Source organism: Pecten maximus, chromosome 12 (genome assembly GCF_902652985.1).
Source record: "Pecten maximus chromosome 12, xPecMax1.1, whole genome shotgun sequence".
In the NCBI taxonomy this organism is placed as follows: domain Eukaryota; kingdom Metazoa; phylum Mollusca; class Bivalvia; order Pectinida; family Pectinidae; genus Pecten; species Pecten maximus.
The window spans coordinates 25,270-169,448 of record NC_047026.1 but is presented as its reverse complement, the minus strand read 5'-3'; the positions used below and the strand labels follow the sequence as shown (position 1 = coordinate 169,448).

The window sequence follows — 144,179 nt, the reverse complement described above, 5'->3', positions numbered from 1 at the left end:
AGGTATGTAAGGTATGTGTGGTAGGAAGGTATGGTTATATGAGGTAAGGTAGGTTTGTATGGTTATGTAGTATGTTTATAGTATATAAGGTATGTTTGTTGTATGTAAGGTAGGTTATATGTAGTAGGTAGGTGTTTATATGTATGTAAGGTAGGGTTTGGTATGTAAGGTATGTTTGTATGTATGTAAGGTATGTTTATATGTATATAAGGTATGTTTGTATGTATGTAAGGTATGTTTGTATGTATGTAAGGTATGTTTGTATGTATATAAGGTATGTTTATATGTATGTAAGGTATGTTTGGTATGTAAGGTATGTTTGTATGTATGTAAGGTATGTTTATATGTATATAAGGTATGTTTGGTATGTAAGGTATGTTTGTATGTATGTAAGGTATGTTTATATGTATGTAAGGTATGTTTGTATGTATGTAAGGTATGTTTATATGTATATAAGGTATGTTTGTATGTATGTAAGGTATGTTTATATGTATGTAAGGTATGTTTATATGTATGTAAGGTATGTTTGGTATGTAAGGTATGTTTGTATGTATGTAAGGTATGTTTGTATGTATGTAAGGTATGTTTATATGTATATAAGGTATGTTTGTATGTATGTAAGGTATGTTTATATGTATGTAAGGTATGTTTATATGTATGTAAGGTATGTTTGGTATGTAAGGTATGTTGATGTATTAAGTATGTTTATCTGTAGTAAGGATGTTTATATGTATGTAAGGTTTGTTTGTATGTAATGTTATGTTATATGTATGTAGGTATTTATATGTATGTAAGGTATGTTTATATGTATGTAAGGTATGTTTGTATGTATGTAAGGTATGTTTGTATGTATGTAAGGTATGTTTATATGTATGTAAGGTATGTTTGTATGTATGTAAGGTATGTTTGTATGTATGTAAGGTATGTTTGTATGTATGTAAGGTATGTTTGTATGTATGTAAGGTATGTTTATATGTATGTAAGGTATGTTTATATGTATATAAGGTATGTTTATATGTATGTAAGGTATGTTTGGTATGTAAGGTATGTTTATATGTATGTAAGGTATGTTTATATGTATGTAAGGTATGTTTGTATGTATGTAAGGTATGTTTATATGTATGTAAGGTATGTTTATATGTATATAAGGTATGTTTATATGTATATAAGGTATGTTTGGATGTAAGGTAGTTTATATGTAGTAAGGTATGTTTAGATGTATTAAGGTAGGTTGTATGTTGTAAGGATGTTTAGATGTATGTAAGGTATGTTGTATTGTATGTTTTATGTAGGAGTTGTATGTAGTTAAAGGTATGTTTGTATGTATGGAAGTATGTTTATATGTATGTAAGGTATTTTGTATGTATGTAAGGGATGGTTTTAGATGTATGTAAGGTGGTTTGTTATGTATGTAATGTATGTTTGTATGTAGTAAGGTATGTGTATATGTCTGTAAGGTATGTTTGTAGTATGTATGTTTAGTGTATATGATGTAAGGTATGTTTGATGGATGTAAGGTATGTTTGTATGTATTAAGGTATGTTGTATGTATTGTAAGTATGTGTGTATGTATGTAAGGTTGTTTGTAGTTGTAAGGTATTGTGTATATGTATGGAAGGTATGTTGTATGTATTGTTAAAGGTAGTGTATATGTATGTAAGGTATGTCTTTGTATGTTGTAAGGTATTGTGTGTATGTATGTAAGGTATGTTTGTATGTATGTAAGGTATGTTTGTATGTATGTAAGGTATGTTTGTATGTATGTAAGGTATGTGTATATGTATGTAAGGTATGTTTGGTATGTATGTAAGGTATGTGTATATGTATGTAAGGTATGTTTATATGTATATAAGGTATGTTTGGTATGTAAGGTATGTTTATATGTATGTAAGGTATGTTTATATGTATGTAAGGTATGTTTGTATGTATGTAAGGTATGTTTATATGTATGTAAGGTATGTTTATATGTATATAAGGTATGTTTGGTATGTAAGGTATGTTTATATGTATGTAAGGTATGTTTATATGTATGTAAGGTATGTTTATATGTATGTAAGGTATGTTTATATGTATGTAAGGTATGTTTATATGTATGTAAGGTATGTTTGGTATGTAAGGTATGTTTGTATGTATGTAAGGTATGTTTGGTATGTAATGTATGTTTATATGTATGTAAGGTATGTTTATATGTATGTAAGGTATGTTTATATGTATGTAAGGTATGTTTATATGTATGTAAGGTATGTTTGTATGTATGTAAGGTATGTTTGTATGTATGTAAGGTATGTTTGTATGTATGTAAGGTATGTTTATATGTATGTAAGGTATGTTTATATGTATATAAGGTATGTTTGGTATGTAAGGTATGTTTATATGTATGTAAGGTATGTTTATATGTATGTAAGGTATGTAAGGTATGTAAGGTATGTTTGTATGTATGTAAGGTATGTTTGTATGTATGTAAGGTATGTTTGTATGTATGTAAGGTATGTTTATATGTATGTAAGGTATGTTTGTATGTATGTAAGGTATGTTTGTATGTATGTAAGGTATGTTTGTATGTATGTAAGGTATGTGTATATGTATGTAAGGTATGTTTGGTATGTATGTAAGGTATGTTTGTATGTATGTAAGGTATGTTTGGTATGTAAGGTATGTTTATATGTATATTAGGTATGTTTATATGTATGTAAGGTATGTTTATATGTATATAAGGTATGTTTATATATATGTAAGGTATGTTTGGTAGTAGTAAGGTAGTGTGGTATGTTCGGAGGTATGTTGTATGTAGTAAGGTATGTGTTGTATGTATTTAGGTATGTTTATATGATATTAGGATGTTTATATGATATAAGGTATGTATATAATGTACGGGAGTTTGGTATGCTAAGGTATGTTTGTATGTATGTAAGGTATGTTTGTATGTATGTAAGGTATGTTTGTATGTATGTAAGGTATGTTTGGATGTACAGGTATGTTTATATGTTGGAGGTATTTTTTATTTAGGAAGGTATGTTTATATGTATGTAAGGTATGTTTGGTATGTAAGGTATGTTTGGTATGTAAGGTATGTTTGTATGTATGTAAGGTATGTTTGGTATGTATGTAATGTATGTTTATGTGAGGTATGTTTTTATGTATGTAAGGTATGTTTGGTATGTAAGGTATGTAAGGTATGTAAGGTATGTTTATATGTATGTAAGGTATGTTTGTATGTATGTAAGGTATGTTTGGTATGTAAGGTATGTTTATATGTATGTAAGGTATGTTTGGTATGTAAGGTATGTTATATGTATATAAGGTATGTTTGTATGTATGTAAGGTATGTTTATATGTATGTAAGGTATGTTTATATGTATGTAAGGTATGTTTGTATGTATGTAAGGTATGTTTGGTATGTAAGGTATGTTTATATGTATGTAAGGTATGTTTATATGTATATAAGGTATGTTTGTATGTATGTAAGGTATGTTTATATGTATGTAAGGTATGTTTATATGTATGTAAGGTATGTTTGTATGTATGTAAGGTATGTTTGGTATGTAAGGTATGTTTGGTATGTATGTAAGGTATGTTTATATGTATGTAAGGTATGTTTGGTATGTATGTAAGGTATGTTTGTATGTATGTAAGGTATGTTTGGTATGTAAGGTATGTTTATATGTATGTAAGGTATGTTTGTATGTATGTAAGGTATGTTTATATGTAGTAAGGTAATGTTGTATGCATATAAGGTATGTTGAGTATGTAAGGTTATGTTTGTAGCGGTATGTAAGGTTATGTTTGTATGTTGTAAGGGATGTTTTATATGTATGTAAGGTGTATGATTTATATGTCTGTAAGGTATGTTTGGTATGTAAGAGTATGTTTATATGTAGTAGGTATGTTGTATGTATGTAAGGTATGTTGTATGTAAGGTCTGTATTGGTATGTAAGGTATGTTTATATGTATGTAAGGTATGTTGGTATGTATGTAAGGTATGTTTATATGTATGTAAGGTATGTTTATATGTATGTAAGGTATGTTTGTATGTATGTAAGGTATGTTTATATGTATGTAAGGTATGTTTGTATTGATGTAAGGTATGTTTATATGTATGTAAGGTATGTTTGGTATGTAAGGTATGTTTGGTATGTAAGGTATGTTTGTATGTATGTAAGGTATGTTTACAGATGTAAGGGAGTTACCTGTATAAGGTATGTTACAGGTATGTAAGGTCTGTTTAGTGTATGTTAAGCTTATGTTTATATGTATGTAAGGTATGTTTGGTATGTAAGGTATGTTTGGTATGTAAGGTATGTTTGGTATGTAAGGTATGTTTGGTATGTAAGGTATGGTTGGTATGTATGTAAGGTATGTTTGGTATGTATGTAATGTATGTTTATATGTATGTAAGGTATGTTTGTATGTATGTAAGGTATGTTTATATGTATGTAAGGTATGTTTATATGTATGTAAGGTATGTTTGTATGTATGTAAGGTTGTTTGTATGTATGTAAGGTATGTTGGTTATTATGTAAGGTTATGTTGTATGTATGTAAGGTATGTTTGTATGTAGAGTAAGGTTATGTGTGTATGTATGGAATGGTATGTTGGTTAGAAGGTATGTTTATATGTCTATTAGTTGTTTATATGTTATGTAAGGTAGGTTTGGTATGTAAGTAGTTTGTATGTATGTAAGGTATGTTAGGTATGTAAGGTATGTTTATATGTATGTACGGTATGTTTATATGTATGTAAGGTATGTTGTATGTATGTAAGGTATGTTGGTATGTAAGTATGTTTGTATGTATGTAAGGTATGTTTGGTATGTAAGGTATGTTTATACTTGTATATTAGGTATGTTTCTATGTATGTAAGTATGTTTGGTATGTAAGGTATGTTTGTAATGTATGTAAGGTCATGTTTGGTATGTTAAGGTATGTTTATATGTATTGTCCGGTTATGTTTAGTATGTTTATAGATTAAGGTATTGTTTATATTATATGTAAGGTATGTCTGGTATTGTATGATAACGGTCTGTTTATATGTATGTAAGGTATGTTTATATGTATGTAAGGTATGTTTATACTGTATGTAAGGTATGTTTGGTATGTAAGGTATGTTTAATATGTACTTGTCAAGGTGATGTTTATATGTATGTCAGGTATGTTTATTATTATAGGTAAGGTATGTTTTATATGTATATAAGGTATGTTTGGTATGTAAGGTATGTTTATTATGTAAGAGTCTGTTTATATGTATGTAAGGTATGGTTATAGGATGTAGGTATGTTATAGTAGTACGGTCATGTTTGGTATGTAAGGTATGTTTATAGTAGTAAGGATGTTTATATGTATGTAAGGTCTATGTTTATATGTATGTAAGGTATGGGTGTATGTAGTAAGGTATGTTTGTATTAAAGGGCTGTTATAGTATGTAAGGTAGTTTGGTATGTAAGGTTCTGTTTATATGTATTGTAAGGTATGTTTGGTATGTAAGGTATGTTTGGTATGTAAGATATGTTTATATGGATGGTTTTTTGGTAAAAAAAAAGGGTTATTTGGTTGGTATGTATGTATGTATGTTTATATGTATGTAAGGGTATGTTTTCTGTATGTAAGGTATGTTTATATGTATGTACGGTATGTTATAGGTCTGTCCGGTATGTTGTTGTATGTATGTAAGTATGTTTAATAGATGTAAGGTATGTTTATATGTATATATAAGGATGTTTGGTATGTAAGGTATGTTTATCTGTAGTAAGGTATGTTTATATGTATGTAAGGTATGTTTATATGTATGTAAGGTATGTTTGGTATGTAAGGTATGTTTATATGTATGTAAGGTATGTTATATGTATGTAAGGTATGTGTATATGTATGTAAGGTATGTTTGGTATGTAAGGTATGTTTATATGTATGTAAGGTATGTTTATATGTATGTAAGGTATGTTTGTATGTATGTAAGGTATGTTTATATGTATGTAAGGTACAGTGGAACTTCGTTAACTCGAACTCGGATAACTCGAATACCCCGCTTAACTCGAAGTACCTCGCCGGTCCCGGCCGAATTCTCTCTTTATCTTAGTAAAAAAACCTCGGATAATTCGAATTCGGATAACTCGAAAAACTCGGATAATACGAAGTAAAAATTTGGTCCCAACAATAAAAATCCTACTTGAAATGTTCGAATAACTCGAAGTATAATTTTCGTCGATCGGTGGCAAACGTCGACATTTTTTAAGAGCTAAATTCCGTTTGTAATACTGAACATATCGGCACTACTAACCTACATGCTATTATAAGTGTTTCATAAATTCATAAAAGAAATTGTCGGTTGAATCTTATAACAACAAGTCTTGGTGATAAAAAGTACTGCTTTACTTACATCAGGTAATTTCCCAAGGCGGTCGCCGATATCAGTACACACGATAGTCAACAACTCATCTACCCGTTCGCTCAAGCGGAACTAATCTCTGACACACCGGTAGATCTACCCGGCTGATGTTTTTACAGGTGTAGAAATGACACAGTCACCGGCGCCTATTAAATCTTTAAACTGCTGAAACAATGGCGTAATTACTGCCGAGGTGTTCAGAGTACAACTGTAACGGTCAGTGCTTGTCTATTAAATCGGATTATAAAACGCCAACTCAGTTACAGTAACATTTTATACGCACATGCGCAGCCCAACTTCCGGTGCTAATACACATGGAAATGGCGTGGTTATCAATAAAAAGTAAGTAGGCCGATCAAACAGTATTTTATATATGTCCAATAAAAGGTAATGGTTCTGTTACGTTTTGTATGCAATCTGTGTTAAACTTAAACGGTTATTTGTTTTGACATTAATAACTTGTTATTTTGTCGAATTCCGTTTTATCGTGTACATTTTGCAAACATGACTTGCACATCAGATCGTTCTTGAAGTGACTAAGTGAAAGAAACTTTATCGTGACTGTATATCGGCAAAACTACACCAAATTACAAGTGACATAACGAAACATTACATATATATTTACATGTATTGACCAGTCTTCACACTAAACTGATGAGCGACAGAGCGAAGTTATTATGATTATATAATGTTGACAAATATTGACCAAACTTTTCACCAAAAATGATAACTCGCTTAATTCGAACACTCGGATAACTCGAAGTTTTTTCGTGGTCCCGTCGACTTCGAGTTAACGAAGTTCCACTGTATGTTTATATGTATGTAAGGTATGTTTGTATGTATGTAAGGTATGTTTGGTATATAAGGTATGTTTATATGTATGTAAGGTATGTTTATATGTATGTAAGGTATGTTTATATGTATGTAAGGTATGTTTGTATGTATGTAAGGTATGTTTATATGTATGTAAGGTATGTTTATATGTATGTAAGGTATGTTTGGTATATAAGGTATGTTTATATGTATGTAAGGTATGTTTGGTATGTATGTAAGGTATGTTTATATGTATGTAAGGTATGTTTATATGTATGTAAGGTATGTTTATATGTATATAAGGTATGTTTGTATGTATGTAAGGTATGTTTATATGTATGTAAGGTATGTTTGGTATATAAGGTATGTTTATATGTATGTAAGGTATGTTTGGTATGTATGTAAGGTATGTTTATATGTATGTAAGGTATGTTTATATGTATGTAAGGTATGTTTATATGTATGTAAGGTATGTTTGGTATGTAAGGTATGTTTGGTATGTAAGGTATGTTTGTATGTATGTAAGGTATGTTTGGTATGTAAGGTATGTTTGGTATGTAAGGTATGTTTATATGTATATAAGGTATGTTTGGTATGTAAGGTATGTTTGGTATGTAAGGTATGTTTGGTATGTAAGGTATGTTTGGTATGTAAGGTATGTTTATATGTATGTAAGGTATGTTTATATGTATGTAAGGTATGTTTGTATGTAAGGTATGTTTGTATGTATGTAAGGTATGTTTGGTATGTAAGGTATGTTTGGTATATAAGATATGTTTGTATGTATGTAAGGTATGTTTGTATGTATGTAAGGTATGTTTGTATGTATATAAGGTATGTTTATATGTATGTAAGGTATGTTTGGTATGTAAGGTATGTTTATATGTATGTAAGGTATGTTTATATGTATATAAGGTATGTTTGGTATGTAAGGTATGTAAGGTATGTTTGGTATGTATGTAAGGTATGTTGATATGTATGTAAGGTATGTTTGTATGTATGTAAGGTATGTTGTATGTATATAGGTACTGTTGGTAGTAAGGTTATGTTGTATGTTAAGGTATGTTTGTATGTATGTTTAGGTATGTTTATAAATGTATGGGTAGGTATGTTTATATGAGTAAGGTATGTTTGGTTATTGTTAAGGTATGTTTATATGTATGTAAGGTATGTTTATATGTATGTAAGGTGTTTATATGTATGTAAGGTATGTTTATATGTATGTAAGGGATGTTTATATGTATGTAGGGTATGTTTGGTATGTATGTTTACGGATGTTTATATATATGTAAGGTAGTTTGTATGTCTGAAGGTTTTCTTGTTAATGTATGTAAGGTATGTTTGGTATGTTGTAGGTATGTTTTATGTATTGTAAGGTATGTTTGTAAGGAGTAAGGTTTGTTATAGTATATAAGTATTGGTTGTATGTATGTAAGTATGGTTTGGTATGTAAGGTATGTAAGGTATGTAAGGTATGTTTATATGTATGTAAGGTATGTTTGGTATGTAAGGTTATGTTGGTATTGTAAGGTAGGTTATAGTATGTAAGGTATGTTGGTTTATATGTATGTAAGGTATGTGTATATGTATGTAAGGTATGTTTATATGTATGTAAGGTATGTTTATATGTATGTAAGGTATGTTATATGTATGTAAGGTATGTTTATATGTATGTAAGGTATGTTTGGTATGTAATGTATGTTTGGTATGTAAGGTATGTTTGGTATGTATATAAGGTATGTTTGGTATGTAAGGTATGTTTATATGTATGTAAGGTATGTTTATATGTATGTAAGGTATGTTTGGTATGTAAGGTATGTTTGGTATGTATGTAAGGTATGTTTATATGTATGTAAGGTATGTTTGGTATGTAAGGTATGTTTGGTATGTAAGGTATGTTTATATGTATGTAAGGTATGTTTGTATGTATGTAAGGTATGTTTATATGTATGTAAGGTATGTTTGTATGTATGTTAGGTATGTTTATATGTATGTAAGGTATGTTTGGTATGTAAGGTATGTTTATATGTATGTAAGGTATGTTTATATGTATGTAAGGTATGTTTGGTATGTATGTAAGGTATGTTTGTATGTATGTAAGGTATGTTTGTATGTATATAAGGTGTTGTATGTATATAAGGTATGTTTGTATTTAGATTAAGGTAGGTTTGAGTATGAAGGGTAGGTAAGGATGTAAGGGATGTGTTATATGTATGTAAGGTATGTTTATATGTATGTAAGGTATGTTTGGTATGTATATAAGGTATGTTTGGTATGTAAGGTATGTTTGGTATGTAAGGTATGTTTGTATGTATATAAGGTATGTTTGGTATGTAAGGTATGTTTGGTATGTAAGGTATGTTTATATGTATGTAAGGTATGTTTATATGTATGTAAGGTATGTTTATATGTATGTAAGGTATGTTTATATGTATGTAAGGTATGTTTATATGTATGTAAGGTATGTTTGTATGTATGTAAGGTATGTTTATATGTATGTAAGTATGTTGGTATGTAAGGTATGTTTGGTTATGTAAGTATGTTGTATGTATGTAAGGTATGTTTGGTATGTAAGGTTATTGTTTATATGTATGTAAGGTATGTTTATATGTATGTAAGGTATGTTTATATGTATGTAAGGTATGTTTATATGTATGTAAGGTATGTTTGGTATGTAAGGTATGTTTATATGTATCTAAGGTATGTTTATATGTATGTAAGGTATGTTTATATGTATGTAAGGTATGTTTGGTATGTAAGGTATGTTTGGTATGTAAGGTATGTTTGTATGTATGTAAGGTATGTTTGGTATGTAAGGTATGTTTGTATGTATGTAAGGTATGTTTATATGTATGTAAGGTATGTTTATATGTATGTAAGGTATGTTTGTATGTATGTAAGGTATGTTTGTATGTATATAAGGTATGTTTGGTATGTAAGGTATGTAAGGTATGTAAGGTATGTTTATATGTATGTAAGGTATGTTTATATGTATGTAAGGTATGTTTGGTATGTAAGGTATGTTTGTATGTATGTAAGGTATGTTTGGTATGTAAGGTATGTTTGTATGTATATAAGGTATGTTTGGTATGTAAGGTATGTTTGGTATGTAAGGTATGTTTATATGTATGTAAGGTATGTTTATATGTATGTAAGGTATGTTTGGTATGTATGTAAGGTATGTTTGGTATGTAATGTATGTTTATATGTATGTAAGGTATGTTTGTATGTATCTAAGGTATGTTTATATGTATGTAAGGTATGTTTATATGTATGTAAGGTATGTTTGGTATGTATGTAAGGTATGTTTGTATGTATGTAAGGTATGTTTGTATGTATATAAGGTATGTTTGTATGTATGTAAGGTATGTTTGTATGTATATAAGGTATGTTTGGTATGTAAGGTATGTAAGGTATGTAAGGTATGTTTATATGTATGTAAGGTATGTTTATATGTATGTAAGGTATGTTTGTATGTATGTAAGGTATGTTTGGTATGTAAGGTATGTTTGTATGTATATAAGGTATGTTTGGTATGTAAGGTATGTTTGGTATGTAAGGTATGTTTACATGTATGTAAGGTATGTTTGTATGTATGTTAGGTATGTTTATATGTATGTAAGGTATGTTTATATGTATGTAATGTATGTTTATATGTATGTAAGGTATGTTTATATGTATGTAAGGATAGGTGTGTATGTATGTAAGGTTATGTTTGGTATGTAAGGTATGTTTGTACGTAGTATAAGGAGGTTTGGTAGTATGTAAGGGATGTTATATGTATTAAGGTATGTTTATATGATGTAAGGTATGTTGTGTATGTTGTAAGTATGTTGTATGTATGTAAGTATGTTTGGTATGTAAGTATGTCTTAAATGTATGTTAAGGTTGTTGTATGTATGTAAGGTATGTGTATATGTATGTAAGGTATGTTTATATGTATGTAATGTATGTGTAATGTATGTAAGGTATGTTATATGTCTGTAAGGTATTGGTTTTAGTATGGAAGGGAGGTTGGTATGATGTAAGTAGTGTGGTATGGATGTAAGGTAGTGTTTGGTATGGAAGGTTATGTTTATCGTATGTACGGTATGTTTTTATGTTCTAAGGTTAGGTATATGTATGTAAGGTCTGTTTATATGTAGGTTAAGGTATGTTTGGTATGTATGTAAGGTATGTTTATATGTATGTAAGGTATGTTTGTATGTATGTAAGGTATGTTGGTATCGTAAGGGAGTTTAGTATGTAGTGTAAGGTATGTTTATATGATATGTAAGGTTATGTTATATGTATGTAAGGTATGTTATATGTAGTAAGAGTTTATATGTATGTAAGTATGTTTATATGTATGTAAGGTATGTTGGTATGTAAGTATGTTATATGGTATGATAAAGGGATGGTTGTATGTATTAGGTTATGTTTATATGTATGTAAGGTATGTTTATATGTATAGTAAGGTAGGTTTGTAGTATGTTGTAAGTATGTTTTATGTCGGTAATGATGTTTATATTTATGAAGGTATTATGTTGTATGTATGTAAGGTAGTTATGTTTGGTATGTAGGGAGTATATGTAGGTAGGTATTTGGTATGTATGTAAGGATGTTTCTATGTATGTAAGGATGTTTGGTATGTAGGATTGTTATATGTATGTAAGGTATGTTTATATGTATGTAAAGGTATGTGTAATGTACGGTCTGTTATAGGTATGTAAGGCTGTTTATATGTATGTAATGTAGTTATATGGAGTAAGGTATGTATAGGTTATGTAAGGTATGTGGTATGTAAGGTAGGTTTTGGGATTAAGGTATGTTTCTATGTATGTAAGGTTATGTTTATATTTACTGTAAGGATGTTTGTATGTATGTTAAGGTATGTTTGTATGTAAGGTATGTTTATATGTATGTAAGGTATGTAAGGTATGTTAGGTATTGTTGTATGTATGTAGAGGTATGTTTGTATGTAAGGTATGTTTATATGTATGTAAGGTATGTTTATATGTATGTAAGGTATGTTTGTATGTATGTAAGGTATGTTTGGTATGTAAGGTATGTTTATATGTATGTAAGGGATGTTTGGTAGTAAAGGTAGGTTTATATGTATGTAAAGGTATGTTTAATGTATGTAAGGTATGGTGAATGTATGTAAGGTATGTTTAGATGTTATGTAAGGTATTTTAATGGATGTAAGGTATGTGGATATGTATGTAAGGGATGTTTGGTATGTAGGAAGGTATGTTTATTGTCATGTAAGGTATTGTTTGGTATGAAGCGTAGGTGGTATGTAAGGTATGTTTTGGTATGTAAGGTATGTTTGTATGTAAGGATGTTTGTTGTAGTAAGGTAAGTTTGGTATGTAAGGTTATGTTTGGTAGTAAGGTATGTTTGGGATGTGAAGTCGTTGTATGGATGTAATGGTATGTTGGTAGTAAGGTATGTAGATGTATGTAAGGTAGTTGTAGGTTATTAAGGTATGTGTATATGTATGTAAGGTGATGTTTGTATGTAAGGTTGTTTAGAGGTATGGTAAGGTAGGTTTTCTGTATGTAAGGTATGTTTGGTATGTAAAGGTATGTTTTTATGTATGTAGTATGTAAGGTATGTTTGTATGTATGTAAGGTATGTTAAGGTATTATGTTTGTATGTATGTAAGGTATGTTTGTATGTATGTAAGGTATGTTTGTATGTATGTAAGGTATGTTTATATGTATGTAAGGTATGTTTGTATGTATGTAAGGTATGTAAGGTATGTAAGGTATGTTTATATGTATGTAAGGTATGTTTATATGTATGTAAGGTATGTTTGTATGTATGTAAGGTATGTTTATATGTATGTAAGGTATCTTTACATGTATGTAATGTATGTTTATATGTATGTAAGGTATGTTTGGTATGTAAGGTATGTTTATATGTATGTAAGGTATGTTTGTATGTATGTAAGGTATGTTTGGTATGTAAGGTATGTTTATATGTATGTAAGGTATGTTTTTATGTATGTAAGGTATGTTTATATGTATGTAAGGTATGTTTGTATGTATGTAAGGTATGTTTGGTATGTATGTAAGGTATGTTTGTATGTATGTAAGGTATGTGGTAGGAGTAAGGTCTGTTATATGTATGTATGTATGGTTATGTATGTATGTATGGTTTAGTATGTAAGGTATGTTTAGTATGTAGTTGTAAGGTATGGTTAATATGTATGTAAGGTATTTTTAGTAGTAAGGTTTATTTTTGGGATGTAAGGATGTTTGTATGTATGTAAGGTGTGTTTGGTATGTAAGGTATGTTTGGTATGTTAGGTATGTTTATATGTATGTAAGGTATGTTTATATGTATGTAAGGTTGTGGATATGTAGTAAGAATTAGGTTATATGTATGAAGGTAGTTTATATGTATGAGGTGTTTATAGTAGTAAGGTATGTTATATGTATGTAAGGTATGTTTATATGTATGTAAGGTATGTTTGGTATGTAAGGTATGTAAGGTATGTAAGGTATGTTTGGTATGTAAGGTATGTTTCTATATGTATGTAAGGTATGTTTATATGTATGTAAGTATGTTATATGTATGAAGGTATGTTTGGTATGTAATGTATTTTTATATGTATGTAAGGTATGTTTGGTATGTAAGGTATGTTGATATGTATGTAAGGTATGTTTGTATGTATGTAAGGTATGTTTGGTATGTATGTAAGGTATGTTTATATGTATGTAAGGTATGTTTGGTATGTAATGTATTTTTACATGGATTGTAAGTAGTTTGGTATGTAAGGTATGTTTGGTATGTATGTAAGGTATGTTTGGTATGTAAGGTATGTTTGGTATGTATGTAAGGTATGTTTATATGTATGTAAGGTATGTTTATATGTATATAAGGTATGTTTGGTATGTAAGGTATGTTTGTATGTATGTAATGTATGTTTATGTATGTAAGGTATGGTTATATGTAGGTACGGTATGTTTATATGTATGTAAGGTATGTTGTATGTAAGATGTTTGTTATATGTATGTAAGTATGTTTGGTATGTACGGTATATGTTGATTATGGTAAGGTATGTTTATATGATATTGTAGGTATGTTATGTATGTAAGGTATGTTTGTATGTATGTAAGGTATGTTTGTATGTATATAAGGTATGTTTGGTATGTAAGGTATGTTGGTATGTAAGGTATGTTTGTATGTATGTAAGGTATGTTTGGTATGTATGTAATGTATGTTTATGTGAGGTATGTTTGTTGGTATGTAAGGTATGTTTATATGTATGTATGTAAGGTATGTTTATATGTATGTAAGGTATGTTTGTATGTATGTAAGGTATGTTTATATGTATGTAAGGTATGTTTATATGTATGTAAGGTATGTTTATATGTATGTAAGGTATGTTTATATGTATGTAAGGTATGTTTATATGTATGTAAGGTATGTTTGGTATGTAAGGTATGTTTGTATGTATGTAAGGTATGTTTATATGTATGTAAGGTATGTTTGGTATGTAATGTATGTTTTATATGTATGTAAGGTATGTTTGGTATGTAAGGTATGTTTATATGTATGTAAGGTATGTTTGTATGTATGTAAGGTATGTTTATATGTATGTAAGGTATGTTTATATGTATGTAAGGTATGTTTATATGTATGTAAGGTATGTTTATATGTATATAAGGTATGTTTGCGCCAACGATAAGTAAATATGTCAGCACTATAAAACATATACATTATACATATTGTATTATAATATAAATATATATCAAACACTGAGATGGAAACTTTATACGCTTTGGTACAGTGTGGTCGATAATGGAACATGTCGCAAGTCATTAAATAAGAAATGATAATAAAAATAGTGGCGTAAACACACCTTGATATTGATGTGTCACAATATGCCCGGAACACAACTAAAAGTACCGTTGTATAGTCCTTCATAGATAGCCATAATCCCGCCATAATCATGCTAATAAAGTAGATAGCTCTTCGGTAGGTGAGAATAGGCTTTGCCATGACGTAGCTATTTGAAAACGCTAAATTAAGTTATGCTTAGATTAAAATTGATGTTACCCTTCCTTTTCATCTTTGCTTAAAACAAAATGTCCAAACACAAGTGATAGTTCTGGTACTTGATTGTATTAGGTATTCCAGATACCATCTAGGTAGACGAGGACCTCGGATACACCTGGCTTTGAGACTGACTCATAAAACAATGAACTCTCAATTATAGACGTATTGGGTAAGACTCAACCTCCTCGGAGTTTAGAGCTTTTAACCCAGGATCCCATAAACCTGCTGACAGGGAATAAAACACAAATGTCTGTCCTTAACAATTGAAAACTCGTTTTGCAGTTATGAAATATCTAAAGAACTCATCCTCAGGAGAATTTCAATGCTATATATGTTGTTCTCAATCCTGAGATCAACAGGAGGCCCAGAGGGCCTGTATCGCTCACCTGGATATTTTAGCGCTTATGGAAAACACTTCCCATTCGACATAAATGATCTTGACCTTGATGTTTGAACTCAGTATGTAACCGAGAACTAAATTGGAGGATGGACAGACAAACAGACATGTAGATAGACAGACAGACAATGTCCTATCACCCCCCCCCCCCCCCCCCCCCCCCCCCCCCCCTCCCACACACAAACTTAGCCCCCAGGGCGCCCTGGGAGTCAGTTACACATTTATACAATTTTGAATCCCCATCACCTATGGATGGCATGCGTCAAATTAAGTTTAATCCCAACCATTGGTCAAGTTGTTTGAAGGAATTGATGATATACGGACGGACACGTCACGGTATGGAATAAGGTCACATTGGCCCTTCGGACCAGTGAGCTTAATGTACCGATAGGAAACAGAAACTGAACTAGACATTGGCCGGAGTACTACAGGAAGTAAAAAGATACTATATAATATGTAACCGTTGGGGTATAGTCTACAAATGTTATGATGGTGTAATTAAAGAAAGTAAACTACTCTGTCGTCTTTTAAAATAAAACTAGTTTTTGACATCAAGCAAGAAATATCTTTAAAAAAAGATAACCAGCAAAGTTGACATTATTGCATATTTTGAATTTGATCACCAGGATTAGGGATAGATATTGATACGAACAACCGTTGTAAAAATCAGTTTGTCTCCGATAAGATGGTGCGTGGAAATGTAACACTACCTTCTTATCGACATACAAAAGGTACTTAGGGAATAATTATTGTTTTTTATCGTTGACTGTTGTGTAAACTGCAATTTTGTCTTACAGATATTTGAAATGACGCGTCATGTTGAAATATCTGTGCAAAAATAAAGTTTACACACCAGTAAGCGATAAAAAACAAGAATTATTCCTTTTATTGCACTTTTGCCAGTGAAATACAGAAATTTATCAGACTAATAAAACTTATATTTTCACTGCAGCGATGAGCAGTGAAAATATGTTTTTCGTTTTTGATCAATCACCGCGAACCTTTGTATTCACCCCATTGAAACTTGCCGAATTCATGCACAGGTTCTCTGATACCAGCAGAACACCTTATCAGTCCTTTCAAAAAGGCGCCGTCAAGTTGACGTGGAGTAACGTCACAAAGAGATGACGTCATGAATTCCCACACTTTTTGACACCATTTAAGGATTGATTGTCAATTTTGTTGCTTGCATGGACTGATGAAGGGAAGTGAACCTCGTGCAAATGAAGTGAGAAGCAGTTCATGTACCATTTGCACGAGGTTCACTTCCCTTCATCAGTCCATGCAAGCAACAAAATTGACAATCAATCCTTATATTTACGTTAACCAAATTTAAAACTTCGCCACCAGATTGCAAAATTCGGTCGCAACAGTGTGACGTAAGTGCGTCACTTTGTAACATTGTTATACTTGTCGTACATGTGTGCACAGTAGTGGAACAGCAGACAGTCAACTATTCTAGTCGCCAAGGCAACGCAAAATATATAGAGGATATCTAACAGTGTTTTCAGTAATACCAAATATATTTCACGAGTGGGGCTAATATTTTGCACGAGTGAAAAATATCTTAATATTAGCAACACGAGTGAAATATATTTGGTATTACTATTTATTACATTTTTTATCAACGAAAAACCTACCCCGTATGCTAACTAGGCCTACAGCGATAATTTGTAAACAAAAAATGTACTTTCCCCTGTCCAGGTGTTGAGATATATGTCGGGCTCTCTGATTGGTCAATTATTTTGGTATTTTCTAATCAGTAATTTGATTGGTCAAATCAGCAAAAGTGATATTTTTCACTAGTGATAAATATGATATTTGAAAAATATCACTTTTATAGAATGAATATTTTTTCATATTTCACTGGTAAAAATGTAATAAAGTGCCATATACGTTTTGATTATTACGATGTTGATACACATAGATACGATATTTTCAAGGTGAAATATTCATTTATAATAAATATTTATGATATTGTATAATAAAAACTTAGTAATACCTATATAAATACGAATTTAAAGTGCAGTGTTGACAGTATAGTATGTGTGTGATTTGGTCACTCGAGACACAGGGACTCGGTTAAAAAAATGATGTGATGCAGTCTAATAGCCGGGATATTCAGAGCTCGAGAAAAAGTGTAACAATGTGGATTTTAGTCTCAGGTTAGCTGGTGATATACAAGGTGTTCTTGAAATATTGGATTTCATTGTCGCACTGGAGTTTTGGGATGTAAATTCTGATAATAGTAAGTAAAGAAACATTGATTTGAAAATTGGCGGTATTCGACGGCCGGAAACTTGTGTCCTCCATATGTTTAGATGGAGTCAAATTACGACAATAATGTGTCCCTGTTCTCGATATAGCATACTTCTGCTGCCAGTCTGTTTTGTGTTGTTAAATAGTGTTTAAATTGAGGTTTATTTTCTGTGACCACTGAAATGGTATTAAGCACGACATTCGAGATACAGCTACGTTAGACCTACTGCGCTACGTAGGTCATGAGCTCGGTGCTATCGAGAGTGTCAGTGTTCTGTCAGATCCTGTTTTCTAAACTGTCTGCATTATACTGGCATTTTTATTAGCACATAAAGCGGCTATTCCACTTGTGTTCATATATGTTTATAACAATGTTACACAATTCACAAAGTGAAAGTGTATTCAAGTCTGAGGCGGTACAGAACTCGATCGCCATTGTAAACTCAGTGAATGTATTCACACGCCGGCAAGAAAGTGATTCGTCTCTCAGAACAGAAGCACGCGACCCAAAATCTTCAACGGGAAATGAAGTGATCTGAGTTTACTATGTTCAATGAGGCGGAGCGAAGTGAAAATGTAAATATTAACTTTTCGATGTTTTTAAGTATATAAAATGCAATAAAAAGAAAATTAATGGTTTCCCGTTTAATATAACATATATTTGACTCGTATGACAGAATATTTCGATATTCTGTCATACTCGTGAAATGTTATATAAAACGGAAAACCATTCAATATATACTCTATTATATTTACATTGCAAAATGTGTTTTTATTGAGTGTTAAATGGGTATTCTTTTTATGCGTTATACGAATAGACGTAACAGCCTGACAATAAATGCATGGAATTGCTAAACAGCTAATTTCAGTTTGGTGGGAAAAGGTTGTCAGCTTCAGAAATAAACAATTTTCTTTATTATATTCCTGTAAGATATTTCAAACATTTTATTTATATTGTAAACGATGTTTTCGTTAGTAAGGTTATATAACGTACATACATCGGAAATGTAAATATAATAGCATATAGCACATTTCCAGACGTTTTGAGGACTATGAACACAAGGGGTGTCTTTTTTACCGATTTATAATCTAGCCCCCAAAACGTCTGAAAATGTGTTATACACACTAAGGAAGGTCCAAATACAGGATGTTACAAAATATCCGATACTTTATAAATCCTGATTACTCATTTCATTTTAATCATAGGAAAATTATATATATAACACAGCAAAACACATTTTCTAAATTTTACTCTCATATCTTACTGACCATACTGAATAAGGTATTAAACATTTAACTATTGGTCAATAAAAGGTACTTTTTATACCAAGTGTTCCAAATGACGTCAATTTTGGTCACCGACCAGGTCAATTCCACGTCTAAAATTCTTTTAAATTACTAATGAACATGTTTCAGTAGAAATTGCACGGATTTCTCTCGGATAGCCTACTTCAGGTCTACAGTGTTCTCATGATGTGGTTGCATCTCTGGATACTTTGTATGCATACATCTCATCACTTTAAAGGTGAATTAAGCTGATAAAACAGTTTTACTTCTTCTGCCAGATGTATGTCAGACACCTCCATCTTTGAGTTTGCCTGTTTTATGAGTCACAGATGACATCATAGATGACGTCATATTTCCCCGAACTTTTCACTTAACAAGATTGTGAACAATTACCTATCATATGGTGTATAAAGCTTTTCAATGTGATGAGAAGTGACTGAGAAAAGTCAACTTAGAATGTATCAGATATTTTGAAACACCCTGCATGCAGGCCATTACAAATTCTCAGGTCCCTGTGGTTACATTGTCCGGCCGACAACGCTTTATTTATTAGAAGATGTAAAAGTTATACAATCACGGGGATAACCGAATAGTTACCAGCATCCAATATGGCGGAAGGCGGAAACGGCGAGTTATCAATGATTTTTCAACTTCACATTGCATTCTGAGAAAGCGTATCGATAGTGATTTCAATATAAATTTAATCTGCAGTCAAGTGTTAGCAGTAATAGGTGACACCCTAAGTTTTTCCAAATCGCGATGATACGGGTATCGGCGGATGATAATTAGGCTAACTGGTTTGCATCAATTCATTTAAATCCAAAACACATTAGAATCAATGTATAATTTGAACCCTCAACTCCGGTATGTCACACGGACACACATTTATCAAACTTAACCTACAATTACTATAAATTAATCTTTAGATATAATACAACGTTAAAGTGTCATTTATATTAATCATTGGATGATTGCGGATTGGGGAAATGATCTCCGGGGGACGGGGAGATAGGGTTGGGTGGTCTAAAAAAATAGTAGGTACAATCGGGACGTGGACAAGTTTATACAGAATTCATTCATTTAAACAACACTGCTGAGTGCGATCATCTATTTCAATCTATATATCTAGATCTATAGCTACTGCACGGAACGTGATTTTTTATGTTGTGTAATTTCCCTAAAGTTACACACATCATACGCTGTTATGTGTGTTATTTTAGCAGTTTCCCGCATATTTTTCAAAAATTACATTACCCGATACCAGCATCATGCCAAAACCTGGGGACGTACATATATGCATGTCCCAGCCAAAACTCACGATGTCAGTATCAGCTTAATTACACCAATTATCGCTAAGCCATCGCGATTACATTTATATTGACACAACCGTCGACAGCCTTACTCGGAATGCCATATAAAGTTGAAAAGCATTGATAATTTACATCAGTTACCTATCGTTTCCACAGGCGTCTGAAGTTCTGACAGTAAACTGAGATATAATACCATATAAAAAATAAGAGTATCTACTATAAAAAAAGAACAGGTATGCAACGCCTCCGATGTCAACAATCACTTAAATCTCTGCAAACGGGAAAAATATACGATTTACAATATAATTATTGGTATACACAGATGCCGCTAACATTATCTAACACTCGACAAACATAAATCATTACTCACTGCGTTTAATAAGTTCTATTTCAGCTAAAAACTTTCTGAGATGGTCTGTCACGTCAACCATGTCGTGAAAATGGCGGACATTGTTATGCAGGTCCGCAGTGAATATCGAGGTAACACTTTTTAATTCATGAAAAAAATAAGAGTTATCTGCCCTTTATTTTCAATCGTTTTAAAAACAGAGAAACATGTTACACCAGAAGTATTAAAAATGTTTCAACGACAAAGAATATAAATATAAATTGAAAGAATCCATGTGCTTCTAGAGTTCTATTTTTATTGTCAATATCATGAATTAAAAAGTATTACCTCGATATTCAGTGCGGACCTGCATAACAATGTCCGCCATTTTCACGACATGGTTGACGTGACAGACCATCTCAGAAAGTTTTTAGCTGAAATAGAACTTATTAAACGCAGTGAGTAATGGTTTATGTTTGTCGAGTGTTAGATAATGTTAGCGGCATCTGTGTATACCAATAATTATATTGTAAATCGTATATTTTTCCCGTTTGCAGAGATTTAAGTGATTGTTGACATCGGAGGCGTTGCATACCTGTTCTTTTTTTATAGTAGATTCTCTTATTTTTTATATGGAATTATATCTCAGTTTACTGTCAGAACTTCAGACGCCTGTGTCGTTTCCGCCCTCGGCCATATATTAAATGCATATCCGGTTATCATCGGCTAAAGCAGTCAATAACCAAATGCCCTTGAGTAGATACACTTTAGAGGTGGTCCGGTTTAGTCTATAGTGACACGTGAGGTTGTAATTAATAAAACAGGTCACGAGTGTTTTTTCATGTTATTAAACATCTTTACCGCTGTTTCAAAGTATGAAAGAATCGCATTTCAAAGCCGCTCACGGATGTGTCCTTACACTACAGGTTCCTATAGGCCTATGTATACAAGTCTGCTAAGCCGCTGGTCGGCTCTTTTTTCTATCGGATATTATTTTTGCCGACTGCGACCTGTCAAAAGTATCTCGCCGTGTAAAACCTGTAACATTGTTGGAGTAGAGGTCATTAATGTAAACAAGGCGACGGGGTGCCTACAGATCAACGCTAACTTTATATTTGGCGGATTTATATTCAGTCTTCATTGTATTGTGATCAAATGATATTTCCCCTAAATATTTGCAAATACACACCCTAATCAACAACTGCATGGGATTATATCATAAAATATTTATCCGGTATCTATTTTATCAGAAAAGAATCGTATTATATTTCATGTGATTTTAAGTGAATTTTGCTGTTTTGACCTTTTACAGGCAAAATCGATACAATTTCTTTTATACTGTAGTCGGATATCTATATGTATGTTTGCTAAACTTTAAAAAAATGTATGACTTTTCATTGTTGTATATTATTTTCAATTTTCATCATATTGAACATTACAAAATTGTACAGCAAAAATGAACTTGCTACAATTAAAATTGGCAACAATAGTGATCATTCCGAGTCAATCAAGAGGCCAAAAAGGGCCTGTATCGCTGGATTTCAGCAAGTATAAAAAGACTAGTGAAGGTTAAATTACACACACTTCAGTGTGGAATCAGTACCATGTAGCCTTCTCATTCAAAAGAAGATGTAAAGGAAATTCAGTTGAAATTAAACGATATAAATGTTGCCGAATTGCTGAATTTTAGCCCTGTCCTTCCAGGCCGTGTGTGTCAGCCCCACCATTTGTACAAAAAATTGAATCACTTTATCTTGTAGGTCGGTTACCTAGCTCTCAAATATGAGTGATATGCATGGGGGCGCATTACCGAGTTAGATAAAAAAAAGCCAAATTGACGCATTTTGCCCTTCTGGGTGGGTTATCAGTATTTCCATTTGTACAATTTTGAATCCATGCCATCTTGGGATGTTTTAATAAAATATGAATGTCAGAGAGAAAGCCGTTGATATTGCCAAAATGACCCCTTTGGCCTCACCCCTGGGAGTGGGGGCAGTAGGATTATTTTTTATAAATTTGAATGCAAACCACCTAGGCATCATACCACTTATATACATGTATGAATGTTATCCATTGCATAGTTCCAGAGAAGAAGCCGTTTTTATCAATATTGCCTATTGGACCCCTTTTGGACCCACCCCCAGGGGTCAATTTGGCAATATTGATATAATCGGCTTATTGTTTGAAAGTAAGCATTGGACTGCCCGACTATCTGTGAAAGTTTGAATCCAAGCTATAGGGATGCTAGCACCAAAATATGAGTGTTATCCAATGCTTACTTTCAGAAAAGAAGCCGGTATCAATATTGCCAAATTTACCCCTTTTGGCCCTACCCTTCAGGGCCCCAGGGGTCAGTCTCACCATTTGTTTCAATCTGAATGCCAGTCACCTAGGAATGTTACCACTAAAATAGAATGTCATACATTTCTTAGGTCCAGAGAAGTCATTAATATCAATACATGTACTACCACTCAAATAGAATGTCATACATTTCTTAGGTCCAGAGAAGTCATTAATATCAATACATGTACTACCACTCAAATAGAATGTCATACATTTCTTAGGTCCAGAGAAGTCATTAATATCAATACATGTACTACCAAATGAAATCCTTTTGACCCTGCCCCTCAGGCCTAAATAAGAAAATCGTCAATTGTTGACAGACAGACACCGGACACCACAGTATGTCATAATCTGACCTAGGTCCTTTCGCTACTCATACAGTGGCCAGTCTTAGGGAGAGGTTTAGTGAAAAGACAGATGAATGCCATGTCTGAGATGTTGGTGCCAGATGTAGAGGTTGAAGTTAGAAGTGAAGTTGTAGTGGTAGTTGTCAAATATTTAGGAGTGTGCTTTAGGGGATGCTTCGTGTCCAGAGCAGGAATTGTCAGGGTTCAGGGCCTATGTTTAAGCCAAGGTTGCTAGGAATTGTAATGGAGTTAAGTCAGTTTTTGATGTGGCCCAATTAGGTATCAAGTGTAGGGAATTTTTTCCAGTTGTGGCCGTGATGTGTGGGAGGCGGTTGGTGCTCCCAGTATCCACAGTGGACTGTGAGAGGGGGTTTTCTTGACAGAACCTCATCTAGGCATCCCTAAGGAGCAGGCTCAGCTCCAGGTCCCCGAGTCATCTCCTGCGCCTTAGTATTGATGGTCGCCAGCAGTCCATGCAATTTGATGCTGCTTCCAAGCACTGGACAATAGTTAAATATAGGAGAATACTTACAGAGTGACCTTCCCCTTGATTATGCGACTGATTTTTGTGTCGCCACATAATAGTATGGAAGCACCCTGTATAGATTATAAACGTGTATGTAAATATTGATGCATTTCAAAACAAACATCAAGTTTTGCAAAATCCACCTAAATATGTCATTTTTATCCCAAAAGTAACTTTTCTGAAAAACCAATTTGACTAGAAATTAATTTGTATATCATTGGAAAAGCACTAAGATTTTATATAAATTTATCAAAATCTCTCAAAATACAGCAAGAGTAACAGAATCTATCATAGGACTGTTCCGCGGACAGGGATATCTCAATTCGAGTGTCAAACTCTTATATGAGGGTTGAGATATGCTTGTTCACGGAACAGACCAATGTTTGATTATTTTTCTCGCATACTTGCCTTGCAAGCAAATATAAGACTAACATGGTGGTTACTCAACGTAAAATGATGATGTTACCTTATTGCAAGCAGCATCATATAGCACATGCCAGCTGTCTTTGTGTGAAATGTGTGAAATCAAGTTATCTTATCCCTGGCAACCGCCGGATAACCATGTGAAGTATGCGAGAAAATAAAATTCATGTATTCTGCAGGGTGTGACGACATGTCCATAATACACAATGTAAGTACATTGTATATTCCAGGTTTGGTTGAAATAGCATCGATACTTTTTGAGAAACTGAGCTAAACACAAAACTTTACAGTCCTGATTACCAGCATCTCTCATATCCAGAGTCACTGGACCATAAATTCTGGAGTATATTTCGTAAATGAAAGCCATGTCTATCACGTGTTTGTTTACTTTTTAGGTTTTTAATGTCCTCCCAACAGCCAGGGTCATATGAGGGTGAATCCACAAATATATACCAAGTTTGGTTAAAGTTGGAGTTAATTTTTTTTTTGAGAAATGGATCTAAATGCAAAGGTTGACACTGATGGCAGAAAAGTAACACTTTTAGTCTTCTTAGCTTTGCAACTTCTTCATAGGCGAGACAAAAACTATATACTGAGCAAATCATTAACACATACATAAGAAAGGATGTGTCTATCTCTTGTCCATACAACATGATGTATAACACATAGTAACAAACAAACAATAGCATTAGTCATGGGTTTATTGTTTCGGCATGTTTAACTATGTAGAACAGCTGACACTATGGCATACTGAGCGAATTCAAACACCAAACATTGGCTATTGTTCTTTAAATGCCAATACAGATGATGTCCAGCTGTTGTGGTGAGGCCAAAGTAAACCAGTAATGCATAGTGGTCAGGATGGGTGTCCTTCATTCTATGCACATTACATGTAACCAGTTCGAGTTAATCCTTCCAATATGTAGAACTTAGTCATTATAGTTTCTGCTCGAATTCGCTGACTACAATCAGTTTACAACAGGACAACATGGCCACAACTTGCAGTGAGGACCATGTTTTGTCCTTTATAATGGTGTCTTGGTTACATCCTACTACTGCTCTATATCAATACAAAATGAATCGGGTACACATATCATAGTGATGTGTAACTGAAAATGCTTTCAACTCCTCGTTATTCTAAAATCCGGTACAGTAATCACACAACAATTAAATAATTCTATTTTAAATAATCTTTTCCAGAAAGCCTAATTAATTGATACCTGACAAGAGGGTATTACCACATGTATTTACAAACAGAAATTACCAGGTAAAATTTAGGCTATTAAAGCAGAGACATATATACAGAGAGATTAGTAACATCGCTATTTCCCCGTACACATATTGGCTCCCTTTATTCGTGACCACTCAAGCATATCCCTTATCGAGAGCGTCCTGTCTCCTATCAAACACACGCGAGCGCAGGTAAATCGGGCTATGCGCATGTGTGTATCGTAGTATTGGAACTTATTCGACATGTTCTGGTTAATCCGCCATTATGTCAGACCAAAACATCGTCATTTTAAATACACACAGAAAGCACATCGTTTTATTTAGGCCACTACAAAAGTTACCACATTAACCAAAAACTATCATACTTATGTGATATAGTCTTAGTGATCATGCACATTGTTGCCATTTATCCGTATTTTCTAAAATCCATTGGGTCCTATTCAACATGTCCAAGTTTGTAAATAGCCGCCATTACGTCAGACCAAAACATCGTCAATTTTAAACGCACACAAAAAGCACATCGTTTTATTTTGGCCACTACAAAAGTTACCACATTAACCAAAAACTATCAAACTTATGGGATATAGTCTTATTGATCATGCATATTGTTGTCATTTATCCGTATTTTCGAAAATCCATTGGGTCCTATTCGACATGTCCAAGTTTGTAATTAAGCCGCCATTACGTCAGACCAAAACATCGTCAATTTTAAACGCACACAAAAAGCACATCGTTTTATTTAGGCCACTACAAAAGTTACCACATTAACCAAAAACTATCATACTTATGGGATATAGTCTTATTGATCATGCACATTGTTGCCATTTATCCGTATTTTCTAAAATCCATTGGGTCCTATTCGACATGTCCAAGTTTGTAAATAGCCGCCATTACGTCAGACCAAAACATCGTCAATTTTAAACGCACACAAAAAGCACATCGTTTTATTTTGGCCACTACAAAAGTTACCACATTAACCAAAAACTATCAAACTTATGGGATATAGTCTTAGTGATCATGCACATTGTTGCCATTTATCCGTATTTTCTAAAATCCATTGGGTCCTATTCGACATGTCCAAGTTTGTAAATAGCCGCCATTACGTCAGACCAAAACATCGTCAATTTTAAACACACACAAAAAGCACATCGTTTTATTTTGGCCACTACAAAAGTTACCACATTAACCAAAAACTATCAAACTTATGGGATATAGTCTTATTGATCATGCATATTGTTGTCATTTATCCGTATTTTCTAAAATCCATTGGGTCCTATTCGACATGTCCAAGTTTGTAATTAAGCCGCCATTACGTCAGACCAAAACATCGTCAATTTTAAACGCACACAAAAAGCACATCGTTTTATTTTGGCCACTACAAAATTTACCACATTAACCAAAAACTATCATACTTATGGAATGTGGTCTTGATTATCATGCACATTGTTGTCATTTATCCGTATTCTCGAAAACCCCATAGGGACTTTTTCGAAAATTGGAGATTCCCGCCGATCTTTCCTGCGTTGTGCTTGACTTTCATACTCAAAATACAAACACTTGGACAGCAAATTGTGATATATTTCATATTGATGACACTTCTGCACTTTGATATTAATAAAATTAAAGCACATAATTGGATCTTGGTGATGATTTCAAATAGAAATTATCGATAATTATGTGTCTGGTTTTCAAGTTTTCTCCAATATGGCGTCTAGTGAAGACTGAACCGAGCGACCGCAAAGGATTGTGGGAAGGTCAGGGGCCACTATGTAAACACAAGGGCAAATAGAGAGCTGCCAATCTCTCTGTATATATGTCTCTGATTAAAGTTATCAAATTTATGTGGTGGTGACACCCCAAATATTTCCTCAACTTTATATATTTATCACCCTGAAGAATCTTGAAACCATTCAAACTTTTGAATTGCATTATAAATTTAACATTCAGTCTAATTCAAAGTATTTATTCTTAATTTAAGAAATTTGATAAAGACAGGTAAATAAAAGAAATACAAAGTTTTTGTCTGCTTTCATCTCAAAGATATATGTCAGCAAACCAAGGCAAGCTTGCTCAATTTACATAACGTAATAAATAAAATTATTCAAAAATTCCTTTGTTAGAAAGTTGATGTAGTGGTGGAAACATTGTTGCGGTAACCGCTCTCTATTTATAGTTGACGGTTGTCCATGTCTATTTATAGTTGACGGTTGTCCAACCATCTTCCTGTTTCTCACCATCACCACGGGGCTTGCCTGTGAAGAAAACAAAACCAGTCAAAGACAGCAATTTTCAGAGATGAATGGAGCGAATGGAAATTATGTGAGGCTGGTAATTATATCAGCAGGTGATCTATTATAATGCACTTTGTATAACACTTCAACTTGGCAACTCAAGCATTATTTATTCTTAGGTTTGTGCTGGGGCTTAGGTTTATAAATCCACTAGAACACTGAGGAATTTCTTCTTCTTAAATTTGTGCATGATGCTTTGGTTTATTAACCAACCAGAACACTCGGGTATTACTCATTCCTATGTTTGTGTTTGGGGCCTCACTAGAACACTCGGGCATTACTTGTTTGAGGCCTCACTAGAACACTCGGGCATTACTTGTTTGAGGCCTCACTAGAACACTCGGGCATTACTTGTTTGGAGCCTCACTAGAACACTCGGGCATTACTTGTTTGAGGCCTCACTAGAACACTCGGGCATTACTTGTTTGGGGCCTCACTAGAACACTTGGGCATTGCTTGTTTGGAGCAACACTAGAACACTCGGGCATTACTTGTTTGAGGCCTCACTAGAACACTCGGGCATTTCTTGTTTGGAGCCTCACTAGAACACTCGGGCATCACTTGTTTGAGGCCTAACTAGAACACTCGGGCATTACTTGTTTGAGGCCTCACTAGAACACTCGGGCATTACTTGTTTGGAGCCTCACTAGAACACTTGGGCATTACTTGTTTGGAGACTCACTAGAACACTCGGGCATTACTTGTTTGGAGACTCACTAGAACACTCGAGCATTACTTGTTTGAGGCCTCACTAGAACACTCGGGCATTACTTGTTTGAGGCCTCACTAGAACACTCGGGCATTACTTGTTTGAGGCCTCACTAGAACACTCGGGCATTACTTGTTTGAGGCCTCACTAGAACACTCGGGCATTACTTATTTGGAGACTCACTAGAACACTCGGGCATCACTTGTTTGGAGACTCACTAGAACACTCGGGCATCACTTGTTTGAGGCCTAACTAGAACACTCGGGCATTACTTGTTTGGGGCCTCACTAGAACACTCGGGCATTACTTGTTTGAGGCCTCACAAGAACACTTGGGCATTACTTGTTTGGGGCCTCACTAGAACACTCGGGCATCACTTGTTTGAGGCCTCACTAGAACACTCGGGCATTACTTGTTTGAGGCCTCACAAGAACACTTGGGCATTACTTGTTTGGGGCCTCACTAGAACACTCGGGCATCACTTGTTTGAGGCCTCACTAGAACACTCGGGCATTACTTGTTTGGAGCCTCACTAGAACACTCGGGCATCACTTGTTTGAGGCCTAACTAGAACACTCGGGCATTACTCATTCCTACCTTTTTCTGGCGATGGGTTTTCTCTCCATGCTCTATTGCCTTCTCCTCTCCTAGCCTCTTCTACAATATAAAAATAGTCTAATTCACCAACAAACACTTTTTGGGAAAAGATCACAGATCTTGGCATGAATAACAGCAGTAACAAGATTGTGCAGAATTATTAACACTTTGTATCCGTTTTGTACACCCACTGTAATACAGTAGATCTTGATATTAACAGCAGCTCTAGTAATAACAAGTGCAATCACTGATTGCGAAAGCTCACTGGTGGCAGCAATCATGCTATGCATTCATTTTTTATGTATGTATAAGCATGTCATTTTGAAATTGTATGTCACATAATATCGCTCCTAGACCTCTAATGGATGTATAAACCAAATAAGAAGGGTGTGGACTTACAAGCTTTCCAAAACTGCCCTGCAGGTAGGGTGTAAGAATTGTACCTGCTGCCCCCATTGCATGATCGTAAGAGGCGACTAAACTTGGGATCTTATCTTTTCTCTTCTTTCTGAACAACTTCTTCCTAATGTCTCCCTTGACAATGCCTCACTTTTGGCCTTTAGTTGAGCGTTCGCCGCTGTGAGGAAGGCTTTGGGTTCTGTCCCCTAGCCGAGACATACCAGAGTCTTTAAAAATGGTAGTTGCTGCTGCTGCTTAGCGCTCAGCATATTAGGAGTGGGACGACTGGTTCGCCCATTGTCAGTATAATGTGACCGGGTGGGGTGTGCTGCTGGGTGTCTTAGGCAGTATGCTTCAGTGAGGTAGCACTACAAATCGGCAAAAGTTCCGGCCTATCACAAGGAGACTTAACACGAACATACCGCAGCCTCCCAAATCACACATACACATTCACCACAAGCATGCATGTCGCACACGGGAGGCTGTCCTTAGCTGTAAAAGGACGTTAAACAAAATAAACCAAACACAACCAATTCTCCAAAATCTTTAAAGTGAGTTTTGGTGCCAAAAAAGTTAAGTCCACAAAATGGTAAAATCATAAATTTTTTCTGCATGATTTTGCCATAACATCACTCCTAGACCTCTAATGAATGTATGAACCAATTTTGAAGGGCATGAGGTGTATACTTTTGAACTCACAAAATGGTAAAATGCGAAAAAATCACAATTTTTTTCTGCATGATTTTGCCATAACATCACTCATAGACCTCTAATGAATGTATAAACCAAATAAGAAGGGCATGAGGTGTATACTTTTGGACTTACAAGCTTTCCAAAAACTTACCCCAAAAACTTTAAAGGTTTGGGGTGGGACGCGGACGCCGGGGTGACAGCATTAGCTCTCGGTTACTCGTAACCGGTGAGCTAACTAGAACTGACGCCAGGATGGCTGACCAATACTTTCACAATCTGCATGAGTCAATGGACAACTGGAACTGTTATCTAGAGACTAACTAAGATAACCTGTGCATGCCCCTATTTCTGAAATTCAGAATGGCTGGAATATGTGTTGTTTTTAATAAAGAGAATTTAGTCATAAATTTTGTTGAAATCATCCCACAGGTTTTGGAAGAGTTGTCTGGACAATAAAAACCTGTCAATAGTGACCAGTTACCATGGCAACAAAAACTTTGGAATTTAAACAGCTGCATGCACATCTGCACATGTTCCCTAACATTCCTGTAAAGTTTTGTGAAAATCAGTTCACAAGTTTAGGAGTTGTCAGGACAATAAAAACCTATGAATAGTGACAAGTAACCATGGCAACCAAAATTTTCAATTGGCCAACCTGACAAGATGTGTCTACAGACGAATGAATGGACAGACAACCCAATCCCCCCACCCTTCACATTGCAGGGGTATTATAACTTACTCATTTAAAACTTATATTTACTTGTTGACTGATACACAATTGTTACAACCACATGAAGGTTTCAACAAGAATTCTTTCAGTCCTTTTGATGTTTGCCCCTCAATGACACCACAGTCAAGAAAAAGCTGTGGCAACGCCAAGGCAATCTGGAGAATAGAACAAGAATGTGCTGATGATGAATTTGTGGTGGATTTAATCTTACACACTGGTTGTTTGAGATGTCCCAAGTTTGAAGTTCCTGTGACGAGTAGTGTTGAAGGCCAGGACAAGATAAAGGAAGGACAGACACGCAAAACTAGTCAAGTGGAGGACTAATAAAGCATTAGTCAATCTCGGTATACATTCCTCTACATTCAGTAAAACCTACCAACGTCCAAGCGGACATTATTTCTGTTGTCAATTAGACCGCATTAAGCTTTATTGGGCTAAATAATTAGATTAATTAAAACACTTGTGGCAATATATGCAAAAGTGATTACTTAAAGAGGCTTGCCCGCAGAGAGATCAGAAAAATTGGCTAATAGAAAAAGATTTTTTACACATGACAGATTGTTGGAATTGTTGAGTTTTTCATTTTATTTTCCTTATAAAACGCTGAAAAGTGATATTAAAACCTCATTTTTTAAATATTATTTATTTAATCGCAACCCGCAATAAGTCCCGCTATAAAGTGGAGTCTAATTTGATTGACACATCAAAGAAACAAGCATGTGCACAGTGCCGCACAGTGATAACTTCAAAGGCAGCGGCGATTTACAAAGAAGATTTGCCGTTATATTCCATACATTTCCCTCTCAGGTTGAGTTTTAAAATGTCTTTTAAATACATATTCTGTTATTGTTTTCAAGAAATACAGTCGGAAAGCCTCTGATTTTGTCACATAGGAACGTGTACTGAAGTTTATTTAGTGATCGGAGATGTGCCGTTTACCGGTCCGTCTGCGGGTAAGGCTTTTTAATTTTACTTTTCTTTGAAAGTGTGTGCAAGTTTGAGCTGATAAATGTTCATAATGCCTATTCCTGACTTAGGGTCGATTTAAAAAAACCAAACAAGATGCAATTTTGATATTTCCTCATTACAAATACAAAATAATCAGATTATTTTAATCATCAAGTATTAAGTAGAATGATTTTAAACAAAGTTTTGTACTAATCTGTGTTAGGGTCATTTTCATACATCGTTTTCAGGACCTCCTGGACATCGTTTTTGGTCAAAATTTTTCATGCGCAAAATTAGCGGATAGAAGTTTTCCCCCAGCATTTTTAGCCCCCAAAAGTACCTGAGCAAATTACACTGGTGCACAAATTACACAAGTTTTTACGGTACTCTCACTGGACAAATAAACTGGATTTCCTCCATATAGGGGATCGTCTATAACAGACAAATTGAGATTTGAAACTATAACTGGATCTGGGATTATATCTGGATAAATATAGTAATTGTTGAAGTCACAAGATTTTTGTAAGCTGATGCACATTTGTTTCAAACCACAAATTGGCATGAACAGGTAGACAATATCAGCTGTTTATTTATGCCACAAGAAACACCACAATTCAGACATGAACAGCAGTGGTAACTAAATAGGGCAGATGTATGAGAAAAGAGATGGTAAGTTATAATCTTATTACACTAATTGTACATTTTTAGTAAGAGATGGTAAGTTACAACATTGTTACACTAATTGTACATTTTGAGTAAGAGATGGTAAGTTACAACATTGTTACACTAATTGTACATTTTTAGTAAGAGATGGTAAGTTACAACATTGTTACACTAATTGTACATTTTGAGTAAGAGATGGTAAGTTACAACATTGTTACACTAATTGTACATTTTGAGTAAGAGATGGTAAGTTACAACATTGTTATACACTAATTGTACATTTTGAGTAAGAGATGGTAAGTTACAACATTGTTACACTAATTGTACATTTTGAGTAAGAGATGGTAAGTTACAACATTGTTACACTAATTGTACATTTTGAGTAAGAGATGGTAAGTTACAACATTGTTACACTAATTGTACATTTTGAGCAAGAGACGGTTAGTATTACACTAATTGTAAATTTTCAGTAATGTTGGTTATTGCACAGTTCCTGATTCGGTGGCCATGGTGTTTTTTTTTTAGTATTATTTGGTCAACATTTTATTTGATGATAAATGTATTTTGAATGTCACATTAATCGATAAGTCTATAATATAACTCAACGTACTTAACAGAAATCAAAACATGGTTCTATATTTGTGTGAAGTTTCATTGAAATTGACCATTTAGTTTAGGAGTTGTCCGGACAAACTTTAAAGTTATGGTTCTTACCAGAAAACCTGTTTATAGTGACCAGTTGCCATAGCAACCATAATTTTGAAAGAAAAGAAAGTGGCATGCACATCTATACATGGTCCTCTATATTTGTGTGAAGTTTCATTGAAATTGGCCATTTAGTTTAGGAGGAGTTGTCTGGACAAACTTAAAGTTATGGTTCTTATCGGAAAACCTGTTTATAGTGACCAGTTACCATAGCAACCATAATTTTGAGAAAAATAAAGTGGCATGCACATCTAGACATGATCATTAATATTTGTGTGAAGTTTCATCGGAATTGGCCCATCGGTTTAGGGGGAGTTGTCCGGACAAAATGCGTCTACAGACAGACGGACGGACGGACAGACAACCCGATTCCAGTATACCCCCCCTAACTTCGTTGTGGGGGTATAAAAACAAACCAAGTGACCTAAATCTTTATACTTTGTAGATTTGTGACCACAACGGCATGGGCAATGCACCACCAACAGGAAATTTGAATCAGAGAAGGGGCCATTTTGGAAACAGGCCCTTTGTAAAATTTTGAATCCCCACCCCATGACCATGCTACCATACAAATGTGAGTGATATCCATTGATTAGTTTCAGAGAAGAAGTTGTTTATATCAATTTAACCAAATTGACCCCTTTTGGCCCCGCCCCGCCCCTCAGCCCCCTGGGGGTTAGCCCTGTCATTTGTTCAATATTGAATCCTTAACCCAAGGGAATGCTACCAGTCAAATATTAGAGATATCCATTGGTTAGTTTAAGAAAAAAGTTGTTTATATCAATTCTGCCAAAATGAACCCTTTTGGCCCCGCCTCTCAGCCCCAAGGGAGGTCGGCCGCACCATTTGTACAATTTTGAATCCCGACCCCAAAGGGATGCTCAGTCAAATATGAGCAATATCTATTGCTTGGTTTCAGAGAAGGCGGTGTTTATATCAATATAGGCCAATTGACCACTTTTGGCCCCGCCCTTCAGGCCCCTGGCGGTCAGCCCCATCATTTGTACAATTTTGAATCCCCACCTAATAGTGATGCTACCAGGCAAATATGAGCAATATCCATTGCTCGGTTTCAGAGAAGTCGTTAATATCAATATAGCTATATATTGACCCTTTTTGGCCCTCGCCCTCAGACCCCTGGGGGTCAGCCCAACCATTTGTACAATTTTGAGTCCCCACCTCATAGGGATGCTTCTGACAAAATTTGGTCAAATTCTGACCAGTGGTTATGAAGAAGAAGTCAATTGTTGACGGATGGACAGACGATGAACGCTACGGTATGGCATAAGCTCACCTTGGTCCTTTGGCAGTCGTTGGCAAAATGGCTGCCCTAAACTGAGAGAACGGACATGAGTAGAAAGACAGTGATGTCCAGTGAAATTACAATTTTATAATCATATACAGTTTTTGCCACAGTTGTCTACCTTTGTTTGGATTCTTTGAATTACTAGAACATCAGGGTGTAGGGGATGGGGGATACAAAGTACGAGATACCTAGTCTGAATAAATGGCATGGAGACTTCTAGTCGCTTATTGGAGAGCTTTGGCAACAAAATAGATATAGAGTGCTGGTTTCATTAAGGAAAAGGTTGATCAAGTTGAAACAATAGTGTTTTGCCTAATACAGATGGTCATTTGGACAGATTTGACTGTATTGTTATTTTTTTACAAGGTAGAGACCAGATCAGTTTTCCTTTCAACAAGATAGCAATTTTCTAATTCAAGTCATGGAGAAGCACTAACACAAATTGTTACAACCCTGAAGAAAGAAGCAATACCTGATTTAGGCTTCCACTCCTCACGTGGTGGTCTGTTCTCTGGGATCGGATCATCCAGGCGTACATCCCTAGGCATTCCTGCCCTTCCCGATTTCCATCTACTTCCACTATCAGAGTCACCTCTTCTTCCACTGTCTGGGTCTCCACCTCTTGAACCCCATTTACTTCCACCCTCTGAGTCACCATCCCTTGTGCCCCATCTGCCGCCACCATCCGAGTCTCGTTCCCTTTGTCCAACTTCCGAGTCTCGTCCTCGGGACCCCCAACGTCCACCTTCAGAATCTCCTCCTCTGGAGCCCCATCTGCTTCCACCCTCAGAGTCTCCTCCTCTAGACCACCTGCTCTCTGTGTCACCTCTTCTCCCTCCCTCGGCATCACCACCTCTAGACCATCGACCACTGCCTTCAGAGTCACCTCCTCGTGAGCCCCATCTTCCACCTTCAGAGTCACCTCCTCGTGAGCCCCATCTTCCACCTTCAGAGTCACCTCCTCGTGAGCCCCATCTTCCACCTTCAGAGTCGCCTCCTCGTGAGCCCCATCTTCCACCTTCAGAGTCACCTCCCCGAGAACTCCATCTTCCACCTTCAGAGTCGCCACCACGACTTCCTCTCCAAGGCCCACTTCCTTCTTCTCTTGGGCCTCTATCATCTCTTCGCCAGTTGCGCGGCCCATCCTGGTCATCTCTTTGACCTCTGTCACCCCAACGTCCTTCATCTCTAGGGGGACCTCTGAAGCTATCTCTCTCATCTCTCGGACCTCGATCCCCATATCCATCTCTACCCTCCCTAGAACCTCTTTCAAATCCACCCCGTTCTTCTCTTTGTGATCCTCTAAACCCATCACTTTCTCTGTCATCTCGGGAGCCTCCTCTCCAACCATCTCTTTCTCCATCATCACGTCCCTCATGGCTACGCCATGGTTCCCTACCTTCATCAGGCCTACCACTCTCTTTATTACGGCCCCATCTATCCTCCTCCATGCTGAAAGGTGAACCAATCAGTTATTAAGCAGATGAGAGCATTTTATCAAGAGTGGAAATCACACATTTTATCATTATACAAAGTGTTTCTTTTTTATATCTATTATGACACATATGCTATTGCTAGAAGTCCTTCCTTTGTATTCCTAAAACCGAAATGGCAATTACAGCAATTACAATTGAACAGAACAGATTCAATGTGAATAGATCTAAAACTAGAATACTGACATGTCAGAAAGGGCCCTGTGATGAGTGCTTCTAAAACTAGAACTGGTTGTCTGGGGGCCAACTTACACCCCCTCCACAGCCAATTAATTGTAGTCTTGTAACACAGGGTTGGGGGAAATTTAGCTTTTCTATATGGGGAGGTAAATTCTACCTCTTACAGATTACACACATCTTCATCTATATAAGGATTATTGCTGTTAAGTTTAGTTGAAATCCCATTACATTTTTATGACAAGTACTGATTGCAATGGGAAACCATAACATAAGTCCCCCAAATGCCTCCCATATTTCTGAAGATGCTAATGTCTGTGTGGTCACTATGGAAACAAAACCCATTCGGTTGATTTTGCTGTCCACTTTAACACCCCTATAAACCAATTCCAATGAAATCAAACATTATGTAAATTTTTACAAATCAGAAGCCAGTAACGGCAGCCATTTTCTCAAGAATAAACTCTAAGGGGGCCATTTTGTTTTTATTTTCAACTTATTTTTAAACACAAAATCAAAGTTCACCTTGTAATCATCCCTCCCACTAAGTTATATTGAATTCCATTGAATAGTTACAGAGTAACAGCGAATTAGTTTTTTTAGCCAATCAAAGGCTGTGGCAGCCATCTTGACTAACTGAAAGGAAACCCGATATAGAGTATGCACATCTACAATGTATAAGGATTATTGCTATTAAGGTATAACTATAATGCTAACATGTCAGACACATCCTTGTGGTGAGAACTTCTAAATCTAGAATAATGACATATCAGAAAGGGCCCTGTGATGGGTGCTTCTAAAACTCTAGTTGCATTGCAATTAGTTACACATTTTTGAAGGAGTCACCAGGTCAAGATTTGCTTCATCATACAGATTATTTTGGTTACCATGGCAACCAAACGACATCTATTGTTTTGGAAAATATTATCATTGCATCGGCCAACCCTTTAAAGGGTGAAACTTTGGCCATTCAGAAGCCTCCAGTATGGTACCTTAGTAACAATTCTGGAAACACCCTATGTGTAAAATCATTTAATCACACTGCTTGACCTAAATCACACCACTTGACCAAGTTTGAATAAAGTCAGTTTTATTCACAAACATACATATCAAGCTTCAGAAATATCCTACTGATCACTTACTTCTTAACAGGGCTAGCTTCTTTTTTCCAGCTGTCTGTCCTTTGTTTCTCTCGTTCTCTCCATCCCCCTCCTTCACGGCCCCCCTCTGGTTTCCATGAAGGTCGGTCAGTCGTTCTCTCATCTTGTCTGTTACTAGAAACAAGTATGTATGGTTTTGAAGAAACTGTCATAAAAGGAGCATTAGGTTCATTTTATGCTTTAACAAAAGGCTAGATCAACTTGAACAAGTAATTACAGATGTCCCCCAAATGCCCCTGCAGTCATGCAATTATGTTCGGCATCCCTCAATATCCCTATATACCAAATTTAATTGAAATTGAACAACATCTAAATTTGGACCAATCAGAACCCTCCGTATGGTTGCTATGGCAACGAAACCCATTCAGTTGATTTTGGAGTCCCCTAATACCCCTACATACCAAATTTCATCAAATATCTAAATTTAGACCAATCAGAGGTCAGGAAATGGTGGCCATTTTGTTAAAAAGTGAAAGTGAGGTTATAAGAGTGACCGGTGTCCCATGATGTACCTACGTACCAAATCTCATCAAAATCAGACAATAGACCAACCAGAGGCAAGGAAATGGTGGCCATTTTGTTAAAATGTGGAAGTGAGGTTAGGGGAGTGACTGGTGTCCCATGATGTACCTACATATCAAATTTCATTAAAATCGGACAATATCTAAATTTCGACCAATCAGTGGCCAGGAAATGGTGTCCATTTTGTTAAAATGTGGAAGTGAGGTTATAAGAGTGACTGGTGTCCCATGATGTACCTACGTACCAAATCTCATCAAAATCAGACAATAGACCAACCAGAGGCAAGGAAATGGTGTCCATTTTGTTAAAATGTGGAAGTGAGATTACCGGAGTGACTGGTGTCCCATGATGTACCTACATACCAAATTTCATTAAAATCGGACAATATCTAAATTTCGACCAATCAGAGGCCACTATTTTGTTTCCATGGCAACAAATCTTTTCGGAAATGTTACCACGTTATTCAGCATCCCTAAAAACCCATATACACCAATTTTCACTGAAATCGGAGACCGAAATCTAAAAACAGGAAGTGGGCTCTGGCGGCCATCTTGGATGTCCGATCGCGAAAAAAACACCTGGTTGCACATCCCCATACACTAACGAGTATGTCTGTGAACTTTGATGATGATCCGCCCAGTAGTTTCTGAGAAAAATGTCGGAAACCTCTGCGGCGGAACAAAAGTGGAAGAAATAAGAGGAGGCCCAATGGGCCTGTAGCGCTCACCTGGCTCTACAGCAACTTTGAAGTTGATTGAGGTCATTTCTACAGATACTATGCTGATGACCTCTTTATTCAAATATCATAGTAAGCTAGGTTTATTCATATTAATAAATTTTCTAGTCTTTCATTCCAGCATTCTATTGGCCTAATATCAGGTCTCGGAGGCTCTTGGCTATCGCAAAATTACTGTTTACAGAATTAAGCCGATTTCACCCATGTGACATTGAATGTAGGTCAAGGGTCATTCATTTGAACAAACTTTGTAGCCCTTCACCCCAGCATGCTACAGGCCCAATATCAAGTCCCTGGGCCTCTTGGTTATTAAGAAGAAGTCATTTGAAGAATATAGCCTATTTGACCAATATGACCTTAAGTGAAGGTCAAGGCAATTCATTTGAACAAACTTGGTAGCCCTTCACCCAAGCATGCTACAGCACCAATATCAAGTCGCTGGGCCTCTTGGTTATTGAGAAGTCGTTTGAAGATTATAGCCTATTTGAATAATGTGACCTTGAATGAAGGTCAAGGTCATTTATTTGAACAAACTTTGTAGCCCTTCAATCCAGCATGCTACAGGCCCAATATCAAGTCCCTGAGCCTCTTGGTTATTGAGAAGAAGTCGTTTGAAGATTATAGCCTATTTGACCAATGTGACCTTGAATGAAGGTCAAGGTCATTTATTTGAACAAACTTTGTAGCCCTTCATCTCAGTATGCTACAGGCCCAATATCAAGTCCCTGGGCCTCTTGGTTATTGAGAAGAAGTTGTTTGAAGATTATAGCCTATTTGACCCATGTGACCTTTATATAAGGTCAAGGTCATTTATTTGAACAAACTTTGTAGCCCCTCACCCCCAGCATGCTACAGGCCCAATATCAAGTCCCTGGGCCTCTTGGTTATTGAGAAGAAGTTGTTTGAAGATTATAGCCTATTTGACCAATGTGACCTTGAATGAAGGTCAAGGTCATTTATTTGAACAAACTTGGTAGCCCTTCATCCCAGCATGCTACAGGCCCAATATGAAGTTCCTGGGCCTCTTGGTTATTGAGAAGAAGTTGTTTAAATGAAAAAGTTGACGCCGGACGGCCAGCTGGCCGGCCGGACGCCGCACCATGGCATAAGCTCACTTGCCCTTCGGGCAGGTGAGCTAAAAAAGTTGACGCCGGACGGACGGACGGACGACGGACGCCGCACCATGGCATAAGCTCACTTGCCCTTCGGGCAGGTGAGCTAAAAAACACTGCAATACTTTTTTATCAGATTTTATTATTAGATCTGGCAATCTCACCTTCAAACAGGTCAAAGACCCTTGATGAGAATGAGTAGCCAGAGTTTCCTCTGGCCCAAACACCGGAAGTTAGACACATACAAGCGCTCTTGACTTTGGTTTAGGAACACATTCTCAAAAGACAATCATCACATATTAAATTCAGGGCTGGATTTCCACTAACTTGAAGAGTTGTGTCCCTTTATTTTCTTTCCTATATATATCTTATACAGTTCTAGCTATTCTAGCAGTTTATCGTTCATTTTTTCCCCATTGTTCTGCACTTCATAATTAATATACATCTGATGATACATATGTATCTGGAAGTGTTCGAAAAATGAAGTTCGTTATTTTGTTTAGTCTCATCGACATCATTTCTCAAATTCATCAAGTTCAAAAAATCTTATTTTTTTTTAAGTTACAGAAGATTCGAAACTTTACAAAGTCATTTCTGTTTCCATGTTTTAATTATGGTTGTTTTACTTTCCATTGTGGGGATAGGGGACTTATACATATCAATCAGATATAACTTTTATATAGTAAGGTTCCACTTTCTTATTTGTATATTTGGGGTGTTTGGGACCAGAAAGGCCTTAAAGCAAATAGTCTAAGAGAACATCCCTGTTAATTTGTTCTTCTTCTGTATGGCCAACTTGATGATCACAATGTTTTCAAACTTGTTTTGGGGCATTACTTAGCTGGACTAAATGTTTTTAAGAGACTTCAGTTTCTCTCGCAGCACTCTGCATGCTCCCAAGAGGGAGAAATGGGACCAAAAGGGGGATTCTTCCATTCAAATGAACAGTACTCATTATAGGGCACGGGCCAAACATGCAAACATTTGAAAATCTTCTACTCAATAACCCAGAGGCCAAGTGACCTGATATTGGGCCTCTAGTATGCTGTGGTAAAGTGATACAAAGTTTGTTAAAATGAATGACCTTGACATACATTCACAGTCACAGGAGTCAAACATGCTAAAATATTGAAACACTTTTTTCTTAATAGCCAAGAGGTCCAGAGAAGCAGGTCATTGATACAGGTCCATAGGGCATCTTGTTTGGTTGCTGCACAATACCTTAATTACTCTTTCAGGCCTGCAGGTCAATGTCACTATTTCTATAAATTGAAAATCAGTTGAAGTACAATATATTATGAATTCAGCTGAGCTGATTATGCTTATTAGAAGTTATCAAGTTCTACCTTGTGCTTGCTTTCAAGGATAACTTATAAGGGCCCAATGGTTAAGATCACTGCTACTAAAGAAAGTATTTGCTTAGAATACTACATGTAGCTTCAGGCTTGAAAGTCAAAGGTCAAGGATAATGTTACTATAAATAGAATTTAAAAAAAAAAAGATAAAAAAAATCATGCACATCACTTTTTTGTTGGATTCTATGCACTCAGACTTTGTCCAGTGCTTTATCGCAGAAAGACTTTATTTTCCCCGAATAAAAAACTATCTTACACAGATTGTGTTTTTTAAAAATATATAAATACTTATTACCGGTAAGCTTGTAATAATAATAATAAGAAACGGAGCAAAAACAATATGTCCCCCTACTTCTTTTGGGGGATATAATGACAAAAATGACAACACTTGCTCAGGATCATTGTAGCAAAGTCTGGGCTGAATGCCACTGGAGGAACTAGGGAAGAAGTTTGAGACAAGAGGCCCAGAGGGCCTGTATCGTTCACCTGGATATCATGATATATGAAACAAGAATGATGATTAAGTATATTTGTCACTGCAGCTGGTATTGCTATGTCAATATATCATAGGCATTTTATATGGGTACGTGAGGCATGCCAAAAAATGCATTAATTCATGAAATGAAATTGACTTTTGGCGCAACCCCTTAGGGATGATACCACACAAATGTGAGTGATATCCATTGCTTAGTTTCAGAAAAGAAGTTGTTTAAACCAATTGACCCCTTTTGACCCCGCCCTCTGCTCCAGGGAGGTCAGTTCCTTTCTTTATAAAATTTTGAATCCTTACCCAAAAGAATGCTACCAGTCAAATATGAGCTGTTTCAGAGAAGTAGTTGTTCATATCAATTTAGCCAAATTGACCCCTTTTGGCCCCACCCCTCAGCCCCCTTGGGGTCAGCCTCACCATTTGTACAATTTTGAATCCCCAACCCATGACCATGCTACCATACAAATGTGAGTGATATCCATTGATTAGATTCAGAGAAGTTGTTTATATCAATTTAACCAAATTGACCCCTTTTGGCCCCGTCCCTCAGCCCCATCATTTGTTCAATTTTGAATCCTTAACCCAAGGGAATGCTACCAGTCAAATATTAGAGATATCCATTGCTTAGTTTTAGAGAAAAAGTTGTTTATGTCAAATCTGCCAAAATGACCCCTTTTGGCCCCGCCTCTCAGCCCCAAGGGAGGACGGCCCCACTATTTGTACAATTTTGAATCCCAACCCCAAAGGGATGCTCACAGTCAAATATGAGCAATATCAATTGCTTGGTTTCAGAAGAGAAGTTGTTCATATCAATTTAGCCAAATTGACCTCTCTTGGCCCCATCCCTCAGGCCCCCTTGGGGTCAGCCTCACCATTTGTACAATTTTGAATCCCCACCCCATAGTGATGCTTGCTTAGTTTCAGAAGAGAAGTTGTTCATATCAATTTAGCCAAATTGACCCCTCTTAGCCCCACCCCTCAGGCCCCCTTGGGGTCAGCCTCACCATTTGTACAATTTTGAATCCCCACCCAATAGTGATGGTACCAGGCAAATATGAGCAATATCCATTGCTCAGTTTCAGAGAAGAAGTCATTTATATTAATAGACCCAAACTGACTCCTTTTGGCCCCGCCCCTCAGACCCCTGGGGGGTCAGCCCCACCATTTGTACAATTTTGAGTCCACACCCCATAGGGATGCTTCTGACAAAATTTGGTCAAATTCTGACCAGTGGTTATGAAGAAGATGTCAATTGTTGACGGACGGACAGACGACGGACGGAACGGTATGGCATAAGCTCACCTTGGTCCTTCGGACCAGGTGAGCTAACAAGAGGCCCATGAGCCTTAACGGTCACCTGAGATTTGAAATATTTCATTTTATTTAATTGACCCTTTTTGCCCCCCCTATCAGCCCCTAGGGGTCAGTCAGGGCCAACATATGCATATTATTAAACTTTCATTCCATGCTGAAAATGTTAACCAGAATGAATTCCAATAGAAATCAAAACAAATCAGTCAAAAATGTGATTTCCCTATATAAACTATAGTAAAATTTACCACCTCCCCAGGGGCAAACTTGTGACCCCAGGGTCATGAAATTTAAAATTTCAATAAAGCACCATAAGACCCTTCAAACTATAAAGAGTATTTGATTCCACCTTATTTCAGTCTTGAGAAGAAGATTTTTGAAATTTCAGTCAATTTGGCCCTTTTAAGCCCTGCCCATCAGCCCTGGGGGGTCAGTCAGGGCCAACATGTGCATGCCATCAAACTGTCATCCCATGCTGACAATGTGTACAAAATTAGAATGAATTCCAAAACAAATAAAACAAATAAAAGTCAACAAGAGGCCCATGGGGCCTGTATCGCTCACCTGGTTGGATTTGACCAAATGTCAAAATAATGTTCATGTTCAATTTGTTAATACATTATACAAAAATGTACTCTCTGAAAGACCATATGGATTATTTTTTACAACATAATGGTGTTTAAAGAAACTAAGTCCCTTAGGGTGGGGAAAACCCTTTGGCCTATGTTTACATAAGAATTGTGTTTATCCCTTAATGCCCAGCGTTACTATACATAGTTATGGGATTGAGGGTCACAGTAACCATTTATGCAAAATCTGTTCCCCCATCACCACGAATGTTTCTGACCAAATTGGGTTCAAATCCATTTAAAACTCAAATCTCTATTTCCCCTATTTGGCCCCTCCCTTCAGGCCCCTTGGTGGTCAGAGTCAATATTTATATAAACTCTCTTTCCCCCTTCCCCTAAGAATATTCCAGACCAAATTTGGTTCAAATCCATTAATAACTTTATGAATAATAGCGATTTAAAGGATAAACCCCTATTTCCCTATTTGGCCCCGCCCCTCAGGTCCCTAGGGGTTAAGAGTAAAAATTTATACAAACTATGTTCCCCTTCTACCAAGGATGTTCCTGACCAAATTTGGTTCAAATTCATTCATAACTTTATGACTAGTAGCGATTTAAAGGAGTAACCCTATTTCCCCTATTTGGCCCCGCCCCTCAGGTCCCTAGGGGTTCAGAGTAAAAATTTATGCAAACTCTGTTCCCCTTCTGCCAAGGATGTTCCTGACCAAATTTGGTTCAAATTCATTCATAACTTTATGACTAGTAGCGATTTAAAGGAGTAACCCTATTTCCCCTATTTGGCCCCGCCCTCAGGCCCCTGGGGGTTCAGTGTAAAAATTTATACAAACTCTGTTCCCCTTCTGCCAAGGATGTTACTGACCGAATTTGGTTCAAATTCATTCATAACTTTATGACTAGTAGCGATTTAAAGGAGTAACCCTATTTCCCCTATTTGGCCCCGCCCCTCAGGCCCCTTGGGGTTAAGAGTAAAAATTTATACAAACTCTGTTCACCTTCTGCCAAGAATGTTCCTGACCAAATTTGGTTCAAATTCATTAATAACTTTATGACTAGTAGCGATTTAAAGGAGTAACCCTATTTCCCCTATTTGGCCCCGCCCCTCAGGCCCCTGGGGGTTCAGAGTAAAAATTTATACAAACTCTGTTCCCCTTCTGCCAAGGATGTTCCTGGCCAAATTTGGTTCAAATTCATTCATAACTTTATGACTAGTAGCGATTTAAAGGAGTAACCCTATTTCCCCTATTTGGCCCCGCCCCTCAGGCCCCTGGGGGTTCAGAGTAAAAATTTATACAAACTCTGTTCACCTTCTGCCAAGGATGTTACTGACCAAATTTGGTTCAAATTCATTCATAACTTTATGACTAGTAGCGATTTAAAGGAGTAACCCTATTTCCCCTATTTGGCCCCGCCCCTCAGGCCCCTGGGGGTTCAGAGTAAAAATTTATACAAACTCTGTTCACCTTCTGCCAAGGATGTTCCTGACCAAATTTGGTTCAAATTCATTCATAACTTTATGACAAGTAGCGATTTAAAGGATTAACCCTATTTCCCCTATTTGGCCCCGCCCCTCAGGCCCCTGGGGGTTCAGAGTAAAACTGTATACAAACTCTGTTCCCCTTCCCCCAAGGATGTTCCTGACCAAATTTGGTGAAAATCCATTCAATACTTTATGACTAGTAGCGATTTAAAGAAAAAGTTGACGGACGACGGACGACATAAGCTCACCGGCCCTTCGGGCCAGGTGAGCTAAAAATGTGAATTCCCTATATAAACTATAGTTAAGTTTACCCCCGCCCCAGGGGCAAACTTGAGACCCCAGGGTCATGAAATTCACAATTTTGGTAAAGCACCTTCAGACCCTGCCATCTATGAAGTGTATTTGATTCTATCATATCTGAGAGTAGAGAAGAAGATTTGTGAAATTTCAGTCAATTTGGCCCTTTTTAGCCCCGCCCATCAGCCCCTGGGGGTCAGTCAGGGCCAACATGTGCATGCCATCAAACTGTCATCCCATGCTGACAATGTTTACAAAATTAGAATGAATTCCAATAGAAATAAAATAAATTAAAGTCAAAAAAGTGATATCCCTATATAAACTATAGTAAAGTTTAGCCCCTCCCCAGGGGCAAACTTGAGACCCCAGGGTCATGAAATACACAATTTTGGTAAAGCACCTTCAGACCCTGCCATCTATGAAGTGTATTTGATTCTATCATATCTGAGAGTAGAGAAGAAGATTTGTGAAATTTCAGTCAATTTGGCCCTTTTTAGCCCCGCCCATCAGCCCCTGGGGGTCAGTCAGGGCCAACATGTGCATGCCATCAAACTGTCATCCCATGCTGACAATGTTTACAAAATTAGAATGAATTCCAATAGAAATAAAATAAATTAAAGTCAAAAAAGTGATATCCCTATATAAACTATAGTAAAGTTTAGCCCCTCCCCAGGGGCAAACGTGAAACCCCTGGGTCATGAAATTTACAATTTTGGTAAAGCACCTTAAGACCCTTCCATCTATGAAGAATGTTTGATTCCAGCATATCTGAGAGTAGAGAAGAAGATTTTTGAAGTTTTAGTCAATTTGACCCTTTTTGGCTCCGCCCCTCAGGCCCCTAGGGGGTGGGGACCATATAATTTACAATTTTGGTTGACCTTTAGCCATAGAAGCTTCCTGCCAAATTTCATAGAATTTGGTTGGTGGGTTTTGGAGAAGAAGTCGAAAATGTAAATTGTTTACGGACGCACGACGGACGACGGACGACGACGGACAAAAGGAGATTAGAATAGGTCACTTGAGACTTTGTCTCAGGTGACCTAATAAATGTTGCTCAGGAAAACCATGATTGCGCAATCATGTTACAAAACGGCTGCCGTGGCTGCCATGTCAAAGTTTTTATGAGCCTGAAAAATAACAACACTTTGTTGGCTCCCCTTCCTTAACATCCTCACCAATTTCAAGCTCAATGGCACCAGTAGAACTGGAGAAGTTTCAACAAAATGTTTCTTCAAGATAGCTGCCCCAAAAAGGGGGCATTTTGTAATATCAGAAAGATCCGATGAAAACTGAGCGAATGCATAGCTGGACAAAGTTTGCCTATGGACAGACAGACAGGACGAGCTGATTCCAGTATCCCCCCCCAGGGGGTATAATAATATCATAACAAAGGCAATTACTGTTTTAAGTTACTTTGGAATAATTCTCATTTCCAAACTCATCTGACATCTTGTTGATTTATGTGATTGCAATATAATGACATGTCACAAGAGAAACACTTACGATTTCCAACAAAAGTCAAACTTCCTAAGTACAATATCATCAGAAAAATTAATGTCTTATTTCAAGTTCTATTTTATTGATGCTGCAAACATAGCTATTTTTAGTAACAGTTGTTGCTTGAGCGTGTTTAAAGTGGGAGTGAAATATAGAACATAGATCACTTGGAAAGTGATACTAACCATCAAAATAGCAGTCTTTGTAGTCAATTTAATACATTTCATTTCACATAATAATATTGGGAAGAATCTGTCAAAAAGTGTGATAAACATGCTGTCGGCCATGCTTGTTTTCTAATCTCTTTCTACACTAAGTAATAGGTCAATGTTTGTATTGGGTCTACAATTTTATTGTCCATTTTTGGGACTCAAAATTGCTTGCTATATGTTATCATTATTATATTTTGGTTGTTATAAAACATAAAATCCGTCTCCTGCCAGGATTTAAAAAAAAATTTGGATGAGAATCTAAGAATTAATCTATTATGGCCTAAATGGGGATATTGCATTTTTTCTAAAATATAAAATATACATACATGCACCAAAATTTGTCAGTGCTCTAGCGGCTTTATTCTTCTAGGGATTTCGATAAAAATTCACACATTTATAAACAAACATGGTAAGTTCAAGTTACAAGGTTGTTAGGTAAATGTCACCATAACTACTCAGAGAAAACCATCGTCAGCCTACTAAAAGATTCATACCTTGTGAGGGATTTGGATGAAACTTTCAACACTTAGACCACTAATTGCTCGAGGTAGGATAACTGAACTTGATATGCAAATCATACATACTCTCTTTTCCAATTTCCATGTAGAAGGTTGGCCTCTTACCTCGGAGTAGACCTTTCCTCTTCACGCCTCCTCATCTCTTTTTCTTCAATCTCCTGCTCCCTTGCTTTACGTTTGTTCTCAATTTCCTCCAATTTTGCGAGTCTTGACTCATATTCACGTCGTTCTTCCTCCATTTTTTCCAACTCCTCTTGTTCCTTCTCTTCACGCTCTATAACAATCAACAACAAATTTCATTTTAACCACACAGCAAGATATCCTATTCAACAACAATCCAATACAAATAAGGTCATCAATATCCCCCACACCCTGCTACAAAAATGAACTACCCACACATTTATGAATTGAATGTTTGCATAAAGTGCAATATTTAAGATTTTAACCACTGTTTCCATGGTGAAAGAAAAATATGAAAAATACAAAGCACTCCATACCAAAAGGCACCACTAGACTACTACAGCAACTTTTTGTACTAGGAGCTTGTGATGTTTTCTTAAACAATGTTTGGAGTTATGTTTCGAAAACGAGATTTGGGTTGACTCGTAGATGGACAGAGCCCAATAACCCCTGCAAATAGTTTTCACTGGGAAAAGAAATTTTTTAAAGAGTAGCAGTTTGTAGCCCTTCATATCCCATTATGATCTTTGCCCATATCATGAATCTAGCTCTTATGCTTATTTTAACTGGAGGGCCTGGATATTGTAGTGATCATGGTTTTGATTGGTTTGGTTTTGTTGAGCATTGCTTTCGGTTTGTAATCACCAAAATGTTACTATATATTACTGCTAGTGTATTATGTATTGTATCTGGTAATAATTACTATATATTACTGCTAGTGTATTATGTATTGTATCTGGTAATAATTACTATATATTACTGCTAGTGTATTATGTATTGTATCTGGTAATAATTACTATATATTACTGCTAGTGTATTATGTATTGTACCTGGTAATAATTACTATATATTACTGCTAGTGTATTATGTATTGTATCTGGTAATAATTACTATATATTACTGCTAGTGTATTATGTATTGTACCTGGTAATAATTACTATATATTACTGCTAGTGTATTATGTATTGTATCTGGTAATTTTTTACCAGTAGTTTATTTTGTATACACCGACTGACTTTACAAATCAACTTCGTTTCCATTCATCTTCCTATTAATGCTTTTTATTGAGGTGGTCATTTTATAACATTAGTGTATTGTATTACTGTGATTATCGTGAGGAACTCTGTGTATTGATTTGTACTAACTGTGAGGATAGCAGGCATTCATGTAATAAAATAACAAATTTTAAGTGATGTAAAGTTTGTTAAAAAGCTATCAACAGCTTAGGTAATTTAAGGATGGCAGTGATTATAGCAAAATACTTCATATTTCTGCAAAATAAGGACTTTAAAGAATTTGTTGTAATAACCCTATTGGGACCTTCACCTTCAGCCTAATATGGCATCACCTCCCATTTATACAATATTCAATGTACCTTACCCAAAAATGTTCAAAGCCAAATTCAATCAAAATCCATTCAGTTGTTCAGGACTAGAAGTGATTTAAAATATGTACCCTCTATTGGGCCCCCGAACCTCAAATTCCATATTATATAAATATTGTCACATGTAATAGTATTGCTTTACTTACCCCTAATGAGGGCCTCATCCCTTGCTTTCTGTTCAGCTTCTTCCTTTTCAGCCCTCCACTTATTTTTCCTCTCTTCCTTCCTCTTCTCCTTTCTCTCTTTGATACGTCTCTTACGCTCTTCCTTCATTTTTTCATCAAATTCTTGTAGCTTTTTCTAAAACATTGAAATATTAAGATGCTATGTCACCAACTGTGCATACACTGCTCCTCACAAGATGGGCTAAAGATTAGCAGTCCAAACTTTTGAAGGTAGTAATAGTGTATATAATGTAACTTTTGGTATAAAACATCCTATTCTTCTTTTCAAATAATCATAATTACTCTTTTATTGGAGATGGAACAATTTTTATTTCAGTCATTATATAGTAGTTTTAAAATGGTCCTAGAATCTAGGGCACTGACAGTTCATAAAGGATTCTAGTGTCTGAATGGTCCTAGAAACTAAGTCACTGACAGGTCATAAAGGATCCTACAGTGTGTCTGAATGGTCCTAGAAACTAAGTCACTAACAGGTCAGAAAGGATTCTACAGTGTGTCAGAATGGTCCTAGAAACAAGGACACTGACAGGTCATAAAAGATTCTACAGTGTGTCTGAATGGTCCTAGAAACTAGGACACTGACAGGTCATAAAAGATTCTACAGTGTGTCTGAATGGTCCTAGAAACTAGGACACTGACAGGTCATAAAAGATTCTACAGTGTGTCTGAATGGTCCTAGAAACTAGGACACTGACAGGTCATAAAGGATTCTACAGTGTGTCTGAATGGTCCTAGAAACTAAGTCACTAACAGGTCAGAAAGGATTCTACAGTGTGTCAGAATGGTCCTAGAAACAAGGACAATGACAGGTCATAAAAGATTCTACAGTGTGTCTGAATGGTCCTAGAAACTAGGACACTGACAGGTCATAAAAGATTCTACAGTGTGTCTGAATGGTCCTAGAAACTAGGACACTGACAGGTCATAAAGGATTCTACAGTGTGTCTGAATGGTCCTAGAAACTAAGTCACTGACAGGTCATAAAGGATTCTACAGTGTGTCTGAATGGTCCTAGAAACTAAGTCACTGACAGGTCATAAAGGATTCTACAGTGTCTGAATGGTCCTAGAAACTAGGACACTGACAGGTCATAAAGGATTCTACAGTGTGTCTGAATGGTCCTAGAAACTAGGACACTGACAGGTCATAAAGGATTCTACAGTGTGTCTGAATGGTCCTAGAAACTAAGTCACTGACAGGTCATAAAGGATTCTACAGTGTCTGAATGGTCCTAGAAACTAGGACACTGACAGGTCATAAAGGATTCTACAGTGTGTCTGAATGGTCCTAGAAACTAGGTCACTGACAGGTCATAAAGGATTCTACAGTGTCTGAATGGTCCTAGAAACTAAGTCACTGACAGGTCATAAAGGATTCTACAGTTTGTCTGAATGGTCCTAGAAACTAAGTCACTGACAGGTCATAAAGGATTCTACAGTGTGTCTGAATGGTCCTAGAAACTAGGACACTGACAGGTCATAAAGGATTCTACAGTGTGTCTGAATGGTCCTAGAAACTAGGACACTGACAGGTCATAAAGGATTCTACAGTGTGTCTGAATGGTCCTAGAAACTAAGTCACTGACAGGTCATAAAGGATTCTACAGTGTGTCTGAATGGTCCTAGAAACTAGGACACTGACAGGTCATAAAGGATTCTACAGTGTGTCTGAATGGTCCTAGAAACTAGGACACTGACAGGTCATAAAGGATTCTACAGTGTGTCTGAATGGTCCTAGAAACTAGGACACTGACAGGTCATAAAGGATTCTACAGTGTGTCTGAATGGTCCTAGAAACTAAGTCACTGACAGGTCATAAAGGATTCTACAGTGTGTCTGAATGGTCCTAGAAACTAGGACACTGACAGGTCATAAAGGATCCTACAGTGTGTCTGAATGGTCCTAGAAACTTAGTCACTGACAGGTCATAAAGGATTCTACAGTGTGTCTGAATGGTCCTAGAAACTAAGTCACTGACAGGTCATAAAGGATTCTACAGTGTGTCTGAATGGTCCTAGAAACTAGGACACTGACAGGTCATAAAGGATTCTACAGTGTCTGAATGGTCCTAGAAACTAAGTCACTGACAGGTCATAAAGGATTCTACAGTGTGTCTGAATGGTCCTAGAAACTAAGTCACTGACAGGTCATAAAGGATCCTACAGTGTGTCTGAATGGCCGCAGAAACTAGGAGACCAATAGGTCATGATCAGGAAGGACTGACTGAATGGCCAAAGAATTTGGAAACTTTTGCAACATGTGCCATCCTCAAAGGGAATATTTTTTTGTCAATGCAGGTTATATATTTGTGTACCTTGAACTCTTCCTTCCTCTGGTCCTTGAGTCTGTTGAGGAAATCATCTTTGTCCTGAACCATGCGGCTAAGACGAACCTGAGTCTCGAGAGCCATTTTCCTCTCAGACTTCATCCTCTCAATCTGAAATTAGTTTTTGATTATAATTGCAATCCAAGGTGGGAGTTTGTAGATGCTTGCAGCTTAGCGGCCAGAAGTTTCACATTATTACTGTTTGAGAACTTTGCATCAATAGCAAGCTATGTACATCAACACAATCCCTTCTATTACCAAGGGCCATCCCTATATCATATATTGAGAATTTGTCAAATTACAGCATCTTTCGTTTATACATATCTGAAATATGGTGTATTTTCACTGTACATCATTACAATAAATTCCAGTAAGGGACCCTAACAGTATACTGTCCATTTGTAATATCCTTTTATCATGTGTTCCTACAAAGAATATTATTTTGCTATAAAACAATGAAATCCTGTCCTGAAAAACTTCATTGTAGGAAGTATAATATAATGAGTCATTGATCTATACAGTATTATTATTGGTGTTGGAAAATTGTACCCTTTCTTCTTCCATATGCTCCCAAAATGCTCTGGCTTCTTTACTTTCTGTTTCGTACTGGTCAATTAGCAGAGGAATTTCTTCTACACGCTTTGCACGAGCAAAGTAGTCAATCTGAAAAATATTAAACAAAATATAATTTCACTGAAAATTATATGAAAATAAACAAGCCCAAGAGAATTATAGATACTATGTTGAAACCAAATTTATATCCTAGCAATCTACTTAACCCTCAAAATGAAGACACCACAAGAATTACATGTAATCATATATCTCGCTTGTCTGACTTTGTCAGTATAGCAGGCAAACTAAAAAATTCACTAGAATTTCAGTGTTTCCCCCTAAAAACAACTACAAATCCAGGTTGCAGGCCCTTACATCCACTGATCTGAGGGCAGCATATCTAGTATGCCAAAACATGTAAACAATTAAACCTGTTGAAGATCTCCCTATGGATGTTGTCGGGTCTTCTCTAATACTGTACAATCTTATATATGTTTATCTCAAATTAAAAACACCTGTAACTTTTAATATCAGTGGCAAAATAACCGGATTAATTACAATGAAAACAAATTGCATGCTATTAGATTTATAGCGAATGGTGCTTGGCCATAGAGATTTCTCTGTTGGTCCATTCATCAAGATCCCCTCCCTCCTTTTTTTTAACATATCTATATATTAGACACACATTCATCCATTATCATACTACATCTTATAGAAATCAAATCAATAATTGGAAACGAAATGTTACAAACAGCCAAATAAACCATAAAAAGACAAAACAAAGTAGGATTGTTTGTTTCAAACTTTTATCAAGATTTGACCATTACCACTTTTGTTTTCAATGAGAACAAGCACTTATTGTATTCGTAAATAATGTTGACAATTTTTGCAGTGTAACAAGAGGTCCACGGGCCATAACAGTCATCTGAATTCTGTAAATAGATTTAGATTTTCAAACATCAGACACCTATGACCTTAAAAGTAGGTCAAGGTTGCCGTCATCTTGGCATGCTACAGGCCAATTATTAGGTCTTTGGGCCATTTGGTCCTTAATAAGAAGTCCTTTAAAGGTTTTACCCTATTTGACCTCTTCCAGTTTGAATGTAGGTCAAAGTCTTCAATTTGAACAAACTTGCTAAGACCTTCACCCTAGCAAGCTACAGGCAATATATATTGAGTCTCTCGGCCACTTAGTAATTAATGTTTGAAGGAAACAGTTGACGACGCTGTGCAATGCCATAAGCTCACTTCCGGCAAGGTAAGCTAATTATGAAATGAAGTTCCTTAATTTGTTATTTTCAAGGTGTTTTAGAGGACCAGTTGTCTCACCTTCTTTTCCTGACTTTTCAAACGTTCTTGTAATTCTTTCTTTTCTTTCTCAAGCTGCTCCAGTTGTTTTTGCATGATCTCATCAACATCAAGTTTCTCAAAGTCCTTGAAGTAAATGAAATACATATCTGATAAATATCAACTTCTAGATTCTGGAGACCACTAAATATACTCTACAAACAATAGAAAACTGTCAACACACTCCAGGGTAATGACATTCACTATTTTGGTAAAGCACTGAGCATTCAATTCTACAATATCTGGGTACTGAGAGCAGTTTTCTGCTAATTAAATGCGTTAAAATTTCAACGTTTTTAATATACAAGGCCACCCCTAATTACCTCTTCATCAAGATTCTGTAAAACCTTAGAGCCAATCTCTGTTTTTTTCAGTTGTTCAATTTTCTCCATGGCATGCTTCTTTTGAATCTCCTTGTGCTCCTCAACACGTCGCTGTCTCTCGCGCTCTTTTGCCTCTCTGTCCAAGCGAGCCATCTCAGCATCGTAAGCTTTTTTTCTGATTTCTTCCGCCTGTTCCAACTCCTCTCGCTCCTGATAGAAGAGAAAAGAAGAGGCGCATTAAAGAATTTGTCAAATCTTTTGGGCCTCATGCCTCACTTTTTGTGACTAAATGTTAACCCCAGTAAGGTACCTAAATCACCAAATATGGTCCATAACAGGCTTTACCACCTAAAGAAACCAAATACTGTAACAGTATTGTACAGCTTTTTCCATTGGTTTGGGATGGGCATCTTTTTTCTTCACTTTCAAAAGAAATTTGGTAAATTGAATTGAAAAAATTGCTTTTAAGGTAAACTGCAAATTCTGGAAATCTGGCTTAAATATGAAAATTTTTCAAATGGGAATGGGACACATATCAACCCAAAAAGTAATGCATTGCTGAGGTTCATCAATGAATGGAAAATTTGTGGTTAGGGAATGTTAATTGCTATTTTAATTTTCCGGTCTGGGATCCAGTATTGTACCTACCCTTTGGTCATTCATATGTTCCAGCTCCTCCTTTCGACTCTCAATAATTTGTCTGCGCTGGAGGATTCGGCTGTGATCTTTCTTGTAAGTCATCCTGTAGTTGTTAATGATCTGCATACGCAGCTCTTCTCTCTGGACCTACAAGTTACCAAGGGTTTTACTTCAATACATATCAGTGTGATAAACAACAATCAGGCTGGATATGCTAAAAAATGTGATTTTTCTAAATAAACTATGGTAACATTTTCTTCCCCGAGACCCCAGAGAACATTCAGAATTTTGGTAAAGCATCTCAAGTCCCTTCCATCTATGTACAATTTCAAATTCCTACCCCAAGGTGATGCTACCAGTAAAATATGAGCGATAGCCATTGCTTGGTTTCAGAGAAGAAGTCGTTTATATCAATATAGCCGGATTGACCACATTTGGCCCTGCCCCTCAAGCCCCTGGGGGGGGTCAGCCCCATCATTTGTACAATTTTGAACCCCCACCCCATAGTGATGCTACAAGGCAAATATGAGCGATAGCCATTGCTTGGTTTCAGAGAAGAAGTCGTTTATATCAATAGCACTAAATTGACCCCTTTTGGCCCCGCCCTAGAGGTCCCCAGGGGGTCAGCCCCATCATTTGTACAATTTTGAATCCCCTACCCATAGGGATGCTTCTGACCAAATTTGTTCAAATTCCGATCAGCGGTTATGAAGAAGTCAAATAAGTCAATTGTTGACGGATGGACGGACGGCGGACGCAGCGGTATGGCATAAGCTCACCTTGGTCCTTCAGACCAGGTGAGCTAATTATCTTCTCCAACACACATATTAGATATACAGTGGACCCTCGATAACCCAGACATCTTCGTTTCAAGCCCAACCGTCTCGATTATGAGTTTTTATGTTGATACTGAGGACGAATCAGTATATGTAAAAAGCTTTACATTGCATGTGCCTGGTAAGGCATTGATAGAAACTGAGCTGCCTTACTGGGGTGACTAGGAAAGTGATTTGGTGACTAATTAAATGGTAAAATCCTTGAAAAAGTACTGACAACAACGGCAATATGGATTCATACACTGGTAGTTCCGGTACGGACATCGAAATATGTTCAGACAGCTACGTTTAAAATCTGTTATTATTGTTTGCAATTAATGAAGAGATTGATATTACCGATCTGTAAAGGACTTAAATACCAGTTTTGTTATTATGCACTTTTAAAATTAAACATCCAGATCGTAAATCGGCCGACATTTCCTCTGTTGTAGTTAGTAACTCAATAGCCGGGGTGTTCCTTTTCTTTGTTTTAAATCAGAGGTGTTCCTTTTCTTTGTTTTAAATCAGAGTCAAAACCCATTCTCGAATGTTGAAATATTTACTTACGTGTAGCGGATACTGTATATTGACAACGATGAAGATATATATGTTTAAAACTTTAAACCGACGTTTCTGAATAATACTGTGCAGAATTTTGTTGTGTGTTGTATAGTGTGACCACTATAAAGACATTTTCTCACTGAACTGTTTTATTTAGTGAATCAGTTAAGTCAGTCATGGTGACCTACAAACAACACACTTTGCTACATGCTCACCGGGTTCAATCGTACTAACCGGGCGCCGGTGCTAACACCTGGGCGTCGATGAATTTTACCTATTTAACTATTACCAATCAATCTAATAAGACTTGATAATGTCAAAATATATAATTCCGATAAACTATGAGATTTACAGTCATTTCGATCTCCGATTTTGCTGTATATGTTGCATAATTCGTGGATTGCGGCATAATTTGGTCATACCCGCCTACACTGTGGGCGAATTAGCAAAAAATGAGAGGTGTTTTTCCTGTCAGTTATCCTTGCAAGGTATAGCTAATTTATCATTTTGTTCCGTGGTCAGGTTATTTTCCTTAAAGGACATCATTATCACATCAAAAAAGAGAATAAATATTTCACCCGTTCTTCCAATCCCGCCTTCGGCGTTCATTTTCTATAGAAATTTTCAATGCCCGGGTGTAAAATTCATCGACGCCAAGGTGTAAGTACCGGCGCCCGGTTAGTACGATTGAACCCGGTGATACTGCTACTTACATACTTTACGTAAGATAAAGACCCTGCAGAATGTTAAAATAGCACAATGGCTTTGTCCACGTTTTGTGATTTTTAGGTAAAAAACATAAATTAATGTTGTAAATCGAATCACACTGTGCGGTACCCAAACCCCTAAGCTATTCCTTAAACCTGTACACGTCAACACCAGTGAGAACTACCCAAGCTGTCCAATAATTAGAAAACATGTTAACATAACAGATTAAATATATCTTGAATATATGTGCATTTATAAATGTGTATGAATTAGTGATAACTAGGAAATAAAAGTTGCCATGTATGAAATAAAAGTTGCTGAGCAAGAAATAACTATCATATACAGTCAAACCTCGATGATTCGAACTTCGTTGATACAAATTTCTCGCTGTATCAAACTTTTTGCTTGGTCCCGAATTTCCTTACTACCGTAAATATTCGGGTATAGTGCGCACTCGCGTATAGTGCGCAGGTACGTTTTTGTGGTTCATTTTCAAAAAAAAAAAATTAACAATTTTTTTTTTTCAATTTTCAACTGAGCGGTAGATGAATTCTAAAGCATAAGATGATAGGAAGTTGTAACTTATGAAAGATTATTTACAATGTACCACATTTAATTGGAATCACCGGTCAGATTTGACACATTGGATTGACAGGTTGTTTACATTATACCGCCACAGGCCTAGTCAGCTTACAAATTGTAGCGGTCCCATCTAGGTCCCATCTACGCTGTTGTACCAACAAAATAATTAATCCTACCCTCAATTACCTTGTGATTTTCACGCAGGTATGATCTCTTGTGGTATCTGTCCACGAACATACAAAGCTAATTAAGCTCAATTATAACAAGATTGACTAGTAAGCTGACTGCTACGTAATGTTACACAGGCCGCCATTTTGTATACAGTACGGAAACAAGTCTGCAGTCGTCGTGCTGGTCACAACTTTTATATCAATGAATTAACAAGTGTAAAGGATAAATCTACAGTGCAGACGATAAATAAGAGTACCCTGGTAGTTTTCACAGTATTATCATATTTTTTATGGCCAGTTGGTCAGTGACTGCCGCACGAGATCAAGGCATTAGTGTTACCTGTGCCTAATTGCGCATGCGTGCTGTTTCAGCTTCCGTAAATAAACAAGTTAACGTTATCAGTTTCTGGCAACATTCTGGATTTATAAGGTGATTAATTTAGAAGTATGAAATAACTAAGTACTGCTATATCATTTCAAGTTTTGTTTGATGTTAATTGAGATGTTATACATCGTTTTGGACCTGAATACGGGAACATCCTCAAGTGAGATCGTATGTGTACGGAACATGTGGCTCACGATCGACTTAGATAAATCCACGTAATTGCTGATAAATACACAATTTCAAGGAATTAAACATTAAAATAACTATTCATTTCTTTGATTATTTGTTAACTATTACTTTCTTAATGCTTTATATATGTTATATATATATATAAGTATTAAATCAATCCTGCTGTGAAAGGAAACGATCACAAATCTCAGTCAAATCACATTCATTCTGACTGGGAAAAGGCTTGTACTTGCGTATAGTGCGCAGTGGTCTTTTTCACTTGTCAATTTTTGAAAAAAAGTGTGCACTATACACGAATATTTACGGTATATAACGCTACTAACGAACCTATGCATGATTCGAATTTTTATAAATCGAAGTTTTCGATGTATCGAACTTTTTTCATGGCCCGTTAGCTATGATGTCATAGGTAATTGACATCTCATGATTCAAACTAAAGTTTACCTGTACTGACCACTGGACAGGTGTTGGTCGTGACCCCCGCGGCAAGATTTCACACTTCTCCCCTAGATGCCCTGACTGACAATAGGGATAACGATAGCGTGTGTTGTCACTCCCGATCATGGGGTTAATTAATAATCAGACCAAATTGATAGATAAAAGGGTGTATTTAGAAGCCATGACATTTAATCACTCCGGTAAAACATTTCGGTAGTCGTCTCTGATAATCTTCGCCGCCATTGAAATCAGCGGTCGGTGAGTAAATTTTACGGAACTATAAAACAAGCGGACCAATTTTAAACACAAACAATTAGCGATGTCTTCACTCATAAGTGTCACATTGCAAACTTATACATAAATATCCAAGTAAATTGATTATTTGTCATTCAATCATGCAGTCTCCAACCGATCGGCATTCCGTATTTTATATGCACATAACGTAACCGCACGTGTCTTTAGCAGAAAAGCCTAACGACTTACGTAAGTGTGCATTGTACTTCTTTTGCTTTATCTGTTAAACGCGATATAAGTGTTTTGTAACCGATACATAGTTTGTTTAATTAATAAAATGCTTAGGTGAGAAAAATCGTCTGGATTACTGCGGGAATTTTACAAATGAAATTACATTCCATTCCCAAAACGGAGTTCCGGATTAAGACTGGCGAGTACAAATAACATTTCCGAAATCCGTGCCCGGAAATTTCCGTCTGGATAGTGAGTTTTCCGGACTATCGGCATCCAGATTATCGTGGGTCCACTATATACCAAATCATGTGACATGGCCCGTTTGGGTATGAAGTATGGTAAATATTAACTGACTCCTGTATTTTGTCAGATGATGGTTCTGACCTTGCGCTCCTTTGGCTCAATGAGGATGACAGACTTGTGAAGTGCTTCAGCAATGCTGGTCAGTTGGTTACGTATCTGTTCACTTGGCATGCTCTGAATGTAAGGACCTTCAGGCACATCTTCCTTTTGGGCCACCATGAGATCTGTTCCAAAACTCAGACAGGCCTTGCGGTGGTCAATTCTCACCTGCAGATAGCAGTCAAAATGTGATCACAAACCTCGAGTATCACTAGAACAAGGACAGATTTTTTATAATAATATTTCATGAAGCCAAGAAAATTCTCTTTAACAGGTAAAATATAATGGCTACAACATGTAAATGTGGTTAAGGAACTCATCAAAAGTTGATGTTTGAAAATAAAACAAAAAACATTTGAATAACATTGTTTGGATAAAATGAAAATTGTACACATTTTCTAGTAATATACTAAAATAGTGACACATTAGAACGCAATGTGTCCGTCTCTAAACCCAACCTTACCGGAGTTTTATATCGATAATGAATCACTGCTTTTATGCTTCAAATATGATATTATGAAACCAAAGTAGTTGGGGGGTTACTGAAATATCCTGAAAACAATTTTTTTTGTCTTTAAAATGTTGAAGTGTAAAATTCTGACCATTAAGTTTGAGCAATGACCACCCAAATCTAATAAAGGTCACACATCCATATCACATTATATCACTGTGATAAATGTTTACAAAGTTAGCCTTTTTGTAAGGGCCTCACATGATATTTTAAACAGTATGTGAGCATGCACATTCTTCAGGGAAACAATGGATGAACTTCCCCTACATAATTATCATTCAGTCTGCAACAAATATGAATGTGCTTCTGGAGATTTACCTGGAGATCCAAGGTTCTTGCAGATTCCACAATTACTCTTTCCAGACGGAAACTTGAGGCAAAGGGGACAAGGGCAGCTATTCTAGAAAACTCTATAGTTTGGTAGACTTGGGACACCTGCAATGTAGGAATAAACATATGTTACATTTAAAACAAAGGACCCAAGGGTCTTAATGGTCATCTGACTCTAAAAGTCCACTGTACTGTTGTAGTATACATACTCACAAGGGAGTACAGTAAAACTCACTTGTATCAAACAGCGACCAACTTGGATTTCGAATTGACCCGAAAAATAGCAACACTTGGTCAGGACCATCTCCGAATCTCAGGTTAGTAGTAGTAAGAGCTGAATCATGACGACGAAATAAGTACGATGACTGTAGGTCATCCTGACCCTTTTGGGTCAGATGACCCAACTAGCTGATATAATAGTCCTAAATCATAAATATTGTTTGCTCAGCATCTTTTCTAATACACAATCTGAAAGTGATGATTTTGGAATTTTATCACATGCAGACCTGGGAACCCTTTCCAGTGCCTGTCAGTAGTTTCCCAACTGGCTGTCAGTAGTCTTGAGCTGTTATTAGTAGGGAAAGTCTAGAGATAAATTTCAAACAATTGTGTGAGGGAAAATAATTGGTACTAATAACATATACTGAAGTGACACTGTGTTGTTTAGTTAACATGCTGTATATAATTAGTCAAACCTGTCTATAAAGACTGTCCAAGGGGAGGCAGAAAAATGGTCACTATAGACAGGTTGCCTTTAAAGACAGGTCAAAATGATATTGCCAACGAATGCAGTCTGTTAAAGTGTTTTGTTAAAGCGGTTATTTGAATTTGATTAGTGGATGCTCGTGGATTCTGAAAACAGATCGACAACGAATCACGAAATGTATGCAGAAATTTAATCAAGAAATTGAACATGAAATATATGTAACTAATGCATTTTTTTTTCATTTATATCAATTTATAAACAAATTAAATTTAAACTTAAAAACAAGAAAAATAACTTTTTCATTTTTTTTTTTATTCCGTAGCATCCTATTGTCAATCTATAGTCTGCATTTTTAAAGTAAAATCCATACCAATTATGGACAATCAAATCTGTAGAGGGTTCCCAGGTCTGCATATGGTATGTACACCCCCCCCCCCCATTTTTTCAGTACAAATAATACAGTGAATCCCACTGACAATATCCTGCTTATTATATCTTTTCCATGTTCCAAATTTTCTCAATAAATTAAGTGAAAACACCATCAATTATGATATGGTCAAACATTAATCCTGGTTATTTTATTTTTAATTGTTTATTTTTTTGTAAGGTCTGCCTGGTGAGCTAATAAATTTAATAATTTGAAATACCTGTTTCAGGACTCTTGTGATGATTATGTTCTCTAGGCAATTCATGTACTGGCTAAGATCATCAACACCAGCGATGAACTCCACAGGAGCCTTTACTCTGTCATACAGACAAAGTGGGTGAAAGTCAACCTCCAACCAATTGTACAAATTTTGCAGTTCGGGGTTCACGTACTGAATGATGTTGTACTTGACCTAAGTAAAAAAAACATTTTATAAATATCTGGTTTTGTTTTGTGAGTGAACTAGTCTTCTCTAAAATTTCTATACATGAAACAACAGATACCTCTGCAGGGAAATAGTGCCTTACAATTTGTTTTTACTGATTTAATACACAAGAGGCCCAAAGACCTTAACTCTCACCAGAGTTCCAACTATGACAAACAGCATGTCTTAAAATCTATATACAATTGCAATCTACCTACAGTTCAATGTACATTATTGTATGTTAGACCTCTAACTATGATCAAATGTTTTAACAGCATAAAAGGATGATTTAAGACTGTTAGCCAGTAGTTTATCTGTAAATACCAACATGGCTATCTACATATCAACAGTTGGCTGTTTCCTTTCTGCCCCCTTTGACGCTGTAATATCAACAATGACATTACAGTAACATAAAAGGCAAACTCCAATATGGTTACCTCGCTAATCTGTACTGACAGCACTTTCTACAGTGTAACCTTTACTTTGACAATATTACACAGGAGGGTCATCACAATATCTCAGTAAGGTAGGCTAACTGTTTCGTTTATTCAACGGCATCGAAATTGAATGGACACAACTAGGGACCAAGGGAACCTATATGTGAAGTTTAGGACATCTCAAGTACTTCTCAATGAAATAACAATAACAAATGTCAACGGTCAAATCAACGATGACTAGCTCTTGGCCATTTTTCCCCCTCGATCAGTCTCAAAATTGAATAGGCACAACTAGGGAACCAAGGATGACCTACACGTTAAATTTGATAAATATCCCTCTAATACTTCTCAGAAAATAGTGATAACCGTCTTCAACTGTCAAAATCTAAGAGTGCTGCCCGCTGGCCATTTTGTTTACGCATGGACAATAAATATCGGACATCAGACGCAAATGTATTTGAACAGGCTATCTCACTGGTGTCTGTAAAACTGAATTTTGGCGAAAAGTATGATGCATGCATGTAACTGATAAAATCTGAGTGTTGATCCCTGATATTAACACAGATTTGAACCCCAGAGGGGTCATCAATTATAGTTGTCTTCTCTAAAATTTCTATACATGAAACAACAGATACCTCTGCAGGGAAATAGTGCCTTACAATTTGTTTTTACTGATTTAATACACAAGAGGCCCAAAGACCTTAACTCTCACCAGAGTTCCAACTCCTATGACAAACAGCATGTCTTAAAATCTATATACAATTGCAATCTACCTACAGTTCAATGTACATTATTGTATGTTAGACCTCTTACTATGATCAAATGTTTTAACAGCATAAGGCCACACCAAATTAATCAGTTGTTCCTCGGGAATCCCGCTCCAAAAATATCAAAGTCGAGAAAAAAATAAAAATAAATTTTTCCAGCACCTCCGGAAAAATCGTCAAATCCGGATTTTTTCCCCCGTTTTCCGACTTCTTTTTCCGGTTATTACAACACATTTCGACGCTTGAAACACCGACCCAAACAAGCGTTTCGTTGATACCGGATGCAGAGATGAAAAAAATGGCGGAAAGGCTCCGGCCTAGCACGAGGATAGTCTGCTGTAAATTCTTGGAATAGTATGGGTATTTTTATAGTAAGTGTACAGAGGGGGTCGGGTGCACTAATGTTAAATACAGCGATCGAAGCGGAGAACAATGAAACGTTTTATGACCTTTTTATTCGCAGTATTAACTACCACCTTGGAAATACAACATCAAACACGTCAAAAAGCGAAAGGTGTAAATCAGATATTGATCATACAATGCTTGACAAATTCTGATAGGACATGCAGTTTGATAACATTATTTGTGATAATATTTTAATGTAAAATACATTCTGTATCAATCTCAAGTAAAAGAATAATGCTGCGATGTGTGAATGGATGTAAAATCCATAGTTTGCTCGGAAGAAGGCGATTATGATCTGTTTTGTTTTCCGTCCATTTACCAAACTGCATTTTGTTAAATATGTTTTTATGAAAAAAACATGAAAAGTCTTTTTTATGTATCTAGTTTTACATGTTTTGTTAGTTTTACATTTTTTGTAATGTGGTAATAATCAAAGTATTTATTTTATTTTGAAGAATGATATTTTTTGTTAAACCAGGTCAGTACCTATGTGATATTTTTTTTATTTGTATTCCATAGTAATAATAAGAAAATGTGGAATTATTTCATTCCAATTTCATCATTTCACAGATTTATAGTTGTCCTCTTAGTATTAAGGGCTATTCCATTAAAATATCTAAATGACCCCAGGATTCCAAAACAATTCACCTCTGTCCATGGTTGGATTTCGCTCCAATTACTTCTGTGTATTAAAATTAATTAAATGAATTCTTTGGGTGGTACCCCTAAAAAAAACTGGACTCTTGGGGTAGGGTAGATGTTTTACTGGAAAAGCCCTTAGTTTTACTGTTAAATACAAGTCAATTATATTTGATAGATGCTGAATTCACAAAAACATTAAAAGATAGCTAACTTTGGGATAGCCATATACATTTTAATGATTATGTTTCTAATATGCCAATTTTCTGTTGTTTTATATGGTATTATTATTATTTTTGTTCCAGATAATTATATATGATATAGTGATTTTGTTTTTTTCTGTGCCAATTTTCTTTTGTTTTATACATTATTTTCTATTATACCGGTATTTGTTCCATACAAATGAGAGAACTGTGTTAAGTTTGATTTGATCAAGTAGATCAGGTATTAAATTGTTGTTGGATTTTACATACAATTGTTTAGTTATTTGTGTATGAAATCACTTCATGATATACATGTACTTGAATTGATCACAAATAGACACAAACATCTGTTCAATATGGTATTCAGTTTATTTCCAACATTTGGTGAAAAAAAAACAACGGAAAAAAATATCGCTCGCACATCATTTGAACGCTTCGCCTCTTGAAATCTCTAAATGGAAATTTTTTGCTAGAAAAAAAAATTTCGCTCGCTCGCCCCAATTTTTTTTACCAGTTTCCCGAAGAACAACTGATTAATTTGGTGTGGCCTAAAAGGATGATTTTAGACTGTTAGCCAGTAGTTTATCTGTAAATACCAACATGGCTATCTACATATCAACAGTTGGCTGTTTCCTTTCTGCCCCCTTTGACGCTGTAATATCAACAATGACATTACAGTAACATAAAAGGCAAACTCCAATATGGTTACCTCGCTAATCTGTACTGACAGCATTTTCTACAGTGTAACCTTTACTTTGACAATATTACACAGGAGGGTCATCACAATATCTCAGTAAGGTAGGCTAACTGTTTCGTTTATTCAACGGCATCAAAATTGAATGGACACAACTAGGGACCAAGGGAACCTATATGTGAAGTTTAGGACATCTCAAGTACTTCTCAATGAAATAACAATAACAAATGTCAACGGTCAAATCAACGATGACTAGCTCTTGGCCATTTTTCCCCCTCGATCAGTCTCAAAATTGAATAGGCACAACTAGGGAACCAAGGATGACCTACACGTTAAATTTGATAAATATCCCTCTAATACTTCTCAGAAAATAGTGATAACCGTCTTCAACTGTCAAAATCTAAGAGTGCTGCCCGCTGGCCATTTTGTTAGAATGAACAAATGTTAAAAAGGTTTAAACAGCATAAAAGGACGATTTTAGACTGTTAGCCAGTAGTTTATCTGTAAATACCAACATGGCTATCTACATATCAACAGTTGGCCATTTCGTTTCTGCCCCCTTTGACGCTGCAAAATCCACAAATGACATTACAGTAACATAAAAGGCATATTCAATTTGCATCAGTTTTTAAACAACATGATCTGGAAAATTAGTTACCCACTGAAGAATGCACAGGTGATGAATTAATAGGTCATACATACAAATTGACACACTTTCTAAACATGCCACCTCCCTACGGTGACCCCTGTCTAAAGAATGAGACAAGTAGTGTAGAAGATATAGCCCAGACAAACTTTTTGATGAAGGTCAAGGGTCAAAATGCAGGTCATAGGTGGCACACCACCTAACTAAGGTGAATCCATATTCTGAGGTTCTAGTGACATGTAGTGTTACTGTAAGGGATGAAAACTGTAAAGAATAGATGATGGACAGGCGGACACAACGCAAAACTCGAAGTAATCATGGATTCAAGTGAGGGACTTTGTATAAGTTAAAAATACTGGACGACTGCACCATAGGATAACAATGCGAAGTCTTTAACATTAGGCAGTAGCATACCAGGTCTTTAATGAGGCCTTGTCGAGTTGGTGGGCTGTTCAGCATAAGCAGGGTTGCCAGACGACGTTGCTTTTCCATAGTGCTTTCATTGGTCTCAAGGAGTTGGTCAATGGCGTTTCTTGATGGTGGAATTGGCACAGCTAGAGTGGCACACAGTACCTTGGATGCCATTCTGAGGAAAGAAGTAATAAGTTTTGTAATCTTAAGACTTTATCACCAATGTGTTATTCAACAATTTCTTATGACATGCGCAGATTACAATCCCTAATGCAAGTAGGTCAAATTTGAAAATGTAGGTCAGAGTGATCTACTTTTGGTAAATATGATTAACTGCCCCACCTGGGTAAATACATGCTAGAAAAAAAGTTTGAGCTGAATACCACTGGTGGAACTTGAGAAGAAATTGTTCAGGGAAACCATGATTGCATAAACATGCTACAAAATGGACACTGAATTGGAATATGTAAGACTGATCATTTCTCTTCTTTTACATGTTCTCCTCTCTTCCAACATATGAAGCTTGAGAATGCTCCAGTACTTCTAAACAGGAATCTATACCAAACTTAAACAGTCAAAATTAACTAGAACTGTCGCCAGGATGGCTGACTAATACCCCCGCAATCTGCACGAGTCGATGGTGAATTGGAACTGTTAATTAGAGGCTAACTAAGATAACCCAGTAAAATACTGACCAGTTACCATAGCAACCATAATTTTGAATTAAAAAAGAAAGTGGCATGCACATCTACACATGGTCCTCTATATTTGTGTGAAGTTTCATTGAAATTGGCCATTTAGTTTAGGAGGAGTTGTCCGGACAAACTTAAAGTTATGGTTCTTATCGAAAAACCTGTTTATAGTGACCAGTTGCCATATCAACCATAATTTTGAGAAAAATAAAGAGGCATGCACATCTACACATGATCATTAATATTTGTGCATAGTTTCATTGAAATCGGCCCTTCGGTTAAGGAGGAGTTGTCCGGACAATCTTAAAGTTATGGTTCTTATCAGAAAACCTGTTTATAGTGACCCCATATCAGTAGCAATGTGCAGAAGAATTACTGAATAAAATATTTATATGCCTCATCTTTTGATGAGATTTGTTTATTTATTATAGCATCGATCCAAACCTGTATTCTGTGTATTTGAACACTCGCTGAGGCAGGTTGCGATCGCCATGACTGTTTACTGGGCGCGTTGTATTCTGGGGGCATATGTGTAATGAACAACAACTCTTTGTGTGTGTGCGCCATTTTCCAAAACAAACCCAAACGACAATACACGTGTCACGGTCATTTAAGACAGTCTATTGCTTCAGCAGTTCATCATCTATGATCAAACAACTAATATACTCATATCAGGAACACAACGCATCTCAAGACGATAATGAATGTTAATTGAAACGATGACATTGTACATCGTAGTGCCAACCCACGTGTGTATGACCTATATCGGACCCAGAGACTCGGAGTGACAAGTAGTAAACGATGAAGTGTATGCAAATATTTGTACATTTACAAAGAATAACAACCCATGTAATTCGTATTTACTCTTATATTTTAAATAATGTTTTTTTTTTTAAATATATTTTTAATGCAAATAACAAACAATCATATAGTGCCTATTTTGAGTACCTACCTGACGATCTACATGTGTATAAGAGGGGCCAAAACCCAACTCCGCCTATACGAATACTCCGGTTATTTGCATATTTTGTCATGGAAAAAGGGCTATGCAAATAAGCGGGTTGCTCTGTACTTTGAAACTTTAATCAGAAAAAAAAGTTCAACTTTTACATATTGATTATTTTATTTAATATTTTAAACAAAAAATCAACCTAACTTACCAACATTGTCTATGATTATTAAAATATTATTCTATGAATAGATTGGAAATCAATTATCAAGTGACAACTGGCCACCATTAAGTATATCCTTGGCCAAATGTGGAACAATTACAACATGTATTGTACAAAAAGTCAAAAATTCCTTTAGTTGGTTGTTCTGATAGATTGATTATTCAGACAGAACACAGGAAGTACAGTCAACCAATTGTGACATTAATCATTAGAGCAGTATTTGTCTGTCCTTCTTATGTTCTTCAGTCATATTATCGGTTGCTCGTTTTTCTACTGCTGGATCTGTGGTTACCGGTATTTGCTGTGTATGGTCTTCAGTCGTGTCATCAGTTGCTTGTCTTTCCACTGTTTCGTCCACTGTTTGTTTTTTAAAGAAACAACTTATCTTTTTATTGTCCTTTTCGTCAGATTTTCTTATTTGTTTTAGCTTAATACTTGCTGTTGTGAGACATGGTGCGATGAAACTCGCGATCTATCAAACGCTTGTAAACACCTGTTGCCGAGACCGCATTACATAAAATGTCAAAATGACTATGAATTTGGAACGAGGGGTTCCGAGTGACACGCGCTTCGGATTAGACTACAGTAGTTCCACTCGTCATATTTATTTTCTCAACACGCTCAACGCCGTAATCAGAAAGAATTTTTTGTTTCAACATAATTTATTGTTCATACGTTTGAATTGGGAATTTTCAAGTAGAAAATTGGGAAAAATCACACTTTTTTGTCATTGGGAATGGGTCCATTTAACAGACCCAAATAGATGGGTGATAAACCCCTGCACATCTACACATGATCATTAATATTTGTGTGAAGTTTCATCGGAATTGGCCCATCGGTTTAGGAGGAGTTGTCCGGACAAAATGCGTCTACAGACAGATGGACATGTTTCTGTTCAGTATCAAAATTCAATTTGCACAACTAGACCAAGGATTATGCACAAATAAAATTTGAGAAAGATTATCAAGGGACTTTCTCAGAATTAACGATTAAACTTTCAACAGCCATCGACTTTCTCAGAATTAACGATTAAACTTTCAACAGTCAAACTTCAAAAAGGACATTTGTGAGACCATGTATGCAGGGCAATTAGAAAGCCCACCATTTGATGAGGGTGGATTAACAAATTTGGTAACCAATGTTGTGGGAGGAAAATATAGTAACATATAAAGGAGGAGTTGCTTAATTCCAATGGTTGCTAGAAATAAATTTAAATAAACTAAAGTCTGGCATCAACTGGCACAGGCAACAATAATATCCTTGTAAAGACTACTCATCATGCACACTATTCTTCTTTATCACATATCACCATTTCAATATCTTACTTCTGGAGTTCATCCTGTGAGAGATTTTTACGCTGTTCCCTGGACAGGTGGAACAGTCTGTGAAGTGTGCTGGCATGAAACAAAGCATTCCCAGACTTCCAGAACACTAGCCCCAGTTTTTGGTAGTAGTTGGCCATGAGTGAGGGCTTTGGAGGCTTCTTTGACAAACAGATCAAGCCATGGATGTCTTCCACTGCCTTAAATGCTTCCTTAAGACAAAAAAACACATGTTATCTTAATGCCCTGTGTACAAGCAAATCTTAACATAATGGACATAGAGTCTGTATCTGTCTGCTTCTTTGGTTATCAGCTGCTCAGAGGAGCTATTTTCTTCCCATTTACAATAGTTTTAAATTTTGAAATGACGCATTTTTCAGTATATATTCAATTTGATTTTATATTTCATCATTTTTTCTTTTTCTAATCTCTTGTTTCTAAACTCAGGTGATTTTTACTTTCTAATCAATGTAAATCAATGTTTATATATTCAGTACTTCATGACTATTAGCGATTTAAAGGACTTGCCTCAATTTCCCCTATTCGGCCCCGCCCCTCTGACCCCAGGGGTCAGTCACCATTTATGCAAAATCTGTTCTCTGTCCCCCAAGGATCTTTCTAGCCAAATTTGGTTCAAAACCATTCAGGACTTCTTCAAGCAGAATTGATAAAACATTTATCCAGACAAAATATTTGCGGTCAATATTATCTACTACGTAGCCAATGTCCAGTATGGTCAGTTTAAGTTTGGGGAAAGTCTAATATAGCTATACTTCAAATATAGTGTTACTCCCCCTGGTTGGAACAGAGTCGGTTGTAAACACATCCACATGATTGAAGCACAGAGCGACGACACAGTTTCTATGAGGGACCATACCTGCCGTGTAAAGGACAGGATTTCTCAGGTTTCTATGAGGGACCATACCTGCCATGTGAAGGACAGGATTTCTCAGGTTTCTATGAGGGACCATACCTGCCATGTGAAGGACAGGATTTCTCAGGTTTCTATGAGGGACCATACCTGCCATGTGAAGGACAGGATTTCTCAGGTTTCTATGAGGGACCATACCTGCAGTGTAAAGGACAGGATTTCTAAGGTTTCTATGAGGGACCATACCTGCCGTGTGAAGGACAGGATTTCTCAGGTTTCTATGTAGAACCATACCTGCCGTGTAAAGGACAGGATTTCTCAGGTTTCTATGAGGGACCATACCTGCCGTGTAAAGGACAGGATTTCTCAGGTTTCTATGAGGGACCATAACTGCCGTGTAAAGGACAGGATTTCTCAGGTTTCTATGAGGGACCATACCTGCAGTGTGAAGGACAGGATTTCTCAGGTTTCTATGAGGGACCATACCTGCCGTGTAAAGGACAGGATTTCTCAGGTTTCTATGAGGGACCATAACTGCCGTGTAAAGGACAGGATTTCTCAGGTTTCTATGAGGGACCATACCTGCCATGTGAAGGACAGGATTTCTCAGGTTTCTATGAGGGACCATACCTGCCGTGTGAAGGACAGGATTTCTCAGGTTTCTATGAGGGACCATACCTGCCATGTGAAGGACAGGATTTCTCAGGTTTCTATGAGGGACCATACCTGCCGTGTGAAGGACAGGATTTCTCAGGTTTCTATGTGGGACCATACCTGCCATGTGAAGGACAGGATTTCTCAGGTTTCTATGTGGGACCATACCTGCCGTGTGAAGGACAGGATTTCTCAGGTTTCTATGAGGGACCATACCTGCCGTGTGAAGGACAGGATTTCTCAGGTTTCTATGTGGGACCATACCTGCCGTGTAAAGGACAGGATTTCTCAGGTTTCTATGAGGGACCATACCTGCCGTGTAAAGGACAGGATTTCTCAGGTTTCTATGAGGGACCATACCCGCCATGTGAAGGACAGGATTTCTCAGGTTTCTATGAGGGACCATACTTGCCGTGTGAAGGACAGGATTTCTCAGGTTTCTATGTGGGACCATACCTGCCGTGTAAAGGACAGGATTTCTCAGGTTTCTATGTGGGACCATACCTGCCGTGTAAAGGACAGGATTTCTCAGGTTTCTATGTGGGACCATACCTGCCGTGTAAAGGACAGGATTTCTCAGGTTTCTATGAGGGACCATACCTGCCGTGTGAAGGACAGGATTTCTAAGGTTTCTATGTGGGACCATACCTGCCGTGTGAAGGACAGGATTTCTCAGGTTTCTATGTGGGACCATACCTGCCGTGTAAACAGGGGTCGACATTAACTTTTTTCTGCACTTGTCCCTTCGGACAAGTGATAAGATAAATTCACTTGTCCGAATGACATAAGCACTTGTCCTACATGTGTTTCTACTTTCCATCTGTTATGTGTAAACAGTGAGATGATTTATTATAAAGTAGAGGTAAGCACTGCAAGCCATAATTTCGACTCATAATAATTACTAACAACAATAAAACAGCAAGAAAGTATTACAAGTTATTTAAGTTTTACTAAACCATCCTTTTTTTACCTAAAAGCAGATGAATGAAGTACTTTAAAATAATTAACTTTCATGAAGAACTGTTCGACTAAACTATAAACAAACTTACTACTGTGAAAACATTAAAACATGTCACCGTTTTCTAGGGCACGGCAGTCTGCTTCATCTGTAGCCTCCTTAATTTTATCAAAACTGATTCATTTTTATTACGATTCCAGCAGACGGTATCTGTCGTAGTATCAATGCTCTCACATGTACAGCATTCGCATGCGTTTCAAACATACTAGTGATACCGATTACATGTTTTCGAGAGCCCTCGGAAGTCTACCATCATTTCTATGTAGTTCCGAATGAAGCTTTAATAAGCATGATCAACTCACTTCCGTTCGATGGTTAACACAATTTAAAGGAGTTTTTACTCATTTTACAGTGAGTATTGAATCAGTTTTGACTTCAGAATATAACATAAATAAAACACAAAGACAGATTTGTTACTTGTCCCGTCGGACAAGTACTTAAATGATTTCACTTGTCCGACATCAATTTCATCTGGTACCGGACAATCGGACAAGCGTTAATGTCGACCCCTGGTAAAGGACAGGATTTCTCAGGTTTCTATGTAGAAACATACCTGCCATGTGAAGGACAGGATTTCTCAGGTTTCTATGAGGGACCATACCTGCCGTGTAAAGGACAGGATTTCTCAGGTTTCTATGTAGAACCATACCTGCCATGTGAAGGACAGGATTTCTTAGGTTTCTATGAGGGACCATACCTGCCATGTGAAGGACAGGATTTCTCAGGTTTCTATGAGGGACCATACCTGCCATGTGAAGGACAGGATTTCTCAGGTTTCTATGAGGGACCATACTTGCCGTGTGAAGGACAGGATTTCTCAGGTTTCTATGAGGGACCATACCTGCCATGTGAAGGACAGGATTTCTCAGGTTTCTATGAGGGACCATACCTGCCATGTGAAGGACAGGATTTCTCAGGTTTCTATGAGGGACCATACCCGCCATGTGAAGGACAGGATTTCTCAGGTTTCTATGAGGGACCATACTTGCCGTGTGAAGGACAGGATTTCTCAGGTTTCTATGTAGGACCATACCTGCCATGTGAAGGACAGGATTTCTCAGGTTTCTATGAGGGACCATACCTGCCGTGTAAAGGACAGGATTTCTCAGGTTTCTATGAGGGACCATACCTGCCGTGTGAAGGACAGGATTTCTCAGGTTTCTATGTGGGACCATACCTGCCGTGTGTAGGACAGGATTTCTCAGGTTTCTATGTGGGACCATACCTGCCGTGTGTAGGACAGGATTTCTCAGGTTTCTATGAGGGACCATACCTGCCAAAGCTCCATGTTAATGGCACTATCAAGTTGTACCAGTCTTGTCTCCAGGTGCATGGCTTGCGACTCAGGGTTGTTTAAATTGATGGCTGTCTGCTGGTTCTGGTGCTTGTGGATGTGTCCAAGATGGGTTCTCAACTATGGATAAAGGGACATTGTTATTTTCATCATTACAAGGCACAATTTTCATATTGCAATAAAGAACAATACAATTAGGCATTCATCTATACTTCATACTGATACATGCAGTGTACTCTATCACAGAAGGTCAATAATTTTCAACAGGTGCAATCAATGATTGCAAAGCTTACTGGTGGCAGCAATTGCAAACTGCTTTCTAAAGTTTTAGAAACTTTTTAGGATATAAAATCTCGATGCAAAATCAGGTATTACATCCACAAAGCATTGATTCCAGTTACAAGTTCCAAAAGAAACACTAACAATTCAGTTTTGATGTCCAACTTTTAAATCCTAAATAAAATTTGAAAAATTTGCTGTATTATCAACTCCCCTGTCACTTTATCATACTTATATTATATATATATATAACAATAAGGAAGGGTCAGGGATGCAAATGCCACAAAATCATGACAGCCAATGGACTTAGGATGAAAAGTGATTTGAACATCTGATGATAGAGTATATAAAGATTTATGGACAATGGACAGATTATGTCTCATGACAATTTTTTGGGGTTTGGTTTATTTTGTTTAACGTCCTATTTACAGCCAGGGTCATTTAAGGACGTGCCTGGTTTTGGAGGTGGAGGAAAGCTGGAGTACCCCGAGGAAAATTCCCAATTTCTCGTCAGAACCAGACAACTGTCCCACGTGGGTTTTGAACTTGCACCCCAGAGGTGGAGGGCTAGTGATAAAGTGTTGAGACACCTTAACCACTCGGCCACCACGGCCGCATCCTTTGACAATAGTTCAGATATGTTATCATACTTACATTATCACACAGTTTCCTGAATTCAGTCTTCCGAGTGTACTCCAAACAAAACTTGAATGCTGCAGATAAAACATTAAACAACATCATGTTAGCGTTCAAATAAATCCTCCAATGATCAGCTCTGCAACTTAATGTTTAAGCACTTCAAACTGCTGCTACCAGGGCTTTTTCTCATTGATTTGGGAAAGGGCCTTATGTCTCATTTTGGGAAGAAAATTGGTAACTTGGGAAAGATTTTTTAATCTGAAAATTTTGGGAATTTGGCTTAAATACGAAATAAATTTTAATTGGGAATGGGGTCCATTAACGACCCCAAAAAATCATCAGAAAAAGCCCTGGCTTCCCTTCATATTACACCGACAGGTACACCCAAGATGGCTTCCCTTCATATTACACCGACAGGTACACCCAAGATGGCTTCCCTTCATATTACACCGACAGGTACACCCAAGATAACTATGACATTACAACATCTGTAAAATAGTTTGTTACTAGTTTGAGCAAAAAGTAAATGGAATTCAGATTAAATCCATTTGTAAGGACATCGATCCTCAGCAACATCAGAAACAAAGCATTAGTCGGTACAGAAAAACTTGTTCCCATACTGCATTGCATGTCATTACTTTGGTGATCAAACCAACATTGCCAATAACAGGGTAAAGAAAGTTATGCAAGCTTTTAATCAACTGTTCTGTTTCTCATAAGACCTATAATGAAAATGTAAACAAGTACTGACTGTAATGGGGACCATTATAGATGTCTCTCAAACACCCCCACAGTCAAACCAATTTTCACTTTCAATCTGACAATTTCTTAATTTCGAAAAATCAAAGGCCTCCATTACCTAACCGTGGCAAACTTTTTGAAAATATGACGGTTATTCAGCATCCCTAAAAAACCCTATGAACCAATTTTTCCTCGAAATTGGAGACCAAAAAAAAACACCAACAAGAGATCCAAGAGGGATCTTGGCGCCCACCATTGAACGATCTTTATAGGTTCCATGTCAGATTGATCTTTTCTCTATTTTCCCCTTCCTTTTACTAATCTGTGTGAATTGAGAAACATCCCTTTAGTACTTTTCAAACAAGGGGAAACTATATATGAAATTTGAGAAACATCCCTTCAGTACTTTCTGAGAAATAGCGATAACAAACTTCAATTGTGAAAATACAAGACGGCTGCCTGTTGGCCACGTTGCTTTCCGATTGGTCTCAAAATGCAATATGAATAACTAGGCACCAAGGGGAACCTACATATGAAATTTGAGAAAGATCCCTTCAATACTTTCTGAGAAATAGCGATAACAAACGTCAATTGTCAAAATCCAAGATGGCTGCCTGTCGGCCATGTTGTTTTCCGATTAGTCTCAAAATGCAATAGGCATAACAAAGTACCAAGGGGAACCTCATATGAAATTTGAGAAAGATCCCTTCAGTGCTTTCTGAGAAATAGCGATAACAAACTTCAATTGTCAAAATCCAAGATGGCTGCCTGTCGGCCATGTTGCTTTCCGATTGATCTCAAAATGCAATATGCATAACTAGGTACTAAGGGGAACATACATATGAAATTTGAGAAAGATCCCTTCAGTACTTTCTGAGGATTAGCGATAACAAGAATTGTTTACAGACGGAGGGACGGACCACACGCAGGCGATTTGAATATCCCACCATCTGATGATGGTGGGCTAAAAAAACAAAAACAAAAAAAACCTGACACCCCCCCCCCCCCCCCTTGTTTCGGAGAAAAGTGACGAAAACCTCTCTGCAGCGCAAGAAATGAGAAGAAACAAGAATAATAATAAGAAATGGAGCAAAAACAATAACCCACCCCCCTCGTTTGGGGGACATAATTACTGAATGGAAATTGGGCTTCCTGTTGGGCTTAAATGTACTTCAACTGTGCCCTTTTAGCATTGAACAATGACTGAGTAAAACAGTAAAATACACAGCTGGTCAATGTTGGTTTGTGAAAGAAATCTGCCATAAACATGTACTGCAGAAGGGAGGTGGACTTCCATTAAACCTACCTTGCTGAGCTATGTCCTGATAAAGCCTTTCTACTCTGGAGTTGTTCCTCAGCAGGTCAAGACACTGTCTGTAGGACTCCCACAAGAACTTTACCCATGGTGTGAGGATGGCCCGGTCTGTTCGGTCCTGGGTGTCTTCACCACTTACAGCCTTCAACAACAGGCTGAAAAACAACGCTGATGTGTATACAGACAATACAACATGGAAAAAAGTGGCGCTGCAACGGTAATCCATGGTACGATATATCGCGGTATCAATGAAACAAATGTAAAAAAAATTACAATTTTAGTTGTGGTCTAATTTACAATTTTAGTTGTGGTCTAAGTTACAATTTTAGCTGTGGTCTAAGTTACAATCTTGGTTGTGGTCTAATTTACAATTTTAGTTGTGGTCTAATTTACAATTTTGGTTGTGGTCTAATTTACAATTTTAGTTGTAGTCTAATTTACAATTTTAGTTGTGGTCTAATTTACAATTTTGGTTGTGGTCTAATTTACAATTTTAGTTGTGGTCTAATTTACAATTTTAGTTGTGGTCTAATTTACAATTTTAGTTGTGGTCTAAGTTACAATTTTAGTTGTGGTCTAAGTTACAATTTTAGTTGTGGTCTAAGCTTGTAAATATAATATGAAATATGCAGTAAAACATTTTAGTAAGATTATCTGTTAAAAATGCAGATTTCTATAAAACGCACCTGAATTCACAGGCATATATTGCAGGGGTCGACATTAACGCTTGTCCGGTACCAGACGAAATTGATGTCGGACAAGTGAAATCATTAAAGTACTTGTCCGACGGGACAAGTAACAAATTTTGTCTTTGTGTTTTATTAATTTTACATTCTGAAGTCAAAACTGATTCAATACTCACTGTAAAATGAGTAAAAACTCCTTTAAATTGTGTTGACCATCGAACGGAAGTGAGTTGATCATGCTTAGTAAAGCTTCATTCGGAACTACATAAAAACGATGGTAGACTTCCGAGGGCTCTCGAAAACATGTTATCGTTATCACTAGTATGTTTGAAACCCAAGCGAAAGCGTGAGATCATTGATACTACGGCAGATACTGTGGCGTCTGCTATAATGGAATCGTAATAAAAATGAATCTACAGATGAAGCAGTGCACTAGAAAACAGTGACATGTTTTAATGTTTTCACAGTAGTGTGTATATAGTTTAGTCGAACAGTTCTTCATGAAAGTTAATTATTTTAAAGTACTTAATTTATCTCCTTTTAGGTAAAAAAAGGATGGCTTAGTAAAACTTAAATAACTTGTAATACTTTCTTGTTGTTTTTTTGTTGTTAGTAATTATTATGAGATGAAATTATGGGTTGCAGTGCTTACCTCTGCTTTATAATAAACTATCTCCCCGTTTACACATAACAGATGGAAAGGTTTGCAACTTAATGCAGAGAATTAAATATATGTTTGAACAAACACAAAATTCAAAATTGCATCTTTATATCAATTGATTTTATTCAAATTTCACCACTTAATGTTGATTTCTGTAGCAGTGTAACATTCACACATGATTTATATGATAGCAAGCAATAATATAACTATATGTAGCAACCCAAAGTAGAAACACATGTAGGACAAGTGATTATTTCATTCAGACAAGTGAATTTATCTATCACTTGTCCGAAGGAGTGCAGAAAAAAGTTAATGTCGACCGTATTGTGAAGAGTATTGTAACAGAACAAAAATGTGTCATTGTAGCCCTAACCTTTACAAACTGTACAAATACCAGTTACCAATGATTATCAACATCAAATACTTAACTGCCTTGGACATGACTCATACCTCTCAGGTGTATCTGGAATATCCAGGTCGTCTATGTCCACCACAGCTTGGTGCGACTCTTGACGAGCTCCCTCTGTCTTGGACTCTGCCAAACGGATGTATTTTCTTACCACATCTTCTAGAGATTTGATGTTCACCTTTAAAGTACAATGATATCATATATACAAAAAAAATCTTTAAAAAATGTCATTCTTTTGATGCATTCTAGCAACGAAATAGTACAAGATCTTGGTGCCCACAAGGCTATCACAGATGGATGAACAAAGTGGGGAATATACAAATAATTTCTACCTGTTGGCATATGTTTTTGTACTGGTAAAGTCCTTCTTTGGCAATATGACTTTTGCGGAGCTCCACGCAGAGTTGGAGGTACTTTTCCATAATAGGCTCGTGAATCTTCTGCCATGTTCGATGCTTTTTGCTTTTGATGACATCATACAATGCATCTAAAGCTCTTTGCTTCTTTCCAACATCAATGAATTCTGAAAAAAAGGAAGAAATTAAATCTATGAAGTATTTTTGTTAAAGGACACCTTTATATAACACTTCCACTACAAAAAAACCTATTCAGACAAGAGGCCCATGGGCCTTAATGGTCACCTGAGTTTTGAAATATTTCAGTTAACTTGACCCTTTTTGGCTCCACCCATCATCCCAGGTGGTCAGTCTGGACCAACATGCATACCAGCAAGCTCCCATGCTGATAATGTTAACAAAATAAGAATGAATTTCAATAGAAATCAGACAATGATAGTCAAAAATGTGATATCTTTGCTGAAATTTTAAATTTATTTATTTATTAAAGTCTTCCCCCTCCCTACTCCTATAACATAAGAGGCCGCTGGTCGGCTCTTTTTCTATTAGATATGATTTTGCCAACTCCGACCTCTTATTTCCAAAGCACTAACACTTCTTTGATGCAGCTTGAAATCCAGGCGCAACGAAATGTGCTTGAAAAAAAAAACTTAAGTGGTTGACAGGTCATTACAACGATGTCTACGCACAATGTATGCACTATATATATCCCATATGTATGTCACAGACACAAATATATAGTATATTCTGGTATAGAACACACAAAATACAAGTCCATGTCGTTGTAGCACTTTTCTGTTCGGTTTAAAAATGGCTGCCTAAAGGCCAATACAAAATAGTCTGGGATATTTCAAACGAAAAAAAAAAAAATGGTACGTATTTTGTTGTATTCCGCTGGTAGGGTTTCTAATCCATTTTTGTATTAACCGTCAAATCATGTGGTATTTTACTTTCACTACCGACAGTATTGTCTGCTTGAGCTCTGCTTCGCTTTGGAAGAAGAAAACTTCATAATTTGTGTGTTTGCTTCGAAATTCTTTTCATTTAATCATGGAATTATGGAAAGGAATATATATTGGACCCTGTTGATCATTTAAATGTAAGCTGACACCCTATATTTTTTCAAAATACGAACTTTGAAAATTTTATCATCAGCATCAGGAAAGTCAGCTTTGGGCAGTTAGAGGTTACACTGCGTCTGTCAAAGTACCTCGCCGTGTAAAACCTCTAACATTGTTGGAGTACCGCTCCCCAGGAGCAAATGCGAGACTCCAGGGTAATGAAATTTACAATTTTAATAAAGCACTTTGAAGACTCTTTCATCTCTGAAGAGTATTTAATTCTATCTTATTTGGGTCTCGAGAAGAAGTTTTTCAGTTAATTCCCTGGGGCCAGTCAGTGCCAACATTTGCATAGCATCAAGCTGTCATCCAGTTCTGATAATGATAACGAAGTTAGAATGAATTCCAATAGAAATGAAACAAATCCCATGTCCCTCCTCGACCCCCCCCCCCCCCCCCCCCCACCACCACCACGGGACATACGGCTTCTACCAAATGAAAGCGATTAACCGAAATTTGATCATTAGACACCCATTTAAATTCGCATTATAATCAATACAACAATATAATTCCTGATGTACGCTAGAAAGGACGGACGCATACACACTCGTTACAGGATGTATTCCATATGCAAACATTAGAACGGGCAGTAGGCATATTATTTCATTTACCATTTGCTCGTTTAAGAGCATTCTCTGGTCGCTGAAAGTAGGTAGGCATGTTGAGTTGGTTTAGTTGCTGATCCGCTTCTTTAAATTGAGATCATAACTAAATTATCGAATTTATCTCCTCCAAAAAACCCTTACGAGCGTGCTGGCAATATGGCGGCAGCCACCTCAAACATGTGGGAAATGAATGCAATGACGTCACATTTATAACAATTTTACTCGAAATATTATATTATATTAGGGAAAAAAAATATTATGAGATGTGATTTAAAAAAAAAAATTACAAACATTTTGACTGTAACAGTTACTTGTAACTAAAAACAAATACATTTACCTCAGGTGAAATACAGTGCATTCTGGGAATTCGAAAGATGTCAGCTATCACGGGCTTCATATCCGGAAAATCTGCAGGCTTGATTGGTAAATGATAATGACAATTTAGACAACATTTTATTTCAGACAATAATGTAAAAACATATCAATGTATGTTTTTGATTGTACAGAAATTATTTCGGGTACGCTCCACAATTACTTGGACCAAAATAATTCCTACGTATCTGTTCGATCTCGGCCTACTTACCGAAACGCCCCTTTTCTAGTTTCACTTCACCAAATATCCAATACAAGCTTTATTTACATCGGTACCAACCGATTATGTCAACTGGATATCAAAAATTAATTTCTTTAATGCCTTACACTTCATAATATTCAATTTGATTCTAAAAATTACTGATTTTTTATGCTCATGCTACCGTTGCGGAAAGGCATTTGACACTGCACTCCCGTCGCCCCCCCCCCCCCCCCCCCCCACCCCCGCACTTTTTTGAAAAGTAGACCTACAGAAGTAAAAAGAGTCAAATGCTTTTCCACTATAAAATGAAGTAGTGCGATAAATTTGATTACTCTATATCTTACTGTATGAGTTTTTATTTCAATTGTCATGCATTTTAATAATCTTTATTTTTTAACAATCCGCGGTTGACACAAAACATTCGGAGAATGTCCAGAAAACATCATATTCAGGTCACAACATCAGGGACTTTCCTACAACGTTGTGAGAACATTTATGCCAAACGTCTGTGCCACTTTAGCTTTGGATTAGTTCTTATTTTTAACCGTATTTCGAATGTATACAAATCCCAAAGACGTACCGAGCGAAAATGTCAAATTTTACAATAAAACGATAAAATCTAATTGTACTATAGTTCATATCTATTATTAATGAATCTGTTTATGTTAGTTTAAAAGTATCCTAAATTCCCTATAATGTGCCTATAAGTGATATTATGTAAATCATTGATCGTTTCTTGATTCAATTTTTCTGTTACACCCCTTTTATACCAATAAATACGATTAAACTAAATCTTACGAGGTTCCGATAACAAATCTGTGTTAGCTCCCTTTGTATTCCAATAGATATCTACCAGGGGCAATACACGACATTAGCAGGCATTTCAAAATTATTCTTCTTAAATGACTTAATTCTCCTTTTGATAGCATGAAAACATCATTTATCATTCGAAACCATTGCAATTTATTTCAGTTAGAAAAATAGATAGGGATCGAGAAAAAAAAATTAAATATTTGCGCTGTATTTTTCACTTCTGGTTCTTTGTTCTGTAACACACATGGGCCTCAACGCACATGACCACCTGCCACTTGACTCGCTGTACTGGATTATGTATTTGCTTTCAAAACATCATATAAAGCCATCCTACATCCCAGACACTGATAAAAATAATTAAATAAGTATTGATTTAATAATCCAAATTTTCATGTTAATTAATGACCGTAGCGACTAAACAACAACTGTTTTGAATACATATTGACAAAATTAGATGATCTGACCACACGGGAACATTGTACGATGTTTACTTGCAGAAATATACGCAATTTAATTCCAATCCAAACCACCTGACAGCTTCAGGTCGCAACTGACCTACATTTTGAGGTAATAGAGATAATTTTTTTGAAATCCTTCTTCTGTAGGAATGAAAATTAAGATTCAGTCCTAATTTGGTCTGTAGCATCCTTGGATGAAGTCTTAAAAGTTAGATGACAGTTAAAGCTTCTTGTTTCAGGTGAATAATAAGAGATTAAATCAGCAGTTTGATGGTGTTGTTTCAGAGAGGGATACCAATGGAGATGTATTGTGGACGTGGTCATATCCATCTGTCTCAACAACAGACAGGAAATTCTTCATGGAAAAATGTCAGCTCCAGACGGGTAACATTGTGGTACCTTTCCTGTACAGTCAGTGGAAGGGAGACTGGTACTACATGCGCAGTGAAGCTGTGACAGACAGCAGTAATCTCCCTAAGGTTTAAACCTTTTCTCCTTCACTCTCATTGTCACAACATTACCTCCAACATAGCCTCATTTAACATGCCAGACAGTAACAAGATTAATGCTATTGGTTCAATAGATTCCTTTTAATTTGAAGCCATCACTCCATGAATCATCAGACATAATTATTTTCCGCTTTAAAGCATAATTCTGCTTTTTGTAAAACAATATTCACTTCTGTCCTTCATAACCCTGCAGGGGGAGGTCACCCAGACGCCCCTTTCAGCCTTTTTTTTCCTTTCCTATGCAGTTATGTCTGATGAATTAATATTTGTAAAAAAAGTAAACTAACTAAATAAGTTATCGTACTGATTACAAACAGGCTAATGCCATAATCAAATCATTTCACAAGGCTTGTTATTGGCACTGACCTGCATCCAGCCTGTCACTACACCTCTGTGCTTATGGGGCACAATAAGGGGTATTTATTTCATTGCAAACTAGAACATTTTTCAAGCTAGAAATTCGATGGGCTTTTCACACCTTTGACAATTTGAGGCAGAAATGACTCTGATGACCTCGAATGAAGACTATCCATATCAACAAATCAGTAGCCCTACATCTAGCAGGTCTCTGGGCCTCTTGGATATTGAGAAGATGCTGTTTAAAGATTTTAGCCTATTTGGCCCCTGTAACCTTGAATGTAGGTCAAGGTCATGCATTTGAACAAACTTGATAGCCCTACATCGAAGTTTGCTATGGACATAATTACAGTTCACTGGACCTCATGGTTATTGTGAAGATGCCGTTTAAAGTTTTTAACCTATTTGAACCTGTGACCTTGAATGAAGGTCAAGGTCATTAATTTGAACAAACTTGTTAGCATTACATCCAAGGATTTTGCAAGCCCAATATCAAGGCCCTAGGCTTCTTGGTTATTAGCTCACTTGCCTGAAGGGCAAGTGAGCTTCTGCCATGGTGCAGTGTCCGTTGTCCGTCTGTTGCCTGGCTGTTTGACTGTTGGGCAACAACTCTTCTCAATAACCATGAGGCACAGAGACCTGATACTGGTCATGTGGCATGCTGAGGTTAAGGCCTACCAAGTTTGTTCAATAAATGGTTCAATAAATGACCTTGACCTACATTCATGGTCACAGGTGTCAAAATAGGCTAGAATCTTTAACAACTTCTTCGCAATAACCAAGAGGCTCAGGGACTTGATATAGGGTTTTCCCTGAGGCAGGTTTCCTGTATCTTAGGTGCAGAAAAATCATTAAGGACTTCCAAACTAACTGTTTGTGCATCCTTGGGATGCATTGTAATTCAAAAATCTGCCATACAATGAAGATATAACATTTAATTTCAATGGACACTGGTATTTTATTGTGTTTTTACATTGCTATAACTGATGGCCAACTTAGATGCTGGGACTGCTTTACCATGATTTTGTCTTATATGTCATGGGACTCCTGGATTTCAAAATGGGACTCCCAATTTTCATATCTGAGTGTCCCTGAGAAAAAAACCCTGATTGCTATTTGGTCATTAGCATGCTGGGGTGAAGGACTACTAAGTTTGTACACATGAATGACCTTGACTGACATTCAAGGTCACAGATGTTAAATAGGCTAAAATCTTTAAACAACTTCCTTCTCAATAACCATGAGGCCAATCAATACTTGATATTGGGTCTGTAGCATACTAATGAATGAAGATGGCCAACATTCAAGGTCACAACTTCTCTTCTTCTCAATAACCAAAAGGCTCAGGGACTTGATATTGGGTCTGTAGCATGTTGGGGTAATGTGCTATCAAGTTTGTTCAAGTGAATGACCTTGATATGCATTCAAGGTCACAGGGGTCAAATCGGCTAAAATATTTAAACAGCTTCTCAATAACCAAGAGGCCCAGGGACTTGATATTAGGTTTATAGCATGCTTGGATGAAGGTCTACTAAGTTTGTTGAAATGAATGACCTTGGCCTTCATTCAAGATCACATGGGTCAAATAAAATGAAATATTTCAATAACCAAAAGGTCCAGAGACCTGACATTTGGCTTGTAGCATGCTTTGGTGAAGGCTAGGAAGTTTGTTCAAATGAATGACCTTGGCCATAATTTAAGTTTGAAAGAGTCAAATTGGCCAAGATATTTAGAAGACACCTTTTCAAATCTCTGATACACTAGTTCTTAACTATGTTTATGTATAAAAAGGATCAGTGGATAGCAGGTGAGCAATCCGGGCCCCTTGGGCCTTTGTTATATAGATCAAATACCACTAACAATTTTTATATACCCAGTATACACACATATCCCACACATTAAATATGTCGTACACAGTGTATATAATACAACACATTGTATTTTATACTACACACAATAAATATGTAATATTTAGTCTATATGAAATAACACTGTATATATGATATAACACACAATGTATATAATACAACGTGGTGTATATAACATAACACATGGTGTATATAATACAACACATGGTGTATCTAATATAACATATGGTGTATATAATATAACAATATAATACAACAGGTGGAGTATATAATACAACACATGGTGTATATGATACAACACATGGTGTATATAATACAACACATGGTGTAAATAATACAACACATGGTGTAAATAATACAACACATGGTGTATATAATACAACACATGGTGTATATAATACAACACGTGGAGTATATAATACAACACATGGTGCATATAATACAACACATGGTGTATATAATACAACACATGGTGTATATAATACAACACATGGTGTATATAATACAACACATGGTGTATATAATACAACACATGGTGTATATAATACAACACATGGTGTATATAATACAACACATGGTGTATATAATACAACAATATAATACAGCACATGGTGTATATAATACAACAATATAATACAACACATGGTGTATATAATACAACAATATAATACAACACATGGTGTATATAATACAACAATATAATACAACACATGGTGTATATAATACAACACATGATGTATATAATACAACACATGGTGTATATAATACAACACATGATGTATATAATACAACACATGATGTATATAATACAACACATGGTGTATATAATACAACACATGGTGTATATAATATAACATATGGTGTATATAATACAACACATGATGTATATACAACACGTGGTGTATATACAACATGTGGTGTATATAATATAACATTTGTATATAATACAACACATGATGTATATACAACACGTGGTGTATATACAACATGTGGTGTATATAATATAACATTTGTATATAATACAACATGTGGTGTATATAATACAACAATATAATACAACACATGGTGTATATAATACAACAATATAATACAACACATGGTGTATATAATACAACACGTGGTGTATATAATACAACACGTGGAGTATATAATACAACACGTGGAGTATATAATACAACACGTGGAGAATATAATACAACACGTGGAGTATATAATACAACACATGGTGTATATAATACAACACGTGGAGTATATAATACAACAATATAATACAACACATGGTGTATATAATACAACACGTGGAGTATATAATACAACACATGATGTATATTATACAACACATGATGTATATAATACAACAATATAATACAACATGTGGTGTACATGATACAACAATACAATAAAACACACAGTATATATAATGAAACACACAGTTTATACAATGAAACACACAGTTTATACAATACAACACACAGTATATATAATGAAACACACAGTTAATACAATACAATTCAGTTTATACAATACAAATCACAATATATATAATAAAACACAGTATATATTATACAACACGCAGTTCATACAATAAAACACAGTTTATACAATACAACACAGTTTATACAATAAAACACACAGTTTATACAATAAAGCACACAGTTTATACAATAAAACACACCGTTTATACAATACAACACAGTTTATACAATAAAACACACAGTTCAAACAATACAATTCAGTTTATACAATACAAATCACAGTATATATAATAAAACACACAGTACATGTATATATTATTAGATCACCTGGTCCGAAGGACCAAGGTGAGCTTATGCTATACCGTAGCGTCCGTCGTCCGTCCGTCCGTCAACAATTGACTTTTTCTTCATAACCAATGATCAGAATTTGACCAAATTTGGTCAGAAGCATCCCTATGGGGTGGGGACTCAAAATTGTACAAATGGTGGGGCTGACTCCCCAGGGGTCTGAGGGGCAGGGCCAAAAGGGGTCAATTTGGCTCCATTAATATTAACGACTTTTTTTCTGAAACCGAGCAATGGATATCACTCATATTTGCCTGGTAGCATCACTATGGGGTGGGGATTCAAAATTGTACAAATGAAGGGGCTGACCCCCCCAGGGGCCTGAGGGGTGGGGCCAAATGTGGTCTATTAGGCTATATTGATATAAACGACTTCTTCTCTGAAACCGAGCAATGGAAATTGCTCATATTTGCCTGGTAGCATCACTATTGGATGGGGATTCAAAATTGTACAAATGATGGGGCTGACCCCCCAGGGGCCTGAGGGGCGGGGGCCAAATGTGGTCAATTGGGCTATATTGATATAAACAACCTCTTCTCTGAAACAGAGTAATGGATATTACTCATATTTGCCTGGTAGCTTCACTATGGGGTGGGGATTCAAAATTGTACAAATGAAGGGGCTGACCCCCCCAGGGGCCTGAGGGGCGGGGCCAAATGTGGTCAATTGGGCTATATTGATATAAACGACCTCTTCTCTGAAACAGAGTAATGGATATTACTCATATTTGCCTGGTAGCATCACTATGGGGTGGGGATTCAAAATTGTACAAATGAAGGGGCTGACCCCCCCAGGGGCCTGAGGGGCGGGGCCAAATGTGGTCTATTGGGCTATATTGATATAAACGACTTCTTCTCTGAATCCGAGCAATGGATACTGCTCATATTTGCCTGGTAGTATCCCTTTGGGGTAGGGATTCAAAATTGTACAAATCATGGGGCTGACCCCCCAGGGGCCTGAGGGGCGGGGCCAAATGTGGACAATTGGGCTATATTGATATAAAGGACTTCTTCTCTGAAACCAAGCAATAGATATTGCTCATATTTGCCTGGTAGCATCACTATGGGGTGGGGATTCAAAATTGTACAAATGGTGAGGCTGACCCCACGGGGGCCTGAGGGGCGGGGCCAAAAGGAGTCAATTTGGCTAAATTGATATGAACAACTTCTCCTCTGAAACCAAGCAATAGATATTTCTCAAATTTGACTGTGAGCATCCCTTTGGGGTAGGGATTCAAAATTGTACAAATAGTGGGGCCGACTTCCCTTAGGGCTGAGAGGCGGGACCAAAAGGGGTCATTTTGGCAGAATTGATATAAACAACTTTTTCTCTGAAACTAAACAAGGGATATCTCTAATATTTGACTGGAAGCATTCCCTTGGGTTAAGGATTCAAAATTGAACAAATGACATGGCCAACCCCTTGGGGGCTGAGAGGTGGGGCCAAAAGGTGTCAATTTGGTTAAATTGATATAAACAACTTCTTCTCTGAAACTAATCAATGGATATCACTCACATTTGTATGGTAGCATGGTCATGGTGTGGGGATTCAAAATTGTACAAATTTTAGGGTTGACCCCACCAGGGAGCTGAGGGGTGGGGCCAAAAGGGGTCAATTTGGCTAAATTGATATGAACAACTTCTTCTCTGAAACAGCTCATATTTGACTGGTAGCATCCTTATGGGTAAGGATTCAAAATTTTATAAAAGGTCAAAAGGGGTCAATTGGTTTAAACAACTTCTTTTCTGAAACTAAGCAATGGATATCACTCACATTTGTGTAGTACCATCCCTATGGGGTTGCGCCAAAATCAAGTTCATTTCATGGATTAATGCATTTTTTGGCATAAAAACCTCACGTACCAATATAAAATGCCTATGATATATTGACATAGCAATACCAGTGACAAATGTACTTAATCATCATTCTTGTTTCATATGTCATGAAATCCAGGTGAGCGATACAGGCCCTCTGGGCCTCTTGTACAACACACAATTCATACAATAAAACACAGTTTATAAAATACAAGACAGTTTATACAATAAAACACACCGTTTATACAATACAACACAGTTTATACAATAAAACACACCGTTTATACAATACAATTCAGTTTATACAATTCAAATCACAGTATATATTATACAACACACAGTTCATACAATAAAACACAGTTTATACAATACAACACAGTTTATACAATAAAACACACCGTTTATACAATACCACACAGTTTATACAATAAAACACACAGTTTAATTATACAATACAATTTAGTTTATACAATTCAAATCACAGTATATAATAAAAAAATTATTATACAACACACAGTTCATACAATAAAACACAGTTTATACAATACAACACAGTTTATACAATAAAACACACAGTTTATACAATACAACACAGTTTATACAATAAAACACACAGTTTATACAATAAAACACACAGTTTATACAATAAAAGACAGTTTATACAATAAAACACACAGTTTATATAATACAACACACAGTATTTATACTACAGACAGTGTATACAATACAACACACAATTTATGCAATGCAACACAGTGTATATACTACACACATTATACACAATGCAACACAGTGTATACAACAAAACACAGTTTATACAATACAGCACAGTTTATACAATACAGCACACAGTTTATACAATACAGCACAGTTTATACAACACACAGTTTATACAACACACAGTTTGTACAATAAAACACAGTTTATACAATAAAACACACAGTTTATATAATACAACACACAGTTTATACAATACAACACACAGTATTTATACTACAGACAGAATAAACAATAAATTCTTTTACAGGTGACCCATTTCTGTCTAGTTCTTGTAGCCAAAGATTTCAACCCAGAAAAATATGAAGAACTTTGTAAGATATTATCCAAGAGGTACCAGAGGTCTGGAAATGCTACCTCAATACTAGAAAGCTACTTGAGTGTGTTCACTAGAGGGTCATGTCCTACAGATGATAATGGTCACTTCTCTGCGAAAGAATATGGCAGTAAGAAAGCCTACTTGAAGTCAGAATTGAGAGGTAAGTAATATTCTTCTTTAAAGAATGTTTTCCCGCCAAAATTCAAAATAATCCATAAATTGCAATTCAAATGTGTGTTTTTTTTTGTTACTGTGAAATATATACCCTTGATACTTAGCACATATACAGCATGAGTTGCTGGCTGCAATAGTTATGTGAATAGTTTACCTTGACCGACAAAGTTCAAGGTCACAGTAATCAAATGACCGGTTAAAGAACGGAAGTTGGGAAAGATCCCTTGAGTACTTTCTCAGAAATAGCGATAACAAACTTCAATTGTCAAAATCCAAGATGGCTGCCTGTCAGCCATGTTGTTTTCCAATCAGTCTCAAAACGCAGTATGCATAACTAAGCACCGAGGGGAACCTACATATGAAATTTGGGAAAGATCCCTTGAGTACTTTCTCAGAAATAGCGATAACAAACTTCAATTGTCAAAATCCAAGATGGCTGCCTGTCGGCCATGTTGTTTTCTGATTAGTCTCAAAATGCAATATGCATAAATAGACACCGCGGGGAACCTACATATGAAATTTCAGTAAGATCCCTTCATTAGTTTCTTAGAAATAGCAATAACAAACTTCAATTGTCGAAATCCAAGATGGCTGCCTGTCGGCCATGTTGTTTTACGATTAGTCTCAAAATGCAATAAGCATAACTAAGCATCAAGGGGACCCAAAAAATATGAAATTTGAGAAAGATCCCTTCAGTACTTTCTGAGGAATAGCGATAACAAACTTCAATTGTCAAAATCCAAGATGGCTGCCTGTCGGCCATGTTGTTTTCCGATTGGTCTCAAAATGCAATATGCATAACTAAGCACCAGGGGGAACCTACATATGAAATTTCAGGAATATCCCTTCATTAGTTTCTTAGAAATAGCGATAACAAATTTCAATTGTCGAAATCCAAGATGGCTGCCTGTCAGCCATGTTATTTTCTGATTAGTCTCAAAATGCAATATGCATAACTAAGCACCAGGGGGAACCTACATATGAAATTTGGGAACGATCCCTTAAGTACTTTCTCAGAAATAGCGATAACAAACTTCAATTGTCAAAATCCAAGATGGCTGTCTGTCGGCCATGTTGTTTTCCGATTGGTCTCAAAATGTTTGTACAGGTGCTATAGATATGTTTGTACAAGTGTCATAGATATGTTTGTACAGGTGTGATAAATATGTTTGTACAGGTATGATAGAGAGTAAGTACACATGTTATATATAGGTTAATACAGGTGTGATAGATATGTTTGTACAGGTGTGATAAATATGTTAGTACAGGTGTAATAGATATGTTAGTACAGGTGTGATATATAGGTTAGTACAGGAGTTATAGATATGTTTGTATATGTGTTATAGGTATGTTAGTACAGGTGTGATAGATATGTTTGTACAGGTGTTATAGATATGTTTGTACAGGTGTTATAGATATGTTTGTATATGTGTTATAGATATGTTAGTACAGGTGTGATAGATATGTTTGTACAGGCGTTATCGATATGTTTGTACAGGTGTCATAGATATGTTTGTACAGGTGTCATAAATATGTTTGGACAGGTTTCATAGATATGTTTGTATATGTGTTATAAATATGTCAGTACAGGTGTCATAGATATGTTTGTACAGGTGTTATAGATATGTTTGTATAGATATGTTTGTACAGGTGTCATAGATATGTTTGTACAAGTGTCATAGATATATTTGTACATGTGTGATAAATATGTTTGTATAGATATGTTTGTATAGGTGTTGTAGATATGTTTGTACAGATGTGATAGATAGTAAGTACAAATGTTATATATAGGTTAGTACAGGTGTGATAAATATGTTTGTACAGGTATGATAGATAGTAAATACATATGTTATATATAGGTTAGTACAGGTGTGATAGATATGTTTGTACAGATGTTATATATATGTTTGTACAGGTGTCATAGATATGTTTGTACATGTGTTATAGATATGTTTGTACAGGTGTTAGAGATATGTTAGTACAGGTGTGATAGATATGTTTGTACAGGTGTGATATATATGTTAGTACAGGTATCATAGATATGTTTGTACAGGTGTGATAGATAGGTTAGTACAGGTGTGATAGATATGTTTGTACAGGTGTCATATATTTGTTTGTATATGTGTTATAGATATGTTAGTACAGGTGTGATAGATATGTTAGTACAGGGGTCATAGATATGTTTGTATAGGTGTGATAGATAGGTTAGTACAGATGTCATAGATATGTTTGTACAGGTGTGATAGATAGGTTAGTACAGGTATGATAGATATGTTTGTATAGGTGTGATAGATATTTTTGTATATGTGCTATAGATATGTTTGTACAGGTGTAATAGATATGTTAGTACAGGTGTGATAGATATGTTTGTATAGGTGTGATAGATATTTTTGTATATGTGCTATAGATATGTTAGTACAGGTGTGATAGATAGGTTAGTACAGGGGTCATAGATATGTTTGTATAGATGTGATAGATATTTTTGTATATGTGCTATAGATATGTTTGTACAGGTGTAATAGATATGTTAGTACAGGTGTGATAGATATGCTTGTACAGGTGTGATAGATATGTTAGTACAGGTGTGATAGCTAGGTTAGTACAGGTGTGATAGATATGTTTGTACAGGTGTGATAGATATGTTTGTACAGGTGTTATAGATATATTTGTACATGTGTAATAGATATGTTAGTACAGGTGTTATAGATATGTTTGTACAGGTGTGATAGATATGTTAGAACAGGTGTCATAGATATGTTTGTACAGGTGTAATAGATATTTTTGTATAGGTGTTATAGATATGTTTGTATATGTGCTATAGATATGTTTGTATATGTGCTATAGATATGTTTGTACAGGTGTGATAGATATGTTTGTACAGGTGTGATAGATATGTTTGTACAGGTGTTATAGATTTGTTTGTACAGGTGTTATAGATATGTTAGTACATGTGTTATAGATATGTTTGTTCATGTGTTATAGATGTGTTTGTACAGGTGTGATATATAGGTTAGTACAGGTGTGATATATAGTGTTAGTACAGGTGTTATAGATATGTTTGTACAGGTTTGATATATAGGTTAGTACAGGTGTTATAGATATGTTTGTATTGGTGCTATAGATATGTTTATACAGGTGTAATAGATATGTTAGTACATGTGTTATAGATATGTTTGTTCATGTGTTATAGATGTGTTTGTACAGGTGAGGTTAGTACAGGTGTGATATATAGGTTAGTACAGGTGTGATATATAGGTTAGTACAGGTGTTATAGATATGTTTGTACAGGTGTGATATATAGGTTAGTACAGGTGTTATAGATATGTTTGTATTGGTGCTATAGATATGTTTATACAGGTGTAATAGATATGTTTGTACAGGTGTAATAGATATGTTTGTATAGGTGTTATAGATAGGTTAGTACAGGTGTTATGGTAGCACACTACAGTAGGACAGCCTGACCATGGGCAATTTTTTTGTTAAGCAAATTCTCTTCTAAACTATCCAATATGATAAAGAACACAAACACAAAAATTGTATTTCCCAGCGACATAGGCACTGACTAACTGATGAATTTATTGTCAAATAACAATACATGTATTACAAAATAACATATTTCACACACACACAACTCCTACCTTAACCTAACCTATACTGTATTATAATACACCATATGAAAATTACCCTTAAAAGTTTAAAATTTACGTGTGATCTGGTATACCTGTGTCGCCTGAATGACACGTATATGCTATACCTTGCCCGATTTGCACGTGCAAATACCAGTAACGCCACCTATTGGCGTACCTCATACCGAAGAGAAAATAATTACATCCTAATTCCTACCGTCAACCGGTTGAAATTATATTAACTCCTGTATTATGATATGCATAAAAAATGAAAAAAATAAATGTACACTATAATTGGTATACATTGTATTCATTATGAAGTTACATACAGGCTTCACATTTGTTAAAACAAAAATTAATAAATTATGACGTCATAGATACCATCTGATGATGTCATAGTTACTGATGACGTCATAGTAGCTATGACGTCATATAACAAGCCTAAATTTGATATTTGTATAGTATTTTTTGCTTGATTACATGCACAGAGACTCAAAGTACCATATTCAACTTAAAACACAACTTTATTCAAGAGATATACAGAATTATGGGAGTTTTCATCTTTAAAATTACCTCCCCTTATTACTGGATTGGGAGAAAAAGTGGTCAAAATACACCTCTCAGGAAAATCAGCAATACTCGGTGACTATTCAAGATACACAGTAATCCGATATGTCATTTTGTTTGTCAGAACATATTCTAGACATTCATGGGGGTTTTAGTAGAATTAGAATTAAATAAGGTGATGTATAAGGTAGCACACTACAGTTGGACAGCCTGGCCATGGGCAACTTTTTTGTTAAGCAAATAACTCCTGTATTATGATGTGCATAAAAAATGAAAAAAATAAATGTACACTATAATTGGTATATTCAGTATGAAGAAGTACATACAGGCTTCACATTTGTTAAAACAATAATTAATAAATTGGTTCCGGATTTTAAATTTCCGGATTTTCCGCAGGTGTGTTTACACAGGAAATTTAGTTTTGCCTATAGCGAAAAATGGATGCCCACAGTTGAAAAATTATTTTATGTTTTATAACAAACCTAAAATAACTTATTGGGTATCTCACAGTCCATATAGACTGAATTCTGGTTTATTTTACCTGATTTATTACCCCGTATCCATGGAACCTATTACAGTAAGTGTTATTTTTTGAAATTTGTGGTGAAACCATTATTTTCAGTTTATTTATACAATGATAAGCATGTATTTTCAATGGCTTGAGTGTACGGTTGATACAATATTGTCAATTATGGTCATTTACTTAGGTAAAGCAGAAAAAATAGCATTTTCCGCATAAAATGAGATCAGCGGACAGTTTCATATGATCATTGGTACATATCTGAATAACCAGGGTGGAAACAGATGACTGTGATGTCATAGGCATGACATTTTGAAATCTTGGATGTCATGTCATTATTTATCAGTTAGAATAGTGCATGTGTTGCTAAGCTGAGGTTTGGATATGATTTTGGTTATTTCTTATGACACCATTAAGTATTTATGACGTCATAGATACCATCTGATTATGTCATAGTTACTGATGTTATAGATATGTTAGTACAGGTGTTATAGACATGTTTGTACAGGTGTTATAGATATGTTTGTATGTTTTTAGCTCACCTGGACCGAAGGTCTGGTGAGCTTATGCCATGGTGTGGCGTCTATTGTCTGTATGCAAAATTTGCTTTAAATCGCTACTAGTCATACAATACTCTGTTGATTTTAACCCAATTTAGTCAGAAACATCCTTGGGGGGGAAAGGGAACAGATTTTGCATTAATGATGACTTTGACCCTCAAGGATCCAGAGGGACTGCATTGGCTCAATAGGGGAATTGAGGTAATTCCTTTAAATCGCTACTAGTCATACAGTTATGAATGGATTTGAACCAAATTTAGTCAGAAACATCCTTAGGGGAAGGGGAAAAGATTTTGCACAAATGGTTGCTGTGACCCTACATCCCATAACCATGTATAGCATCGCTGGGTGTTAAGGGATAATCACAACTTTGATGTAAAAATAGGCCCAAAGGTTTTTCCCCACCCGAAGGGACTTTGTTTCTTTAAACACAATCATGTTGTAAAAACAATCCTTGGGGTCTTTCAAACCCTTAGAGAGTTTGGACTTCGTTATTTCTTTAAAGCAGCTGGGATCCCCACACTATAACCATATATAGCATTGTTCAAGATTGACAAATAAAACTATGTATTAACGAATTGAATATTAACATTATTTTGACGTTTGGTCAAATCCAACCAGGTGAGCGATACAGGCCCCATGGGCCTCTTGTTGCAGATGCTATAGATATGTTTGAACAGGTGTTATATATATGTGTTTGTATGTTGGACAGGTATTATAGAAACATTTGGGATGTCAGCTGTGATTATCTACACAGCATTGATGTTGAAGAAGAGAATAGTAGTGTATTACCCTCCAGACCAAATTCACCATCTTTTGATGTTTGTACGGTAAGTTTGAACCCCATAGATTGTTTAGATTGAGTGTACGGTAAGTTTGAACACCATAGATTGTTTAGATTGAGTGTACGGTAAGTTTGAACACCACAGATTGTTTAGATTGAGTGTACGGTAAGATTGAACCCCAGGGATTGTTTAGATTGAGTGTTCGGTAAGATTGAACCCCAGGGATTGTTTAGATTGAGTGTACGGTAAGATTGAACCCCATAGATTGTTTAGATTGAGTGTACGGTAAGATTGAACCCCAGGGATTGTTTAGATTGAGTGTACGGTAAGATTGAACCCCAGGGATTGTTAAGATTGAGTGTACGGTAAGTTTGAACCCCATAGATTGTTTAGATTGAGTGTACGGTAAGATTGAACCCCAGGGATTGTTTAGATTGAGTGTACGGTAAGATTGAACCCCAGGGATTGTTTAGATTGAGTGTACGGTAAGTTTGAACACCATAGATTGTTTAGATTGAGTGTACGGTAAGATTGAACCCCAGGGATTGTTTAGATTGAGTGTACGGTAAGTTTGAACACCATAGATTGTTTAGATTGAGTGTACGGTAAGTTTGAACACCATAGATTGTTTAGATTGAGTGTACGGTAAGTTTGAACCCCAGGGATTGTTTAGAATGAGTGTACGGTAAGATTGAACCCCAGGGATTGTTAAGATTGAGTGTACGGTAAGATTGAACCCCATAGATTGTTTAGATTGAGTGTACGGTAAGATTGAACCCCAGGGATTGTTTAGATTGAGTGTACGGTAAGATTGAACCCCAGGGATTGTTTAGATTGAGTGTACGGTAAGATTGAACCCCAGGGATTGTTTAGATTGAGTGTACGGTAAGATTGAACCCCAGGGATTGTTTAGATTGAGTGTACGGTAAGTTTGAACCCCAGGGATTGTTTAGAATGAGTGTACGGTAAGTTTGAACCCCAGGGATTGTTTAGATTGAGTGTACGGTAAGTTTGAACCCCAGGGATTGTTTAGATTGAGTGTACGGTAAGATTGAACCCCAGGGATTGTTTAGCTTGAGTGTACGGTAAGTTTGAACCCCATAGATTGTTTAGATTGAGTGTACGGTAAGTTTGAACACCGTGATTGTTTAGATTGAGTGTACGGTAAGTTTGAACCCCATAGATTGTTTAGATTGAGTGTACGGTAAGTTTGAACCCCAGGGATTGTTTAGAATGAGTGTACGGTAAGATTGAACCCCAGGGATTGTTTAGATTGAGTGTACGGTAAGATTGAACCCCATAGATTGTTTAGATTGAGTGTACGGTAAGTTTGAACCCCAGGGATTGTTTAGATTTGAGTGTTGAATGATATTAACTTCAGAAGTATGTGTCATATAATTTGAACAACCTTTGTACATCAAGTTTCAGCCAAGGGACTTGATATTTGATCTGTAGCATGCTGGAGTAAAGGGCTACCAGATTTGTTCAAATAAATGACCTTGACCTTCATTCAAGGCCACAGAGGTTTAATAGGCTAAAATCTTTAAACAACTTCTTCTCAATATGCAATAGGCTGAGGGAGTTGATATTGGGTCAGTAGCATGCTTGGGTGAAGGGCTACCAAGTTTTGTATGGTCTCTGATACACTTGTTCTGAATTATGTATAAAAAGGATCAGTGGATAGCAGGTGAGCCATTGTTGCAAAAGGTATTGCTCTTTGTTTATTTCTAGTAATTGAATCTTATCTTGAGATATGCATTTTGACCGAATTCTTTGATACTTGGTAGGCTTAATATTCATGATATGATGTTGTGTTGCCCTGTAATTTAGCTATGCAAATGTTCTTGCCCATTCTTTATTTAATTGTTTGATTTTTGTGTGGAGCTCTCCTCATACATTTTCTGACTGTTTTCCTTAAAACTGGGTATGCTTAGTGATCATGAAATGAAGAGTGTTTGCCTGAAAAAAAATTAGAATCATGTATTACACACATATAATATTAGGTATATAGTACACACTTACATACAATATTAAATATCATATAGTACACACATACATACAATATTAAATATCATATAGTACACATACATACAATATTAAATATCATATAGTACACACTTACATACAATATTAAATATCATATAGTACACACTTACATACAATATTAAATATCATATAGTACACACATACATACAATATTAAATGTAATATGATGCACACATACATACAATATTAAATATCATATAGTACACACATACATACAATATTAAATGTAATATAGTACACATACATACAATATTAAATATCATATAGTACACACTTACATACAATATTAAATATCATATAGTACACACTTACATACAATATTAAATATCATATAGTACACACATACATACAATATTAAATATCATATAGTACACATACATACAATATTAAATATCATATAGTACACACTTACATACAATATTAAATATCATATAGTACACACTTACATACAATATTAAATATCATATAGTACACACATACATACAATATTAAATGTAATATGATGCACACATACATACAATATTAAATATCATATAGTACACACATACATACAATATTAAATGTAATATGATGCACACATACATACAATATTAAATGTAATATGATGCACACATACATACAATATTAAATGTAATATGATGCACACATACATACAATATTAAATATATAGTACACATACATGCAATATTAAATATCATATAGTATGCACATACATACAATATTAGATATCATATAGTACACACATACATACAATATTAAATGTAATATGATGCACACATACATACAATATTAAATATCATATAGTACACACATACATACAATATTAAATATCATATAGTACACATGCATACAATATTAAATATCATATAGTACACACATACATACGATATTAAATATCATATAGTACACATGCATACAATATTAAATATCATATAGTACACACATACATACAATATTAAATATCATATAGTACACACATACATACAATATTAAATATAATATGATGCACACATACATACAATATTAAATATAATATGATGCACACATACATACAATATTAAATATCATATAGTACACATACATATAATATTAAATATCATATAGTACACATACATACAATATTAAATATCATATAGTACACACATACATATAATATTAAATATCATATAGTACACACATACATATAATGCCAAGTATCATATAATACATTCATACATGCAATATTACATATCATATAATACAGTCAAACCCGGTTATATTGAAATCCTTAGGGAATGGAAAAATACTTCAAATTGGTTCCAAAATCATAATATTTTCACAATCTATTAGAAATAATGTTAAATTTGATGGAAGAAGTCTTCGACTGTTGCTTGTTTTTGTTTATTTTTATGTTCGCAGACACACAAATTGGTCATGATTGAAATAAAATTGAGCCAACTGATTGGTAGAAATTTAGATATTGTTAGAATTTTGGTGCACTGCACAGGTGTAATAGGCATTAGGAAAACAACTTTGCAATAAACAAAATGGCCAGCATTTACTTGCCTTTGATTGGTCAAAATTGAAATCTCTAATTTCTGTCAGGTGTATCATGGATAATAAAAACTTTGGCCTGAGATGAAAATTGCACTATCGCTTATTTAAATCAATAATTTCACCTTGGGTAAAAAGATTGGATAATGATCACTTCTGTTACTTAAGTTTCACATTTCAACTAAATAGCCATTTCCTGTCCTTTGATTTTTAGAAAAAATATTGCCTGATTTTGTTGAAATGTGATAGATATGACACAACCACTATTGTGATATCGGCTACTATATTTACAACTGCGGGGATCATTTCGGGGATATATGTAATGCTGCTCATTACCATTAGTACTTGTTCCCATATCTTTTTAGATCACTTCCTGCACTGGTTTGGCATCGGAAAAACTGGAATATAGCATTTCCATTCATAGAGCTGAGTGAACAGGAATTGGAACTTTTAAAGGGAGCTAACTCTTATGTAGCAGGATTTACAGATGCATCATTAGAAGGGAGGTTAGTATTGTTAGGACTTAATGTGAATGCCAGGGCTGGGATTTGATAATGTCCTAGTGACAAACAGATATCCTGGTTATATACCATCTTGTTTACAAAATCCTGAAATTTTGTAGTATACCCACCTTTATTACCATACTTGATCTAATAAGCGCTTACAAAAACATTAAAAGGTTTAAATTATTAAAACTGTGAACAGAGAAAAAATCAAGGACCATAATTTCTCAAACAAGTTCAAGTTTCAGGGTTGTTGGTTCAAAGTCAAGGTTATACTGTTACTGTTTTTAGGTCATCTGACCCAAAGGGTCAGGATGACCTCTGGTCATCGTGCTTCGTCCATCATCATCCACCATGCGCAGTCCGCCGTGCATAAAGTTTTCACATTTCAAACTTCTTGTTTCGGGTCGGTCCTAAATCCAAGATGGCCACTATGGCAGCCATCTTGAAAAACACATTTTAAACTTCTTCTCCAGTTCCACTGGTGCCATTGAGCTAGAAATCAGTGAGAATGCTGTGGAACGTGAGCCAACAAAGTGTTATTATTTTTCAGCCTCTTAAAAACTTTGATATGGCAGCCATGGCGCCCATTTGTAACATGATTGCACAATTTTGATTTTACTGCATAACACCTATTAAGTGGGATTCAGCTCAAACTTACCAGAAATGATCCTGAGATGATCCTGGGGGGGGGGGGGGGGGGGGGGGGGGGGGTGGATGGCTACCAGGTTTATTCAAATCAATGACCTTGACCTACATTCAAGGTCATTTGGATCAAATAGGACTAAATCTTCAAACAACTTCTTCTCAATAACCACGAGTCCTGATATTAAGCCAATAATGAAGGGCTGGGAAATTTAAACCTAACCTGATCTGATATTTGAATAAAGTGGTAATCAGCATAATATCTGTAGAAAATGACCTAGATCAATTTCAAAGGTGCCAGGTGAGCGATACAGGCCCATTGGGTCTCTTGTTAACTCACCTGGGCCAATTTGGTCAGAAACATCCTTCGGGAAGGGGAATAGATTTTGCATAAATTGTGACTCTGACCCCCAAAGGGCCAAAGGGGCGGGGTTCAATATTGGAAACAAAGGTAATTCCTTCAAATTGCTGCAAGTCTAAAAGTTACTTATGGATTCAAACCCAATTTATAAACATCATATGGGGAAGGTGAACAGATTTTGCATGAATGGTGACTCTGATCCCCCAGGGGCCAGAGGGACAGGGCCTAATTGGGGAAATAGAGGTAATTCTTTAAATTGCTACTAGTCATAAAGTTATTGATGGATTTTAATCAAATTTGATCAGAAACATCCTTGGGGAAGGGAAACATTTTAGTACATAACTCTGACCAACCCATAAATATGTCCGGGGGTCTTTCCCCATCCCTGCATACTATGCTTCTTTGATATATCTTAGAAACCATTTAGATCTCCTCCCTATAACCATACATAGCATTGATGGGCATAAAGAGATCAACAAAATCATGTTTTAGATATAGGCCCTGGGGTCTTCTCCACCCATAGGGACTTAGTTTCTTGGTTATATTTTTGAAACTGTTGAGAGCCCCACCCCATAACCATAAATAGCATTGTTGGGCATCAAGAGATAAAAACAATCCTGATGTAAAAATGGGCCCTGGGGTCTTTCCACACCCCTAAGGATTTACCTGTAGTGTCTTGGTTATATTTATACCCCCACAACAAAGTTGGGGAGGGGGTGTATACTGGAAATGGGTTGTCCGTCCGTCTGTCTGTCCATCCATCCATCTGTCTGTAGACACATCTTGTCCGGACAACTCCTCCTAAACTGGTGGGCCGATTCCAATGCACACAAATATAGAGGACCATGTGCAGATGTGCATGCAGCTGTTAAAATTCAATTTTTTGATTTTTACAAAACTTTACAGGAATGTTAGGGAACATTTGCAGATGTGCATGCAGCTGTTTAATTTCCAAATTTTTGTTGCCATGGTAACTGGTCAATATAAACAGGTTTTTATTGTCCAGAAGATAACTTTTCCAAAAAACCTGTTGACTGATCTCAAGAAAACTTATGACGAAATTCTCTTTATTATGAACAACACATATTCCAGCCATTCTGAATTTTAGAAATAGGGGCATGTACATGTTATCTTAGTTAGCCTCTAGATAACAGTTCCAGTTGCCCATTGACTCATGCAGATTGGGGAGGGGTTATTAGTCAGTCAGCCATCCTGGCGACAGTTGTAGTTTTGAAACTATTGAGATTCCCATCCCATAACCTGGTATAGCATAGCTGAACGTCAAGGGATCAACACAATCCTGACCAATTAGGCCAAAGGGTCTTTCCCACAGCCAAAGGGACTTAGTTTCTTTAGACACAATCATGTTGTAAAAACAATCCCTAGGTTCTTTTCACACCCTTAGAGAGTCTGGACTTCATTTCTGGGTTATTAAGTTGTTGAGATCCCCACACTATAACCTTATATAGCATTGTTCGAGATCGACAAATAAAGCTATTTACAAAATGAACATGAACATTATTTTGACGTTTGATCAAATCCAACCAGGTGAGCGATACAGTCCCCATGGGCATTACATTGTATTAGCTGGCGGGAGCCAGTAGGAGACATGTATACAATACTTTTATGCTTGTTTTTGTTTCTTGATTTCTGTATCTTTTCTCTTTATTTCTTTAAAGGAATGACTTGTATGATGTTTATGTGAATCCAACTTCAGGCCAAGTCTCTATAGCAACACAAGCCAAAGGTATTGTAAACAACATACATATTAATTGAATGGAACTGAAGGTTGTTAGTTCATTTTAAACTATAACCTAAATTGCTAATTATTGATTTGGAAGGTAGTTTAATTTAAAGACTGACTGGTGCGATCAATGATAACACTTATCTAACTTCTCAGCAATGTTGAAAGAGGCTCATACTTCCATTACTGATATATCTGGCATGCTTAGCACATATGATTCATAGGGTACGTCTGACCAGTGTTACAGAGGCTGGGTCTGACCAGTGTTACAGAGGCTGGGTCTGACCAGTATTACACAGTCTGGGTCTGACCAGTGTTACAGAGGCTAGGTCTGACCAGTATTACAGAGGCTGGGTCTGACCAGTGTTACAGAGGCTGGGTCTGAACAGTGTTACAGAGGCTGGGTCTGACTAGTGTTACAGAGGCTGGGTCTGACCAGTGTTACAGAGGCTGGGTCTGACCAGTATTACAGAGGCTGGGTCTGACCAGTGTTACAGAGGCTGGGTCTGACCAGTGTTACAGAGGCTGGGTCTGACCAGTATTACAGAGGCTGGGTCTGACCAGTATTACAGAGGCTGGGTCTGACCAGTGTTACAGAGGCTGGGTCAGACTAGTGTTACAGAGGCTGGGTTAGACTAGTGTTACAGATGCTGGGTCTGACTAGTGTTACAGAGGCTGGGTCTGACCAGTGTTACAGAGGCTGGGTCTGACTAGTGTTACAGAGGCTGGGTCTGACCAGTATTACAGAGGCTGGGTCAGACCAGTGTTACAGAGGCTGGGTCTGACCAGTAGTACAGAGGCTGGGTCTGACCAGTAGTACAGAGGCTGGGTCAGACTAGTGTTACAGAGGCTGGGTCTGACTAGTGTTACAGAGGCTGGGTCAGACTAGTATTACAGAGGCTAGGTCTGACCAGTGTTACAGAGGCTGGGTCTGACCAGTGTTACAGAGGCTGGGTCTGACCAGTGTTACAGAGTCTGGGTCTGACTAGTGTTACAGAGGCTGGGTCAGACCAGTGTTACAGAGGCTGGGTCAGACCAGTATTACAGAGGCTGGGTCTGACCAGTATTACAGAGGCTGGGTCTGACCAGTATTACTGGCCAGTATATTTTAAATATAGCATTGCTGGATTTAGTCAGGTTATTTTAGGATGTGCCTGTGCCTGGTTTTGGATGTGGAGGAAAGCCAGAGTACCCGGAGAAAAACCACTGACCTATGGTCAGTACCAGGTACCAGTGCCCCACGTGGGTTTTGAACTTGCAACCCCGAGGTGGAGGGCTAGTGATAAAATGTTGGTACACCTTAACCACTCGGTTACCACGGCTCTGCATTGCTGGATATCAAGAGATAAACACAATCCTGTTATAGATATAGGCCCTGGGGTCTTTCCCCACCCCTAGGGACTTAGTTTCTTTGTTATATCTTTGAAACCGTTGGGATCCCCACCCTTTTACCATATATAGCATTGTTGAGCATAAAGAGATAAACACAATTATGATCTAAAAATAGGCCCTAGGGTCTTTCCCCACGCCTAGGATCTTAGTTTCTTGGTTATATTATGGAAACTATTGAGATCCCCACCCCATAACCATATATAGCATTGTTTGACATCAACCAATATAGATATTAACAAATTGAACATGAACATTATTTCGACATATGGTCAAATCCAACCAGGTGAGCGATACAGGCCCTCTTTTTTCCCCTTTAATCCTGTCATTTTATTTCCAATAGGAGCATATTTTTGTTTTTTTTGAGTCTTAAGACATTACTCTTAATCTCATATATAAGAAATACATATTCCATATGTTAATTACTCTAAGTACATGTAACACATTTTTGTTAGGGAGTGGTTTTCGGGGAAACAGCAGCTGATTGGCTGATTGACTGATTGACTGAATTAGTTGTGTGAGTCCTTATGGAAAAATTTGATCTCTAGGGCTAGGTTTTTAAGATTCAGATAACAAATAAGTATTATACTGGTATTTAGATTCCTGTCCAGATATCAAATTGAAGGTAACAAGTAAGTATTATACTGGTATTTAGATTCCCGTCCAGCCAAATTGGAGGTGGAAAGAAGTTAGAGTCGCATCATAGTACATGTATGTGATAGAGGCAGATGGCTTCTTGATGATCATGGGGAATACATACAAAGGCTGATTGATAAGTTGTCAGCCTCATATTGAAGGATTTGAATTTTGCCGGACATATTGTATTATTTTTCAACATGATCCCCTCCAGTATCTATACACTTTTGCCAGCAATGTTTATTACCTCAATGCCACTTTTATAGAACTCCTTTTCTTGGCGGTTGAGAAAGTCCTCTACTGCATGTATTACATCATCATTGGACTGAAAGTGGGTGCCTAAGATAGCTGTTTTCAGTTTTGGAAATAGATGAAAGTCTTATGGAGCGAGATCAGGTGAATATGGTGGATGCTCAATCAATTTAAAGCCACAATCATGAATGACAGCTATGGTTATGACAGACATGTGAACAGGAGCATTGTCCTGATGAAATAACACACCTTTAGTGATCTTTCCACGTTGCTTTAGTTTGATATTTTCACGTAACTGCCTCAGAAATGAAGTATAGTATGCCATAACCTTCCAACCTGAAAGAACAGTCTTTGCCTTCTTTGGCGGCGGAGAGCCAGGTGCTTCCATTGTTTCGATTGTTGTTTGGCCTCTGGAGTAAAATGATGGACCCATGTTTCATCCATAGTGACAAATCTCTGAAGAAAGTTGGCAGGATCTTCCTCAAAAAGGTTAAGATAAGCATGCGATAATGTGGGCCTGGTGTGCTTCTGATCAACTGTCAGAAGTCTTAGTAGCCATCGGGCTGAAAGCTTTCTCATTGCAAGATCCTTGGTCAGAATGGAATGTACTCTTTCCTGTGAATTGCCAACTTCACTGGCTATATATCTTTTTGTGACTTGTCTGTCAGTCATAACAATATCATGAACTTTACTGACCATTTCTTGGGTTGCAACATTGACAGGCCTTCCAGGACGGGGTCATCCTCAAGGCTCTGTCGGCCGCGCTTAAATTCTGCCACTACAATGTAGCATATGAAGGGACATCTTTCCCTAGTGTTGTATCATTGTGGATATCCTTAGGTGTTAAACCTTTTTTATGTCAATATTGGATCACTGCTCTTTCACAAATTTTGCAAAAGCCCTTTGTCTTTTTTACTTTAGAATGCTACCTTGTCAATATAAACTAACCAAATGAGAGCAGTCCTTGGGTACACGGCCCTATATAGTCAGAGAATAGTAGGACTTAAAAAGGGCATCCTTGAGTACCTCCTTTAATACATGGCTCACAACATATCAATCATCCCTCATAGCTACACAACAGGGCCCTTGCTGACCAGTCATTCTTTTCGTTCAAACAAATAAACCTTTATTGATACTTTCAAGGTCACAGGGGCAAGATGTGTTTAATCTTAATAAAAAATCTAAACATTATCTATCAGTATGCGTATCAGAACTAAGGTGACTGCTAAGACCCATTGGCCTCTTGATTTCACTTTTTTTATGTTTGTGTATTTCAGAAGCACTAGCAATGGGCAAGCTACACAAGGACACTGCAGCATTTATGGTGCAATGTGCTGAGAGTGTGAACTTATCAGAAGAGGATATTGTTCAGGTAGTAATAAGTTGAATATCTTGTTGATTAGAGGAGGTTTTAACAAGTGAATTGTCTAGTTAAATTAGAGATGGCTGTGATGAGTGGAGGATATAGTTAACGGAGAGAAGGGTTTAATAGATGGAGGATATAGTTAATGGTGAGAAGGTTTTAATAGATTGAGGATATAGTTAATGGTGAGAGGGTTTTTCATAGATGGAGGATATAGTTAATGGTGAGAGGGTTTTTCATAGATGGAGGATATAGTTAATGGTGAGAAGGTTTTTCATAGATGGAGGATATAGTTAATGGTGAGAGGGTTTTTCATAGATGGAGGATATAGTTAATGGTGAGAAGGTTTTAATAGATGGAGGATATAGTTAATGGTGAGAAGGTTTTAATAGATTGAGGATATAGTTAATGGTGAGAGGGTTTTTCATAGATGGAGGATATAGTTAATGGTGAGAAGGTTTTAATAGATGGAGGATATAGTTAATGGTGAGAAGGTTTTAATAGATTGAGGATATAGTTAATGGTGAGAGGGTTTTTCATAGATGGAGGATATAGTTAATGGTGAGAAGGTTTTAATAGATTGAGGATATAGTTAATGGTGAGAGGGTTTTTCATAGATGGAGGATATAGTTAATGGTGATAAGGTTTTAATAGATGGAGGATATAGTTAATGGTGATAAGGTTTTAATAGATGGAGAATATAGTTAATGGTGAGAAGGTTTTAATGAGTGGAGGATATAGTTAATGGTGAGAAGGTTTTAATAGATTGAGGATATAGTTAATGGTGAGAACGTTTTAATGAGTGGAGGATCTTTTGGGGAAGGGAAAAGATTTTGCATAAATGGTGATCTTCCCCCTGGAGTCTGTGGGGCCAGGTTCAATAAGTGAAATAGAAGCAAATACTTTAAATTTCTACTTGTCAGAAAGTACTAAGTGGTAATTGAGGTAAATCCTCTAAATCCCAACTAGTCCTGAATGACAAAATGGATTTTGATGAAATAGTTTGAAGCATAATTGGGCAAAGGAGATCTAGTGTTGTATTAATCAAGAGTACAGGTCCCTTGGGGCTGGAGTGAGGGGTTCTAATGGGGGAAATGTTGCAAAATAAAGAAAAGAAAAAACCTCTACATTCCTTCTTCTTGAAGAATGACTGAATTTGGACAATTTTTGGTTTAAACCATAGTTTGAATATTCATAAAAACAGGTAGAAAAAGAATTTTAATGTGACCTTAAATATTTTTGCTATGATTACTTGAATATCCAAGAAAGACAAGATAAGGCTCTCCTGTAGTTTGAACCATTGTTGGGAGAGGCAGTTCAAAAGAAGGAAAATATTTGAAATATCATTTAAATTAAAGTATTTTGCCATAATTACTTATTTATCCAGGAGAGCGATAAAGACCAACTAGGCCTCTATCTAAGGTAGGGCATGTTTTTAGGAGTGGCATCAGAGTCCTTTCTAATCACTCGGTGGCCTTGTTTTTCTGACCATTAAGACATACAAGAGAATCCTTTTTGACCTGTCAGTGACTTAATTTCTAGGACCATTCAGACACTGTAGAATCCTTTATGACCTGTCAGTGTCCTAGTTTCTAGGACCATTCAGACACACTGTAGAATCCTTTATGACCTGTCAGTGTCCTAGTTTCTAGGACCATTCAGACACACTGTAGGATCCTTTATGACCTGTCAGTGACTTAGTTTCTATGACCATTCAGACACACTGTAGGATCCTTTATGACCTGTCAGTGACTTAGTTTCTAGGACCATTCAGACACTGTAGGATCCTTTATGACCTGTCAGTGACTTAGTTTCTAGGACCATTCAGACACTGTAGGACCCTTTATGACCTGTCAGTGACTTAGTTTCTAGGACCATTCAGACACACTGTAGGATCCTTTATGACATGTCCGTGTTCTAGTTTCTAGGACCATTCAGACACACTGTAGAATCCTTTATGACCTGTCAGTGACTTAGTTTCTAGGACCATTCAGACAAACTGTAGAATCCTTTTTGACCTGTCAGTGTCCTAGTTTCTAGGACCATTCAGACACACTGTAGAATCCTTTATTACATGTCAGTGACTTAGTTTCTAGGACCATTCAGACACACTGTAGAATCCTTTATGACCTGTCAGTGACTTAGTTTCTAGGACCATTCAGACACACTGTAGGATCCTTTATGACATGTCCGTGTTCTAGTTTCTAGGACCATTCAGACACACTGTAGAATCCTTTATGACCTGTCAGTGACTTAGTTTCTAGGACCATTCAGACAAACTGTAGAATCCTTTTTGACCTGTCAGTGTCCTAGTTTCTAGGACCATTCAGACACACTGTAGAATCCTTTATTACATGTCAGTGACTTAGTTTCTAGGACCATTCAGACACACTGTAGAATCCTTTATGACGTGTCAGTGACTTAGTTTCTAGGACCATTCAGACACACTGTAGGATCCTTTATGACATGTCCGTGTTCTAGTTTCTAGGACCATTCAGACACACTGTAGAATCCTTTATGACCTGTCAGTGACTTAGTTTCTAGGACCATTCAGACAAACTGTAGAATCCTTTTTGACCTGTCAGTGTCCTAGTTTCTAGGACCATTCAGACACACTGTAGAATCCTTTATTACATGTCAGTGACTTAGTTTCTAGGACCATTCAGACACACTGTAGAATCCTTTATGACGTGTCAGTGACTTAGTTTCTAGGACCATTCAGACACACTGTAGGATTCTTGTTGACCTGTCAGTGTCCTAGTTTTTTTTGGGAGTATTGGGCTTTAAAATAAGTAGGACACATTTTCAGAAAAAAACTTGTTACATAGAGATGTTATAGTGATTAGTAAACAGTTCTCTTAACAGTTGTAACATAGAGATGTTATACTGATTAGTAACAGTTCTCAGAACAGTTGTTATATAGAGATGTTATACTGATGATTAGTAACAGTTCTCACAACAGTTGTAACATAGAGATGTTATACTGATGAGTAACAGTTCTCAGAACAGTTGTTACAAAGAGATGTTATACTGATTAGTAACAGCTCTCAGAACAGTTGTTACAAAGAGATGTTATACTGATTAGTAACAGTTCTCACAACAGTTGTTATATAGAGATGTTATACTGATTAGTAATAGTTCTCAGAACAGTTGTAACATAGAGATGTTATACTGATTAGTAACAGTTCTCACAACAGTTGTAACATAGAGATGTTATACTGATTAGTAACAGTTCTCAGAACAGTTGTAACATAGAGATGTTATACTGATTAGTAACAGTTCTCAGAACAGTTGTAACATAGAGATGTTATACTGATTAGTAACAGTTCTCAGAACAGTTGTAACATAGAGATGTTATACTGATTAGTAACAGTTCTCACAACAGTTGTAACATAGAGATGTTATACTGATTAGTAACAGTTCTCACAACAGTTGTAACATAGAGATGTTATACTGATTAGTAACAGTTCTCACAACAGTTGTAACATAGAGATGTTATACTGATGAGTAATAGTTCTCAGAACAGTTGTAACATAGAGATGTTATACTGATGATTAGTAACAGTTCTCACAACAGTTGTAACATAGAGGTGTTATACTGATTAGTAACAGTTCTCACAACAGTTGTAACATAGAGATGTTATACTGATTAGTAACAGTTCTCAGAACAGTTGTAACATAGAGATGTTATACTGATTAGTAACAGTTCTCACAACAGTTGTAACATAGAGATGTTATACTGATTAGTAACAGTTCTCAGAACAGTTGTAACATAGAGATGTTATACTGATTAGTAACAGTTCTCACAACAGTTGTAACATAGAGATGTTATACTGATTAGTAACAGTTCTCACAACAGTTGTAACATAGAGATGTTATACTGATTAGTAACAGTTCTCACAACAGTTGTAACATAGAGATGTTATACTGATGAGTAACAGTTCTCAGAACAGTTATTACATAGAGATGTTATACTGATTAGTAACAGTTCTCACAACAGTTGTAACATAGAGATGTTATACTGATTAGTAACAGTTCTCAGAACAGTTGTAACATAGAGATGTTTTACTGATTAGTAACAGTTCTCACAACAGTTGTAACATAGAGATGTTATACTGATTAGTAACAGTTCTCAGAACAGTTGTAACATAGAGATGTTATACTGATTAGTAACAGTTCTCAGAACAGTTGTAACATAGAGATGTTATACTGATTAGTAAGAGTTCTCAGAACAGTTGTAACATAGAGATGTTATACTGATTAGGAACAGTTCTCAGAACAGTTGTAACATAGAGATGTTATACTGATTAGTAACAGTTCTCAGAACAGTTGTTATATAGTGATGTTATACTGATTAGTAACAGTTCTCAGAACAGTTGTTACATAGAGATGTTATACTGATTAGTAACAGTTCTCAGAACAGTTGTAACATAGAGATGTTACTAAATAAGTACCTTTACAAAATAAGTTTTTAAGATGTCAGAACATTCCTCTAGAAATAGTGAATAAGCTTTGATAGAAGTAATTTATCTGTAGATTGTAAAGTATTTCTCTGGAAACAGAATTATTATATAACTTTATAAGGGACTCTATAACAAATCAAATTGTTTTCATTAATACCTTTACCTTGATTTTGTATGTTGGCTTTTCACATTTTTTTTATCTTTGTTGTTTATACTCTCATTTTGATCTCATCACTGTGCATTCTTCTTTATTAGGGCTTTTCACCTAAGTGGTGAGAAGACCTATTGTTTTTGTTCTGTTTATTATTATTATTACAAGCTACCGGTTATAAGTATTTATATATTAAAGTATTTAAAATGCTGAAGTTTCCATCCACGTAAATATGGTATATCATATACACGTCTCTTCCAGAAGGTAGAAAGTTGTAGTAATCCATTACAAAGGGATACAATAGTAACGTGACCCTGGGGTCAGGGTCTGCTGAGAGTAGCCAGATCACACCTGCAGACCAGTCAATTTTAAACAAAGATGCACCCTGTACATGAGAAGTACAAATATACTTGATAGAACTATCCCGTGAAGTAATTCGACTATGGTTGAGAAGATGAATTATTTATATGACAATATCCGTAAACTGTAAAACGAAAGTAAGCTTAGGTCTTACCCAACTACATATAGATTATGATACGTTAGCTATGAATTAAATCAGTGTTACTTTCCATTGTAATTTAGCACAATGGTGTCTCAAAAATTGCGAAAATAATCCGGTAATGTTCAATGGTCTTCTATTTTTATTATCGTCGTGTTTTCTGGGTCACGTAACCGACGCCACGAAATGTCATACAGCTAATGGACCGAAGTGTTATCCACTCCAAACCTCCACTTATCGACTATAGATGCCTGATTCTATAGCATGTGGTCTTCCTACGTCATCAAATTAGTTTCCCGCGAAATTACTAGGAAATCTAAAACAATTCTTTAAATGAAATGAAGCGAAAGAAACAGAAAACGTCTAAATTAAAGCGTCGTGGTCAGTACTGAGTACAACGTTAAAGTTCATTGTAAATACTTGCTACTATTTGCCAACCAAAAGCATAAGTAATTTAAATCAAATTATTTTAAAATCCATATTTCGTTTCTATTATAATCTTAAAATTTGTATCGCAAGATCATTTAGAAGCTTTGCAGTACTTACTCTTCCAAACGCACAGATGCTTTGATTTTAACAAAGATGGCGACCTGAAGCTGCGAGGCGGTTTGGATTGGACTTAAATTGCGTATATTTCGGCAAGTAAACATCGTACAATGTTCCCGTATGATCAGATCATCTAATTTTGTCATTATGTATTCAGAACAGTTGTTGTTTAGTCGCTAAGGTCATTAACATAAACATTCGGATTATTATATAAATACTTATTTAATTATTATTCTGCATTTTGTTTTGTCCGATCCAAATCTCCAAAATGGTAAGAGATATGCCAATAATTATTTGTTCATGTTATTAGGCATAAGACAAAGGGGTAACGGCAGTAAAAATTAAGTAGGTCAATAATCCAATATGGCCGCCATGACGTCATATCCAAAAATGTTTAAAATAGCTATAACTCAAAAAGTATTCATTGTACAGAGGTCATGTAATATTATATTATTTGTAGATAACGACTGGGGCTAACTTTAAGATAGTACAAGTTTAAGGTCAGAGGTCAAATAAAAAAGCTCGCTAAGGGGTCAAGTTTGTCTATTTTTAGAAAATCTTCATTTTTCAATATTTTTCAAAACACATTTCGTAGTATGATGCAGTGTGTCATTCCAATGATTCTGATGTCTTTAGTTTTTCGGTAACATTTGCCGTTAAGACGGTATGCTACTTTGAATATTTCCATTGTTCTTTTTTGTAACAAGACCATTCACATTTTAATTTTTCTCCTCAAATTCCACCTGTACGATTCAGCACAAACTTTGACAATGTGACTATGAGACTGCACTGACTAAAGTTTGAATTCTTGGGCTCGGTCCGAAATCCAATATGGCCGCTATGACGTCATATATTGAAAAGTTTAAAATAGCCAAAACTCAAAAAGTATTCATTTTACAAAGATCATGTAATTATGTTATTTGTAGATAAGGCCTAGCGCTAGCTTTTACTCACCCAAAGTTTTAAGGTCAGAGGTCAAATGAAAGAGTTCGTTATGGGGTCAAATTAGTCTATTTTTAGAAAATCTTCATTTTTCGATCTTTTTCCAAAAAATTCTAAGTATGATGCAGCATGTCATACTGATGACTTTGATGTTTTTAGTGTTTCGGTAACATTTGCCATTAACGCGGTAGGTCCTTTTGAATTAATCTGGCATCTGAGATATAAGGTTAATTGGACGAGGGGAGATAACTCGTACAATACCTACCCTCGTCCAACATTTGTTGAAACATTTCATCTCAGATGCCAGATTAATTCAAAACTAGAATATGGACGACCTATCAACTGTTAATACCAAGCCTTTAGGTCATTTATGCTAAGAAGGTGAAAAGCCCGTCAAATTGTTAGCCAACAATTTCTAGTTTTATTTAGGTTTAATAAACATGTGATAAAAAGAATATAATTGTCTAGTGTAAGCATATAATTATTTTCTTGCCATAAGCAAATGCGAACTTAAACATATTTGACTTAATTTTGCGGTTACCTGATCAATTATACCAAGAGTCCAGATTCTGTGTTGGTCAGTGATTGTTTTCAACCGATGTAAAGTACACATAGTGTCATATTAATATTGCCAGTGTTGAATTAAATGATGTTATTCAATTCAAATTTTGTATATGCATGAATAATGCACAATGACATCTTCTTTGTAATATATCTTTTATAATGTTTTTTTTTTTTGCATTCAACGACGATATCAAGTAGAATCTCTACAATCCGGAACTCTCTACAAACCGGCTTTATTTTGTGGTCCCAAAGGTGTCCGGTTTAGACAGAGTGCACTGTACTGATGTTATACTGATTAGTAAATAGGCTCGAGTCCAAACTACATTATAAATTGATGTATTTTTCACTTCCTACAAAATAACTTGTGTTATGTTTCTTATTTAACTATCCCTTCAGTTTTTATATGACATTTGCTGTATAACTATCCCGTTTTATCTGACACTTGCTGTATAACTATCCCGTTTTTATCTGACATTTGCTGTATAACTATCCCGTTTTTATCTGACATTTGCTGTATAACTATCCCGTTTTTATCTGACATTTGCTGTATAACTATCCCGTTTTTATCTGACATTTGCTGTATAACTATCCCTTTTTTATCTGACACTTGCTGTAAAACTACAGATCTTGTAAATTGTAAGGTAAACTAATGTATTTGTCCATTACTAATGTGTCATTTGTTTTCTACAGGAAGTTGCTAAAAAGACAAATGAACTTTTAGACAACCTGAAGAGTTTGGCTCAGAAAGGAGAGGATGGGAAATTGTTTATTACATTGGATACATTGAGAGCACGAAAAATGAACCCTGCTACGGAAAACTTTCTCTTTTCTCTGGCAGCATGTGAAGGACTTGTCAAGTTATAAAAACATTTCTTCATCAAGTTGTCCATACTTTTCTTCATCAACTTTGTGAAATAACTTCTGTGATTATAGTTTCTTTGCCATATAGTACATCATAAATAGTAAAATTTTACATTTTGAAAATTTTGAGAATAAAAATATGACAAACTGTAACAACATATGCTTGTCCCAAAACTAAATGCATTATATCCCTGACATATAGGGATTGTGCACTTACTAAATATCTTTATACCTTCCAGCCCATCACTACATTCATAGTTGAAACCTTTCAGTTATAGATATATTCCTAATTAAAAATTTCAATAAAAGATGTTGTGTTACTGTCAGGGAGTGTTTTGGGGGTTTTTTTGTTTGGTTTTTTGTTTTGTCTTCGTCATGTGACATGCGTTGTTCCTCTGAAACAATTTACCTTTTTTTACTTCTTTTTATAACCCAGAGTTAAGATATTGGACTGGTAGCATGCAGGGTCAAAATGCTTCAAAGTTTGTTCAAATGAATGACCTTGATCTTTAAACTCCATAACCAAGAGCCCCAGGATTAAGGGTCATCTATATAGCAGAATAATGTTGAATTTCAAACACGAATAAATACCTAAAGATTTGCACGAAAAATGTCATGTAATATACCAAAATGTTTGTTGGGACATGTAGCTTCTTACAATCACCAATAAATTGCTATAGATGCTACCAGTTTCTTCTATAGAGTAACTTTGTGGTAAGATGTAGCATGGAATAATTCTAAGTCACGCAAATGACCAAACCTGAAAAATAGCCGAGCTGTTATGTTCACAAGTGTCTATAGCACAGGGTAGGAGCATTTGTTTGACCGGATTTTACTGTATGTACGTATAAACACTTATTTTGTTTTGACCTTGGAATGCAAATGGCGGCTGTGAATACTTTTACACAAATATGGCTTAAAGGGGGGCATTTCAGTTAATAACAATACTCCTATATTATACATTTAAGACATCTCATCATAGTAAGAAGAACATTTCAAAGTCAATTTGTTAAACTGGTGAGTTTGCAGCCTTTTTCAGAAATAGGCATATTTTACCCAAACCCCAACGGTTGAACATTTTTTCATAAAAGAAGTCTTCTTGCCACTTCAAGAATACTTTATATTGTCTAATAAGAGCATTTTTGATGTTTTAAATACCTCCTTATATGCCGTATTTGTGTGATATCATTCACGACCGCCATTTGCAATTCAAGGTCAAAATAAAAACAGCGTTTATACATATAATAACGTCAAAGCTGGTCAAACCAATGCTCCTATTTTGTGCTTTAGACACTTGTGAACAAAACGACATGGCAAGTTTGTGTAATATATGGGATACAAATGAGTTAATTATGTCCCCCTGAAACATGCATTTTTCTTACGTTTTGTTGAAATTTACAAACAGCGTAACAAATTACATGTCCCACGGTTTGCCATGATACATACTAAAAGTTCATCATGTTACTTCTGTGACATTGCACCATAATAGGGATTTATAGGCCTGTAAAATATCAATGTTTTGACTGGATTTGCTGTTTAGATGCCCCTTAAGGTATTTTGCTAGTAGCATGCTGGGATGCTGGGAGAAAGCATGTTTGTTCAAATGAATTGGTCCAGGAGACCCAAAGACCTAATAATGGGCCAGTAGTATGCTACAGTATTAATTAAGATGAATAAATCTAGCCTACTCTTATATTTGCACAAAGCGGTACTGATTATCAGCTTAATATTTGCACAAAAAGATCTTGATCAATTGTTAAGTTGCATAAAAAAACAGGTGAGCTATACAGGTCCATTGGGTCTCCTGTTTTGCATAACTCTCATTGTAGTATCCTTCAACTCACTACCCATATAGACCTTGCATATCGCACCAAAACAATCTGGTAAAATCTTAATAGAACTCATTTTAAATGTTGATACCTGGGCCGGCGTCAACTTTTTAGCCCACCATCATCAGATGGTGGGCTATTCAAATCGCCCTGCGTCCGTGGTCCGTGGTCCGTCCGTCCCTCCGTCCGTCCGTCCCTCCGTCCCACCGTCCGTCCGTCCGTCCCTCCGTCCGTAAACAATTCTTGTTATCGCTAATCCTCAGAAAGTACTAAAGGGATCTTTCTCAAATTTAATATGTAGGTTCCCCTTGGTGTCTAGTTATGCATATTGCATTTTGAGACCAATCGGAAAACAACATGGCTGACAGGCAGCCATCTTGGATTTTGACAATTGAAGTTTGTTATCGCTATTTCTCAGAAAGTACTGAAGGGATCTTTCTCAAATTTCATATGTAGGTTCCCCTTGGTGCCTAGTTATGCATATTGCATTTTGAGACCAATCGGAAAACAACATGGCCGACAGGCAGCCATCTTGGATTTTGACAATTGAAGTTTGTTATCGCTATTTCTCAGAAAGTAATGAAGGAATCTTTCTGAAATTTCATATGTATGTTTCCTTTGGTGCCTAGTTATGCATATTGCATTTTGAGACCAATCGGAAAACAACATGGCCGACAGGCAGCCATCTTGGATTTTGACCATTGAAGTTTGTTATTGCTATTTCTCAGAAAGTGCTGAAGGGATCTTTCTCAAATTTCATATGTAGGTTCCCCTTGGTGCCTAGTTATGCATATTGCATTTTGAGACCAATCGGAAAACAACATGGCCGACAGGCAGCCATCTTGGATTTTGACAATTGAAGTTTGTTATCGCTATTTCTCAGAAAGTACGCAAGGGATCTTTCTCAAATTTCATATGTATGTTTCCTTTGGTGCCTAGTTATGCATATTGCATTTTGAGACCAATCGGAAAACAACATGGCCGACAGGCAGCCATCTTGGATTTTGACAATTGAAGTTTGTTATCGCTATTTCTCATAAAGTAATGGAGGGATCTTTCTCAAATTTCATATGTATGTTCCCTTTGGTGCCTAGTTATGCATATTGCATTTTGAGACCAATCGGAAAATAACATGGCTGACAGGCAGCCATCTTAGATTTTGACAATTAAAGTTTGTTATCGCTATTTCTGTGAAAGTAATGAAGGGATCTTTCTGAAATTTCATATGCAGGTTCCCCTTGGTGCCTAGTTATGCATATTGCATTTTGAGACCAATCGGAAAACAACATGGCCGACAGGCAGCCATCTTGGATTTGACAATTGAAGTTTGTTATCGCTATTCCTCAGAAAGTAATGAAGGGATCTTTATCAAATTTCATATATAGGTTCCCCTTGGTTCCTAGTTATGCATATTGCATTTTGAGACCAATTAGAAAACAACATGGCTGATAGGCAGCCATCTTAGTTATCGCTATTTCTCAGAAAGCACTGAAGGGATCTTTCTCAAATTTCATATGTAGGTTCTTCTTGGTGCCTTGTTATGCATATTACATGTTAAGACCAATCGGAAAACAACATGGCCGACAGACAGCCATCTTGGATTTTGGCATTTGAAGTTTGTTATGGCTATTTCTCAGAAAGTACTGAAGGTATCTTTCTCAAATTTCATTTGTAGGTTCTTCTTGGTTTCTTATTATGCTTATTGCATTTTGGGATCGATTGGAAATCAACATGGCCGACAGGCAGCCATCTTGGATTTTGATAATTGAAGTTTGTTATCGTTATTTCTCAGAAAGTGCTGGAAGGATCTTTCTGAAATTTCATTTGTAGGCTGCCCTTGGTGCCTAGTTATGCATATTAGATTTTGAGAACAGTCAGAAAACAACATGGCCGACAGGTAGCAATCTTGTATTTTGACAATTGAAGTTTGTTATCGCTATTTTACAGAAGGTACTGAAGGGATCTTTCTCAAATTTCATATGTAGGTTCCCCTTGGTCCCTGGTATTGCATTTTGGGACCAATCGGAAAATAATATGGCCGACAGACAGCCATTATCGCTTAATCTTTAATTTCATATATAGGTTCCTCTTGTTTTTAATTGAAGTTTATATTTTATGACATAGTGTTATATATATTTCCTATTTCTCAGAAAGTAACAAATTATGAATGAATATTATTCAAAATACATCTATTGTGGGTTAATTGGTCTGAAATCCTGTATATACAGTGTAAAAGGAGCGGCTTTTCACCTCAAATGGACACCTTTAAATATTTATACCCAGGTTTGCTGATCTTGCGTCCGTCAGGGTCTTACATTCTGAGTCATAATTTGTAAGTGAAGTCTGGCAAATAAACACAAACTCAAGATATATAAGGTTCAGGTAGTTTAATTAATTAAGACAGCACTATCAAAAATATACATACATTGGGACAAATTATACAACTCTGTCACACACTCCAAGTTACCAACACACATACTATAAGTCAAAAGTGTTCAGTAAACTAACGGCTACATTGCCCTACTCCTATAAGATTACTAACGACTACACAGCCCTACTCCTATGTTATAGACGACAGTATAAAAACCTACACAACTAGTTCATAGCCTAAATACTGACTTCTACAAGACTGACATGAAACCTACATGTATGAGTGTGACTGGTAAACTATTCTATTCTCTATACCCTAACAAAATCATTTCCAGCAGTACCCTACATAATCTACCTACAACTATTCCTATCAGGGAAATAGAGCCAAACCAGTCTTGTCAAGACTTTTATTCTGACTGCCGAACAATACTGATGAACTGGCGTAAGTATTCAACCGCGGCGAACCGCACTTGCAATATCCGGACCAAATTTTCGGAACGCTTCTGCTGCTATAACCAAATACAGAGTTCCGAATGGTATTAACTTTTGGTATAAGAATGCATGGACAAACCAGATTACGGCAAGCAGATTACAGACAAATCTACCTAATGATTTTCCACAACATTTACAACAGTATATATATATATATATATATATGGGTCAAAGAAGTACCAGGTAATATAAACAGTATAATCCAGATAACACTGGATCCTCACATAAATGTATGGAGGATACAAATTACTTGTAATGATTATATGGGGCAAAGAAGTAATTCAAACAGTGTGAACAATGAGGCTTGTTAAATTTTCGAGGCAATCCGCCCCTTTATCAAAACACAAAAAATACAAATACAATCACATAATATATATAAGAAGTACTGGAAATACAATAAAATACAATAAGAATAATGTTTTAGTATTGTATTTTATTGTATTTCCAGTACTTCTTATTTTTCGAAAATTTAACAAGCCTCATTGTTCACACTGTTTGAATTACCTCTTTGCCCCATATATATATATATATATAGTTTAAAAATATAAATTCAACACGACAACTGTATATATATATATACATGTATTATATTTTTTTTTATTGTTTTTTGATTATTACAGACATAAAATGTTATTTTTCAGTCTTAGAAACTCCTTAGTTCAGACAAGATTGAAGGAAAACTTCCATTTGTTCATTTTATGTAATTGTGCAGTCATTTCTCTTTACAGCATATATATTTCCCTGACAACATTGCACCAAAATGACCAGCATTTTAAACATTGAAATAATTTTTACAAATTATTATTGAAATATTGTTATAAATCAACGATGCTAGTAATGATACTATTTCATTTCTTGGATAAGGTTTTAAACATTGATTGAAATGGGTTTTTTTATTTTTATTTTTTTTTCTAATAAAGTAGAGTTATAAATCATGTAGCACAGCTTGGATCTCTGCATTGAATTATACATGTAATCAAAATGATACTGTTTCATTGCATGATTAATGTTTTTAGGAAATTATTGATCAAAGAATATTTATTTAAATGCTACAATATTTTTCTTAGAATACTAATTTACAATTAAAATTATATTTAAAAAAAAATCGTTGGCAGCGGTATTCGAACCCTTACATTACTGAATCACGTGACCGGAAGTATTCGACAATAGTGCAATCTAGGATACGGCAAGGTAATGACGGGCACATGCTTTCGTGATTAACTGCTTGGATTATTTCTTTATAGGGTTTCTTCCAGATGTTACGTTGACTTGCAGTACATATTGATATGTTTTAACACATGGTCTACATTCCTGAGTAGTTATGAACCTCTTACATTGTAAATACGATACATTATGGCCTTGCAATTGTCAGTTGGCCCCGTGCAGGCTAAACATCCTACTGCGTAATAAATAGCCTAGTTAACATGTGTACTCATATACGGAACCATTGAATTGATACATGTTACACATAGTGTTGTATTGTTTTCGTTTATAAAATTGGATGTAGAAGATCCTAGCAGCAATGTTTTAGCATTTACCGAGCGATCCATAACAGGCAGCTAGCTGTGCATCATAAATTGTGCTTACACTAGCTAGGGGCCCATTTTATTATCTGTTCAAGATCCGGCACACTAAGGTGATTTCTTACAAAAGGCTATTCATCCTACGTCACAATGAACTAGTGATGGGTGCAAATTTAAAGGGGATCGTCAAAATATTGTAGGGCATTTCTTTGTACGGTAATTATAATTCCTTATAGATATAATATACATCACCTGTGACGATCAGGGCTTGGAGACACTCTTGTTTCTTGTTCAGATTGAACTGGTATCCGTGGGCCTTACAATCATGTTTATGAAGATTTCTGGCTAGTGCAATCAAATTACAATATTATTTGTTTATCTTATATGTCTACAAAATTTAAGATGTGTCGGCAACGGATTTAATACATGCACAAATAAAAAACTTAAATTCTAAATGCATTGTTTTTTGTTTATTATGGAGGTGTTTACGCCTGCCATATTACAATCACCTACGAGTTGTGACGTCACAATCTCTCACTTTCATTTTCGTTATATTTCCTTTCACAGTTCATTTTGTAGTTTCTTTCGGTTCATATATGATGTAGTTGAACTATATATACATTTATGAAAACTATCACGACTACAAATAAAGTGCTATTACATGAAAAAAGTATATTCAGTATAAATTTCTCTTCGGCGGAAGCCTGGAATTTGAGACCTCTGGTGGTAATTTCTGTAACTAGGGGTAATGATTCGCTTATTAGTCCAAGTATGAGGCACGTCATTGTAGTCCGTCATTCAAAGTAGATGTGCACAGAAATGTATTAACTATGCTGATAATGTTGTGAACATTTCAGGAACTATTTTGAATAAACAATAAGAATAATGTCTTGTAAATATCTACACCTGCATCGATTTTTGCAAATCTATATCGAAAATACTGATTGAAGGGAGATAACTGCGATATTCTGACGTTACCTTACAGAGGACACTTGTTTAACTACTAGGAATAAAGACGGCATAACAACCCAAGCGCAAACAAATTTCCGATTTTCATAAAACCCTCCAGGTTTTGGCTAACAACATTTCTTTTGTTTACAACTTGGTAGTTTGTTCACGAGATTTTATGAGATTTGGTCCGATATTTAGCGATCACGTGTTTCGTCTGTTTACGTGAGCGAGCACTCTGTCAAAATGGAGGCACGTGGACATGGGCTTCACACGAAGCATCTGTTTGTTGACCCACTGAAATAAGCGTTTGTTTATTTAGGACGGAACTGTTTACGATAAGTTGTTCAAGCCTGGCCAGACCACAAAATCACAATATCTACTGCGATTATAGTCCGAATTTTCTGACGATCTTGCTATATACTATATGCAGACTTTAATCAGCTTTAAGGCGATATCAACACCAGAACCCTTCGGATTACTGCGATAACTGATCGAAGTCCCTGTGTTTCAAATCTATGAATCGGCAGACCTACGTGATGGCGTGATGGAATTCGATCGTTTATTTTTCAAAACTAAGAAAACTGGCACATATCTGTCGTGGTGGTCATTTGTGCTGTACCTTCCCCGACAGAGAAAATATACAGAATCTGGATTTTTGTGATAAGGTTTACTGCAGTAGCTACTCGCACTCGTAATATATATGAAAATGCTAAATTATTATTGAACCAGCTTGTCTTATTTATATATTATTCAGCTCACGATTCAATGCAACCTTTTCAAATGTTTTCATGTAATATATATATATACATTTGTATGCACCAAGCTGTGAAATGTTTGTATTACATAGAATATTTAAACAATACAAAGTAATTGTAGATTAACAAAATGTATACCAATTGCATTTTAACGTACTAGTACAACTTTTTGTTGTTTTCATGTAATATAACTTTTTGTTGTTTTCATGTAAAATGATAAATACATGTATATCTATTGGCAATCGATATACAATCCATATAATATAAGACTTTCTCAAATATCAATATCCTCATAACTTTCAAAATAAATCTATATTTGCTTTTGAAATTTCATTAAAAATGTTTGATTTTCATGTCACGAACAAATCCCTTAAAATGATCATCAATCTCCTTATTGGTCTCCAGAAAGTGTGAAAATAAATGAAACTTTTTTGTCAATAATTCTATTCATTATGAATTCATGTAGATCTATAACCATTTAGGTTTTTTCCAATGTTGACCTTTAAAACTATATATATATACAAGCAACAATCTGTGGGATGTCAAATATGGAAGGCTATAGGTGTTTCAGTATAAATTGCCAAAAATGCTTATAAGTACTGTTTCTTATCACTGATCACATATATTGGGTTTTTGACTATTATGTGTTATTGCTACTTAAGTGTGATTTTTTTCGGCTTCAGTGATAATGTATTTCTTTGTACTTATGTGCAACAGACATCGCGAGAGTTTAATTCTCCTACATATAATATTGACTCCTACAAAAAGAAGTTGAGTGATCATGATTGGTTGACTACGAGAGGCATTTTATCAAATCTCATATTTACCATACTGATTGCTCATGATCATATTTCATCCGGCCTAGTAAACTCTAGAAAAAACATCTTAATTTATGAAAGTAGCTAACTCCTTTAATGTATGTGTAAAAATTAAGTATATATATATCGTACAAAACATCAAACTTCTAATATGGTAGAAATGAAACATACATTTAGGATGACTGCCTGATAATATAATACAATTTGTACAGAGTTTACAATCCTTTGACATTCAGCTCATAATATACACCATTATAATTTGATCTGTCGTCATGCGTCGGTCTTCTTCTTAAGACCAAGATATCGCAGAATGGTGTACAAAAGGTTCTTAAGCTGTTTTATCAAAATTGTTAATTTCATGGCCCCCTATGTGTCGCATTCTCCCTGGGGAGAGGATACATTTTACTACAGTTTATATAGAAAACTCATCACACATATTTTAGCATAATTTGTTTCATTTTCATTGGAAATTGGTTAGCACGTGGTTAGGGCAAACTTTTCTCAATGATATATTGTCAGAGAATGTCAAGGCCAACGACTTGTTATGGGTTCGAATGTCAAAAATAAAAATCTTATATTGATCATTTTTTTTCATTTCATATGAAAGAACATAGTCCACTGAAACAGAATGTGCATATTTTATTGTCATCAGATAAAAATATGGCAGAAAGATATGGCACTTGGAAAAGAATCATAAAGCTATTTTCTCCAGCCAAAATTAAAAAATAATCCAAAATTGCAGAATAAAGGTTTCTGCTCTTTTATCTATAATATAGACATGAAGGCTTGATGTTTGGCGCATCGATAACGTATGGCTGGCTACAAATGTTATACTTATATTTGACCTTGACCTTCATTCAAGGTCATGGGGGTCAAATGATCAAGAAAATTCAAAGTTCTTTCAAATTATTAATTTGGGTCACATTTTAAAGAATCAGCCCTTTTAAAGGTGTGTGCAATGCATCAAGGTCAAATAATCAAAATGACGCAGATATGGCACTTTTAAAAAGAAATTCCTACCAAAATTAAAAAATGACCCAAAACTGCACATACACACGAAGGCTGGATACATGTAAGATGTGTGACTGGCTACAAATATTGAGTTTATCTCTCTGACCTTGACCTTCATTCACATTTTAAAGAACCGGCTCTTATGAAGGTGTGTGCGAAGTTTCAAAGGCAAATTATTAAAAATGATGCAGAAATGCCCTTTAAAGAATGTTTTCTTGCCAAAATCAAAAATTATCCATAAATTGCAATTCAATTGTTGGCTCAAAAGGGGTCAATTTGGCTCAATTGACGGAAATAACTTCTTCTCTGAAACTAAGCAATCGATATAGCTCATACTTGACTGGTAGCATCCTTTTGGGTAGGGATTCAAAATTGTAAAAATGGCGGGGTTGACCCCCGGGGGGCAGGGTCAAAAGGGGTCAATTGGTTTCTCTGAAACTAAGTTATGGATATAACTCACATTGGTGTGGTAGCAATCCCTATGGGGTTGTACGCAAAGTCAATTTCATTTCATGGATTGATTGCACAATTTGGTATAAAACCTACATTCGTATGGTAGCATGGTTATGGGTGGGTATTCAAAATTGTACGAATGTTGGGGTTAACCTCCCGGGGGCTGAAGGATGGGACCAAAATAGGTCAATTTCGCTAAATTGACATTTTTAGAATAACAATAAACCAATGTACATGTACCCATATAAAATGCTTATGATATATTGACAAATAAACTTAAGCATCATTTTTGTTTCATATCTCATAAAACCAGGTGAGCGATACAGGCCCTCTGGGCCTCTTGTTTTATCTGTGAAACCATTTAGATCCCAACTCCATAATCTTGCTGGACAACAAGAGATGAACACAATCCTGATGTACAAATAGGCCCAGGGTTCTTTCCCCACCCCAAGGGCCTTATACAATCAATCCACAAACCTCACAAGTCCATCTCGGAACAGTGCATTCTTCTACCCTCTCGAATAATGAGAGAATCGCCCGGGCTTGTCAGAAAGGCCGTAAACTGCTCCATGCCATTATTGGTCTCGATAATCGGAATACCTGTGACATTCACCCCATGGTGAAGATAAATCTGTACAGGAAGGTGATCCTATCATCGATCCTTTATTGTTGCGAAAACTGGTGCCAATTGTCTATTACAAATACTCTATCAATACGTCGGTTCCAACACTATGCTTTAAAGCATATACTTCATCTCAGAAGGTCAACGAGATCGGATATGATCGAAAGTATGCTCGGAGTTATAAGGATTGACGCGGAGATATGTAAGCGGAAAATGATTTTTCTTCAAAAACTCATTTCCTTGGACTGCTGTTTTAACATCAAGCAGATTTTTCTCGTCTGTCTGTTCCAATACTTCCTTGCCAGTAATGGGAATCAACGAGGTTTCATCCCGGACGTGGTGAACATTCTCATCCGGTATGATCTTATGCATTATCTGGAATCGTATCTAAGGACTCGATGCTTCCCTGCTAAGTATGAGTGGAAGACTTTTGTTAATCGCGCTGTTCTCTCGCACGAGGACAGGTCACTTCGCTGTAGACTAGACAGTGATCAAGACTTCGAGAGATACAAGCTTATTCATAACCAGTACAGAACGTTTCACTTCTTAAAATTTCAAGCTGATGTACAGACGAGGGATACATATTTTTTATGCGAACTCATTACGTCTGTCCCAACTAAAGTGCCTTCATTCTGCCTCCGATGCAACCACGTAATTGATGACGTTACTGCTCACGTTGTTGCCTCATGTAATCTAACTTCTCACTTGAGAGAGAGCTTCCTAGACGATCTTCTTGAGTGTTTTGGAGCTGACTGCGTTACTCGCTTAATGACTATGGACGATGAACTGTTTCTTCGATCCATTCTTGGAGCTAAAGTGCCTGATGTTTATCTGGACCAAGACCCTTTCAAGCGGATGTGTCTTGCATACCTAATGCTCGCCTTTAAAACTGACACAGTGATTGATTGACCACGAAACGCGTCACGTGAGCGCCCCCATTAAGGGTGGCGAGTGCTTAACGGCGTGACTTATTTCTTATTCTTTATATGACATTCTGAATGCTTTTTTTTGTCTACTTTATTGTCAAACAAAATCTCCGGTAAGGAGGAAATAAAGAATGATGATGATGATGATGATGATGTATATTTATATACAGTACTTATAGCTACTAGGCTATTATCTACATCTTGGTGCTAAATTAAAAAGCTACAAATCACAAATCACAGTTTATTGTGAATATTGCCATTGGATCTATTAAAATAGATGGAATTGATATCTAATTTTGAAATAATTGTCCTTAAAAATGAGGTCTTTGTTGAAAAAAAAGTGTAATAACTTTTAAAAGCTGTCTATCTAATTTTGATATTATTCTAAGATCAAAATAGAAAGGAATAAACAATTTTGTTTACAAGATATTGAAAGACATTGCACACTTTCAACAAAAAAAGTAGCAGACACTCCCTGTATTCTCAATACATATCGTGTATTGTTATAACTTATCGAAATGCATATCATATTGTTTCGACATTTCTAATACTCAGGCCTATAAAATATAAGTTTGTTTTAAACACATAAATGCAAATTTTGAACTACTTAAGTATAAAAGATGGTTTAAAGTATGAATGTTAATGACATGTACCTAAGTAGAAGTTGATTTGAAAAAAAAAAATTAAAATGTTTGACTTTTTAAGTAAAGGTTTGATTGAAATAAGAAATGTTTAACTACTTTTAGAAGTAGGTTTGCAACTTTTAAGATGGTTAAAACCATTATGTACATCGAAACAGTCTAAACCATTACATTCATCAGGACTGTGAAAACCATTATGTCCAGTTGGTTTGACACACTTAAGTGGAAATGTTTAGTCATGTTGATATCAGTTTAATTTGTATTCTTGCTTTATTTCAAATATCTCCTTTTACATCTGACTAACGCCTCCTACAGTACTTTCAGTACTTTGATCTGAATTGATTTTGGATGACCTTACATATGCACAAGTCACAATAAACTTTTCTCTGCACTTTAATTCTCCCTTCCCACTACTCCCACAACATGAGAGCCACTCGGGTCAGCTTTTTTATGATCTATATTTAGACCTACTTGTTGGTCATGTAATTAGTACATTGATGTCCAAAATATTGAGCGACGTTAAATATATATCACGTTAGTGAATATATTGTTATAAAATGTCAAAATATAATTATTTAATCATAGAAAGTATGTTTCCATGATTTTATATTGTCCTGCTAGTTTTTATGCATATTAAATAATTGTACTCCTATTTTTTATAAACTGAACTGAAAACAAGTATGACGGTATTTACAAGAGAAAGAGAGTTAAATTATTGGGTGGTAGTGGTAACACACTTGCCTTTCATCAAGACGGCCGGGGTTCGATTCCCTGATCGGACGTGAATAGGTTTGAGGTCACCTTTATCGGGTAGTAGAAGTTGAAATATTAACATTAATACGACAGTTTTACTCACAATGTAAACCAAAGTTCTTCAAATATTGAGTCTTTAAAATTCATAATTTGCCCCAAGTATCACTAATTACCGAAAAGACAGAAATTATTTGTGTACACTATGTCATTTTTCTGTGTATAAAACTTGGTATATAAATTTCAACAATAGAAATATGCATGTTTCTGATTTCCATATGAAGGAATGCCCCTTCAACACATTTTGAACAACTTTGATTAAATGTGGGCGTTGGAAATAGGAGGTTGTAATGTGATGCATATCAAAAGTTTCTCGTGTTAAACCTTTAATATTATTGGAGTACTTATCCACAAGTAATAGATCGTTTTATCCGAGATGAGTTATTTAACCCCCTGTAACGATTAAAAGACCATGTGCATCCAACTTTTTATTCTGAAAATTTAAGAAAACTTTAAACATGATTTTTTTTTGTCGCGAAATCTTGTCCGCACATCTCTAAACCCCTGGGCCAATTTCAATGAAACTTCACTCAAATATAAAGGACCATGTGTAGATGTACATGCTATTTTTTTTTTTTCTCAAAATTTTGGTTGTTATGGTAACCGCTTACTATAAACAAGTTTTCTTAATAGTACAAGTTTTATCTGGACAGATTACATCGAAACATTAAAAAAAATATAAAAATAAATTCTGTTGCAATTTTGACCCGGTTAGGCTTATTTTTGGCTAATCTCAATGGACTAATAGAGGAATTGGAGAAAGAAAGAGAAACTGTTTTGAACTAAAAAAAAATACTGTTCGAATAACAGAATGCTGATCAACCCGTACAGATTTCCACAATTGCCAAGCCAAAGGATTTGATTGGTTAAAATGTTTTCCAAGTTTGATTGAATTTGATGAAACTTATTTCATATGGAGATTAGCGGATACTGCATTTATGTTGTGCAGGTCTTCCTGTGTGTTATTTTTTACTCGCTGTTGAAACGTGTTAATTGCTTCAATTACATCAGGTATAAAATTATTGTTGAATTAAACAAGGCAGGGATAAGTTCAAATCTAATGTTACACGTTAGTGTTTCATGTTTTGTTTCTTGCCATTTGACAGGTGTATATTTTATAGCCCTGCTGTACTTTGATAACGTAGCGACAAGTTAGTGAGGAAATATTAGAAACAGCCTTTACTTTAGTATGTAAGCGAAAGACCTCATTACTCCCTCCTTACTTCACTTACCAAATAATATGAGAATTCTGTGACCCCTGTCCAGACTATCTTTTACTTCCAGATACTTGCAGTCTTTATCTACAGTTTAGTACTGCTGAAATGTTTGAATTTTCATAAGTTGCTTTAAAGTCTATCTTTCACAATGTTACTGTATCCCTTTGAATTGAAACTTTGTTAGGTTACTGATACTATCATCACAGGATTACATAGTTTAGGTTTAAGACCTGACTTTCTGAATTTGCACTAAAATTCACTTTAACAATTTTGTATGGACTTTAATATCATTGACAAAGTGAGGAAGCTGATACATATAATTACAGGTAAATCTTGATATGTTTTATTTATTAACTTGTAGGTGATGGGTCGAAGACGTTCAGGTGGTATCCGCCAGGCGGGTGTGATGCAGAAGCAGAGGATGAGGGAGAGGAGAGCTGCACGAGCAGAGTCATTCGATGCCTCGGCATCAGATGGTTTGGGAGAACCATCCCCAGTGTTGGCAACTGCGGGAAAATCTCCAAATGCCCTGAGGTTGGTAACTCCTCAGGGAAGTCTGTGCGTCCAAAAGGATGTCCCACCGAGGTCTGATTCGCCACCGTGCGAATGTACACCACCGCGTGTACCACCAGTAACTGCCGATGGTAGGGATGGTGCAGGGCAGACGAACACCACTGGGTCAGTACCTACTGATTGCACATCACACGTGCCATCACAACAAACTTGTGATGCAGTGGTTCAAGATGTTGAAACAAAAGTTACAAGAACTTGTGTTAACGAAACAAAAAACGATTTAATGAACAAATCAAAGAACAAACTGAAATGCAACTCAAAAAATGAAACAAAAACCTTACCTCAGAGCAGAACAAAAGATGAGAAAACTCTTAAAGAACAAGATAATACTCTGACTCATCTACCCAATGAACAAAAAGACAGACTTTTTGAAAGAATATCTCAAATAGAAAATGAAAGCAAGGTGAGAATAGATTCTGATAATAATCAAGCATACGCTGATACTATTGATGATAATATAACAGATGTTATATTTGTACAACAGACTGAGCCTGAAATTTATCCATTTACACCACTGTCTTTGAAATCAAAGGAGACATTTGTAATGCAGTTTGGATTTAAGAATGATATTTCGGATAGTAACACACAAATCACCAAAGAAAGTCGCACACTAGCCAGACCAAAGCAAACAAAAACAATATGTGGTGATGGAAATTGCTTTTTTAGAGCTGTATCTCATGTTCTATGTGACAGTGAAGAAAATCACATGTTCTTTAGAAATGAAGTTGTAAATCATATGATTGATAATGATATACATTTTAGAAGTCACTTAAGATCTGGTGAACGCTCTGTAAGTAATTATGTGGTTAAGAAACGTATGCTGCATAATGGTACATGGGCAATAGAGGTAGAAATACTAGCTGCAGCAGACTTTTTGAAAACGGATATCTTTATCTATGATGATGCACAGTCTACTTGGCTAAAATTTTCAGCAAAACAAGTTCGCCCATTTGTAGATGTTCATGATGAAAGTATATACTTAATTCACAAATATCAAGCTCATTATGATGTTGTTTTGGATGTTATGGAAAAGGATTGTTCTATTGAAACATTTGCTGGAAACAAACAAAATATTTACTTTGCAGTTCAAAGTACAGACGAAAAAGAACAAACTAAGCAAGTACCAATGGCAGTACAAGGCCACTTTGACCAAAGCGACCCAAGGTTTCTGGACAATGCTGGTAAGCAATGTGTCATGAACAGTTTGTCAGCTCTTATTTACAGTTGCAACAAACATACAGCATCTTGGACACCATTTGATGTAGATCAAATCCTTACAAAAGGCAATGAAATGTATGAAATTTTGCAGCGTAGTAGTACCATTGAGCATGACCTGCTAGCAATTCATGAAATACCAAGATGTGTCGAGTACAATGATGAGTTATACCACTTCACATTTCAAGAATCACTTATGGGTACGCTTGACAGTACAGGACAAAATTTAGACGAATTTCAGTTTTATACACTGGATGAAGCTTTAACAATATCTTTGATGCAGGATGATGGCCAGGGTGCATTTGTGACATTTAGAGGAAATACATTTGTTGTCATCAAACAGGATAACCTTTACTGTATATGCGATTCTCACTCGAGAAATGTATCTGGCATAGTTGATCCAAATGGCTCTAGTACTGTTATACATCATCAAACTATTGAGAATGTGTTACATCATTGTCTTCATCTTGCAGAATCTATGGCATGTCGAATAAATGATGTTTTTGAAATAACTGCTGTCACAGTGTCTAAAGCATCTTCCACCGAATCAAGAACTAGTCGTACAAGTTCACTATCAAACCAAAATACGGAAAAAGTTTCAGTCGGGAGTAGGATCACACTAGAGTCGTATTTCCAAGATCAGGAAAAGAGGACAAAAAGTTGGAGAATGAAAACTGACGATGGAAATAACACAGACACTTTTTCTGTTTCTATCTGCACAAGGAAAGAATATATGCGTAACTATATGAGAAGAATAAGACAGAGTTCTAAACAAGCAAGCTTTCAGAAAAAAGACAAGACAAGGAAGAGAGATGAAAGGCAAAATAATCCAGAAAAACACCGTGCCATAGATAAACAAAGCAAGGCCAATGCACGTGATAAAAATCCAGAAAAACAGAGACTAATAGATGTACAAAAGAAGGCTAATGCACGTGCAAAAAACCCAGAAAGGTACAAGGCTGTCGATCTACAAAGCAAGACCAATGCACGTGATAAAAATCCAGAAAATCACCGTGCGATAGATAAACAAAGCAAGGCCAATGCACGTGATAAACATCCAGAAAAACACCGTGCGATAGACAAACAAAGCAAGGCCAATGCACGTGATAAAAATCCAGAAAAACACCGTGTGATAGACAAACAAAGCAAAGCCAATGCACGTGATAAAAATCCAGAAAAACAGAGACTAATAGATGTACAAAAGAAGGCTAATGCACGTGCAAAAAACCCAGAAAGGTACAAGGCTGTAGATAAACAAAGCAAGACTAATGCACGTGATAAAGATCCAGAAAAACAGAGGCTTATAGATGTACAAAAGAAGGCTAATGCACGTGCAAAAAACCCAGAAAAGTACAAGGCTGTAGATCTACAGAGCAAGGCCAATGCACGTGATAAAAATCCAGAAAAACACCGTGCGATAGATAAACAAAGCAAGACTACTGCACGAGATAAAAATCCAGAAAAACACCGTGCCATAGATAAACAAAGCAAGGCCAATGCACGTGATAAAAATCCAGAAAAACAAAGACTAATAGATGTACAAAAGAAGGCTAATGCACGTGCAAAAAACCCAGAAAGGTACAAGGCTGTAGATCTACAAAGCAAGGCCAATGCACGTGATAAAAATCCAAAAAAGTTACAGGAACTTGACCTAAAGAGCAAACAACGAGCCAGAAAAGATCCTCTATACCTCGAGCAAGAGCAGCTGGTGAAAAAGAAAGCTAGACTTGATCCATTGTTTTTACAAGCCGAAGCTAAAGCTGATGTTTCTAGGAAAAGGCAGTTACGCTTAAATAAAAACTTCCTTGAGAACGAAAGGTTAAAACAAGTAGAACGAAGGAAGCAAAACACAATAGAACATAACACATTAGATAGAAAACGAAAGGCAGATAAACGAAAACAGGATTCATTTAGTGGTAATGAAAGACAGCAATACAAAAAGAGGCGTTTTGGAAATGATATCGCAGAATGCATAACTGTCTTCCAAAGAAAAATTCAGAGAGGTCCTGAATATGTGTGCACATGTTGTCAACAGACATGGTTTAGTGAAAGTGTAAAAGAAAGTTGCCCGATTCCTGTTTTTCCACAATACACAGATTTCTATACAGGATTCAAATCGGTAGATGGTAAGGAATGGATTTGTCATACATGTTATGCCTCATTGAAGAAATGCAAAGTCCCAAAACTGTCGGTCAAGAATGGAATGAAATGGCCAGAAAAACCACCAGAATTAGACTTGCATCCACTAGAAGAACGCCTTGTAGCTCTGAGAATACCTTTTATGCAAATACGAGAATTACCACGAGGCGGACAATACTCTGTAAAAGGAAATGTAGTCAATGTCCCAATAGATATTCAGCCAACTATAAATGCATTACCAAGACAAATGGATGAACATTTCACAGTTGCTGTAAAACTGAAAAAAAGACTAACATATAAATCATGTGTTTTGTCGGAGAATGTTCGGCCTAACATGGTACTCTCTGCCCTTCATTGGTTGATGAACAACAGTGATTTGTATAAGAATTCTTGTATTAAAATTGATGATGATTGGGTTCAGAAAACAGCTGAAAGTGCTGAAGAATTTGTTCAAGAATTCACTAAAGTACAAGATAATGAATTAAATGTGCTGAAAAATCAATCTAGTTCTGTACCTACTGATCAATTCAAAATCAGACACTTCAAAGAGAATAATTCAGATAATAAAAGCTATGATGACAGCACTGATGCTTATGAGAAAGATGATAATTTCATTGAAATGAATGAAGATGAATGCGTTCAAGGCAATTCTGATACGCTCATTGATGAAGCCAACCTTGACACAAACAAAGAGCTAATCTTTGCACCAGGTGAAGGTCAGCGACCAATCGGTCTCTATCATGACGAAAATGCTGAGGTTCTATCATTTCCATCGATATATTGTGCACAAAAAAGGTTGGAAAACAATGAGCGACAAACACCTGTTTCATACAGTGATTTAGCAAAATGGGAACTTCGAAGTGTTGATCGAAGAGCTGCAGCATCTGTTCCAAATATATTTTTCAAATTGAACAAAATACAAAGAAAACAGGTAGCAGACAAAGTGAATTTGGCAATCCGCAGAAAAAAGAGTGACGGAAACAAAATTACTGCTTCAGATGCACAAAATCCTGAAATAGCAGACAAGATGGTAAGCTTAAATGAAGGCTACTATATCTTCAGAACTCTCAGAAATTCTCCAGCATATCTTTCTTCAAGAAAAAAAGACGTCTTTGCAATGATAAGACAGATAGGATTACCAACATGGTTTATGTCATTGTCTTCTGCCGATACTCGATGGAACGAGTTGCTTAAAACCCTTGCTGTGTTATCTGGCACACCTTGCTCTGACCAACAAATAAGAAATATGACTTGGTCTGAAAAAGTTAAACTTGTACAAAAAGATCCAGTGACATGCAGCCGATATTTTGATCATAGGGTTCAAGTATTTATGAATACTGTTTTGAAAAGTGAACATGCTCCAATTGGAAGTGTAACAGACACTTTTCAACGTATAGAATTTCAGAACAGAGGTTCTCCACATGTTCACATGATGATCTGGACTGAAAATGCACCCAAATACAACATTGATTCAGAAGAAGACATTATTCGATATGTTGATAAATATGTGACGTGTTCTCTTGATGTAGATGATGACATGCAGGAGTTTATCAAAATGCAAGTACACAAACATTCTAAAACTTGCAAGAAAGGTGGCAGATCTGTGTGTAGATTTGGATTTCCACTACCCCCACTTCCAAACACTATGTTATTGGAACCACTTGAAACAGATGTTGATGAATACAGACAGAAATACTCGGAAATTCATGCTAGAATGAATGAATTCAAAGATGGATGTGACATGTCTTATGAAGAGTTTCTAACAGAAGTTGTACAAATTGAAGAGGCAGAGTACATTAAGTGTATAAGAAGTTCACTGAAAGGACCAAAGATATTTTTAAAAAGAGAACCGAAAGAAATGAGGGTAAATTACTACAATACCACAGTACTACAAGCATGGAAAGCAAATCTCGACTTGCAATTTGTTTTAGACCCATATGCCTGTGCAATGTACATTGTATCATACATAAGCAAATCACAAAGAGGTATGAGCACTATGTTAGAACAAGCTTCAAAAGAGGCAGCAGAAGGAAACATGGATCTTAAACGTCAAGTCAGACATATTGGAAACAAATTTCTCAATTTTGTAGAAATAAGTGCCCAAGAAGCATCATATCTTGTACTACAAATGCCCTTGACCCGAGCTTCTCGTGAAGTTGTATTCATTAATACATCGTTACCTAAAGACAGAGTGTTCCTTCTGAAAAGCCAAGAACAACTGAAAGATCTTCCCAAAAACTCTACAGATATTGAATCTGACAATATCATCAAGCGGTATGCAAGAAGACCAAAGAAGCTAGAGAACTATTGCCTTGCTGATTATATTTCTGAGTTGGATGTGAAATACAAAAAACCAAAGCAAAGTTTAGAAAATGATCATAATGATGATGATGATACAGGACATCATTCAGATGAAGATGACAACTCTGAATCCGAGAGTGATACAGAATTCAATAATGAAAACACAATTATGAAGTTGCGGGGTGGCATTACAATCAGGAAACGCAAGAACCCTAGAATCATTCGATATGTCAGGTATAGCAAAACTACTAATGCTGAAAACCATTACAGAGAAAAACTATTACTGTTTGTACCATGGAGAAATGAAGAGCAAGATTTATTAAGTGGTCATGAATCATATGAAGAACACTTCAACAGCAGACAACAACAGATATTGCCTATTATTGACAAATATGAACATCATGTTGAGGAACTAGACATGGCTAGACATCAGGCAGAGGAAGACATAGTCTCAGAGTTTGATACTGTTGCACCTAACACTGAACAAGTGCAAGCAGAAGATGCAGAACAATCAATTGATCACTCTGAAGAGTTCATTCACTATGTACCACCAGAACCATCACACAGAACAGTAGACATTGGTCAAGACCTAAACCTACCAGAAAGTACAGTATCAGTTGAAACAAGATCAGTACTTTTGCCAGATCATGAATATATGACATTGCTCCGTTCTTTGAACAAAAAGCAAAGGGAATTTTTCAACCATGTCGTGAAATGGATTTCTACAAAAAATGAACCTATCTATGCATTTCTTTCTGGTGGAGCTGGAGTTGGAAAATCAGTCGTTATCCGAGCATTATTCCAAGCATTGCAAAGACAGTTGAACTCGAAAGAAGGTCATGACCCAGATAGCATAAAGATTTTGCTCACAGCTTTTACAGGAAAAGCGGCATACAATATCAATGGTGTAACAATAGCATCAGCATTTCATAAGAAAATGTTTCAGACACAACAACACATGCACAGTGATGAGCTGAATACCTTCAGAACCACATACAAAGATCTCTCTGTCATCATTGTAGATGAAATTTCAATGGTTGGTAATAAGCTGTTTGCTTTCATGCATGAACGTTTAACAGAACTGACAGGCACAAAGCGAGACTTTGGTGGTATAAGTATCATAGCAGTTGGAGACTTATTTCAGCTATCACCTGTTGCAGACTCGTGGATCTTTAATGATTTGAAGATAGGTTTAGCAAGGAACTTGTGGAAAGAACATTTTCAACTATTTGAACTTGAGGAAATCATGAGACAGAAAGATGATTTACAATTTGCTAAGATGTTAAACAGGTTGAGATTAAATGAACTCTTACCAGAGGACAGAGATCTTATTAAATCTCACACCATTACACCTGCATCACCTACTTATCCAAAAAATGCCTTGCACTTATTTACTGAAAATAAGCGAGTTGATTATTTCAACAGCGAGTTGATACAAGACCTAGTCACCACAAAGGTGAATGTGCCAGCTCATACAGATGTTATTGCCCCTTCAAATATAAGCAAGCAATCAAAACTTCACTTGATAAAAGAAATGAATAAGCAAGAAAATCACAGCAAAACTGGAAACTTACCTAGCTTGCTTAAACTTGCAGAAGAAATGTTATATGATGTGACGGTGAACGTGGATGTAAAAGATGGATTAACAAATGGAGCTTCAGGCATTGTAAAACACATTGAATTCAAAGAAATGAACCATGAAAGACCTGGCATTATATGGATACTTTTCACTGATGAAAACATTGGATCTAAAAGGAGAACAAAATACAAACATTTATATCATAGAGGAATCAATAGGTTGTGGACACCAATGTTTGAAACGAAACGGACATTTTTAAACAATAGAAAAACTTATGAAAGAACACAGTTTCCTCTAGCCCCATCTGCTGCCAAAACTGTACATAAAGCACAAGGTACCACTGTTGATGAACTGGTAGTTGACCTGAGGTCCAATTACAAAGCTCCACATATCCACTATGTTGCATTGTCACGAGTTAGAACATTTTCAAATCTATACATCCTTGATTTCAACGACAAGGCATTAACAGTTGACAAAAATGTACATGTGGAAATGGACAGACTCCGTAAGATACCTATGCATTTGTGCTATATTCCATTATACAACATTGACAATGCGCATGTGAAACTCTTATTCAACAATGCAAGGTCGTTGCACAAACACATAGATGATGTAAGACATGAACCAAACATTCAAAGTGCAGATATCATTGGAATTTGTGAATCACGACTTGTTGATACAGACAGACAGGAATGTTATGATTTACCTGGCTTTACTGCACACAGACTGGATGAAGATCATAATGGCACAAGGCCAAACCATGGACTAGTTGTGTATGTAAAGCATGGAATTACTGTGGACATAGTACACTCCCATAGATATGATGGAATTGAATCCATGACCATCCATGCAAAAGTCAAGGAAACGGAGATTCAAGTTGTCTACCTTTATAAAACACCAAAACTTGGTATGCAGTCATTTTTGAAAGCTTTAACAGACCACATAAAACCATGCATTGATAGAAATAGATCACTTTTTATTCTTGGTGACTTTAACATCAATCTTCTGGACATATCGGATGCCTTTTTGCGATTTATGCGAAGCGAATTCTCATGCAAACAAGTAATTACAGAGCCAACAACATGTTATGGAACACTACTCGATCATATCTACACTACAGAGACTGGAGTACAGACAGGAGTTATTCCAACATATTGGTCTGATCATTCTCTCACTTTCTGCATGAAACAATTTTAGATTCATTTGTAACACAATGCAATCAAAATGAAGATGCAATGTAAAGCCTGCAACATAGAATTACAATGTTTATCGGAGAAGGGTCCTTTGTTAATAAATAATAACCAAACGAAAATCCTGACAGATCAATTACTGAACTAGCAGAATTTAAGTTAAATACATATTAAACCAAACAAAAACCTAATACAGATCAATTCCTGAACTAGCAGAATTTAAGTTAAATACATATTAAACCAAACAAAAACCTTATACAGATCTATTACTGAACTAGCAGAATTTAAGTTAAATACATATTAAACCAAACAAAAACCTAATACAGATCAATTACTGAACTAGCAGAATTTAAGTTAAATACATATTAAACCAAACAAAAACCTAATACAGATCAATTACTGAACTAGCAGAATTTAAGTTAAATACATATTAAACCAAACAACAACCTAATTCAGATCTATTACTGAACTAGCAGAATTTAAGTTACCATAAATACATATTAAACCAAAAACCTAATACAGATCAATTACTGAACTAGCAGAATTTTACTTGAATACATAACATAGCGAAACAGACCTTGCAATATCAACCAAAACAAACTCATATTTACAAAACAGTCTACTCATCAAAATTATGAAACCGTTTTGATATTGAAGAATGACCTAAACTGAGACATGAGCATTTAAGAAACTTAAAACAAATTTACAGATAAACAACCATGCCCATGTGACATATTATTAATGTAGTGATTGTGTGCTTAAATATGGTATTTATTTAATCACATACTAGAAACTACCCCCACTGGCTAAATAGCTATGGGGAGAGCACATTTTTTTTTTATATTGTTACATCAATGTATTTTTAGTTGTGTGCTTCCTGTGTCTGATATTATATGTAAATTAATTGATGTACAAAGTCTGATTACCTTTTACTAAAGTAAGCATTGTATAGATTTTGCCACTTGCTTTACTCAAACTTGACTCGTACTTTTTTTTTCAGAAATCATTACGTTCCAATATGCAAATAAAATGTTAGTGTTTTTGAAATCAATCGAATATTGAATTCTATGGAACTAGTATGAATTTGTGATCAGATACGAACATTCAACTTACTGTTCTTTCTTTAAGTTAGTCACTTGCTTATATCACACCAATGACTCTCATGTATTGTTAAATATTTGCCAGAAAATTTGTTAAAACTTGAAAACTTACTTCAAATGATTTTGATGTGTATGACCTGTCATGCATCGGATACTTAATTAGAGCGATTGCAAAAGATGCATGTTTACAACTTTGATTCAATGACTTACCTGAAAAGTGTATCACTGGTTCTGAAAAGTGTATCACTGGAAATATCAATTAACTGACATTTGATACAACAAAGTGCGGATGAATAATGAAACTGATCAACAAAAAAGAACCACAACAAAGTGCTAATGAATATCAAGAAAATAAACAAAAACATCAAAACTACACAAGGCGTTTGGAAATACTGGGGTATTGGACAATTGTTTCCTCCATGTAACTACCACCAATGATCAGATCCTTTGTACTGGCCACAGACCTAAATCACTATCAGGTAATGCCAATATGTTCTTTTGTTCACCAATTGTTGATTTTGTATTTCTATCATCAATCAATTATTGAAATTTTTGTGTTATTACAAGTTTGCGTTGTAGTTATCTATTTACTGCTCAATACTGAACCAGTTCATATCAATTTCAGGAATAGAACAGACCAACCAATATGAAAATAAAACAAAACAGTAGTATGTAGACAGATTCCAGACACAGACAACAGTTTTCTAAGACGTAAGTTATTTTCCAAGCAATTACATTGCTTTCAGTAAACATGTATACATTGCAGACACATGCTAAATATGTGTTACAACCCTTTTTATTAAGTTTTTTATGTGTGAATCAAATTTATTTAAATGTTCCATTTGATATTTTTGCCAATTCAAACTTTTCTCTCATTACAGGTACATCCCTACACGCAATCCACATCAAATCACTCTTGGACTTGATCAATATTTATCCAGTTGTGTTCTGCAAGACCAAACAAGTCCTCGTGTCGGTTTCAATTCATCTCTAATTGTACAATGCAAACATTACTATTCTACATGTAGATCACAAAATTAAGTTTAGATTTGTGCTACACCATGTTATGAACAACAGCTGCAATATTTCATATATCACTGCTGTTGTATTTGAACAATAAGACCATGTGTTTTCATTATTTGGTCTCAATTTTTATTCAAGCTGGACTACAACAAAATGTTTCAGCTGTAATAATGCTGTTATTCATACCATTCACTTAAATTGTGTGCTTTATATTGTGTAGGTGTATATAAAAAGATTTCTTGAATATCTGTTTAACTCAGTTAGTCACTTAGAATATTTGCAAATAAACCTCTGCCATTTGGAGTAAGACTTAAAACAAGAATGTGATAAAAGCACATGATTGATGTCATCAGCAACTCATGATTCTCAGCAAATTAATGTTGATTTATTGTAACAGGTAAGTATCTGAAAGTGGGGTCACTGGCATGGCAGTAAATGCCTGTAAACCCTTTCTTTCCATGTCATGTTGCTCAAATAGCTGAAGAACATTCTGAGTAATTTCATGATGATATATCAGGTGCTCATGGTCTAGTTCCATGGCATGCCTTCTATATTTTTTGGTGTGTCATTAAAAACGACTTAACTGATTTATAAAACTTTTTTAAACAACTTAAACTATATTGTCAATTTCATGCAAATTGACTCATATGTGCTCAGTGTGGCATTAGACAAGATGATAATATTCATATTGTGTTTATATGGGAAATTGAGCCATACACTTTCCATGAAGTATGTACATCATAGGTATAGTTCTGTACACCTATCATACAATCTTGTGCTAAATATGTCTATGAAACATCACATTATATCATTGTTCATTCACTAATTGCTAATTTTATTTTTAATTTTATTACATTATTTTAATGGTAAATAAATATTTATTTTGTATATAATAATATCATGGTTGTTTTTCCTATTAAACTCTTACCTTTGAAACCAATACGGACCATCATTTTCTTGTTGAATGTTTGTAAAACACAGACAATACTAAAGATTGTCAGTGCTCTATTGGATTCATTCATTGAAGTAATCTTATCATTCATCACAGTGGTCCATAATATCTCAAGCAAGTTTGAAATTCAAAGAAAACACTTCAAGGTCAATAATATTCTACAGAAAAATATATGTGAATCATTTTAATGTAATAGCAACAGGTGCCATACAACACACAAATTGCTTCAATACCTGCAATCTTTAGTATTTTGTGTGTTTTACTTCAATACTTCCTCGGAGATAGCGATAACAAACTTCAATTGTCAAAATCCAAGATGACTGCCTGTCGGCCATGTTGTTTTCCAACTGATCCCGAAATAAAAATAGGCATAACTAGACAGACAGCCATTATTGATACATTTTATATATAGGTTCCCCTTGTTTGAAAAGTACTGGAAGGATGTTTCTCATTTTACACAAATTAGTAAGACGAAGGGAAAAGTAGAGAAAAGTAGAGAAAAGATCAATCTGACATAGAACCTACAAAGATCTTTCAATGGTGGGCGCCAAGATCCCTCTGGGATCTCTTGTTCATTTAAACAACTTCTTTTCAATAACCAAGAGGCCCAGGGACTTGATATTGGGCCTGTAGCATCCTGGGCTGAAGGGCTACAAAGTTTTTTAAATGAATGAACTTGACCTTCATTCAAGGTCACATGGGTCAAATAGGCCATACTCTTCAAACGACTTCTCAATAAACAAGAGGCCCAGTGACTTGATATTGGGCCTGTAGCATGCGGGGGTGAAGGGCTACCAAGTTTGTTCAAATAAATGACCTTGACCTACATTCAAGGTCACAGGGGTGAAATCGGCTCAAATCTTTAAACAATAATTTTGCCATAGCCAATATATGAGAAATGTCCCTTCAGTACTTTCTGAGCATTAGCGATAACAATCTTCAATTGTCAAAATCCAAGATGGCTGCCTGTCAGCCATGTTGTTTTCATACTGGTCCCAAAATGCAAAATGCACATAATAAGGGACCAAGGGGAACCTACATATGAAATTTGCGAAAAATCCCTTCGGTACTTTCTGAGAAATAGCGATAACAAACTTCAATGGTCAAAATCAAAGATGGCTGCCTTTCGGCCATGTTGTTTTCCGACTGATCTCAAAATGCAATATGCATAACTAGGCACCAAGGGCAACCTACATATGAAATTTGCGAAAGATCCCTTCAGCACTTTCTGAGAAATAGCGATAACAAGAATTGTTTATGGACGGACTGACGGACCACGGACGCAGGGCGATTTGAATAGCCCACCATCTGATGATAGTGGGCTAAAAACAGTTAGTTAGATATTTTATTTTTTAAGCTTTTTCTGAAAAATAAGATCAAATTTTGTGAGCAAATGAAAGTTTGAATGCCTTTCATATTCAGTCCATTCAAAATTATAGAGAGCTTTATTACTTACCCTAATTCTGCCCAAAAATCAAAGCTTTACCATTTGATTTTTGGCTTTGATGTGTGTCAACCCAATGACTTGTTAAACGATAGAGGGCATAACAGACCACCCTGTTACATTCCAAACCTTAATGTATACATATGTCTTTCCTGACATAGAATCTGTAGCACGCATACAAGTAATGTCAACATATGGAGGCCACGTCTTTTAATGATCATTGCTGTTAATTAGTACGTTAAATACAATAATATATTACATGACTGATAGTGGATCAACGAATCTAGCAACAATATATCCCATATTCCCCAATCTCATTGTTCTTTTGCCATTACTTTTTACATTTTCTTCATAATAAAAATAGCTTCTATGTCCATGATTTGAAATACAAATAAAATGTATTATATTGTTAAAGCACTTCTATCGTAATTATAAAATTGTGTTTGACATACAGAGACTTTAAACACTGTTTTCACAATGAGAGATAGGGGAGTAGGTGTTGTTTAAATGTTTAAAAGTTTTTAAATGTTAAAGGTTAAAGGTGGTAAACAAATTCAGTGCACTTCCGATTGATTTGATCAATCAAATAGAAAAACAGATTTAAAAAAAAAATTGTACAATAAATTTTAACGAAATAAAGAATGTCAATATGGATATCGAAATGATTGGAATTTCAAGAACTACCAGAGTATGCCAAGCATTCAATATATGTAATTAAGTATTCATCTCATTTTGAGTATTAAAGGGACTAAATGGCTAGATTTTCACTTAAATGATATATAAAAAAGGGTATAAGATTTAAAATGATGTAAAAAGTTATGCACTTTATGTTAATTATAAATTTCAAAAGTGTCCATAACAATTTGTTTGAAAATAATGAAAAATATAAAATAAATATGAACAACCTAGCAACTATTTCATATTATTATCTTTGGATGTGTGTTAACAAATACCTATGCGTACCTATGCGCATGCGCGATGCGGAAAATTGTAAACATCATAACAAAGGTGGCGAACACCTGATCTAAGTGGAGGGGTTCTGAATCAGTTTTAACCGAGAGCACGAAGAAACGAAGAAGCGAGAACGTGATTTTAACTTCACAAAGACGAGCTCTTATCTTAGGGACAGAGCAAGCAGATGGCATCAGTTAAAAAAGACCGAAGGGATTAAAACAGACCCTCAGTTGGCCAAGCTAGTGCTTGACAGGTTAGTTGACAGCACTGGACTTCGATGTTTCGTAGATCAACTGTCGTGTACGCCCAGGAGATGACTTGAATGATACATAATAATAATAAATGGTAACAACTGATATCGAGATTAAGCTTAATAAAGGTCACGAAGTGTTAACACGGCATGAATCGCTTGGTATTGGCTTCCACAAGTCCGAAATGGGAATACAAATGGGTGTCCTGTGAGGGTTTTTGCACGCCCCGCAATTCGTTAAGTGATATATTTAAATATTTTTTTTTCTGTATCATACAGATAAACATCGAACCGATTAATATGCGAAATTTTACTTTGATTGGACGTGTGCATATTATGCATTTTTAACGACATATTTACGGTGCAGTGCACATGCGAGTGTCCTGTGAGGTTTTCGCACGCCCCGCAATTCATTCAACGATGTTTTAAAATTATTTTTTCTGTATCATACAGATGAATAATGAACCTATTACTTAACATGCAAAATTTGACTTCGATTGGACGGGTGCATAACATGTTAATGTAACGGCGAAGACGAAGTAACGGTGCCATACATATGCGAGTGTCCTGCGAGGAATGCGACCTGTGAAGAATGAGTGTCCTGTGAGTGTTTTTGCACGCCCCGCAATTCATAAATGATATTTTCAAATCATTTTTATGGGAGGCGTGTCTCACATTATAGCATCAGCTAGGATTGGCTTTCATTGCGGAACCAATCGTTTGGTACCTCAAGCTGCTATCTCCGTAATCACAGTAGGCAACTCGTACATACCGACACAATACACAACCCATTTATCTCGATAGTACAGTAATCACAGTAATCACAGTATGACATCGATGTAAGCCTTAAAAGGCTTGTGTGATGTATTATCGCCATGTCATTACAGAATGAGGTTTGTCAAATAGAAGGTTAGCGACTTCGGATTGGTTGTTTCTTCACTAAATAGATATACATAAATTATGGTAATGCACATTATGTACACTTAAAATAATGTGCACTTATTTACACATACTATTTACACTTGATATATATGAATCTTGACAATTCCTGGTGTAGAACTTTTCTTTGAATTAAAAACACAATTTCACACATTTCAGTCATTTGTTCTAGTAAGAAAAATCAAGCTGATTGATAAAATAATTTCAAAGGCGGCACTGCAATCACTTTATAAGAATGAAGGTATAAACTTCCGTGGATGGTCCTTCCAATGTTTGTTCAATCTATCCTTGAAGC

At 35.9% G+C, this 144,179-nt stretch overlaps 2 protein-coding genes and 1 long non-coding RNA gene across 4 annotated transcripts; 2 read left to right on the top strand and 1 right to left on the bottom strand.

Annotated features, from left to right (window-relative positions):
- Positions 1-27,641: 27,641 nt before the first annotated feature.
- On the bottom strand, positions 27,642-79,963 carry LOC117339976 (eukaryotic translation initiation factor 3 subunit A-like). 2 transcript variants are annotated; one of them, XM_033901703.1, is made up of 23 exons: positions 79,776-79,824; positions 78,020-78,210; positions 77,729-77,865; positions 75,923-76,086; positions 73,891-73,949; positions 72,937-73,077; positions 69,124-69,332; positions 65,938-66,109; positions 61,529-61,720; positions 60,164-60,280; positions 59,317-59,502; positions 54,626-54,763; positions 53,978-54,187; positions 53,637-53,741; positions 52,305-52,418; positions 51,744-51,866; positions 49,392-49,545; positions 47,787-47,955; positions 37,548-37,679; positions 35,658-36,187; positions 35,208-35,621; positions 29,292-29,351; positions 27,642-27,946 (listed from the first exon to the last, which is right to left on the bottom strand). In XM_033901703.1, exons 1-23 carry the CDS (start codon positions 79,822-79,824, stop codon positions 27,885-27,887), a joined length of 3,828 nt encoding a protein of 1,275 aa, XP_033757594.1. In that variant the 3' UTR covers positions 27,642-27,884. The 2 variants fall into 2 exon arrangements, with proteins under 2 accessions (XP_033757594.1, XP_033757593.1); XM_033901702.1 differs by having other exon boundaries at positions 35,208-36,187; positions 79,776-79,963.
- Positions 79,964-80,113: 150 nt separating this feature from the next.
- Positions 80,114-114,133, top strand: LOC117339977 (DENN domain-containing protein 10-like). Its single transcript, XM_033901704.1, has 8 exons — positions 80,114-80,192; positions 81,900-82,093; positions 89,010-89,238; positions 95,238-95,355; positions 99,255-99,395; positions 102,078-102,145; positions 105,697-105,791; positions 113,637-114,133. The coding sequence occupies exons 1-8, from the start codon at positions 80,144-80,146 to the stop codon at positions 113,808-113,810; spliced, it is 1,068 nt and encodes a 355-aa protein (XP_033757595.1). The 5' UTR covers positions 80,114-80,143; the 3' UTR covers positions 113,811-114,133.
- A 24,405-nt stretch (positions 114,134-138,538) lies between these two features.
- LOC117339854 lies at positions 138,539-140,176 on the top strand. Its single transcript, XR_004535329.1, has 3 exons — positions 138,539-138,801; positions 138,948-139,033; positions 139,204-140,176. It is a non-coding gene; the product is annotated as an uncharacterized LOC117339854 (long non-coding RNA).
- The last annotated feature ends 4,003 nt before the right edge of the window (positions 140,177-144,179 follow it).

Coding starts and splice junctions, on each gene's coding strand:
- LOC117339976 (XM_033901702.1), bottom strand. CDS start 79,824: ATGCCTACCTACTTTCAGCGACCAGAGAATGCTCTTAAACGAGCAAAT. Junction 69,333..72,936: donor TTAACATGGAGCTTTGGCAG/GTATGGTCCCTC, acceptor TTTTGTCTTAAG/GAAGCATTTAAGGCAGTGGA. Junction 54,188..54,625: donor AACATATGAATGACCAAAGG/GTAGGTACAATA, acceptor CTCTTCTATCAG/GAGCGAGAGGAGTTGGAACA.
- LOC117339977 (XM_033901704.1), top strand. CDS start 80,144: ATGTCAGCTATCACGGGCTTCATATCCGGAAAATCTGCAGGCTTGATT. Junction 80,193..81,899: donor AAAATCTGCAGGCTTGATTG/GTAAATGATAAT, acceptor GTGTTGTTTCAG/AGAGGGATACCAATGGAGAT. Junction 82,094..89,009: donor ACAGCAGTAATCTCCCTAAG/GTTTAAACCTTT, acceptor ATTCTTTTACAG/GTGACCCATTTCTGTCTAGT.